A 144,179-nucleotide genomic window follows, 5' to 3' on the forward strand; every position below is an offset into this window, starting at 1 on the left:
AGATGGATAAGGGCGAGGGCGTGAACGACGATTGTGAAAGGCCGGCGAGGGAAAGGAGAAAAAGAGGAAAAGAAAGGAGCTTTGTGGGGCTGTGAATGCTCGAACGGTGAGAAGGGAGTGACAGTGATAAGGGAAAGAAAAAAAATAAGTAGAAAGGGTTGAACGGTGGCATAAAAAAGGAAGGGAATAGGAAACAAATTAGGGTTTTGATTTGAAGAGGGAGGCATGGTCGTGTGAAAGGCCCATGTTGGCCTACACACCGTGTTTGGAAACCAAGTAAGGGCCCCTAGCCCGTCTACAACACAAAAAACTGAAAAAAAAAGCCTAGTTTCCACACGGCTTGGGACATGCCCGTGTGTCACACACGGCCATGTGTGATGCTTGTTTGCTTCACTCATGCTCATGTGCGAGGCCGTGTGGGTAACACGGTCTATCACACGCCCGTGTGTTAGGCCGTGTGTCATAGACGACCATGTCTTTAGGCCGTGTATTTTAGACGGCCATGTCTTTAGGCCGTGTAACTCACTAATGTCGTGTGTGTTGAAATAAATTTGTGAGAAATTAGCTCTAGTATGCGTACGGCCTAGGACACGACCATGTGTCCAGGCCGTGTGGATCAGCCCAGACCATGTGGACTTTTTTTTTCATTTTTTTAAGTATAAAAAATAAATGTATTAAATTTTAATATATATTTTTTGTTTTTTTAAAAAATATGAAAGTAAAATAATAAATAAAATAAGAACACTTGGGTTGCCTCTGGAGAAGCGCTTATTTAGAGTCTAAGCTCAACTTCCCTTTTTAAGCTAACAGTTAAGGCGGATATTAGAGTCGAAGCTCCTCTCTCTTGTTATCAGTATTACCATCAAAATAAAGTTTGAGACGATGACTGTTTACCTTGAATGTACCGTAGTCAGGGTGTATTACCTCAATGGTTTCATATGGAAAAATGTTTTGTACCACAAATGGGTTCGACCCTCTTGACTTAAACTCTAAAGGAAATATTTGTGGATCTAACTTGTCTAGTAGCACTTTGTCCCCAAATTTGAATTGGTTCATTCTCTTTACATGTACATCGTGGAGTTGCTTTGTTACTTCATTGTGCTTTCTCGGTTTCTCATCCACTTTCGTTCGTCATTCATCTAGTTCATCGAGCTGTACCATTCTCTATTCACTTGCCCCTTGATTTTTGTCACCTTGAAATGTATATTGTTCGAACACGTATACATTAGTGATTTCCTATAAAGAATGTCGAGTTGCATGATTACTAACATTAATAGAATAACAAGTATCATTTCGCTCACTTGGAACTCTAACAAAATCACTTGCTTGAAGAGTAACCTTTTCATCACCTACACTCACCACAAGTTCACCATTAGCCACATCAATAACAGTTCTACCAATGGCTAAAAAGGGTCGACCTAAGATAATTGGAACTTCAATAGCCTCATCCATGTCCAATATAAAGAAATCAACAGGGAATATAAATTTATCTACTTTCACAAGTACATCCTCAATAATACCCATAAGATACCTAATTGATCTATTAGCTAATTGAATACTCATCCTAGTGGGTTTTGGTTGTAATACCCCTTACCCGTGTTCCTCGTCGGAATAGAGTATGAAGTATCATTAGAACACAAATACGATAAATTAAAAAATTTTTTACAAGAATTTTGACATAATCCTCTTTATAAATACATTACCTCACCTGCACATTTTCAGATCATAATCCAACCAATTCCAATATTCCAACCAACATTTATATTCTCAATTATAGTCAAGTTATACACAACACTTTAACTATCATCACTAGCATTGTATAAAAATAATTTATCATATAACATACACTAAAATTTAAACTAAATAATTTGTAACATACAACATCTACTTAAGTCATCTATACATGCCATAATTTAGAAATGTTGATTTCAAAATACCAAAATATGTGGATAGTGTTGATGAGTTCCAACCTATTTCCGAATTCCAAGTTGAACTGGCAACACTATAAAACAAGGAAAAAGGAAGAGGGGTAAGCATATAGCTTAGTAAGTAAGTATGTGATTAATAAACAAATTTCTAACATATTTTCATAGATGATATAATTTAAATCACACATAATTTCATTATTTGCACAATTTCCAGCAAGCTATTTTTGTGCGTCACAGTCACTAAATTATTTTTATCCGGAGTTACAAGACTCCAAATAAATATATGTAAATTTTCCTTGAAACTAGACTCACATATATTCTTACCATAAAAGTTTTAGAGTTTTTTTCTTGGCCAATTAGTACAGTTTATTCTTTAAAGTCACCCCTGGTTCACTATTCAACATCACTGACCTCTTTTCACTAAAAATGAATTATCTCATTGCACAGATTTCGAATGATATTTCTGTTTGTTTCCTTTGAAAATAGACTCATTAAGGATTTTAAAAATATAAATTATAACTCATAATTATTTTTTTACAATTTTTAATTATTTTCCAAAGTCAGAACAGGGGATTCTGAAACTAATCCGACCCTGCATCACTAAAATTCAAATATCTCAAAATATATAACTCTTTTGCTTGCTCTGTTTCTTTTATGTAAAAATAGACTCATTAGGATTTTATTTCATATCTTATTCACTCTAATTCAATTTCCACCATTTTTGGTGATTTTTTAAAGCCACACTACTGTTACTGTCCAAAATAGTTTTGTTGCTAATTCTACTTTTTCATAATTTCACCTTTTTACTTTTAATAACTATTCCATTCAAAATTCACTTTTCCATTTTCAAGTCAATATTCGATTTAGTTTCACACATATATGCACTTATAAATCACATAGTCATTTCATCATATCATGTATTTCACTTAATAAATTTCCCGTTGAACTTATCGAAATAAAAACAGATTTCTCGGTGGCCTGCACACAGTCCGTACCACCTTTGTGTAATAGCAGATTCTCGATGGCCTGCACATAGTCCGTACCACCCTTGTATCTTAACAAGTTATTGGTGGCCTGCACACAGTCTGTGCCACCCTTGTGTCACAATAGAATATCGGTGGCCTGCACACAGTCCGTGCCACACTTGTGTCATAACAGATTATCGGTACGCATAGTAGCATGCACTTAGTTCGTGCCACATATGCGACCTATCAGTCTGGTACACGTAGTGGCCTACACTTAGTCCGTTCCACACGTGACCCAATTACGACCATTCATATATTTTCTATTCCGAGTTTCAAACGGAAGTTCTTATTTTTCAATCTTTTATCAATTCTTCTCTAACCAATCTTAATTTATAATTTGCATCATAAATTTGTTCCACATATAACACATATCTTAAATAAAATAATAAGACACTTAAGCATAAATAAAACAATATATTATCTACATATAGACTTACCTCAGTGCAAAATATTGTAGTTTTTGCAATTTAATCCACGATCTTTTCCTTTCCCCGATTGAGGTTGAATTCTCGTCTTTCTTGATCTATAATAGAAAATTTATCTTGTTTAATATTCACATTTATCAAAATAGTTCTCAACTCAATTTTTGGCAAAATTACGATTTTATCCCTAAACTTTTGTATATTTACATTTTTCCCCAAAGCTCGGAAATTAAATTTTATTACTTATTCTTGCATTTTATAACATGCTGAACACTTTTCCCTTCTATAGCAACATCCAATTCTCACTCTAACACTTACTTATGTACATTAAGTATTTTTACCGATTATGTTATTTTACTCGGTTTCACTTAAAATCGACTAGCAAAAATTGTTTAACATAAATTCTAGCTTCATATTCTACCATAAAACATCAAAATACATACATTTCACATATGGGTAATTTTTTTAAATTTCAACCCTAGCTCGAAATAATAGTAGAAATAGGTAAACCGAGCTACGAGAATCTTAACAATGTAAAGAACATTAAAAACGGGGCTAGGATGTACTTACAATCAAGCTTGAAAGTGGAAAAAACCCTAGCTATGGAGACTTAGAAATATTCAGCCAAGCATGGAAAAGATGGACACAATTTTTACCTTATTTTCCCTTTTTAATTAATTTAATTACTAAATGACTAAAATGCCCCTAATTAAAAAAATCCTATTTCACTTATTTCGTGTCCATTTTTGTCCATCAACACACTAATGGTCTAATTACCACATAAGGACCCCCAATTTATAATTTCATAACAATCAAACACCTTTAATATATAGAACTCAACTTTTGCACTTTTTACAATTTAGTCCTCTTGACTAAATTGAGTGCTCAAACGTAAAAATTTTCGAACAAAAATTTCACGAAATATTTCCGTGAATTTGTAGACCATAAACATATAATGATAATAATATTTTTTTATCAGATTTGTGGTCCCAAAACCACTATTCTGATTATGCTTTAAATCGGGTTGTTACAGTTCTCCCCCTTTAGGGATTTTCGTCTTCGAAAATCTTACCAAAAAAGAGGTTTGGGTACTGTTCCCTCATAACTTCCTCCAGTTCCCAAGTACCCTCTTCTATTCCATGTCTTTGCCACAACATTTTCACTAAAGCTATACTTTTATTCCTCAACTATTTAACTTCCCGAGCCAAAATCTTTATCGATTCCTCCTCATAAGTGATACCCGATCGAATTTCAATTTCTTTTGGAGAAATTATATGTGACGGATTAGAACGATAACGTCGCAACATCGACACATGAAATACATTATGTATCCTTTCCAACTCTGCTGGAAGAGCTGACGGATAAGCTACGGGCCCAATCCTTTCAATAACCTCATATGGTCCAATGAAACGTGGACTCAGTTTACCTTTGCAGCTAAATCTCAGAATTGAGTCCACGTTTCATAACAATCAAACACCTTTAATATATAGAACTCAAATTTTGCACTTTTTACAATTTAGTCCTCTTGACTAAATTGAGTGCTCAAATGTAAAAATTTTCGGACGAAATTTTCACGAAATCTTTCCGTGAATTTGTAGACCATAAAAATATAATGATAATAATATTTTATTTTATCAAATTTGTGGCCCCGAAACCACTATTTCGATTATGCCCTAAATCGGGATGTTACATTGGTTCCGTAAGACCAAGTTGTTTGAACATTTTATAAGGCATAACATTTATTCTAGCCCCCAAACCAACCAAAGCTTTTTCAACATTTAAACTACCAATAAGATAAGGAATAGTAAAACTCCCTAAATCCTTAAGCTTTCTGGGTAGTTTGTTTTGGAGAATGGTCAAGCAATTCTCATTGAGCTCTACAATTGACAAGTCGTCTAACTTCATTTTATTTGTTAACAATTCCTTTAAAAATTTGGTAAACTTTGGCATCTGTTAAAAGGTTTCAACAAAAGGTAAGTTATTTCAAGAGTTCAAGAAATTTACCATATTGTTCGTTCAAGTGGTCTTTCTTCATTACTGCCAGATATGGCATTCATGGTTTGTATTTTCTGACCACTAGCTTATGTTCTTTCTTGCTTTCCTCAACCCTATCATTTTTCTCAATAGCTTCTAGATTTAGCTTCTTTTTAGTCTTGACTAACCCTTCTACGTTTCAAATAGTGATTGTATGGACTTGCTCCTTTGGGTTAGTTTTAGTGTTACTAGGTAAGGTACCTTGTTGTCTCTGCAAAACCAGTTTAGCAAGTTGTCCAATCTGATTTTCAAGCCCTCAAATCGATGCTTGCTAATTTTTCAAAGCTATCTCAGTGTTCTAAAATATAGTTTCAGTTCCTTTTCTTGCTGATAAGGTTGTTGAAAACCCAGAGGTGGTTGTGACCTTTGATTACCTTAACCACCCCAAGAGAAATTTGGATGATTCCTCAATCTTGGATTATAATTATTGTTATAGGGGTTGTTCTAATGTCTAGAATTATTACCCATAAAATTGACTTGCTCCTGCTCCATGTTAGAATTGAAGGGTAAACATTTTGGATTGATTATCCTGCTCCAGTCGCATCACATTGTATTTCCAAATTCATCTATTTATTGTAACTCAAACCATCAATCTTTTTACTCAGTGCTTCTACATGACTTGCCAACATAGCAACTACATCCATATTAAAAACATCGGTTGTTTTAATTGGTTTTGTTCTCATGACTTGCCATTGATAGTTATTCAGTGTCATGTCCTCAATAAACTCCTGGGCTTCCTTTAGTGTTCCATTATTTAATATTCTACTAGTTATTCCATCAATCATCTGTCTAGTCGAGGGATTCAAACCGTTGTAAAAATTTTAAAGTTGTAACTACAAAGGTAACCCTTGATGAGGGCACCTTCTCAAAAGATCCTTAAATCTCTCTCATGCATCATACAATTTCTCTAACTCAATTTGAGCAAAGGAAGAGATGTCATTCCTCAACTTAGCTATTTTGGCCTGTGAAAAGTACTTCAACAAAACTTATCAGTCATTTGTGCCCAAGTAGTGATAGAACCCCGTGGAAGTGAATTCAACCACTATTTTGCCTTGTTCCTCAAAGAAAATGGGAACAACCGTAAGCGTATGGCATCATCAGTAATGCCATTGATCTTGAATGTGTCATAGATCTCTAGAAAGTTAGCCAAATGAGCATTCGAATCTTTATCTTGCAAGCCATCAAACTGAACATATTGTTGCACCATCTGAAATGTCTTCGGTTTGATCTCAAAATTATTCGCAGCAACTGTCGGTCTGACAATACTCAATTCAGCCCCAATCATAGTAGACTTAACATAATCATACATAGTCCGAGGAGTAAGATGTTCAGGAGCTTGCGGATTGTTCCATCTCCACAATAATATCCTTTTGCTCTTGATCGTCTATTAAAATATATTGATCTTTCCTTATTTTTCTAACTTCTTTCTAATTTCTGTGAGCAATTCTTTCCATCTCACTATAAAAATTTATTAGTTCTAACAGGTTGCCTCTAGTCATAAACCAAAAGAACCTGTAAGAATCAAAAAAGAAAAATTAAAATGTAAAAATTAAAATAAAAAATATTAAAATAAAAAAATAGCTAAATTAATAGACATAAAGTTTTCCTAATATTCTACTCCCGACAACGAAGTCAAAAACTTAATTACAAATCGTGAACCAACTAAAAATTTAACTAAGGTAAGTGCACCTATCAATTAATAGTTTAGCTACAATGAGAAAAGATATCATTCCCACGAGGACTACAAGTACTAGTAATTACTGTCTTTCTATTATTTAGCCAATAAATTCGAGTGATTAATTAAAAACTAAATTTAACTAAATTAATTAACTAACAAACGCGGTAAAGAACAAAACAGGAATAATCGAATAATAACCAAGAAGTGAAACAATACCTGGGAAAGAATTCACCTAGATTTCATCTGTCACTATCAATCTAAATTACGCCATTTCTTTACTTAGTATCTTGATCCGTAGAAATCCCTAAATTATGCAAATGTCTATTTCGAGAATAAGAGCAACTAACTCTAGGCCAATTAATTGAAATTTCTTTCTAATTAAAAACCCTATTATCACATTAACTTGATCTATGGATCCCCCTATTAGATTTGACTCTAATCCGGTAGATTTATGTCGTCCTATTTCTAGGATTGCATGCAACTCCATTCAGTTATGCTAGATCTACTCTTAAACAAAGTTTATTCCTCCTATGATTTAAACACATCAAACAAGGATCAATACCCTAGAAGTATTAACCCATTAATTAAACACACGTCATTAAGAACAAAAAACTAAGTTTTTATTGCATAAAATAAAAATTAAACGACAGAATCCATCTTAGGGTTCATCTCCTCTAGGTAATTAGAAAATCAGTTCATGCTTAAAAATAAAAACAACCAAGAAACAATATAAACGAAAGAACTAAAGAAACTCATGATAATCTCCTAAGATATCAACTAGGAGTCTTCAATCTTGATGGAAATTTGCTTTAGAGTATGCTTCAATGGTGTTTTCTGAGTTGTTTTCTTAAGTATTCTATGACAACTCTCTCTTATCTTCTTAATTTTGTCATATATAGGTCTTGGAATGCCCAAAAAACCTAAAAATTAAGTTTTTCTGCTGTCCAGAGTGCAAATCTGCGCAATCAACATGGCCTACCGTATGGCTGTGTGGCAGGCTGTGTAAAAGGGTTAACCCATGTGGCTCTTGTAACTTGCTCTGATTTTCTAATTTTCACCCTTTTTCACTCCTTTTGCTCCCAAATGCTCTATTAAGCATAGAAACATGAATTTAAAGGATTATGAGCATAAAATTCACAGTTAACATCGAATAATCACCCAAAAATGTATTAAGAATGAGGTTAAAATATGTTATCTTTAGCACTTATCAACATTACCATAAAAATTTCCAATTCCAAATCGGCTAGGCTACTTGCGCTGATTCAATATGAAACATGCGCGCGGACAACTAACAGCTTCATTGCTAATCCAGGATGTTTAAATCATCTCCTAACACCAGAAAATACTTAATAATCAGTAGCTAAACAACAATTTAAAACCTTTATTTCATCAACTAATATATTCCCTAGTACACAAGTCGAAACTACGCATTAACCAGTAATCAACCGCACTTACGCTTCTCGATTTTTTAGAATTGAGTTGACGAATGATCAAGATCGAATTTTCCTAAGTCACACATAATTAAAGGCTGATTAGGAAGGGTTTTAGGAGATCCAAAACTTGTTGGAAATAAGAGGCAAAAATAATGAAAACAACACCTCTTTTTTATGGATATAGGAACGGTACACCTTCCACCATAGGCGATAATTTGGGGTTATTTTAGGGCTTAATAAAAATGGGTTTAAAAGCTAAAATTCATCATTTAAAACCTTGAAAACCTTTAAAATTTTAGATATTGAAAAGTGGGTATTTTATAAAAAAAATCGATAAGAAAAACAGAAGGGAAAAACACTTACTCTAGCAAAATCAATGAGGCGGCAATGAAGGTCTTCGTGGCAACAATGGAGATCGATTTTTGGAGTAATAAAATATCAGTTTTAAAATTGGAAAAATATGAGAAAATGGCAGCAAAGGAGAGGAGGAGAATAATGTAAAAACCTGTAGTTAATGGAAGAAAAATAAGTGGTGGAGCAAGGTGCTTTGGACAACGGCACACTAGGGAAGAAGATGAGAAAAATTGAAGAGGGAAAGAAGATAAGAGGGGTGGGACGGCTAGGGCTGAAAAATAAAAGAATAAAGGCTAAAAATAAAAGAAAAAGTAATATTTATACCTAAGATGATAGGTATGGGCAACACAAAAATAGGGAAAATGGAAAAATTTTACAAAATTAAGCTATTTTGTAAGGGAAGGGATTCGAATTTGAGGCCTTGATTCATTTGCACTGCTTCCTTATTTTTCTTTTAATCACTAAGCTATTTACTCATCTTTGAAATAATTCTACATTCTTTTAAGCTAAAATTTGGGATGTTACAGGATTGGTAGGGCATATCTTTTGTGCAAGAAAGATTAGACAAAAGGATCCCTCATTCCCATACTTTTTTTTATCCTAGAAATGAATGTCCTCTCGTCTTTTCTTAATGATGTTATTGTACATAAAGTGTCTGGATTATCATTTAAAGTGTTGATGACCTCCTAGTTTTTGTAAAAGGGAAACTTGGATTTAATGCTAGCTATTAGCAATATTATGGGATTCTTCTATAATATTTGTAACTTGTAAATGAATAATTTAAAGAGTGAATTATTTATTCCAAGGATTAGTCTAAGTGAATTGTAGCTAATAGTGGAATTTATTGGTCTAAAATTAAGGGCACTCTCTATTAAATACCTTGGAGTACCTTTAGTTACTAAAGGTTTAGGATACAATGGTTGCAAGCCCCCTTTTTTCATTTTTGAGAAAATAACACAAAATTATGATTTGGGTAGTAATTCAGTTGTTAAATATTATAGTTGATCCAAATAATTGTATTAAACTTTTAGAATTTAAAGTACAAAAATATGATGTTACCCAACAAGGTTTTGTAAAAAAAATAAATTCAACTATGCAACTCATTCTTTGGAAATGGCTAAAGGTCCAACTTAGGGTGCTAGGGTGTTTTGGAAAGGCGTTTGAAACCGTATATTAGAGGGAGGTCTTGGTGCCAATGACTTACTAACTTGGAACAATAGTTGTTTATTTAGGAACCTATTAATGATCTATGCAAATTCTAGTTCACTATGGGTTGCATGGATCAATCATTATGTGTTAAAATGAATAAATATCCAATAACCTCATCTTTTGCAAAGTTCTAGTTAGGCATGGAGAAAGTTGCTAAAGCTTGAAACCTTAACTCCACTATTGGGTGAGAGGCTAGGGGACAAATGAAATGGAAAAGGATGGAGATATCTTTAAAGCTTCTAAAGCATAAGATTTACTCAAACATAGGTAGGAGAAAATGCCTTGGTATACGCTAGTATAGTGTTGATTTACCAAAGCACTTATTTATTTCCTAGTTAACTATGCTAGATAGACTCCCCACAAAGTGTATATTGTTCTCTTAGAGAGTAATCAAATATCCAATGAATATCTTGGTAAGCGTCTATGTCACGGGGCTAGATCTTTCGTCTCACGATCCGTGCAGCCTTAGGTGATTCGTTCATCCAAACTCGACTAAGTCAACCTTTACTCAAGTGAGGATTCCTTTAGAAGTCCTCAAAGGCACCAATTTGTATAGCGAAAGCAAATTTAAGCCAAAAGAAGCCACAAAGAACAATAGAAAGCCCTAGAAAAGAATGCACAGAAGGTGTTTGAGTAAATGCTCTCGGAATTCTATTACTCTTAAGAATTCAAGTACAATGAAATGATTTACAAGTGAGGGGGTGGCTCTCTATTTATAGTTGAGCTCCCCCAAAACCGACGGTTAAGATTAAATTACATCGATGGACGAGATTAGCCTATCCCTTAATTTTGGGGATTTACAAGATTACATCATATCATATCAAATCTACAAGATATGATTCCCCTACTTACTAAAAATAGCCTAAGTTGCCATATCTTCATTATCGGGCCAACCAGGCTTCAATCTGACAAGCTTCTCCACCAGTTCTTTGAATCAGACCAGTTCTCGTGGGCTAAATGTTCCCCATCTAATCGATAGACCTCCATGGGACATATCTTGTGCCATAGTCACGGGCTTTGTACTTTGACCCGTGACATCTACCCCCTTAAAGGGCCTGCAGAATGCGAAGGGTTAGTGATTGGACTCACTCCAATCCATACCTTGGGAAACCAAAACTAAATATCCAATGAATATGTGATGAGTGGAAAAGAAGTGAAGAACATGAATCATGTAATAAGAAGGAAAGTTGTTGTAGTGCTATTCATAATTCTTGCCAAGACAGAGTTATATGGTTGTTAGATTACTATAAGGGAAAATCATTTAAGCTTAGTTGGCCTAGTTGTTCTTAGACTTGCATGAAATGGTTTGTTCATGTGTTGTTGTAGGAAAGGAACAACAACTTGCATAGCAAAAGGCTAAGGCAAGTTCCATGTCAAGGGCTTAAACAAGGGGCCTGTCCCCCCTTCCCAAACAAAAAAAAGGGGTAAATTTACCTTGTAGGTCGTTTAAAATTTAAGACATTATAGGTTAGTATCATGGTAAATATGCACCTTACCCCCAAAATGGCATAATGACTTATTCGACCCTCCAACTTAAAAAAAAAACATTTTAGCCCTCATTTAATTTTTCACTTCTTTTAGCCTTTAAACTTGCAATGTTTGTCAAATCACCCCAAAATGGATGGAAAAGTTGATGCATGTTAACTTTGTTGATGCGGCATACATGTAGATGTCATGTCAACAATTAATTAATTTTTAAAAATTTAAAAATTCAAAAAAATTATTAAAAATTATAAAAATATTTTTTAAAACATTTTATAATTTGCAAAAAAAATGCTAACATGGCATACACGTGGATGTCACGTCAATAAAATTAACAAATATTAACTTTTCTATCTATTTGGAGGCAATTTGACAAATAATGTAAGCTCAAAGATTAAAAGAGTGGAAAAAATAAATGGAGGACCAAAATGACTTCTTTTATAAAATTAAAAGATTAAATAAATTATTATATCAAAAAAATTATGATTGATCTTTGACTCCTCCTAAAACAATATTCTAGCTTTGCTCCTCTAGTCCTCTTCCATGTTTATTTTAGCAACTAAAAAATATGGTTAAAGATAGATTAATTGATAGTAAAGTTGTTGCGAACCACTACGTAGAGAATGGGGTTTACATGTAAATAGGGAACAAGAGTAGTTGTTAGTTTCAAACTGGTCATTTTTATAGGTAGTAAAATATTGCCCTTTTTATTTTTTACCTTTTGATGAAAAAGAATATTGAAGGAAAAATCTCAGTGGATTGGAATCTCTAATTAATAGGACCCACCCAAACCAAAACCAAAAAATAAAACAGCCACCCGCCCACCCACCGTCTCCAAAGCAGCGCTCGGTTTTTCATCAACTTGCTGGTAGTAATGGGTCCTCCGACCAAGGAGTAGGACTACTCCGTACAATATCCCACTCTACTACCACTGGTGGAATTGGATGTATAAATAATGAATTTCGAGGGAAAAAAATCATCAATTGAGATCTATACATGATCATGAGTTTTTGTTTCCTCTCTTTTATTTAGTATATGCATATAAAATCCATATGATGTATCATATACAAAAAGAAGTACAAGTAATTGATTAAAAGATATAAATACTGACTAGATCTAAATAGCTATGATATGGATGGCATTGATATTGGTATTAATTGTTTCGGTTTTGCATTATTAAGTAATGATTAGAGTGCATGAACAGGCTGGAAAGGAGACAAGTAGGGGGAGACGAGAGGAGAAAATGTCAATGTTGGTTGGAAATTAATTTATTATTATTCTTATGGTAACTAGGATGGAGAGATGGGTTTGAGAGGATACTAATTAAAGGACTTAAAGGTGAAGAACCTAGCCAATAAAGACAAACTAAAGCCTAGGAGGAGATGAGAAGGAATAAATCAAGGCATTTATGGTACTTATAATGTAGTTGTTGGATGGGATCAGCCTTAATTTGTCTTGTATTCAATGTTCAATGTCTATCTATCATCTCCTTCCAGATGTAGTAGGCCAATTAGCACCCATCCTATTGGAACTCAAAACTTCATATATATCTAGATTCTAATTGGTTGTACCAAATGATGCACCAATCCTTGCATTTTGATTAACCTAGCTAGCTAGTTGCATCAATATACAGATAAGGTTCTTATAATCATTTATTTTTATTTTTAGAAAGAGGGCGAGGGCATCCTATATGCTATATGCTGATGCTGGTGTTGAAGTTGAACTGCATGGCACCAAGTATAGACGGTCCACAATCACGTGAACCCCCCTTCAACTTGTTTTGTTGGGTCCCACCTCATACACATCCCATCCATGCCATTGTCATACTAGACACACTCTTCCTCCTCTATTTTCCTTCACCTTCCTCTTCAAATATCCCCTCCCTTACCCTAAACATATTATTAGTTATATTACCCAAACTCCAATACAGCTATTTTTAATCTTTTCTCTCACCCTCCCTCCATAAATCTCCCTCGCTTCTTACCCTACCTTCCTATCTCCTTGGGTTGACCCACCAAAACCCTACTTTTTACCATTAAAAATCTATTTACTCCAAAACTATGAATAATCTTCTCTATTTCTTTTTCTTTCTTAAATGTATTTAACATATATTACCCACCCCCTATATATATTCTAACATCACAACTCAACCCTTCATACAAACCCAACCCAACCCTCTCTTTTCTTCCACCTTTTGAAAGACAAAAATACAAAAACCAACCTTGTTCAACTACTGCATCCTCTGCCTATATCTTTTTCCTGTTTGTACAACCCAAAAGAAAGAAAAAAACAAATGGATGGAGGCTGCATAGCCATAGATGAAAGCACAACCAGTGATTCCATGTCCATATCCATATCCTCTCTTTTACCTCCCGTTACCAAATATCCCGACTCTCTCTGCCGAGTTGGAAGTGGAACCAGCGTGATTGTGGAATCTAAAGCTGAATCTAAAAAGCTTCCTTCTTCCAAGTACAAAGGCGTTGTTCCTCAACCCAATGGCCGATGGGGTGCTCAGATATACGAGAAACACCAGCGTGTCTGGCTTGGAACTTTCAATGAAGAAGATGAGGCCGCCAAAGCCTATGACATAGCGGCTCAAAGGTTTCGGGGTCCTGATGCCGTCACTAACTTTAAACACCTCCAAGAAACTGAGGAAGATGGCATCGAAATGGCCTTCCTCAATACACATTCCAAGGCTGAAATCGTTGACATGTTGCGTAAGCATACTTACAATGATGAGCTTGAGCAGAGTAGAACAAGGAGATGCTATGGCTTCGACGGGAATGGGAAACGTGTGGTAGGAAACGAGGCTGTGTTTGGCTCTTTTGGTGCCGAAGTGAAAGCGCGTGACCAGCTTTTCGAAAAAGCTGTGACCCCAAGCGATGTGGGGAAGTTGAACCGACTAGTTATACCTAAGCAGCATGCGGAGAAGTACTTCCCATTGCAAAGTGGAGGTGCTTCTTCCAAAGGAGTTCTTTTGAACTTGGAAGACGTGACTGGTAAAGTTTGGAGGTTTAAATATTCCTACTGGAATAGTAGCCAAAGTTATGTGCTAACAAAAGGGTGGAGCCGCTTTGTTAAGGAGAAGAACCTTAAAGCCGGTGACATTGTTAGCTTCCAGAGATCAACAGGAGCCGAGAAGAAGCTTTACATTCACTGGAAGGCAAAATCAGGAGTGGAAAACCCGGTCGGGCTCAGGCTATTTGGGGTCAAAATATTTGGAGGAGCTGCAACAGGAAACCTTGGATGTAATAATGGGAAAAGGACTAGAGAAATAGAACTTCTGGCGTTAGAATGTAGCAAGAAACAAAGGGCAATAATTAATGCCTTGTAACACTACCTTACTTACCTTTATATCTTTTCGTTTTTGGGAAAATTTCTGACTGTAAAGACGGTGTAGCTAGCTAAGATGGAAGGAAAGGGAGTAAAACATGATGTATATTACAAAGGCAAAAGGCTGAAGAAAGCCGATAGAAAATATCTTTCTACGTTGATTAGTTTACAAACTATACATTTGGTAGCTTCATAATTAATTCCAGAGATGGAATAAGAGAGGGAAATTATTTGGTAATTGGTATATATGCAGTATTTCAATGAAAGAACCTTTGTTTGTCCTCAACTATTATGGCTAGCTAAGCTAACTGGTTAATTTGGCATATATGACTTGTCCAATAATAGTGATAATAAGATTTTGCAAAAGGTTAAAAGAATCACTACAAAGGAATTGCGTAAACATCGGTATATGCAATTTGTTTGTAGTGTACGATCGAGTAGATGATGATTATAAAGGTTACAAGCATTTAAGGAATCTTTGAAGATCGATGCATGTTGCTAGCTGCAAATCAACAATTAGGTCTTGGATCATGCATAAAAGTTTTTGCAAAAGGATGTAGTGGCTGCTTTTTTTAATTTACTTTTCTTTTTTGTCCCATTTAATCATATATATACATATGTATATTCCGAAGTATGAATCAGGGGCCTGAACATCCAGCCTGGTATGTGGAGGTCATTGTAATCTGATTTTCGTCGAGAAAGAGAGTTTGAAAACGATGAAAACGGCGCATGATTCTTTTGACGGGGTGATGAAAAATGCAAGGGAACCTAGATTAATACATCAAGATTGAACAGGTTTTCAATCTCCATTCAGCAATGAATGTAAATCATTGGAATACACCGAAGAGAAATCGAATAGATATGGGATAATGGTAGATTATTCCATTAATGCAGACGCAGTTTTAATGAGTAGTTGATTTCATAATAAACTAGTTGTCGGCCCTGTGATCCCGGGATGTTAATTAGTATAATAATAATAATTAATTTTTATATATTTTTATTACAACTTTTTTTATTTACCAATTGTATTAGTTCAAATGGTATCGACATTATTGTCAATGCAGAAGGTTGTGAATTCGATCATTCTTAAGTATGTTTTATCCTATTATTTAATAGTTGAATAAGGATTATGATTAGTTTTAAGCATGTACCAAAATAAAATATATTAACACTTAAAATTAAATCAAGCATGAATGCAATAAAACAACCCAACATAAAAGTTCAAAATAATTAATAAAAATAAAAATAAATTACTTAAAGTCGTTAAAATTAAATAAAAAATAACATATATTGTAACACCTCATACCTGATCCGGTCATCAAACCCCAGCCATGGGATGTCACTGCAGTAAACAGAGATCATCACATATAATTCCAACTTTAAACATTCAATTAAACAATAAAAACAATTCATAATATTTATTTCAATTAAACATGAAACTATTTCATAAATACACAATTAACATTAAAATAGAACATGAGTCACACAATGATAGTCAATTCAAGGCATCATCATCAAATACAGCTTTTCTCGGGCCTAATACAAACTTACAATGCCATGATATCAACCTAAAATTTAACTAGGACTTATTTGCAATATTTCCAAAGTTACAGATCAATTAAAGCATAAATAAATTCTCCAAATAATCAATCGTATCATAACATTCAAATATTATAATATGCTAATAAATTCGAGTCTTGATCGAGCTTATCAGAGCTCTTAAAGACAAAAGGCCCATGACCATGTTTTACTATTCATCTATCATGTAAGTATGATAACAATACTTAAAGACAAGAAATAATTCAGGAATTTCTAAAATTATATAAATAACTTCCCCACACTTAAGATGTAAATTATCCTCAATGTACATATAGATATAACCACAGAATAAGTAGAATATCATAAGAGAAGGAGAAAACTGAAACTACCCTGAATATGAATAAAATCACCAGAATAGTGAAAACCGAAATTGTAGGTAAATAAAAAGTGTAGTGCATGGTTCCAAGCAAACTAATAAGAAAATAAACACAAATAATGAAGAAGATTAAGAGGTTACAAACTCAAGTAGAAGCAACCATAAAAATAGAACATAATTCAAAAGATAAATAAACTAAATAAGTTTAAGAAAATAAAACAACTAAAACAAAAAGAAAAAGAAAAGAATTAAAATAAGTGATCCTCATCATTAGAGACATCGGGATCATGAGGCGCCGAAGCTGAAGAAGAGATGTGGAGGTGCTGACAGATCTGCTGCAAGGTCACATCAATACTATCGAACCGCTCAAAATAGTGCTGCTTGAAAGGAGTGAACCGCTCAAAGAGGTTCGTGAGGGTAGCAACAGAAGTAGCAGTATGGTGACTCAGAGGTGGATAATGAGGTGGATTCTCGTGATGGAAAGGGACATCATTAGTGAAGTCTTTATGCTCATCCCGAGGATTAGAACGAGATAATTGGTATCGAGGAGGATCCACTCTATAGTCGCTCGATCATCCTCATGTGACTCATACTCAATAACCCTGCGGGGTCATCTGTAATATCCTGTTTTTAGTGAAATCGGAACAGTGGTTTTGGGACCACAAATCTGAAGTAAAAAAATTATTTTATTATTATTTTATTTCCTACAGCATGATAGTAATACTGTATAAAAGTATCGTTAATAAATTTTACCTTTTACATGCTCAATTTGATAAAAAAAAGATTAAATCGCTTAAAGTGCAAAAGTTAAGTTCTAAAAGCTAAAGGTATTAAATAGCTATAGAACCTTAAAGTAAGAGTATTTATATGGTAATTAGACCATTTATATGTTAGTGGATGAGCATGGCTTGGCATTTTTGTAAATTTGATTAATTTTTAAGATTAATTAAGTAAATAAGTAAATAATGATATCATCTTTTATTCTTCATCATCAACCAAAAATTAGGTTTTGGGAAGCCATTTTTGTGCTTAAGCTTTCAGCAACTTCACCTTGCTCTTAGGTAAGTGATTTTTGTTCCGTTTTTAATAATTTTTACGTTTTCGAGATCGTTGTAGCTTAATCTAGCTAGCCCGAGGACTAATTTGTGAAACTGTTAAACTATTAGGGTTTTTCCATTATTGAATATGCATGAGTTTTGATGAGTTATGGAAGAAAATGTTGTTGTTAGATAAACATCTTTTGTTAAGTGATTTTTGATGAAAATGTCAAATACTACAAGCAAGGCAAAGGGAAAAGAAAAACTTATTTGAGCTTTCAGCATTGAAGTGAAAGCTAAAATGGTGAGTGGTTTGATATGCTACACTAATGCACAGTTCAGTGTGTTAAAGGGGAGCTTAGGTAGCCTAATCACCTATCCTAAGTTTCAAGAGTAAGTTTTCTTACTTAAACTTATGATACTTTGCAAATAAATCTTAGATGTGATATGAAATGTGATGTATATTACGATATCATTGCAAATTATTTGTGTTTATGACTTAATATGATATGAACCTTGTTGGTTTTATGCACACAATATGTGATATATGTGATATATGTGAACATGACTCTTTGAGCATTATATAAGCACTTGAAATTGCATTGCAAGTGAATATGAAAGTGTTATAAATATATACTTTGTAATAAGTGAACAAGTGCATAAAACAGTAAGAATATGAGTTTATGAATGGATATGTTGGCATTGTGTAACACCCCACTCGTTGAAGCCTTAGTGACTGGATACTGTTTAGGGAAAATAAGACGAATGAGATAAGTTTCGAATATGTATAGTGTTAGAACTAGACTAAGTATAGAACCCTTTGAGCACACCTATGACGCCTTGATGTTGGCAAACACTAGGTTGACACATAGTGATCAAAAAGTGTGTCTGGTTAGAAAGGATTTGCCCAAAAGCTTTGATGGCGCATAGAGTGGACGGACCCCATTATGGATAAGAGAAATTATCTTTATGATGCGAGTTTACGTCAGCAGTGAAGAGTATCCTATAAGGTTGGCTTTGAGCCAGTCAAGATGAAAGGAGTAATAGTCAGTAACTAACCAAACGAGAACCAAGATGGTTCAAGATCAAAGATAGGTACTCTATTAGTTTTCTTGGAAATTGTAGATTTGGATAAGACCAACTAATGACTAATATGGCATTTAGCAAGTTTAAATAAAAACTTGGGTTGAGTTAAGTGTTTAAGATAGTTTAAGAAGAAAATATTATCTCTCTTCTTCTTTTGAGATAATAGAGCTAGAAGAAAGGTGAGGTACGCTCCTCTAAGCTAATTCTAAGACCATGATGTTTGAACAAGATTTCCTTAAAAATAGGGTAACGCCTAGTATTTAGGCGAGCTCTGAACTTAATAAGTAAACTAAGTGTTACTTCAAATGGTGAAGCGTTGTTCACCCAACTAATGCTCTTGGCGTGTTAAGTGGGCGTGTATTCAATATTGGACTGTGGCAAGAAACTGCCTTAAAAAGGAATAAATCATTAGGAAGAAGAAGTCTAGTAAGGTATTAAGGAAACTCATATAATAAGGTCGTCGCCAATAAGGCATGACACGCTAAGCGTGATTAGTTAAGATACCAACTACGCTCTAACTTAATGACTAATGACAAAGGATGGATTAAGGCCTAAGGGTATGTTCTGTAAATATATGTATTCTCGTACACTTCTCTTTATAGCTGCCAAGCATTTTATTTGGGGGATTGTAAGGACTGGTATGCGTGTCAAATATCCATAGGGACAAAAGAAAAATTTCAAGATAGCTCGGGTAAGAAATGAGGGACCTTTCTTCTTTTTTTAAGAAGAAATATCTGTTTATAAAAAAAGAGAGAAACATAGAGAATTCCTCTCATCCTACAAGCTGAGTTGAAGATATGGATCTATGCTCTAAGATACCCCTTGTTAAGGTAAGATCTACAACCTTACATACTAAGTTGTTAAGGAGCAGCTCGATTGAGTTGGGTAATGTAAGTATGGTAAAGACTTATTTAGAGATTTTTAATGTTCAAAGTGAAAAAAAAATGAGTTAAGTGTACAGATCTTGATGAGTTCCCATGTTCTATCAATTAGGGGTTGTCAATCTACTCAATAAAAGTCCGGATATGGTGTTTAGAGCTGTTAAAGATGCAAATAAGGTGAGTCCCTAAGCCAACTCTTGCAAATGTATCATATATGCATGTTAGAACCTTCTGTGAAAAATAAGCTAAAGATGCATGATGTGATGATTCTGTGAGAAATTATATTAGATGAAATTGCATGAATGATTCGTATAGAATATGGATATGATATCTGAGGAAAATGGTTAAAGAGTAAAGTGTATCTATGTGTGCTTTGAGGATATGAACAAGTCTGTTGTGAAAGAGTCTATCATGAGTAAGTCAAATGTGAATGAGTCTATTAAGTATGAGTCTACATGAAGTGTCTATGTCTGTCTCCAAAGTCGTCTAAAGGGGTCCATCGGGACTAAAAGCACAAATATCTAAAAGGAAAAATTCCAGGACACTTTGAAGACCATATAGTATAAGACCATGGTTGGGTCATGGCATCGTATAGAATATTTAAATGACGGTTGGGTGAGTACTAGCGATAAGGGTCAAACCTCAAGACGGTGAGTTTAGGCGAATCTTTACCGTCAAAACACCAATTTTTATATAAGTGAGCCTTTGTGGCTACATCTATTATAAGGAAGTCTTTGTGGCTATCTCTGTTAAAAGAATGCCTTTGTGGCTACCTCTGAAAGGAATGCCTTTATGGAAATACTCTAAAAAGAAAGCCTTTGTGGTGAGTACTGAATGTTAAAGGAAGCCTTTGTGGCTACTCTCAATTAAAGGAAGCCTTTGTGGCTATCTTTGCTAAAGGATAGCCTTTGTGGCTAATCTCTACTAAAGGAAAACCTTTGTGGCTATCTCTGTGAAAAAACACCTTTGTGATGAGACTCTAAAAGGAAAGCCTCTGTGGCTATCTTTGGAAAAGAAAACCTTCATGGTTAAACATGAAGAATGATCTCGAGATGACCATCTAAAGATAACGCCTTTGGGTAGACACCTAATGAGTAATGAACCTTGTATAGTTACAAAGGATGAATAGAAAGGCTAGTGTGTGGCAAAGTACGTGGTGAGGCAAAGATATGAGTTAAAAGTAAGTATAAAGTGTGCAATGAAGTAAGGAAGGTCTGGGCATAGTCTACCCCGCCCAAAGAAAATAATAAGACTAGTAAGCATAGAAAAAGATATTAAGTCTAATAATAAGGTAAGATTTAAGAAAAGATATAAAAGTGAAGAGATATTAAGTATAGTACACTAGAAAGAGGAGAAAAAATAAAGAAAGAGGGTAGCTTCAATATAGTATCTACCAAAGAAGAAAGAAAGGTTAAGAAATACCTCAAGAATGTACCAAAGAAGAAAGAAAGGTTAAGAAATACCTCAAGAATGTACAAAGTAACATATGCAACGTAGAATGAATGGAAATGATATTCTAAGGTTTAGTTAACTAAGTTCTTACGAACTTACAAAAGTTGTTTCTGTATCATGTTATAAAGGAATTTGTGCTGAGGGACAATGCCAGGGCTACGCCAAGGAAGCAGCGCAATTTGTCTATTTTGCATACAGAGGAAGACAAGTGGTATGTCAAGTTTGCGCATAGGTCATTTAAGTAGAAATTCAATATGTACACAGTAGATAGAGAAAAAAAAGTAGGAAAGTTTGAAATTTTATTGACGTGTAAGTGTAACTATACAATGTATGCATAACAAATTTTGTTATACTCATAGATAGACGTTTACATAAATGAATAAGAAAGAAAAACTTTAAGTTACATCTCTAATAAGGGCATAACACCCGAGATTCAAACTTGGTAGATTGGGTTGGGTCGAGGGCATTACACATTGTGATCTCTTGGAACCATTGGATATTATTGGCATGCCATAAGATTGTGAGTACTCACTTATATGTTTATGTTTGGAAGTTGAAGCCCCGGGATATGTTGGAGAGATAAGGGAATGTTGAGCTTAACTCCATTCAATAGGATATGTTGGTTCTTTTTTAAGAATGTTAGCTATATGCTACACTTCATGGGATATGTTAGACTCTTTTGAGTCAAGGCTATGTTTGGAGATTCGTTTATCTAATTTATGATGTTTTTACACATTTTTCCTAGTCACTAAATGCTAATATATCAATATGAAATGTTGTAACATATGTATAATGAAATGACTTGAATAATTCATTCAGTATGCTCTATTTAACCATGAATCATGAGTGTATTTTTGGCATCTTTGAAAACTCACTGAGCTTAGCTAAGCTCACACTCCTTTTATGAACATTTTTGCAGAGAAGTAGCCTTTTAAGGAGGGGAAGTGTAAAGTAAGTGATCTATCTAATGCATTCCATTCACATATGTGATTTGGTTTTCAACTAGAAAAAAGACGAAAATTTGGGACTGTTTTGAGAGGGATTTAGGCTTTATTTTATTGCTGGTTTGCAAATGGACTATTTAAGGACTTTTATAATTGGTTTGTGATTGTTTGGATGACTAGAAATGATGTTTGGAATGCATGTTATGTGATGTTTATACCTAAGTGTTCAAAATGCAGGAGAATGGTTGTACATTTGATATGAAGGTTAGATTGGCATGTTGTAGGATTAAACAAGTTTAAAATGACCAATTAGTATGAAGTGAACCATTATTGCTCTTGGAATGCATGAAATACAAATTTTGGCATGTTAACCAATTGATTTATGACTTAAGGATTTCATAGAAGCATAATTATTTACTTAGGTTATCAAATTATGTTTTTGAATGATCTAATGTAATTAAGTATGTTTTGTATGATCTATGTATGCTATATGATTTGTTAGAATAGGAAATTTGGCATGAAATCACAAAATCGTATGTCTAGTTTGGTGTTAAAGTTTCATATACAAGTGGCTGTGATTTTTCTGTAGAAATCGCAAAAAACGTCGTGACGACCCATAATCAACGTTGTGACGAGGGATCATCGTCAGGACGTTGTTTATTGCGTCGCTGAGACAAAATCCTTTTTCCAGATGATTTCATGACCTGAGTAATCGCTTCGTCACGACGTGACAGGTTGTGTTTTGGGCATCTTTTGTTATATTTACAATTTAGTCCTAATTTTTATACAATCAAATTAGAGTCCTTAAATGCTATGAAATGTCTTGAAAATTTTCATGATTAAGTCACATATGTTTAGTTTCAATTTTTTTTCTTAAATTTGAAAAAAGGTTTCCCGAATATTTTGTTAAATTTATGATTTAGTCTTAAACTTTGTTTTTAAAATTAAAGGAGTTTTACTTATCGATTTTAGCTAATTCTTTCAAAAAATCTCTTTAGTAAAACATTATAAACTGTATGTATGCTTTTTTTTTTTATAATTGTTTCATATGACATGTGTTAAATGGCGATTTTTCCCCTCAATGCTATTTGATGATTTTCGCTAGAAAAACATGTTTTAGGGTTTTTGTATTATGTTACTTGATAATTGTTGATTATGCATGCATTTGTGTGGTGTGATCGGTGGTTTGTGGTGTGTTCGTGATTAGTACTGAGGTCACGTAAGTGGCTAATATGACGTTTGAAATTTAGGTCGGTTCGTCCCGGCTAGGTTTGGGGCGCCATATAACTAAACTAGGGTTTGTCGCCCCTCTCATTAAACATAAGGGATTTTGGGTCTCTCCTATATTGGGTTCAATTACAAGTACTTCTAGGACTTTTAACCCAGTACTTTATAATTCGATCCAACCCGATATTTATTTTTCTATTTCCAAAAATAAACATCTCAATTGATTCCAATTAAATAATCTTCTCAACCCAATCCTAATTATATTAAAATCATGACTTTACTGTAAAAGAATCCATTAGAAAATATATTTAATACTTCTACATTCAACGAGTTCACTATGACCAAATGATTTATTTCCATTTTTGAACTTCATTTTATTCGAAAAACATATATTCATTTCCAGGTCATTTTCATTTTCATTTTGGAAAAAACCCGTCACACCCGAATTTCCAAAATACCCAAATTGAAGGAGAAGCCAGGGAGCTGATTAAATAGTAATGGAAAGTTGGGGGCAGTAGTGAAAATTTAGAGAATTAAGTGGCTAGTTAGGAGAAAGTTAGAGTCCTATCTAGTTTGGTTAGATTAGGATCAGTTAGTTACATAATGGAAAACATGATAATTAGGATTGTGTGGTGGTGACGGTCTATGAAAATCGCGCTATGAGGATACATATATAGGTAGGAAGAAGAGGGAAGGGGAGAATTCCTTATTCCTGTTTACACATTTTCTCTTCAAAATCTTCTTCTTCTTCTTTTTCTTCAATTGTGTGGAAGAAGAAGAGGCTATAACTGTGGGAGACTCTGCATGTTGCAGTAGTTATAGGCATGGATGTCTAGGAATAAGATAATAATCGAGGGAAAGCTGCTAGGTCTGAGGAGACACTAGTGTTTGGGAAAGCTATAGAGACAAGGAAAAAGGAAAAAGGTGAGTTTCTACACCTTTCTCCTGGTTGATATATGATGAAATGTTGCTTGTATTACTAGAGAATGTATGAGCAATCTGTGAATGAATAATGTTGTTGATTCATGTTAAGCTGATTATTGTTGCTTTAAGGTATATAATTATTTGATGCATGTAAGGCCTGGTAACTGGGGGGAAAACCTCTATGAGATAGATGGAGTTAGGATGGGAAAGGGAAGAGCGAACCTATTAGATACTGTCTCAGGAGAAGCTCTGGGCCTTACGAAGATTACTCTAAGGTGTTTGAGCATCAAGGTTAGGTGGAGTAAAGAAGGTAATGGGAGTATGATTCGAGAAATGAAATTATGAAATGATATTTATCGAGATGACAGTATCGATTAGCCTCTCGGGGTGACACTGTGACGACGGTATATGGCGTAAGACTATAGATGAAAGAGGATATGGAACCTTGGTATCAAGTACATAGCATAAGACCATGAATGAAAGATGTCATGGCAGCAGGGCACAAGGTATAAGGTATACAGTGTAAGACCATAGATGAAAGATGCTATGTAGACCTGCTTATGGGCCGGGCCACCCAGTCCGAAGGCCTACTCGAAAAGTGGAGGGTTTGGGTAAAAATATAGGCCCAAAAAATGGGCTTAAGCAAAAATATAAGGCCCGTTTAGAAAACGGGTCGGGCCTTAGGTAAGTCTTTTTTGGCCCGAGCCAGGGCTAGCCCGAATATACAAAAAAAAACTACTATTTTTTATTGTTTTCTTTTTTTTACTATTTTGTTGTTATTTTGTTGTTTTTTTTTCACTTTTTTGCTACCATTTCACTATTATGTTACTACTATTTTATTGTTATTGTATAACTTTTGTTTTATTGTTAATTTTGTTACTATTTTAGAGACATTTGCTTGTTAAGTTGCACTTATCAATGTTATTTAATTATACATTTTTTAAATTTATTTTTAATTTGTTGGGAAACACTTATTTTAGCTTTTTTAGTATTTTTGATTCATTATATTTTTAAAAAAATTATATAATAAATAATACGAGTATGCTAGGCTGGGCTTGAGTTTTAGCATTTTTATCCAAGTTGGGCTTGGACAAAGGTTTATGCTCATTTTTCGAGCCGAGCTAGGCTTAGGCCTAGAAAGGGGCCTAAATTTTTGGTTGGGCCTGGCCCATGAGCACCTCTAATGCTATGGAAGCCAGGTATGATGAGTAAAACCACAAATGAAAGACTCCTATGTATCATAAAATGGTACGCTAGAATGGCAGATCGGTGTAAGACCATGGATGAAAGACTCCATGGCATCCGTAGAGAAAGTCCGTTAGGACAGTAAACATAGAACAAATGGTTTGTCAGGATAGTAAACACAGGATGGTCCGCCAAGACCAATGGAATACATAGTGAGTAGGGTGCAAGACCTTAACTCGACTAAGGCAACCAAAGGAGTTCATTGGGATGCGAGCGCCGATAGTCTACGGAACGGTAATGCGAAAAGGTCCAACAAGATGTAAGTCGTGGGATCCCCAACAAGGAAGTTCGCTACACAGGGGGTACGCCATGGACTAAGATCAAAAGAATAGAATGTATGACACGATAAATTGTAGGTATACATAAGCAAGGTGCATTCGAGGAGCGTGGATCCCTGGATTAATAAAGAGATTCACCAAGGGTGATGCAAAATGGGGTTAATCATACAACAATCGAGTCTGCCAGAGAAGTGAAAAATCATATGAGGAAAAGCAAATACGAGACAAAACTCTATGGGCTTAACTTCATGAGTCTTAGACTGATAAAAAGACCACCGACAATTTCGTGTGGAGAAGAGGTGGCAAATGGTTGATTAGTCAAAATAGATTGTCAGCAAAATATGAGAATTCGAAGTAGCAACGGGTGATCAAGCCAAACTTGGACAGTAGGGATCTGCAAGTGAAGGTCCGCCAGGGGTGAGGTAAGTCTACTGAAAATTTCGTGGATAACAGTTCGACAAGAAAGTGGAGAACTAGCAAAAATGTGAGGTCGGGATAAGGCAAAGTTAGGTCTACCCTATTAGGCGATCAATATCATGAAGAAACACACATGTATCTCATATTGAGATTGTGTTAGAACAACAAGAAGTTGTAAGGGAAATAGAGAGACAACAACTCCAGTACAATCTGTGACATATCAAGAGGAGACAGTGAGTCAAATCCTCTGCCCAAAACTTGTTTCTTATCATTTTCTTGCAAGTTGGTTATATTATGTTGTTTAGCAGATTCTCACTAAGTTCATCGGAACTCAAAGATTTCACTACTTTATTGCAGGACAAAGCATGACAAGAGATTTGTGTGGAGGGACCATCTCACACCCCAAAAGTGGCAGATCTAAAAAAAATTGAGTAAGGTATGCATGTAAAATGTTTAAAGCATTGTGGTAGCACGATCTGCCACCCTTTCGGCTTGATGGTGGGTCGGAGTATTAGCACATATTAGAGACTAAGTATCCACCCGTTACTGGTACCTAAAGGTTTAATTACAAGGTATCTTCAAGCAAAGAAAGATTACGCTTAAGGAAGAGTACGCCCAGAGTACTAATTGAGCATTAAGAGCCTACCAAGTATTTTGTAAGAGATTTGATTATCTTTAATATCACACCATACATAAGTCACCACCAATGTATAATACGCCCAATTTACATGAGCACTATTCTAGTTGGTTTTCGTAATGGGATTAGTTAGGAGTTAATTTGATTGATTAGACCCTCTTTATGACTGGTCAAATAGTAACGAAGGTCTTTGTTAGATTCTCCTTACCTTTCCCTAGATTTTTGTGGGAAATCAGGAAGATTTGGGTTAGGAAAGCATTGTCACTTGTCAAAGTCCACAATAAGGGGACAAGGAGTTTATATATAGTAAGGGAGAAGATATTCAAAATGGCTTTACTCTCTACTTTATGTTTTGGTTCTTCTTTTAACCTAAATGTTCTCTTTTTCTTCGATAAGATTAGGTTAAGACCTCATTTAATCAATGGATGATTTGACCTTCTAGTAAGTCTTATAGCCATGTATGTTCTGATGTTGATGAGTAAGAATGATGAAAGGTGTAAGAACAGTAGGGTGTGAGTGAAAGGCACTGCATAGGGGCCGCACGTAGTTGAAACATTAGTAAACTATCTATAAATAGGGATTCTAATGAAAATGGATTATCTTGTAAATAGTTTCTATTGCTAGATTGGGAAGGACAATCGAAACAGAAACTCCAAGTCAAAGTAGAGGTGAGTCTCTCGCCCTGACTTCTACACGATATGTTATGATGATTCCTTATATGGTCGATATTCATATAGATGCACATATCTTCTTGAGAAGTTGTTATATGTATGAATGGTTGTGTGTGTTCTCTGTGAAGCATTTGTATGCATGTACTGAAGTGTATAATGCAGTGCATGAATATGATGATGTGTGGTAAGCATGCCTGGGATATTATTTGTTAGGAAGTATGATTTTGTTAAGATTATGAGTGAAATCCATGTATATGCATATGTTATGTTATTAAAATAATGTATGACCAAGTATGGTTGGCGATAAGGGAGTTCGGACGGAGTGTCAAGAAAGTATGTGATATGTTGAAGGACCCCGTAGTGGTACTTTGATGACATCCGCTGGGACAGTAAACACGAAGGCTAATATGGCGAGCATATAGTCCATTAAGACCGTAAATACGAGGTTTTTCGAGACAATAAACATGAGAAAATACCAGTGTGGTAGGTATGTGAAAGATCATGGCCATGATATATTCTAGTAATGGCAATCATGGGCAAGCCTTAGGCTATGCTGAGTTTAAACAAATCCATAGCATCAAACACGATAGTTAGTATAGTGCCTTGGGGGCAAACCAAACCAAGCCTTTGTGGCCAATTAACTAAAGAGCCTTTATGGCAAATTATCTAAAGAGCCTTTGTGGCAGATTATCTGAAGAGCCTTAATGGCAGATGATCTAAAGAGTCCTTGTGGCGTATTACTTAGAAAGTCTGTAGAGTGAATTCTATAATGACTAAGTGATGATTTATTAGTCCGCCCATGTAGCAAGATCTGTGTGTGCTTTCGAGCATTTTCAAAAAGAATTCTCAGCAGCACACCCGACTTATAAACCCGTCATTCGCAATCCACCAGGATAAAAAGTTTGGTGTATCTAGAATTACGGGTGGTGTAAGTGTTCACCAAATCTAGGAATTCTCACATTAGGTATTGAAGTCATCTAAGATTCTATTTATTACCTAAGACATTGGATTCATCAAAATAAGTTTCTTGTCTGGACCAATTTGAAGATACAATGTGACTGGTAGTCGCCAAAGCCAGTATAAGAATTCGTCGAGAGTATCATTCGTATGCATATCAATGTGAGAATTGTATTAAATTTCTATCTTCAAAACGACTTTGGAATAGGATCCGCTATAAGGTGTGAAATCTATAATCTGTCAATTGAGTGGAATGTATACAAGGTGGTCGAGTTAGAGGTTGGTGTATAGTTATCCATCGAGAATCAAAAATGTATCCTCTAAAATCTGAAAAGAAGTCTAAAATTCTTAAGTCGAAGAATTCAATGTCGTTATTTAAAGCTAAATGGGTCAAGACTCATTAATTTCCATTGAACTTATTGGTGTTTATTTATAAAGTATGTTTTTGGGTTGAATTAGTTCGCTAGAGGGGACCCAGCCAGGAATGCAACAAGGTGGTTGAACGTAGTACGATGTTATGCATACAAAGGGACATTTTTAAGAAAATGTTTTCAAATGGTGAATAGTATTACCTGCCACAAATATGTTTGTTTTAAGATTCAACTATAAATGTTATATTCAACCCTTTTGACTTAGAACGAATTTTAAATAAATAAGAAGTGCATCTAGTATGGTTTTTGTCAATTGTAAGATCTTGTCATGTATGTAAGTAATGTGACATTCTATATTTGAATCCGGTAGATTGGGTCGGGTATAGGGTGTTACAGACCAAACCAACTATCGCCTAATCATTATCGCATAGTAGGAATTTTGTGTGTATATAAAGTGGCACCCGTAGAGGCCTCGCCTTGGGGTTAATGCAAATATTATAATTGTAAAATCATATTCAAACAGTGAAGTTGTAGCCAGAAACTAAGGCCATAGAAAATCATTATGGATTTTATTTAATATTTGATGTTAGTGGTAATTGGGCCTATGTGTTAAAGTAGTTTTTATATGTAATTAGTTTTATTATGGATGTATAATAAAATTTAACGAGTTCTTGTAGCATCCAGTACCAGGACTTAGTGATCGGGTCGGGTATAAGGTGTTACAATTTAGTGGTATTAGAGCTTCAATTTAGTCTATCCTTTAGACGTGTGAAGTTCAAAGACAACCCCTATATACATGGTACAGTGGCGATGACTTAGTCCTTCAATGTTTATTGTAAGTAGTGAGTATAAGGAAAATGAGTGTGAGATTTGTAGATCATGGCCAAATTATTGATCAATAAAGTATAGAAAAATAGATAGGAAGGTGAGAATTTTCATTAATATAGGGAAACGCATACAGAGGAAAGAATAAGTTAGAAATCATCCCATCAGACAGAACCTCCTCCTCTTTTTCATCAGCTTCCTTTATGGGAATAGGAGTGATAGGCTCAGGTTCGAGTGAGAGGTAAAAATTGTTAGAATCTTTCCACTTCTTCTGAAACTTTTCTCATTCGGCTCCAGAAGGATTCATGGCATTGAAGCGTAAACTTTGGTTGATGAACTGGTGAAGACAGCTGAAGTTCACATGACTTACATCAAAAGGGTCCACAGCAACTTGGGCATGGAGGATGTAATTGGACTTCAGCTTAGGAAGATAATCCATGATTCTCACCTCATTCTTTATCTTGTATTGTTCTAGGGCTTCGATGTTTTCCTTTTCAACCTTCTTTAGATCTGCCAAGTGCTGCTCCTCCTACGCCTTGATTTCCTCCTCCAACTAGCAAACCCTACCTTCAAACTCAATCTTTAGAGAGTACAGTACTTAGACTCCCAATCGGAGGCAGATTCCACAAATTTCTTTCCTTGAAAGGTTGTGGCCTTTTGCATTTGGTGGAACTTAGCTAACTCTTGATCGTTAGAAGCCAAGACCGACTCCAATTGGGCTTGTCTAGCTTTAACCTCAGTGCATCCCTCATAAAGAACCCAACCAACCAAACCACCTTCCTCTATCCAAAAATGGTGGGAGTCCATCAAATCCTAGTGAGTGGGTTTGCGAGCTTTTGAAGAACGGAAAGCACATTCCTTCAGTACTTATGGTATGTTGTTAGGGAGAGCTCAATTACAATGCTATAGTGCAATGAATTCATGATTAAATGAGTTTATTATTAATTGGCGGAAAACTGGAACTTAATTACAAATCATTTAACCTCAACTACAATGTTCAATCGGTCCTTCCACTAGCTCATTGAAACCAAAAATGAATTGTATGTTTGAATAGAAATGAACAGAATGAATAGGAAAAGAAAAATGGAAACCATTCAAGAATGATTATGATTTTCTCTGAAATGGAGAAATGAAATTATTTAGAAATGAATGTAGGTTTCTAAAAATGGAAATGGAAATGAAAATGACAATGGAAATGATCTAGTTGCAAATCCTATATGGATTACTCAAAAAAAGTTTGGAAGAATGAATTTATGTTTTGGGACTGTTTTGAAGCCCGAAAATAAAAATAAACCATTTGGTCATAGTGAACATGTTGATATGTGAAATGTTAAACATATTTTCTTGAATATTTACTCGGGGTAAAATAGTCAACAGTTTTTAGGGGTAAAATAGGGATGAAAAAAATCTTTTATATATAAATATTAAATTTTATTTTGGAAAATAGAAAAACTAAATCGGGTTGGATCATATTATAGAACACTAGGTCAAAAAGACCCAAAAAATACTGGTAATTGGACCCGATGTGAGAGAGGTTCAAAAACCCCTCATGGACATGAAGAGGGCAACAACGCTAGTAGGAATACTAGGGTGTGTCATCCATCCTAGTCCTATTCTAAGTAGGATGTTGTTATTCTATTTGAAATAAACCACTACAACACAGCAAGGGTTCTACCTTGTCTTCCTATAAATAGATGGCACCAGTAGAGCTATTAACACAACTTTGACTTCGAAAAATAGAGAAAATTTATTCTCAACTATTACATATATTTTTTCGGAATACAATTCTATTGATTTTGACTTCAAAATAAAAGAGAGAGTTTTCGTTTTCACCCCAAAATGAGAGAAAACTTTTTATAGTTCTATGTTTCAATTCAATTGGTTCAAGCCTACACTCGATATAATTCGTGGTATGAGAATAGCAGAGAAGATCATTTGGTTAAAATCCGGGAACAACGAACATCCGCTAAGCTAAAAACACATGTACAAATTCAGTTAAGGTTTACTGCTATAAATATCACAAACCAGGTCGATTTTTTAAATTTTAGTTTTTCCTTGTGCAAGAAAACTATTTTCAAACTGCGATTTTTCCAACAAATCCTTAGTCATGTTTACGCATTTTTTCTCTTCAAAATCTTTTTCTTATTCTTGAATCGTTTAGAAGAAGAAGAGGTTGGAACCATATGAGACTACATGCTGGAGTAGTCATGGGCATCGATGTCTAGGAAGGAAAAATAATCAAGGGAGAGCAACCAGTTTTGAGGAGACACTAGCATTTGAGAAAGCTATAAAGACAAGGATAAGAGAACAAGGTGAGTTTATGCACCCTACTTCTGGGTTATATATGATGATATGTTGCTTGCATGAACTAGAGAATGTATGAGCAATCTGTGCATGAATAATGTTGTTGAGTCATGTTGAGTTAATTACTATTGCTTTAAGATAGATGATGATTTGATGCATGCATGGCATGATAACTAGGGGGAAACTTGTATGGGATAGATGAGGTTAGGATGGGAAAGGGGAGAGTGAACCTATTAGATACCGCCTCGGGCGAAGCTTTAGGCCTTGTAGAGGGAATCTTGCGGTGTTCGAGCATCAAGCTTAGGTAGAGTAAAAGAGGTAATAGGAGGAGGATTCAGGAAATGAAATTATGGAATGGTATTTACTGTGATGGCGATATCGACTAGTCCTTTAGGGCAACATTATGACAAAGGCATATAGCATAAGACCGTAGACGATAGAGGCTATGGCAGTCTGGTATGAAGTACGTAGCATAAGGCCATGGATGAAAAATGCTATGGCAGCAGGGTACAAGGTATAAGGTATACGGTGTAAGACCATAGATGAAAGGTGTTATGGAAGCCAGATATGATGAGTAAGAGAATGGATGAAAGATTCTATGGCATCATAAAATGGTACGCCAAGATGACGGATCAGTGTAAGAACATGGATCAAAGACTCCATGGCATCCGTAGGGAAAGTCCACTAGTCTAGTAAACACAGAACAGATAGTCCACTAGATTAGTAAACACGGGATGGTCTACCAGATCAAAGCAATACATGGTAAGTAGGGTGCAAGACCTTAACTCAGCTAATAAAACCAAATGATTCCGCCAGGATGCTGTCGTCGATTGTCCGCCAGGGCATCAAACATGAGGGTAGTATTAAGTCAGGCCATGATGGTATAGCGTTAAGACATTTCAGAAAGTTCGCCGAAATGGTAATGCAGACATGTCTGACAAAATGTAAGATGAGGGACCCTAATGGGGAAGTTTGCCACATAGGATGTACGCCATGGACTATGATCAAAAGAAGAACATGAATGGCATGCTAAATTGTAGGTATGCATAAGCAAGGTGAGCCAAAGGGGCAGGGTTCCCTGGATTAACAAAGGGATTCGCTAAGGGCGATGCAAAAATAGGGCTAACTATACGAAAATCGAGTCTATGGGCCTAACTCACGAGAATTCCAAGTAGCAACGGGTGATTAAGTGGAACCCGGACAATAGGGATCTGCTGGTGAGGGTCCGCCAAGGCATGGTAAGTCTGCTGAAAATCTCGCAGATAATAGTTCGCCAAGAATAGTAGAGAACGAGTAAAAAGGTGAAGTTAGGATAAGGCAGAGTTAGGTTTGCCCTATCAGACAATCAATATCATGAAGGAACGCACTTGTATCTCATATTGAGATTGTGTTAAGGTAGCAAGAAGCTGTAAGGGAAATGGAGAGGCAACAACAACTTCGGTAAAATCTTTGTCATATGAAGAGGAGACTAAGAGTCGAATTCTTTATCCAAAACTTGTTTCTTATAGTTCCATTGCAAGTTGGTTATATTATGTTATTTAGTAGATTCTCACTAAGTTCATCAGAACTTATAGATTTCACTACTTCATTGTAGGACAAAGTGTGACAAGAGACTTGTGTGGAGGGACCAAGTCATCCATCGTCTAATCATTGTCGCATAGTAGAAGTTATACATGTATATAGAAGGGCACCCACGGAGGCCTCACCTTGGTGGTTAAGTCAAACATAATAATTGTAGAATCATATTAAAATAGTGAAGTTGTACCCAAAAACTAAGGCCATAGAAAATCATTATGGATTTTCTTTAGTATTTGATGTTAGTGGTAATTAGGCCTATGTGTTAAAGTGGTTTTTATGTGTAATTAGTTTTATTATAGATGTATAATAAAATTTATCAGGTTCTTGTAGCATTCAGTACTCGAACACATCGATCGAGTTGGGTATGGGGTGTTACAAAACCACATTCATTTCTAAATGTTTTCATTTCTCCATTTCCATTATTCCTATCTATTTCTATTCATTTGTTTCAACATGCAATTCATTTTTAGTTCTAATGAGCTAGCGGAAGGACCGATCTGATTGGACATATGCGATTAGGGTTCAAATGATTTATAATTAAGTTCCAGTTTTTTGCCTATTAGTTATAACCTCACTTAGCCATGAAGTCATTCAATTATAGTATTTTGACTGAGCTCTCCCCAATAACATGCCATTACAAAAGAAACTCGATCAGTACTTGTCCAATTACCTTTTCATAAGTGTGTTACCCTCATAGGATACCCTTAATCTTTAGTGTAGTATATGTTCTCCCAATATGCTCCTATTTTATCTTATGGTAACCAGTATATCTTCCTTTATGAAAAGTCAATTACTATCAAATAGTAATCAAGTCATTCATCACAAAGACGAACAACCTATGGCCATGTTTACTTTTCATCAACCATGTAATGCCAATGAGAGGATATCATTAACCTATGTTTCAGACTATGAATTCCACTATTGTGAATGACACTACATATTATCGAAGTCGTATACCCAACACACCAACTTTCGGTTCCTTATATATTTGCACCAACTTTCAGTTTGATGTATTGTCAATCGAATCAGTCACATTTATGTCTTTACTTTCTAGAAGTCATCCGCTCCAATGCCAAAGACGAAAAAAATCTCCCCAGTTGGACTCGATAGATGACATTAATCTTTCAATCATTTTGCTCATTTCCAATTAGACTAATGACATGTTTAGGTTCATCTACAAATACAAGTTATGTTTTTGTATTACGATCTGAGCACATAGTACTGCTTAGTATTAGTTTAAACATTAGACAACCAATGAGACAATCATATGAGGATAATTATACAAAGTATATTAATGTAATTCAGGAATTATTTTATTTACCAATCTACTAGAAAAAATTACAAATGTACATTGACGAAAATACTACACTTAGGACACTAGATCCAATAGTCTCTCACTTGCCTTAGTGAAGAAGATGGGTCATATTTCAAATTTCTATGCTCTCTATATATTTCCCAAATAACTCTCTAGCTAGTAGAGTCCTGGTAAAAACAAATCCCCAAGGTTTGTACTCACATGTGATCTTTGACTACATTCACTATTCCATCAAACACTACCATCTCTCTTATGATACTTTATATCAATGTGTAACTGTTACAATATGTCACATTCGTTGTTGGAGCAACTACAATTAAAGCATAAACAATTAATAGTAGTCAATAATTAAAATTCAGTTAAACATACATTGGACATGAAATGATGTAATAGACCAAAATAGGGCCTAAGAGTTTTAAGGGTATTTTAGGAATTTTAGCCTATACGAACTCAGAATTTCATAAGGTTGGTATTCGATAATGTTTTCAATAATGGTTTTCATAAAGTTCAGTCAATTTTTGACAATGAGTTTTAAATATCTTTAATTCTGGAAAAGGAGTGAATTGTAACAGGGTTAAAATTGAAAGTTTTTATGAAGCAAATTGCTCAAAATTTTAACACCAACCTAAAAAACCCCTTCCTAGCTTGTTTCACGAAAAAGCTTTGCTCTCTTCTTGCTTGTGTCATTTTTGCTCTCTCAAGTCCTCTTCATTGATTTCTGATGCTAAATCTTCTCCCTTTAGATCTTTGTCAATTTTCAAGCCAATTATCCTCAAAATATTCCAAGAAAAAACCCAAAAGTAACATTAATTTCATCATCTTCCTTGAGTGTTGGTTTCTCGGATTTGTGTCAAAAACTTTATTTTTCTTTCGTTAAAGATAATCAATCGTCTTCCTATTAGTTTTAAATGTTATTTAGTTCTTTAAACTAAATTTTTAGCCATTAAAACGCATGTTTTAAATAAAAGCAAAAAAAGTGGGTCTTTAATGGTGAATTTTGAGTTTGTGGATAAAAATTTAGTTTTAAAGTGTTTTTCAATTAGGTTTAACCTAATTAGAAGCTTTCTAAAGTAACTTTAAAGTTTCATCAAGGATTTCTCGGGTTTTAATGAATTTTTATTGTAATGGCCAAAACTTGTCAAAAAATTTTGATACCTTAAAACATGTAGTTTTATGTAGTTTAAAGGTTGGGAATTAGTCGTAGATGAATATGTAGATGAATGAAATTCATTTCATATGAAAAGATTAAGCATAGACTGAGTTATTCAAACTTTAAATTTGTTGTGTTAAAGGTTTTGGTTAGAAAAGAATGTAGCTTAGGCATGTGTTTGGGTTATTTGAAGTGAGTTATTAATTGATTGTTGAATGAATATATGTGCGGTTTGTCTTGTTGAAGTATCAAAGTCTATAGGACCTTCAACGAGTAAAGATAAATGCAAAGGGAAGCTTGTATAAGCTTTCAGTTTTTTAGCAAAAGTGAATATTTTAGTGAGTGATTTAGAATCGCTACTCGTAGATGGTTCGTTGTGTATTTGGGAATTTAGAGGTAACCTAAACCCCTACTCTGAATTCCAAGTGTAAGTGTTTTTTTACCTATGCTAAATATGTGGTAATATGTTAGTGAATTCTGATAAAAAGAATTATGATGTGATGAAATATGAACATGTTGTGATGGTAAATATGAAGGTATGTTATTCATGCGATGTTACAGTATGTATAATGTGCGATTGATATGATTATGCGGTGAAAATGTACAGATAATCGGTAAGTAACATTTGATGACATTATGGATATTTTGGCCTTTGGAATTAATGAGACCGTTGGATATAGTCGGCATGCCATAAGATTGTGAGTACTCACTTATATGTGTAGTGGTATATGGGGCTTGAGGCCTAGAGACAGTTTTAGAGAGATAAGAGAATGTGAGCCAAGCTCCATTCACTAGGATATGTATGTATGGTGTGTTGGAGAGTGTTAGCTATATGCTTCGCTTATGGGATATGTTGACTCTACGAGTCTATCTGTGGTGTATTGGAGATTCGTGTATCCGATGAGTGCTGATAGAGTCCACTTTACGTTTCATAATCTCAAGAGCCAAATTTTCATACACTGTGACTAAATGTGATTGTATGTAATTATATGTGCTTATATGTGATTGATATGTGTCGGAATACATATATGCCTAAACATTCGTATAAATAATGTGTAAAAGAATGCATAGAACATGACTAAATATGTGAATTATGGCACTTAGTTAATAACGTTTTGGGAATATGTTGTATGTTGTTTGGTTGATGCATGATGACTTTTTTGCGTAGCGGTTGTTCTAGGCACTCACTGAGCTTGTTAAGCTCACCCACTCTGTTTTATCCTTTGTAGAGTAGTTGCGCTCTCGGTGTGAGTGGTGTGGCCGTCGAGGGATTGATCCAAGCCATTCTTTATTCATTATAGCAGGTGTTTTGCTTATTCTAGTTCTAGGGACTAAAAAAGCAACGTGGTAGACATTTATATCAAACTATTAAGACGTATTTGGGATTATTTCTATATTATGTATGTTTGGAAGCATGTGGACTTGGATATGGTATTTGGACTATTGTTTTAGACATTTTGATGCTTACATGACTAGGTGAATGAATCGTGATGATTAGGGATTAAGTTTGAATGATTTAATGCTCTTATATGATGACTTGGTTTAACCTAAAGTAGAGGTATCGATTCTAGGGCTTTTTCAAACGATACCTCTGTATTTTTGAAAGTGCAGGGAGTCAGAATACCAATTTGGTATCGATACATTGGCCAGAGTATCGATACTCGAGGTCTAATTATCAATACCTTATGAAAGGTACCGATACTTTTTGATGGTTTGAAATTTGGCAAGAAACAGAATGCTATTTTGGTATCGATTTTCCAGGTGGTATCGATACCATAGAGACGGTATTGATACCTACGTAATATTTTTGGGAAATTTTGATAAGTGGTCCTAATGCATGATTAATGCCTATGTTATGCTATTTTATGAATTCTTGGCATGGTTTATCAACAAAAAGTGAATGTATGGCTTATAATTCATTATAATGCTTTGTTATTATTAATAAAAAAAAGATGCATGAGAAATAACATGTTGTTCTAGATGAACAAGTAGTGAGATGATAGTGTGGCATCTCGATATTTGACTTGGCATCTAGGCCGGGTATAGGGTGTTACATTTGGTAGTATTAGAGCTGAGGTTCAATAACACACAGACCTATGAAAATGTTGGGTGTAGTGAGTTTGTAAGACCCGAAAGATTAAATTATTTTAGCTACTTGAAATGAATGTGATATCTCCCGAATGTAATATATGTGGAGGTCGGAATGGGAACATATTGCCTTAAATTCTACAGTTTGCTTGCAGGAACAAGACTTGGACCATTTCCCCGCCACTCACACCGGTTGTTATTTTTTTATGTGTGAATGTGAGAGCTAGTGCTCAAAAGGATGGTACATCCGCTACACCTCTTGGGCCTCCGCGTATGGTGAACATACCTGATGAGAGCGTAGGCCTTCTGATGGAAGCGTTAATTGGAGCATTTCAACGGATTGTTGGTGCTAACCCTACCCCTACACTTGTTAATCTTGTAGATGTGAATCGGGGCTTACCGCTTGAACGTTTTCGTGCGTTGGGTGGTAAAGAGTTTTTTAGAGTCGAAGGGACTGATCCGACCTTAGCTGAGTACTGGTTGGGATTAGTGGAAAGGATCCTCGAACATGATCTCTTATTTTGAAGAAGAGAAGTTAGGTTTTACTTTGTTCCTACTTGATGAGAAGATGCATCGTTTGTGGAATACTGTTAAGAGAGGTACACCACTGATCGTTTAACTTGGGATTATTTCTTAGAGGTGTTTAGGAGGAAGTTTATGGGCGAGCGGCATATGGAAGCTCGTAAGCGAGAATTCTTGGATCTTGTGGAAGGTTGCTTGTTTGTGCTAACTATAAGGTCAGTATACTCCTAAGATGGTTTTCACTGAGAAGGATCATTGTAAGAGGTTTCGCTTTGGGCTCAATTGTGAGATTCAGGTTTATCTATTGGCCCAGAGTACAAAGTTGTTTGATGGGCTCGTAAAAAAAAGCCAAGGAAGTGGAGGAGACTTTGGCTAAGCCAGCTCATTTTGTAGTGGCTGAGACTTGTAATAGGGCTTATTATGGTGCTTCTGAACGTCCGCCCAATAGGGGGCATGATAATTACAACTCTGGTAGGGGTGCGAGACATGGGTCCCAACCGAGTCAGTCTAAACAGTAAAGTAATGTTATAACTAGCACTGTTGGTTCTGGATGGCTACTTTGTGCTCATTGTGATGGTAGGCATCCTGGAGAGTGTCGTAAGTTAACAAGTGGATGTTATAAGTATGGTTCAAAACAATATTTTCTTAGGGATTGTTTGAATAGAATAGAGGTATCACAGACTCAGAGTTCAACATCTACTACTGCGCCTGCCAGGGGTCATGGTCGCGGTAGAGGTAATGGGAGACCAGTTGGGTAGCAGATTATTACTCATATAGTAGCCTCACAAGTTGAGTTTGAAGGTCCAGCCTGAGTTTATGATGTTAGGGAACCTGAAGATCAAGATCCAGCCGATGTTATTGCAAGTACTTTCACTTTTCAATCTATCCTATTATTTTCTTTGGTTGACTCTAGTTCTACACATTCGTACATTTTGAGTGAATTAGCTAGCCAGCAAGAGATTCCTGTAAAGATAATTGATTTGGACATGACTGTAATTAGTTCATTTGGAGATAATGTTATCGTGAATAGATTTTACCGTAGATGTCCCCATGTGATACAAGGGCATGTTTTCCCTATTGATCCTATAGAATTATCATTTTACGAGTTTGATATTATTTTGGGAATGGATTAGTTGATTGAGCATAATGCTAAGGTAGAATTTGAGACGAAACGGATTACTTTAAATAATAGTAATGGTTTAGGAATAGTTGTTATGGGTGAAAGATCGGGTTTTATGTCCAATATGATTTCGACAATGAAGGCTGAAAAGATGATGGGAAAATGTTGTAAGGTTTACTTAGCCTAAGTGATGAATTCAGTTAGTAAGGAGTTGAGAGTTTAGGGTATTCGTACTGTTAGGGATTTTCATGGTGTGTTTCCTGAATAGTTGCCTGATTTGCCATCGGATCGTGAAGTTGAGTTTGGTATTGATTTTTATCCTAGTTCTGCACCGGTGTTCATTGCACATTACCGCATGGCACAAAAAGAGCTCAAGGAGTTAAAGATTCAATTACAAGTGTTATTAGATAGAGGGTTTATTCGACTGAATCTTTCTTTTTCATCTTATCGCGTCGAGTGCACCGATTTTGTTTGTGAAGAAGAAAGATGGTACGATGAGGATGTGTATTGATTATAGGTAGTTGCACAAGTTGACTATTAAGAATAAGTATCCTTTGCCTCGGATTTATGACTTGATTGATCAATTTTGAGGTGTAACGGTGTTCCCAAATATTGATTTAAGATCTGGGTATTACCAATTGAAGGTGAATGAGTCAGATGTGCTGAAAACTACTTTTAGGACTCTGTATGGGCATTATGAGTTTTTGGTGATGTTGTTTGGATTAACTAATGCCCCTGCTACATCCATGGATTTGATGAACCAAGTATTCCACTCATACTTGGATCAGTTTGTGGTTCTCTTCATAGATGAAATCTTGGTGAATTCTCGTTCTGAAGAGGATCACGACGAGCACTTAAGAGTTGTTCTACAAATTCTTTGGGATAAGTAGTTCTCTACGAAGTTGTGTAAATGTGAATTTTGGCTTAAGGAAGTGGCATTCTTAGGTCATGTGGTTTCAGCGAAAGGGATTCGTGTGGACCCAAAGAAGATTGAGGCGATTTTAAAATGGAAGTCGCATAGGAGTGTTACTGAAGTTCGGAGTTTCTTAGGTTTAACTAGTTACTATCGTAGATTCGTTGAAGGGTTTTCTCTTATTCTTGCACACTTAACGAAACTACTTCAAAAGAGTATGGAGTTTGAATGGATGGATGTAAGGCAGAAGATTTTTGATCAACTTAAAGTAGTCTTGACGAAGGCACCTGTGTTGATTCAATCGGAATCTGGAAGAGATTTTATGGTTTCTAGTGACGCTTCGTATACAGGGCTCGATTGTATATTGATGCAAGAGGGTAAAGTTGTGGCTTATGCTTCAAGGCAATTGAAGATTCACAAACAAAACTATCCTATTCATGGTTTGGGGTTAGCTGGTGTGGTGTTTGCACTTAAGATTTGGCACCATTATCTTTATGGAGAGAACTGTGTGATTTACACTGATCAAAAGATCCTTAAGTACCTCCTCTCCCAAAAGGAGTTAAATTTAAGGCAAAGGTGTTGGATTGAGATTTTTAAAGGACTATGACTGTGTGATTGAGTATCACCCTGGCAAGGCGAATGTTATTGCTGATGCTTTTAGTACGAAGTCGATGACGAAGTTGAGAGCTATGTTTACGCGCTTGAGTTTAGCTAGTGATGGTGGTTTGTGTGCTGAACTTCAAGTGAGGCCGACTTTTTCGCAGCTGATTAAGGAAAAACAACAGTTAGATAGGGATTTGCTAAAGAGGATTCGACAGGTTAAATAAGGAATTAATGGGGATTTCCATGTAGACGACAATAGTATCTTAAATTTCAGAGGTAGATTGTGTGTGCTGCAAGATGTGGATTTCAGGCAAGCGATCCTTACTGAGGTGCATGGTAGCCCTTATGTTATGCATCCTAGTAGGTGGAATATGTATCATGATCTTTATGGAATTTATTGGTAGCCTGGGTTGAAGCGTGACGTTACAGATTTTGTGGCTTGATGCTTAGTTTGTCAAAAGGTGAAAGCTGAACATCAGTTCCCTTCAGGTTTGATACAACCGATTGTGATTCCTAAATGGAACTGGGAAATGATTACTATGGATTTTGTTTCCAGTTTTCCGTTGATGCCATCGAAGAAGGATTCCGGTTTAGGTTATAGTAGATTGATTTTCGAAGAGTGTGCATTTTTAAGTAGTACGTACCAATTATTCGTTACAGAAGTTGGCAGAGTTGTATATTGCTGAGATTGTTCGTCTTCATGGGGTTCTAGTTTCGATTATTTCTGATAGGAATCTGAGGTTTACTTCAAGGTTTTGGAAGAGTTTGCAAGAGGCTTTGAGATCGAAGCTTACTTTCAATATGGATTACCATCCCCAAACTGATGGTCAATTGGAGAGGGTAATTCAAGAATTAAAGGATATGTTGTGAAGTTGTGTAATTGAGTTTACTGGTAGTTGGGAGCGATATCTGCCCTTAACGGAGTTCGCTTACAATAACAGTTTTCAAGCAAGTATTCGCATGGCACTATTTGAAGCATTATATGGTAGGAGGTGTAGAGCTCCGTTGTATTGAACGGAGTTGGATGAAAAGCGTGTTGTTGGACCAAAATTAGTTTGTGAGACCGGAGAGAAAGAAAAATTGATATGCGAAAGGTTGAAAGAAGCAACAGATAGGCAGAAATCTTATGCGAATTTGAAGCATCGAGATATCGAGTTTCAAGTTGGTGATAAGGTGTTTTTGTTGGTTTCCCCATGAAAAAAGGTATTAAGATTTGGAAGAAAGGGTAAATTAAGTCCAGGGTATGTTGGACCTTATGAAGTTGTTGAGAGGATTGGACTGTTAGCTTATCGACTCAAGTTGCCATGAGAACTTGAGCGAATTCATGATGTTTTCCATATGTCTATGCTTCGAAAATATCATTCAGATCCATTGCATGTTGTGCAAGTTAAAGAGATCGAGGTTCAACCTGATCTTACGTATGAGGGGGAACCAATAGAGATTTTAGACTATGAAGTGAAAGTGTTGTGAAAAAATAGAGTTCTATTGGTTAAGGTTTTATGGCGCAACCACAAAGTGGAAGAGGCTACTTGGGAAACCGAGAAAGCGATGAGATGTCAGTATCCATATTTATTTAGCTCAGGTAAATTTCATGGACGAAATTCTTTTTAGTCGAGAAGAGTTGTCACACCCCAAAATATGACCTAAGAGTTTTGAGGGTATTTTAGGAATTTTGGCCTATATGAACTAAGAATTTCATAAGGCTGGTATTCGATAATGTTTTCGACAATGGTTTTCATAAATTTAAGTCAATTTCTGAAAATGAGTTTAAATATCTTTAATTTTGGAAAAAGGACTAAATTGTAACAAGGTCAAAAATGAGAGTTTTTATGAGCAAATTGTTCAAAATTTTAACACCAACCTAAAATCCCCCTTCCCAGCTTGTTTCACGAAAAAGCTTTGCTCTCTTTTTACTTGTGCCATTTTTGCTCTCTCAAGTCCTCTTCATCGATTTTGGTTGCTAAATCTTCTCCTTTTCGATCTTTGTCAATTTTCAAGTCATTTATCTTCAAAATATTCCAAGAAAACACCCAAAAATTTCACCAATTTCATCATCTTCCTTAAGTGTGGGTTTCTTGAATTTGTGTCGAAAACTCTGTTTTTCTTCTGTAAAAAGGTAATCAACCGTCTTCTATTAGTTTTAAATGTTATTTAGTTCTTTAAACTAAATTTTTAGCCATTAAAATGGATGTTTTAAATAAAAGCCGAAAAACGGATCTTTAATGGTGAATTTCGAGTTTATGGATAAAAACTTGATTTTAAAGTGTTTTTCAATTAGTTTTAACCTAATTAGAAGCTTTTTAAAGCAAATTTAAAGTTTCGTCAATGATTTCCCAGGTTTTAATGAATTTTCGTTGTAATGGCCAAAACTTGTCGAAAAATTTTCATATCTTAAAACCTGTAGTTTTGTGTAGTTTAAAGGTTGGGAATTAGTCGTTGATGAATACGTAGATGAATGGAAGTCGTTTCATGCAAAAAGATTAAGCGTAGAATGAGTTATTCGAATTTTAAGTTTCTCGTGCTAAAGGTTTTGGTTAGAAAAGAATGTAGCTTATGCTTGTGTTTGTGGTTATTTGAGGTGAGTTATTGACTGATTGTTGACTGATTATATGTGAGGTTTGTCTTGTTGAAGTGTCGAAGTCGATAGGACCTTCAACGAGTAGAGATAAAGGCAAAGGGAAGTTTGTCTAAGCTTTTGGTTTCTTGGCAAAAGCAAATATTTCAGTGAGTGTTTTAGAATCGATGCTCCTAGATTATTCGTTGTGTTTGGGAATTTAGGGTAGCCTAAACCCCTACTCTAAATTCTAAGTGTAAGTGTTCTTTTACCTATGCTAAATATGTGGTAATATGTTTGTGAATTATGATAAAGAGAATTATGATGTGATGAAATATGAACATGTTGTGACGATAAATTTGAGGGTATGTTATTCATGCCATGTGACAATGTGTATAATGTGCCAATGATATGATTATGCGGTGAAAATGTGTGGATAATCGGTAAGTAATATTTGATGACATTATGGATATTTTGGCCTTGTGACTTAATGAGACCGTTGGATATAGTTGGCATGCCATAAGATTGTGAGTACTCACTTATATGTGTTGTGGTATATGTGGCGCTAAGGCCCAGGGATAGTTTTGGAGAGATAAGGGAATGTGAGCCAAGCTCCATTCACTAGGATATGTATGTGTGGCGTGTTAGAGAGTGTTAGCTATATGCTTCTCTTATGGGATATGTTGACTCTACGAGTCTATCTATGGTGTATTGGAGATCCATGTATACGATGAGTGGTGATAGAGTCCACTTTAAGTTTCATAATCTCAAAAGCCAAATTTTCATACACTGTGACTAAATGTGATTGTATGTAATTATATGTGCTTATATGTGATTGATATGTGTCGGAATATGTATATGCCTAAACATTCGTATAAATAATGTGTAAAAGAATGCACAAAACATGACTAAATATGTGAATTATGGCACTTAGTTAATAACGTTTGGGAATATGTTGTATGTTGTTTGGTTGATGCATGATGACTTTTTTGCGTAGCGGTTGTTCTAGGCACTCACTGAGCTTGTTAAGCTCACCCACTCCATTTTATCCTTTGTAGAGTAGTTACGTTCCCGGTGTGAGTGATGTGGCCTTCGAGGGATTGATCCATGCCAATCTTTATTCATTATAGTAAGTGTTTTGCTTCTTCTAGTTCTAGGGAATAAAAAAGCAACGTGGTAGACATTTATATCAGACTGTTAAAACGTATTTGGGATTATTTACATATTATGTATGTTTGGAAGTATTTGGACTATTGTTTTAGACCTTTTGATGCGTATATGACTAGGTGAATGAAGCGTGACGTTTAGGGATTAAGTTTGAATGATTTAATGCTCTTATATGATGAAATTTTGTAACCTGAAGCAGAGGTATCGATATTAGGGCTTTTAAAATAATACCTCTGTATTTTCAAAAGTGCAGGGAGTCAGAATACCAATTTGGTATCGATACCTTGGCCCGAGTATCGATACCCGAGGTCTAATTATCAATACCTTGCGAAAGGTACCAATATTTCTGATGTTTTAAAATTTGGCGATAAATATAATGCTAGTTTGGTATTGATTTCCAAGTGGTATTGATACCACTTAAAGGAAATATTGATTCCATAAAGGCGATATTGACACCTATGTAACATTTTTGCTAAAATTTGATAAGTGGTCCTAATGCATGATTAATACCTATGTTATGTTATTTTATGAATTCTTGGCATGGTTTATTAATAAAAAGTGAATGTATGGTTTATAGTTCATGATAATGCTCTGTTATTATTAATCGAAAAAAAAGATGCATGAGAAATAACATGTCGTTCTAGATGAACAAGTAGTGAGATGGTGGTGTGGCATCTCGATATTTGGCTTGGTGTCCAGGTTGGGTATGGGGCGTTACAAATAAGGTCAATTTCAGGTCTTACACAAGCGTACATAAGCTCTAAATCTAACCTGAGATAGAAATAGGACCTAATTGTAAAGAATTCAAAATGTAGGATCGATATTGTGATGTCTTCCTTTCCACATTGTGAAGATGACAAATAGTTTGTCATGTCACGACGTCAAGCCACTCGACATCACAACATCACTTCCTATAATGACCTCATCGAGATGACGGATCTCTCGTTGTACCATGACCCTATAGGTCATTCATCGTCGCAACGATGTTTGAACAACATCGCGACGTCACATACTATTTTAACCAAAATGTACCAGTTGGTACTTTTTGCTAACACACTCACATCCTTCTATCATTTGTACCTAAATAGTCTTTCTTTACTTACATTAAACATACTAAAACATAAACAAATAACCACATTCATCCATAACACCAACTTCGGCATTCAATCATTCATTTAAACAAGTCATTCTTTATCAAAATGCATATTAAACCTTATTCAACTATAGATAGTTCTATACCAATTCATGTGCCTCATATGCATTCTAATCAAAATCAAACATGCCATCTTTAACTATGCATCACATATTATATCATATTTCAATACTAATCTTGCAAACACTTAAGTATTAACATTAATCAACTTCCAAACATAGCCAATACAAAGGACTTCACTAGGTACATGACATTTAACTAACGAAAGGATTTCACCAACTTAGTTGAGTCTAGGGTTCTATCTGGATGCTAGAGTTGATGCTTATGAACTCGTATTTAACTTAAACTACACATGGAAAACAAAACCGTATGCTGAGTAATTAACTTTGTGGTATTTATATAATTCAAATATCATAATGCAACATAAATTAATATATGACATTTATATCAATAACAAACATCATGATAAATTCATCATTTATACCATATAATACAATCTTAGTATGTTCTAGTAACTAACTTAAGAAACATTATATTGACATGCCACATTCCTAATTGAATGGAATGATTCGTTCAAATTTCGAATCATTTAATACAAGTATTAAATCCTCATGTCAAAACATATCAATATACCATCTATAACCGTTTCATACATGTTCATTTAACTAGTGTATAAGTAAAACACATTAATACCGTATATCCCGAATCAATTTAGTCATTTTATTTTAATTTCATCCAAATCTTTCAGATTTATAAATCCGGTGTACATAATTTATCACAACAATGATCATTTTGTATATCATTATCCATTTCACATGTTAATTCCCTATTAATCTGACTCAGACTCGAACGGATACACAGATCCAACCAATCACACCAATTTGTCACCCAATGCCTAATCGGATAAATCTGAAGTAAATAAATTGTGCCTTGCACTTCTCGGTATAACTGAAGTAAAAATGTGCCTAGCACTGACTCGTAGTCGAAATAACCCGTACTTGATCTATACTATGGCATGCCAACTATATCCAATTCTACCCAAATAGTTAATAGGGTAACAATTCATCAATTCTGAATTTAACTCAATTTCACAATTTAACATTTCCATTTCATCCCAATTTGAAGTAAATTTTACATTTGCATCAAGATACCGTATTTCCAAATCTATCCAATTTAGTCTCCTATCTCAAATAAATAACCAAATCATATCAAATCAACTCAATTTATCAACTTCAGCTCACCTTATAATCTTACCATTCAAAACAGAAGATATATGCAACAATTGAAGTGGTTCGAATTATAGAAATACAAACCGAAAACTCTGAGTTATTTGTCGATGACTTTAGCTTTTCCTTTCCCTCTCGAGGAGTCCGAGTCAACGTTAACTACAGTTTAACATGAATATATAGTATCATCAACAATCAACCAGATTCACAGTCAATTGTCAATTTATACAAATTTTGCATCTTATTTAATTTAGTCCCTAAAACCAAGACTAACATAATTTTCAATTTAGAGCTTAAATTAGAAATCTGATTTCATTCTAATCCATCAGGGGCTTCCAATTTATTATTTCTATAGCCTATTTTACAAATTAATTAGTTTAGTACCTATTGAACGAAGATATCAATTAACTTTACAATTTAGTCCTTTTCACATCCAAGCTTAGATCTATCAATGTAACACCTAAAACTTTAAGAAAACATCAATGCTAACTTTCTAAAATTTTAATAGTTTTATAAATTGATAAATGGCCTAGTTAGATAAAGCTGTCATGATCTCAAAAACATAAAAATTACAAGAAAAAAAACTAAATTGTACTAACCAATTAAAGCTTCAAAGTTTAAACCCCTTTGGCCGAGACTTCTTCTTTTCTTTTGTCCTATTTCAGTTGCATGAGGAAGAAGAAAGAATTGCCTTCTCTTTCCTTTCACAACATATATTTATTTTCATTACATGTTTGATTTTATAAGTTTAATTATAAATTTTATAACATATTTTCTTATACATCTACCGTCCACTTCAATTCCTAAGTGGTATAATTACCACATTAGTCCCTACTCCATTTTCTAATTAAAATTCTATAGTAATTGAATTTTTATGAATTTTACAATTTAGTTCTTGTACCCTAATTGATCACTAATTCGACAAAAATTACCTAGCTAATGCACAATTCACCTATAACATAACTTCTCCATTATTTTTATTAAATATTTAAGAGCTCGGTTTTTAGAAACGGGATCCCAAAATCACATTTTTTGACACCACTAACTTTTGGGTCGATACAGTTCTCCTTCCCCTAAGAAATTTTGTTCTAAAAATTTACCTGGAAAGAGGTGGGAATACTGGGATCTTATTGCCTCTTTCGGTTCCCAGGTCACCTCATCAACACTATGACTACGGCATAAAACTTTCACAAGTGGAACACGCTTATTCTTCAGCTTTTTAACTTCTCGAGCCAGAATTTCAAGCGGTTCCTCTTTAAAAGATAAATCAGGTTGAATTTTGATTTCTTCCATCAGAATAATATGAGACATATTTGAACGATATCTCCTTAGCATTAACACATGAAACACGTCATGTATCTTTCATAATTCCGCCAGTAGTGCTAGTCGATATGCCATAGGTCCAATCCTTTTTGTGATTTCATATGTCCTGATGAATCTGAGGCTCAACTTCCCTTTATGAACGAATCGTAGAACTTTCTTCAACAGAGAAACTTTGAGGAATACCTTGTCTCCCACAGAATACTCGATATCTCTATGTTACATATTAGCATAAGATTTTTTCCTATTGAAATTTGTTTTCAGTCTATCCTTTATCAGTTTAACTGTATCTTCAGTTTCCTAAATCAATTCCAATCTAACAATCTTTTTTTCACTTACTTCTGACTAACAAATGGACACTCTACACCGTCGACCATATAGTGCCTCATATGGAACCATTTAAATACTCAACTAGAAACTGTTATTATACATGAATTCAGCTAGTGGTAAATAATGTTCCCAGCCTATTTCAAAATCAATAACACAAGATCGAAGCATTTCTTCTCACATCTAAATTATTCATTTCGGTTGACCATCAGATTTAGGATGGAAGGCTAAGCTGAAGTAGTCTAGTGGGAATCTGATGCTCTACTTTTACCCATTGACAGGTCAGATATTTGGCGACATATTCAATAATTCCTTTTTTCATACCAGACCACCAATACGTTTCTCATAAGTCATAATACATTTTTGCACCATCAATATGCATAGCGAATGGACTATCTTGAGCTTCATGAAGTATCAGCTCTTTCAAATCACCTACATTTGGAACACAGATTTGATTACAGAATCTTAAGCAATCGCTATCATCAATATAGAAATTCTAAACAATACCTTGCTGAACCATTTTCTTTTTCTCTGACAACTTGGAATCAACAAGCTATGGCTCCCTGATTTGATCAATCAACACTTGTTTGATTTTTAATTCGGCCAACAAACCTCCGTCACTGTTAATAAAGTTGGGCAAACATTGCTCACAATTCAACCGCTGCTTTCTTGCTCAATGCATCAGGTACAACATTAGTCTTTCCTGAATGATAATCAATGACACAGTCGTAGTATTTCAACAACACAATCCAACGATGTTGTCTCAAATTCAGCTCCTTTTGAGATAGGAGGTATTTAAGAATCTTATGATTGGTACAGATATGACACTTTTCACCATACAAACAGTGCATCCAGATCTTTAGAGCAAAAACCACATCAACAAGCTCTAAATCGTGTGTTAGATAGTTGAGTTCATGCCTTTTCAGCTATCGAGATGCATACGTAATCACCTTTCCATCTTGAATCAAAAAACATCTCAAACCATTTAACGAAATTTCACTATAAACAACAAACTTTTTCCCCAATTCAGGCAAAGTCAAGATCAGTGCTTTCTTCAACATCACTTTCAACTTTTCAAAACTTTCCTGACACTGATCGTTCCAAATAAACGACGAGTTCTTTTGAAGCAACTTCATCATTGGCGTAGCTATCTTAGAAAACTCATTCATGAATCTTCTGTGATAACCAACTAAATCAAGGAAATTCCAGATTTCTGACACATTTTTTGGTGCTTTCCATTGAAGGATAGCTTCTATCTTTTTCAGGTCCACATGAATTCCTTCTATCGAAATAACATGTCCTAAAACCACCATATCAGATAACCATAACTCACACTTACTGAGGTTCCCATATAATTGCTTCTCTCGCAAAACTTGCAACATAATCCTGAGATGGTTAGTGTCCAGCTCCCAATCTCAAATATATCAGGATATCATCGATGAATACTACTACGAACTGATCCAAATAAGGTTGAAATATGTGGTTAATGAGATCCATGAATGTGCAGGAGCATTTGTTAGTTCAAAGGGCATCACCAGAAATTCGTAGTGACCATATTGTGTACAAAATGTTGTTTTTGGTAAGTCATTATCTTTTACCTTCAATTGGTAATACCCCAATCTCAAATCAATCTTAGAAAAGACGGAATCTTCTTTCAACTGGTCAAATAAATTATCGATGTGAGGTAAGGGGTGTCGATTTTCAATCGTCAGCTTATTTAAAACAATCATCACACTAATCTAAAAAGCAGGAAATAAACAAAAATAAAAAAAATACTAAAATACCCTTGAATAATATAACTTTTTTAGTTACGGAAAGACAATTCTGTAATTTCCTGACCAAGTTAGTGACCTAGTTAAGGGTGACACCAACTCAATTAAAAAGGCTTAATAGATAGTATAAATATATACAACGAATATAGGTAAGAAAGTATGCATTAAGGGTGAGAAAAATTCGGTTTGACTCGAAAAACTTGAAAAAAAAAGGTTTGAATTTCAAATTATTCAAATTGAATTAATTGAGTTAACCGAATCAACTCGACTTTTTTTTTGAATTTTTAGTTCGAATATAGTTGAATTTTCAAATTCAAATAATTTGAATAAACCAAATACCAAACCCTTTTACTTCCCTTCCCCCAACCCCCCTCAAACCCTTTACTTTAACGTAAAAAAATTACTTCTCTCAAACCCCAAAAAGTTTTTCTTTTTATTTTCCTCCCAAAACTTTTACTTCCCCCTAAAAAATTTTACTTCCCCCCGAACCGCTAAAATTTTTCCCTTTTACTTCCCCCCAAAATTTTTTTTCCTTTTGCTTTTCCCCAAAACTTTTACTTCCTCCCAAACCCTAATTTTTTTTTCAAATTTATGTCTATCATTTATATTATTGAATTAAATTTCATATTCGTACTATTTATATTATTAAATTTTTTAATCATGTTGAATCTTTATCAATTTTATTAAAATTGAATTATTGATGATGCCATAAAATATTTGTGTTAAAATTTTTGTTGGTATCAATTTCACATTTTATCTTTAAAATAAATTTTATTAAAAATCACATCTTTTACCTTTAATATATTTTTAATTTTAAAATACATGGTGACAAGAATCAAAAGATAATTGAAGCAACTAAGCAAGTAAAAAAGCTAACACATATATAAAAGATTAATAAATAAATTATGAGGAGATGAAAGTTAATAACAAACTTGATTACGGTGGGTGGCAATGGCTATAAGAACCCAAAGTCATAACTCGAACAAATATATTCGATTCAAATTCCATCTCATTTAAGAAAATTTCAAATCGAGTTAGGATGATAAAATAGGATTAGTCAACTCGAATTTTTTTCATTCGATTCAATTCAATTCAATTCGATTCAATTGAGCGCTCACCCCTAGTGTACGTAATAAAATTAAATTGTATAAAAATATCAAATTAAAGCTTTAGTTGAGTAGTAAATTAATTTTTTAATCGAAAGCGGTACTTTTTGTAGCAACCCATTTTTAGTAGTGTAGGAAATAATGGTCTCGGGATCACAATTTCGACTAGGTAGTAAATATTTTTAATGTTTATAGGCTTATTTTAAGGTCATATTAAATTTTCGTTAAGAAATTTGATTGTTTAAATAGTTAATTAAGTAAAAATGGCTAAATTGTAAAAGATGTAAAACTTGTTTTCTATTAGTTAAAGTGGTTAGATGACTATGGAAAGGAAAGCTAGTGGACTTAGGTGGTAATTATACCATATTACATGTTAGTGGATGTTTATGGATAGGTTTTAGTGAAATTTCAATAGATTTTAAAGGTTAATTTTGTAAATTAATAATAAAATCAAATATTAAACAAAACAGAAGGTAAAAATTTTATCATCTTCCTCATTTTTCCATTTCAAAATCGAATCATCATTGAAAAAGAAGAGGAAGCTTTGACCAACCTATATTTCCATGCATGGTATGTTTTTTAGCCCCGTTTTTAATTATTTTTATGTTTTTGAACTCGTTTTAGCTTAATTTACCTAACCTAGGGGTCAATTTCTAAAGTTTTTAAAAGTCTAGGGTCTTGCCATGTTTGAGTTTGAATGTATTTTGAATTTAATTGATAGATTATTGTGTATGATTGTTAAATAGACATGATTTGTTAAATGATTTTTAGTGATTTCAAGGTTTAGGGATTAATGTGTTAAAAGAGCAAAACCTTTTGGTATTAATGTGAAATGGTGGAAATTATGGGTTGTTAAGAAACACTAGGAAATTCGGCTAATAGGTTGTTTATTTAAAAATGGTGAAATTGCAAGTTATAAACCTAGGGACTAAATTGTATAAAGGTTAAAATATTAAGGGTAATTTTGTAATTTTTGATTAATTTTGATTACAGGTTTGATTTGAATATTTGAAGCTATTTGAAATACTTAATTGAATGAAAATATTATTTAGATCAAGATACACAACAACCAAACTTAAATCGGGGAAAAGCGAAAGCTTTGGATTAGCATTCGACTCTGTTTTTACAGCCATAGTTATCGATGTAAGCTCGTATTATACATAATGTTATATTAAATTCCTTGCTATTGGTTCTACCTTATTAGTTAAGGTGTTTGTGATTACATTTTGTTGATTGATGGAAATTAAGTTGTATTGGAGACATTGTATCGGGTTTTGAACCTAACAGGCTTTATACCGGTGCATGTAATCAGGCCTTGAGCCTAGCAGGCTTCATACTGGTGTAGTAAATCAGGTAACTTTAACGCGTTCTGGAAATATTATTACAAGTAACCATTGTGATTCTATTAAGTTCAACGAGTAAGTAAAAGTTGAAGAAATGCATGTATACAATTGATTATTGTTCATGACCTTATGAAATGTTAATGATGAGAATTTATCATGTGATGGAAAAGATGAATTATGGAAATTCATTTATTAGCATATGCTATGTCACATAGATATTATGTTTACATGTTGGTTATTAACCATGTGGATTATTATGGATAGGAAACTATCATGTTTTTAATGTTGAAATGGACTTGGTTGAATGGTTTATCAATTGATGTTCGGTAAGTTGAAGTTAATCTTATGTGAGCTTACTAAGCAAATAATGCTTACGTAGTTGTGTTTCTTCTGTTTTGTAGTCTATCGGAAGCTCGACTAGTTGGAACCTTGTCGGAGTCTTATCACACTATCCAGAAGTCACTTTGGTAGTTTTTGAATATTTTGGCATTGGTTATAAATGGCATGTATAAGGCTTAATGTATAGGATTATATGTGATAGATGTTGTAAGTATGTTATGTGGGTCACTTGATTTGATTATGTCTTTTGAGTTTAAGATGATGAATTTGTAATGCCTATTAAGAATGTGCTTTGGTCACTTTGGGATGGTATGTAAATGCATAACTTATGATATGTCTTTAAGTGTATGAAATGTTGAATGGTTGGTAGTTGTGGAAATAAGAATTTAGGTTATAATGTGATGTTAAATTGTCTTGAATTGAGGTGCCTTTGAATGGCATATTGGTTAGAATTCATAGGTTGATTGATTTAGCATGTTTGGAGTATGTTTAGTAAGTGTTTTGGCCATGTGAATGTGTGTGTATGGTGTTTCTTGTTTGGAAAGACTTGGCATGGAAATGACTTGTTTTAGGGGTTAATTTTGGTGCACACGGCTTGGGACACGGGCTGTCACATTGTCGTGCGCCACACACGGTCATCTCACACGATCGTGTGTCATTTATATTTTAGGTACAGGTTTCACACGGTTTGCGATACAGTCGTGTCTCCCAAAACAGTTTCGAGCACGATCTGGAACATAGCCTGCGACACGGCCGTGTGACCCAACATCGAATACCCACACGGTCGGGCACACGACCTATGACACAACTGTGTGGCCCTTTTTCAAATACTCACACGGGCGAACACACGAGCTAAGACATGACTGTGTGTCCCTACTTCGAATGTTCACACGGTCTGGACTATGTCACATGGCCTGGCCGCACAATCATGTTACCCCTATTTCCCAAATTTTGCATTTTATTTCAAATTTTTTTGTTTTGTTTCAAAATGATCCCCGAATGTTCCCAAAATATTTTTAGGGGTCCCAAAAGCTCAATTTAAGGCCCAAATGTGTATGTTTGCTATGATTGTATTAAGATATTAAAATGTTACTTAATTTTAAATACTTACTTTTTTTTGAAGTTTAAAGTTTTGTTTTGTTCAGTAACGCTCCGTAACCTTAGTTCGGTGACTGAGACGGGTTCGGGGTGTTACACTTTTTTTTTTGAAATAAATCAAAAGTGATACCTAAGTTATTCATTTTGCCTCATCTTACCCTGATACATAATACTGACTAATAAAAGTGTGACATGTGACACATTCTTATTGGAATTCATACACCTTTTTCTGGATAAAATTTATAATTTAAGTACCACTAAATTCAATCTTACCTCGATACGCAATACCAACTAATAAAAGTGTGACATGTGACACATTTTTATTGGAATTCATACTTTTTTTTTTTGGATAAAATAAGACAAAACTTATAGTTTAAGTACCATTCATACACATTTTTATTTTTGTATAAAATAGACAAATTTGTAGTTTAAAGGCCACTTTTAATAATAAATTTAGGTATCTAAGTGTGAAATGCAACATAATTTAGGAGGCAATTTTGTAATTAGAACTAATATATTTGATGTCCGGCTGACCCATTGACTGGCTTGAGACTTTCGGGTCGGGTTTTACTGAAGTGACTCGAATGAAATAATTTGAGGCTGACATAAGAAGGGTTCTTGAACAAAATTGATTTCTTTGGGGGTACAGATTAAAGTCCCTTTTGAGTTGTATACTCTTTGTATTATTAATTAATTGAAGCGCGAAGTAGCAGATGGCGGAGAAGCAGCTGATCGTGGCCGTTGAAGGCACCGCCGCCATGGGTCCCTACTGGCAAATCATACTTTCTGATTACCTCGAAAAGATCATCAGGTCTCCTTCCTTCCTTCTTTCTCTTTCTTTTCCTCCAATTGCTTTTATTGTTTAATTCCCTTAATACTCGTTAGTAAAGTTATAGTCTTTCTTAAAGTTGATATTAATATTATTTTCGAAGATTTCCATTCTTGAGATGTCTGTGAAATTTTCTAGTCAAAATTTCAGATAACTTTTTGCTTACGGAATTATGCTCTCTGGATTTCGCTTTATATGCCCACTGAATGGTCCTTGATATTACCTGAATTTGACGATTGATTCTGGAATATATGATAAGTGTGAAATAGAAGAATGATGAACAGGGAACCGTTAGGAGAAAAGAAAGAGACATTAGGGAGAAAAGATTGTTGTAAGAATCTTCTCTGAATAGTGAGAGTAGGTGTCATGTGTATTGTCTGGCAATTCCTCAGTACAATTTGGTATTTATAAACAACCATGACACTAATCTGAAAAGCAGGAAATAAATATAACAAAAACAGAAAACAGTAAACCACTTATCTGACTTGGGCTAACAATTGGACCTGTATCAAGTATTAACTGTCTTCTCCTTCAGTGCATCCTTGTCCTCAAGGAGGAAATCTGGAATTTGAGTCTGCAATGTGGATAGAGTCTCCCAAGTAGCATCTTCTGGGAAAGAGTTCCTCCAAGTAACCTACGGTTCTGTAACAGCTTGGTTGCCTCACTTGACCATTTGTCTATTGATAATAATTGGTTCCTTTCCTACAAATTGCTTGAGCTAAGACACATAGAAAACAGGATGCACTGTTCCCCCTACTGTTGATTGCAGTTTATATGCTACTGCCACTTTACCTATGTTTTGATAAGGCCCAAAATAACAAGCTGATAACTTCAGCCATGCCCTGTTAGCTATGGTTTTTTGTCTATAAGGCTGTAGCTTCACCAATACCCAGTCTCCAATCTGAAACTGCCTATACGCCCTTTTTTATCTGCTTGTTGTTTCATTCTATTATGTGCTCATTTAAGATAGAACTAGAACATCTTAATAGTAGCTTCTCTAGCCTTCAGACTTTTATCTACTGCAGCTACGTTAGAATCACCTGCTAAGTAAGGAAAGTGAGTTGGCAGAGGCTGCCCATACACAATCTCATAAGGTGTTACATGTGTAGCAATATGATAGGTGGTATTGAACCACCATTTGGCCAGGGGTAACCACTTCACCCAGTCCCTTGGTCTCTCCCCCGGCATAAGTGATGTGGGCATCTTGACAAGGCATTGACAGTTGCATTTGTAGTGCCTTTTCTATGAACCAAATCATAGTCATAACCCATCATGTGTACCACCCATAATTGCTGAGCTGGTGTATTGGGTTTTTGATCTAGCAAGAATCATAAACTTTGGTGATTATTTTTTTTTATCAAAAAATGCCTTCCCAACATAAATGAATTTCATTTTATCACTGTGGCCAGTATCGCTAGCATTTCTTTCTCATATATTGGAAAAGCTTGATGCTTAGGTCCCAAAGCCTTATTGAAGTAGGCAATAAATCTACCTCCTTGGCTAAGCACTGCTCCAATTCCTGTGTTACACGCATCAGCTTCAGCTGTGAAGGTGGCATTGAAATCAAGCAGTGTTAAGAGTGGTGCCATGGTTATTGCCTATTTCAAATCTTCGAAAGCTGCTTGTGCCTTTGCATTCCAATCAAAACAACCCTTCTTCAATAATCCCGTAAGGGGTTTTCCTATTTTTCCATAGCTCCTCATAATCGCCTTTAATACCCTTTAATCCAATTAATCCACGAAGCTCTTTAACGGTTTGCAATGCAAGCCATTCTAAAACACAAGCAACCTTCTTACAAACCATTGAAACAACACTTTTGCTGATAACATGCCCCTGATTATTCTACTTGGGTAGCTCCAAACTCACATTTTTGTTGTTTGACATAAAGTTGATGTCGGGCCAACACTTCAAAAACCTTATAGAGATGCATCGAATGAGACTACCAAGTCCCAAGAGACTAAATAAACTAATATATTGCCAAAGAACACTAAGAAAAGTCTCCTTAATAATGGTTGAAAAATGGTTGGAATGTTTGTGAGACCAAATGGCATCATTAAGAACTTGTAGTGATCTTGATGAGTTCGAAAAGCGGTCTTATAAATATCTTCTTCTCTCATGTGGATTTAGTGATAGCCGGATCTCAAATCAAGTTTTGAAAACCAGCAAGCATCTACTAATTCATCCGAAAGCTCCTCAACCAATGGAATTGGAAATTGATCCTTAACAGTAAGTTTGTTTGGCTACCGATATTCAATATATAGCCTCCAAGGGACCAAGACCTGTCGTTTTTCTTGACCAACACTCTAGACATGCGAAAGGATTGTTGTTGTCTCGTATAATCTCAGCATCTTTCATTTCAACCATTCAATTTCAGTCTTTTGTATAGTTGTATCAATAGCGTCTAATTAACCACTTGAGATTCATCAAAAAGTGGTATTCAATGATCACAACTCCTTCTTTGAGGCAGTCCCTTTGGTACCTTAAATACCACAGCAAAGAGTTGTAAGAGAGTTTCAGGATCATGGGGCAACAGCTTGTCACATGGTTTATCACGAATGGATACTGGCATATAATAGCTTCTGTAAGTCTAGTAGTTATGATATGCAAGAGCCTTTATCACAAGTTTTTGATAACTTAGTACAATGTGTTTTCAAAGGTGGTATGAACTTCACCAGCTTCTATTCTCTTGAGTAAAAATGTCTTGGAACCAATGGTGGGCTCCATAGTCAAGGCATGAAAGTCTCATAATATAGATCCCAACTAAGGAACCATTGTATCCCTAACACCAACTCACAACCTCTTAATGGCAGCACAAGAAAATCAGTTTTTTAAGATAAACCTTGACAACTCCACTCTAGTTCTTTACATCCCTCTAGAGCCATCAAAACCTCACCATTAGCTGCAGAGACACCGTGACTGTTAAGCATATATGTTGGACAGTGAAGTTTCCTCACCATTGGTTGGTCAACAAAATTATGCGTGCTCCTTGTATCAACCAAAACCACCAAAGGTTGATTCTTAGTCCTCCAATTAACTTCATTGATTAATAGTCTTTAGTATCGAATAGTGCATGAAAGAAATAATGGGTTTATCATGGTTGTTTGTCCTTTCACCTTAATTCCAGTTTCCTCTATTGATTCTAAACAGTCAGAAAATTCCTCCAATTCATTCTTTGGTTCATCCAAATCTTCTACCAGTATCTGATACAGCTGTGACCTAACACATTTATGGCCAAAATTGTATTTACTACCACACCATGTACAAAGACCTCTTTTTCTTCGTTCTTCCCTTTCTTCCCTGATCAGTCTAGATGTCTTAGAGGTGTGTTCATTTTTTGGATAAGTGAACTTTTGAGATCTTGTTGATTGAGGTTTAGTTTGTGTAGGATAAGGTAGGAATGAGGTTTTTGATGCAGGTAATAAGGCTGATAATGATATATTTGGTTTAGGTTCATTGTGTGGGTATTAATGCATAGGAGGTGTAGTTAAGGGATTGTCATAAGGAATAAAAGGCTTACAGGGTAGATTATAAAGCAGGGCCTCCATTTGCCTTGCAAGATTAATGCACGGGTCAATATTTTTGGGAAAAATGTCTCACTGATTTAGATATCTCACTAAAGCAGTTTGTTTTAGACTTACCAACTCTGCTCATTGTCATTGAAATTTGATCGCATCTCCAGCACGTATTGTTTCTAGTTAACATCCTTCAAGCTACCCTTAGACCTAATGACTGTTAGCCATTACGGTGCTTTCTTGTCAAGATGAATCATAACGGTTTGCGTCTTGTCCTTTTCCAAAGCTTCTAGTGCTTCAAAAAACTGTTCAACCTTGAGGTGCCATCCCAAAAAATCTGTTCCATCAAAGCATGGGTACTCTAGCTTGCTTTTTCCTTACATTATTCTTCATTGCCTTTGACAGAGTATCTGAACCTTGTAGTTCATGAATGACCTGAGCTTGAGTGAGAGAAGAGTTACTTCTGTAGCACGCATGGGAATTTTTCCTTTATCAGCAGTATCACTCGATTCTACTGGACCTTGATGAGTTGTAGGCATGTGTAAATCTTCTAGTGAGTGACGGAACATCTGGGAAATCATCCTTCCCAGCCCAACCCTCATATTTTCCATACCCTTTTTAAGCTCCATTTGTATCTCATCTTTGAACTGAGCTATAGAGTTGTTAGTCAAAGCCTCCAAACGTTCAAACTCTTTTTGAAGATGCCCAATGCCCTTTCATAGCAGTGTAGAATCCCATCCCCCATTTCCCAGAACGTCGCTTTGATATCATAGTGATATCACCTGAATTGACGAGGATGATTCTGGAATATATAATAAGTGTGAAATAGAAGAATGACGAACAAGGGACTGCTAGGAGAGAAAGGAAAGAGAAACCATCTCCTCCGAATAGAGAGTACGTGTCATGTATATTTTCTGGCAATTCCTCAGTACAATTTGGTATTTATAAACAATCATGACACTAATCTAAAAAGTAGGAAATAAAAACAACAACAAATAACAGAAAATATTAAACCACTCCTGACTTGGGCTAACAATTGGGCCTGGACCTGTATCCGTCCCATTTTAAATATTCTGTGTTAATGGCGACATTTTATTGATTTGTTAACATAAGAACACAAATTATGCCATGAATTTAGTGCCAAAGCAACTGCTAGGGGGCAAATCTTTGATATATGTGATCCTTCATTTACCTTAAGAATTTACTTAAGAGAGAGTCTAAAGTGGAGTTCATTATTTGGTTGTGAATTTACTGGAATTTCTTCATTTTATTAATTTACAATATAAAATTTGATCATTGTGTTTTTCTAGTGTTTTTCTTCTTCCTAGGCTACATCTTGCATGCCATCCTACTAAGTGTTTCATTGCGTGCTTTGGATTTATGGCATAACCTTAATAATTTGATTGTTTTATAGTTAAATCTATATTTTTTCTGACATATTTTACCAACTCCTCAGGTGTTTCTGTAGTAACGAATTCGCAGGGCAGGTAAAAAGGATTTTCTCTTTCCTCTTTTCCCATTCTGATAAGCTACTTTTCTAAATGCATGGTCATCATCTTTTTATGCAGCATCAGCTGCCACTATGCTTATATTAGCACTTGGCACATGATATCAGATAATAAATAATATTTATTGTAGATAATTTAGCAAAAGACAATATCATTTTTTTTTAAAATATTGCATTACCAAATGACTGATTGTAAGACAATATTTATAGGCAATCTAGTGTAGACTTCCAAAATTACACAAGGAAATTAGCATCGCCATTTAAATTTTGAAATTGCTGTCTGGTCAGTTTAAGATATCCAGTTTTCTCAATGTTGTGTTTTATATTAATTTAGGAATCTTGTTTAAATACAGAAGAATACTACATCAAATGTTGAGCTTTCATTGGTTACATTCAACACACATGGATCGTATTGTGGTATGTTGTTTGCACTATTTCTTCCTTGAAACTTAAAGTGGGTTACTAGTATTGGAACTACATTTTTTTTGGTTGAAAATATGGTTCTCTATGCAGCTTGCCTAGTACAACGTAGTGGGTGGACAAAAGATGTTGATATTTTCTTACAATGGCTGTCGGCCATACCTTTTTCTGGTGGTGGTTTCAATGATGCTGCAATTGCCGAAGGGCTTTCTGAAGCATTGATGGTATGACGTGTCAATCTTTTATGTGATTTAAGTGACTTTGTGCTTTGGTTTATGTTCCAATTGATTCCTATTTTGGGTATTTGCACCAGATAGCATTGACCTATTTAAGTTTGATAATTATCTAACCGTTCCAATTGAATCCTCAACTTTATTAAAATGCTCTCAATGCACCCCTTCCTACTATTTAGTCAATTAAATTTGACAGATCTTGTTCCTGTAGGCCTGATCTGATATTTTAGTACATTTCACCTGTCATTTTACTATTTAGTCATTTGATGTAGCTCAGATGTTTCCTATTGCTGCAAATGGAAATCAAACCCATCAAATTGCTGATGGGCAAAGACATTGCATTCTTGTTGCTGCCAGTAATCCTTATCCCTTGCCTACACCAGTCTATCGGCCACAGACTCAAAACTTGGAGCAAAGTGAAAATATGGAATCACAGACAGAGAGTCGTTTGTCTGATGCTGAGACAGTAGCTAAATCATTTCCTCAGGTAGTTCAACAGTACTTTGCTTCTTTTGTCTCCTAGTTATGGCCTTCGTTTTTAGGAGTTTAACTGACCCTTAGTTTTTACTGCAGTGTTCTGTTTCTTTATCTGTGATATGTCCGAAGCAGCTTTCAAAGCTAAAAGCAATCTACAGTGCTGTAAGGATGATAACATTTCTTAGTCTGTTTCGTTGTTAAGCTTGGGGACTTTCTCTCTAACATAGATATGTTGGCCATGTCTTCCAACATCTACTAGTCTCATCTTGAACTTTTAAGAAAATATTTTAAAGGATGTATGCTCTGTAACTTGCTGGTGGACTATGATGATAGTTCCATTGAACTTTTTAGAATTTTCCATTTAATTATGAAGCACTCTGTTAGATAGGGATGAGCTTTCATATTCATATAAATATACTTCTGGATAAACTATTTTCTACTAGATTTTTGCTAGTCTTCATCCTAGATTGTTTTCTTTACTTAATCACTAACATTCTCTGCTAACTGGAGCTAGGTACCCTAACTGTATTTCTCAAATACAGGGAAAGAGAAACCCCCGAGCATCAGATCCACCTGTTGACAATGTTAGAAACCCTCAGTTTCTTGTTCTGATTTCAGAAAATTTTATGGAGGGCTGTGCTGCTTTAAGTCGCTCTGGAGTTCCAAGTTTAGCACCCAATCAGAGTCCTGTGAAAATGGACATGGCTTCTGTCAATGCGGTTGCAGGGACACCTCCGACTTCTGTTCCATCAGGTGGTTTATGTAGAATCATTTGATAACTTCCGATTGAATGCTGTTTTTAACTGGTATCTGACCATTACATGTGGCTGATTAATTTGTGTGCTTGGTCATATTCGTAGCTCAGCTCTCTTAAGCACATTAGCAAATAGGAATGCTGGGAACTAACATATATTATGCTGGATGTAGAGCCTCTCCTTTTGTAATCCTATTTCTGTCCGGTCTGATTTCATTCAGCTAGATCCTCAAGATTGTCTTTTCAGTTTGCATCATTAAAGAAGGATTCTTTTAGGATTACCAAGTAATAGAAGCTCATGGCCTCTTATTGATTGACATGTTTCCTCTTCAGCATCCAAGAAGTAAAAAAAAAAAAAAAAGGAAAAAAAACCCAAAAAGCCTAAACGTATTCCCTTTCTTGCAGAACTTAATAACGAAAATATAAGACCTGTACAGTATCTATAACCCTGTTGTGTTCCTCGTTTCTTTTAATAATGCTAAGTCATAGACAGTGCAGCAGATATAGATGCATGCAAATTAGGAATAGAGAATTTACAGCTGTGAAAAGTTAGGCTTGTTATTTGTTGCTGTGATAGATTCTTGCTTAAGATTTGTCTTTGTGTTGGTTTCTAGTGAATGGATCTATTATGAGCCGGCAACCTGTTTCTGCTGGAAATGTTCCCACTGCCACCGTAAAAGTTGTAAGGCTCATGTACTTTTAGTCAATCAAAGGTTTCTTCTGTTGTTACTTGGATGCATAAGCATATCGTATTCTTCAGGAGCCCACAACGATAACATCGATGGCAAACGGACCTGCTTTTCCTCATATTCCTTCTGTTCCACGTGCCCCATTTCAAGCAGTCCCAATGTTGCAAACTTCTTCACCATTGACAACTACTGAAGAGGTGATGAGAAGTAGTGACAATGTGCAAGAAATAAAACCTTCTGTAGGTGGCATGACACAGCCTTTACGTCCTGTGCCTCCAGCGGCTGCAAATGTCAACATACTGAACAATCTTTCACAAGCAAGGGTGATGAACTCTGCTGCTCTCAGTGGAGGAACTTCTATAGGACTTCAATCAATGGGTCAAACTCCAGTGGCCATGCATATGTCCAATATGATATCTAGCGGAATGACATCTTCTGTGCCTCTGGCTCAAACTGTATTTTCATCTGGGCAATCGGGTATGACTTCATTACCTGGTTCAGGAGCTGTTACAGGGACTACACAGGTCCCACCAAACTCAAATCTTAATTCATTTGCTTCTGCAACTTCTAATGTGGCTGGAAATTCAAACATTGGAATTTCACAACCAATGTGTAATGTTCAAGGAGCAGTGAGTATGGGCCAATCAGTACCTGGCAGCATGAGCCAAGGAAATCATTCAGGTGCACAATTGGTGCAAACTGGAGTTGCCATGAGCCAGAGCATGAGTGGTCTTGGTCCATCAACTGTTTCTTCTGGAACTGGTACATTGATTCCTGCTCCAGGAATGTCTCAACAGGTACAATCTGGAATGCAGACACTTGGAGTGAACAACAATTCAGCTGCTAGTATGCCTCTATCACAACAGACATCAAGCGCTTTGCAATCAGCCCAATCCAAATATGTTAAAGTCTGGGAGGTAATCTGCATGATAAATATATATTTTTAAAGGATGATATATAATTAGATATGCTGTTTTGGTGGAAAAATATTCTTGCAATGAGTAGATGTTGAAACCTTCCATGTGAATTCCTTCTATACTTGTAGTTTATTTATTTATTTATTTACACATATTCTGCTAGAAGTACTTGGTAGTTTTGGTTCTTACTTTCTTGTGTGATTTTCGATCTTCCAATAAACCATATATTTAATCAGAGCTATTAAGGAGTGTACAATTTCTTAGAATAGTCTTGGTGATTTGCTTTATTTTATTATTATTTTTTTCTATAACGGTCTTCATCCCTCCTGAAATCAAGTGGACTTTATCATTAATAACAAGCATCATCCTCTGTCTCTATTTTTCTTGTAAGGCATGTCATGAATTTTGGATGTCTAAAAGTTGAAACAGCCATATTCCTAATTTAACACTTCTGAAGCTTGTTAGGAAGGAGCTGAAATGTTGTTGAGATGCTTCTGTGAATACATTCAACGCTTTCCCATTTGCTTGAGAGGTTCCATAAACTTTGTTGTCTCCTTGGCTAAGACAATACCTTGACCTAAATTACTTGTAATATTTAACCATTAGTGGGTTTGTTAGTTCCACCAAAGAAGCATTTGAGGGGGTGGCCAAGAAATAAAGAAAAAAAATGGAATGCTTTTGACTTTGATTTTCTCCCTTGTCTATGTTGTATTTTATTCTTCTCTCCATTGTTCCTTGTAAATACCTTTAAGTGACATTGATGGTTTTTTGTTTAATATTAGATCTCTTCTACTGTTTTGCCTTTTCATTGTTGTATGTTTTCTCATGGGATTGTTCATATCTCTTGAACGGTCAATGCATACAGGGAAATTTATCTGGTCAGAGGCAAGGGCAGCCAGTGTTCATCACCAGATTGGAAGTATGTTCTTGGACATGTGATGATAATTTTGCCTCAAATACATCGCATTTTCTTTTTTCTTCACCTTAATTTTTTTTTTTTGTAATTTTTTATGAATGGCTTGCATTCTCTGCTTCAAACACACATCTGACATGGAGCTATTTCATTCGCAATCTCTAATTTGATGCGCGATGCTTTTGTTTTAAAATTTTGTTTCAGGGTTATCGGAGTGCCTCTGCTTCTGAGACGTAAGTCTATGGTTAATTTGTTTAGTTTGTGAACCTTTTTTCTGTTCTCCAAGGAAATAATAATTGGTAGAAATGTTTTCATTGTTTCTTTTAGTGGTGGCCTTACTTTTTGCTTCATGGTCTTTTGTCCTTATGCAACCATACTTGTATTTTTATGTATACATTTAATGCCAATCTTGCTATAGAACCTGAGGACTTTTGTTTTGTTTTATCAGACTTGCATCAGACTGGCCGCAAACCATGCAAATAGTTCGTCTTATATCCCAGGATCACATGAATAACAAGTAAGTTCTAGCTGGTGAAAACATTTTCCACCACCTTTTTTCTCATTTATTTTGTTTTATTTAACTTCAGGCAATATGTTGGGAAGGCAGATTTTTTAGTTTTCAGGGCAATGAATCAACATGGATTTCTTGGACAGCTACAAGAGAAGAAGCTTGTAAGTGGTTTTGGGATAATTCTTTCTTTTAAGCAATGAAGAATTTAAATTTGAATGTCTTCCAGGACTCTTATAGACCCTCATTACTGCTCAGATTCTTCTTTAGACTTATTAAATTGTATATGCATCCCTTTTGAGTTTTTCTAGGATCCATGTTGAGTTTTAAATTTCTCAAAATTTTATCCTATCAACCATTTGCAAATGTGGAATTATGAAATTGTTACTGCTGGATTATTCTGACTTAATTTCTTGCTTTTAATTCCCCCAGTGTGCTGTAATCCAATTGCCTTCACAGACGTTGATGCTTTCAGTTTCTGATAAAGCTTACCGCTTGATAGGGATGCTTTTCCCTGGGGTGAGAATTTTCTGACTTTTGAATCCAAACTTTAGTTGGTTGAGTGTGTGTTATTAGTGTAGTCATATCTGGGCGCAAGTTCTAAGCTTCCAAAGTTCCACCTTAACCAGAAAATTTTGGAGTTGATAAAAACCTGCCATGAATCCAACCTGCACTGTTGCAACAGTCTACCTGGTTACCACCCATCTATAAAAACCGAAAAAGATGATTAATTTGATTTTTCTTTTAAGGAAAAGCTATAAGTAGATGAGTAACATGTGGCTTTCGTCTCCTGTTGCTTCTTGCTTTTGCTATTAGCATTTTACCTTAGCGTCTAGGAAAGTCGCTAAAATGCTAAAATGAAATTTGATCATATAAGAATAAACAAATGTAATACCAAATTACCAATCCTAACGTCATCATCAGTTTTCCCCAAAAAGAGGTTTCAGTTTTACTTTTTACTTGTCCTAAAATAATACTTGCTTTTTCTCCAAAACTCACAGGCAAATAAGAAAAGCAGGCAGCAAATGAAATATACAGCTTCAATTTAGCTTTGCATTTTATTTGAACTAAGCTCTTTGTGGAATTCAGGATATGGTTGTCTTTAAACCACAAATATCAAGCCAGCATCAACAGCAGCAGCAACAGATGCAGCCACTGCTACAACAGCAACAGATGCCACAGCAGCAGCTCCCACAGCTGCAACAACAACAGCAGCAGCAGCAGCAGCTTCCACAGCTGCAACAACAGCAGCAGCAACAGCCGCAGCAGCAACAGCCGCTCCCACATTTGCAACAGCAACAACTCCCTCAGCTGCAACAGCAACAGCAGCAGCAGCAGCAACTCTCCCAGCTGCAACAACAGCAGATGCCCCAGTTGCAGCAGCAGCCACAGCTTGCTCAGATGCAGCAACAGCAACAACAAATGGTCGGATCAGGAATGAATTCAGCTTATGTCCAAGGTCCAGGCCGATCACAATTAGTTTCTCAAGGGCAAGTTTCATCACAGGCCCCATCTAACATGCCTGGAGGAGGCTTTATGAGTTGATCAGTGACACTCGGAATTTGCTGGCTTGTTTAGAACTTCATAGTTGTGTAGGGCTTGTGTAGGATACCAGTCCACAGGTCTCCTTTAGTGGCTAAACGTGAGCAGAAGTTATCTAGTAACATCTGGGAGGAATCATTATGTACTGGTATATTACATGTACCATGATATCTCATGTTCTATTTTTTTCTCATTGGATAAAATAAAGGTCTTATTAAAACAGGACCAGCTTATAACGGTGAAGAACATTTCACATAATTCACCCCTAAGGAGTCTCCTAACAGTATAGATGAGATACCTGCTGGTGGTTGCTCGTAAATATGAAAGCTGGAGCATCATTCATACCCAATCTTGCTGTGAAATCCGGCTGCAGGGTTAGCTTTTCTAAAAGTGTATTCCAGATGAACTTCCCATTGTCTGCCTAGTAGCTCATTGATCCTTCTAACCATTGCAAAACTCCGAACATCTTCCAGCTCTTCATTGAACATGTGAAGGATTGGAAGGTTATCACTCTCAACAGCCACTATTCACTATCTGTGCTCCTGCACCAATTGCAGTCCATCAAGCATTTCTTAGAGCTCCGCTTGAACCACTGAGCACGACCAAAGCTACGGCTAAAACCCATTAACCAAGTACCATCCTCGTCTTTCAACATTCCCTTAGCTGATGCCCTTGAACTGCACCATCTACATTGTTTAACCCAACCCACAAGAGGTTTACACTTAACTCACACTTATTGTAACATGATTCAGCCTAGTACCCCTATTTGAACTAGCAATAACACTCGTAACCAAAGAGAGGCTGTTCATGACAACCTCAGTTGAACTAAAATATCATTACTAGAGATGACAAGATTACGCTGTCGCCAAAGATTCCTTTAAACAATACCGAAAATAAGCCCCCCAATACACTTCATCAAAACTTTGATTATCATAGTTGTGAACATTCTTTATAATCCACACGTTTAAGGAAAATGAAAAGAACTTGATTATGGAATGGCTTGGAATAAATCTTCCCAAAACTAACTTGGTCTCTGAGGACACGTAATGTAGTTTCTTGGCTTCTACCACATACAATCTTTGTAAAGCCCCTTTTTCACCTCTCTTCACTACGTAATAAAAGCCATAAAAACTGCCGCACTCGTTGAGGGCCCTTAAACCGCCCAAGCAACTAACCATAGATCATCTCCAAGACTCAAACTATAATGGGTTAGCTGTTCATCGGATATACGAAGGTCTGGACCTGCACCATCACAATATAAGAAAATACCGTAACATCTCCAATTGCCCTGGTCATCCGCCATCCCTCTAACGAGACCCGCCAAAGGCCCTCATTGATTGACAAGGATCCAAGTAGATATTTTCCAAAGGCCCCACCTCTTGTATGTAGCCATCTCTCCAAAATCACCTTCTATTTTCATCTCCGAACATTATCACAAAGGTCTTGCCAAACTTTTGAGGATGATTTCCGTAAAGCCGTTGAATTTGCTCGCATCTTGTATTTGCTTCTCATAACCTTAACCTATAATGCATTAGTAGTTGTATTAAGAGAATCCCAAATTAAGTAGGGAAGAAAGATTTTGCTCCTTTTAAGTCTATGGTCAAAAATCTCTTCAGCCATTTTCATTTTCAATTTTAATATTGAGCAAATTTTTTCTGCTTCAATAAATTTAGAGCAATATCCTTGTCAATTTTGAAAGTGACTAACTAACAATAACTAATCACAACATTAATAAATTGGTATAATAAGAAATTTAGCTATCATAATTTATACATTCTATCAAATTAAAAAATGTGTAAACATCGAAGGCTTAAGTTGTTATTAAACTAATAAAATTATGCACAATTGACGAAAGGCATTAACATTGTGATTATAATTATCTTTAATTGCTCACTATCAAAATTAATAGAATTTAAATTCTTTCAAATTTTTGAGAAGGACTAATTTAATCAATTTCAAAATTAAGAGGCACCAGAAAAAATCTTGTTACCTGAGTCTTTTAATTGTAAGACCACCACTCTCAACCTATTTTCAAATTGCAAATAAAAATAATTTTAGTGAATTTTGAAAATATGCAAATTATTTTTATTTTAAAAATACAAACTGTTACTATTTATTATTATTATTATTATTATTATTATTATTATTATTATTATTATTATTTTGCCATATGAGATCAACTAAAATGTAATTTTGGATCTATGTTGAGATATAGAAAAAATTTAAGTTCAGAACTAGGTTAAGCATGAGGAATATTTAGAATTGGTATCTCGTCACATGTGTGTTGCATTAATTTTAAAAAATATAAGTTTAATTTAGTATTTAAATGTGATCTAATGACGTGAGAATTTATGTATATATATTAGAGTAAATCATATTTTATTTAAAAATAAAATATCTCTGAATACTTTTGATTAATGCAAAAGCATCGAATTTTATTCGAAATAGGAAGAAAATTTATTTACAAAGTGTATGGATTAAATCTCACCCAACACTATGAAAATTTCACGACCTATATTAAATCTGGATGTTGTCTTATGCACTTAAGAACACTTCATGCATGCATCACATCATATGATAGAATTGCATTATTATGAATATAAATTAAATTAAATTGTGTTATACTCACAATATGGGTAAAAAACTATCATATGATAAGAATTGTATTATTATGCATCATATCATATGTTAAAATATTTTCTTTTAAAATCTATTTAATAATGATCATACCAAATTTGCATATTTTTATATAAAATAAACATGTATTTTAATACTATTAAATACGTGTTTGATCCTTAGATTTGTAATTTGTAATTGTTTTATTTAAAGATAATATTAAAATATAGATGATATTAACATATTTTATGTTTATTCAAACTCGGTCCGACCAAAAATCTGGATTTAAAATTTTGTTCAAACCTATCCATATTTGCAAAAGACTAACCCCAACTCATTTTAGACCTGTCCATATTATTTTTTAATTAAAAAAATTTTATAATATAGTATTTTAATATTTAATATTTAATAATTTTATACATTTTTTATTTATTGAATTTTTTATATAGTCATATTAACATTATTTTAATATTTACATTAGAGTATAGGTTTATTTTTTTTATTGAGTTCTAAATTTTATAATATATAAAAATAACATAATATAAATATTGTAAACTTAAAATAGATCGGGTCGGGTCGGATTAGGCTTTTGAATGTTCAAGCTCAAGCCTAACCCATATTTTAAACGGGGCTAATATTTTTATCTAAGCCCATTTTCTAGACATATTATTTTTGTTTAAACCCTCCTAAATTTTAAACAAACATTCGGGCTTAGATAGATAACGGAAACATGAACAGATGTATTGTATTATAGCGCTCATTTGGTTGAGACATGCATATATGTTAATAACAAATTAAAAAGAAATTATATCAAAGAATAGGGCTAAGAGGTGAAAGGAGCAAACCGAGTATAATTAAAACATAGGATCCAATCCAAGCCCATGTCCTCCTGCTCCTACCATTGCCCCATATCCCTTATCCTATCTCCACAGAGCAACTTTTAAGACTCGTATCCTCACATCTCTCTCTCTCTCTCTCCCACTCTGCAATACAAAATGTTATCCATGGCTACTTCATCTACACTCCATACTACTTTCACTTGTCATTCCTTTCGTTATCAGAAATCCTTTAACACCCCCTTTTGCTTTAACAAAAATCCCATTTTGAAGAAAACAATCAAAACTCCAACACTAACTGCTTCGGTTGCCACGGAAGCTGTCACTGAGACTGAAACACCATCCGACTTCATCATTCCTCAGAAACCTGAGGTGGTGGTCAAGCAAGTTGGAAAGCCAAGACTGGTTTTGAAATTCATATGGATGGAAAAGAACATCGGGCTTGCCCTTGATCAAGTCATACCGGGCCACGGCACTGTTCCTCTAAGTCCATATTTCTTCTGGCCAAGGAAAGATGCCTGGGAAGAGCTCAAGGCCACTCTAGAAAGTAAGCCTTGGATTTCTCAGAAGAAGATGATTATCCTTCTCAATCAGGCCACTGATATCATCAATCTATGGCAGCAAAGTGGTGGCAACCTTTCCCAGAGCTAGATGTGCATTTTTTTTATATAATTTTTTTTTGTCTTAGCTATGCAAAATGGCCTCGGTTAATCCACTGAATTTGAGAATGTTTGGTTTGAAACCTCTTAGCTCTGAACTAAGATATGAATTGTTGGTTTTAATACGATAACAAACACTGCTGAATTGTTGGTATTTCCCTAGAGATCCACATATTTGTATATTTTTCATCCTTGTTAGATATGAATCTTTACCAAGTTAGTTTTTCTTTCATGATCATTAGATGTCATTGATGTAGATGGTATACGAATTTGATGCTAGTTTTTATAGAATTACCTTAGCTTTGTATAACTTTACCAGCCAAAGCATTATCGAGGAAAATCTATTTACTTAGTTTGGGTACCCTGTGGCGGTAGATGCATACATGCATTTGCCTAAGTGTGTTTAACTTGTACTAATTGAAGATAAATGAAATAATGTTTCTGCTAAAAGGACAATATTTCATCTCCTTGTTCAATATTGCAACTTAATTTCATCGTCTTCCCCTTTTGGGGATTTATATTTAATGCACTCACATAACCATGAGTCCATTATTTTGGTTCCACGATTTCTCTTGAGTGTAGTCATTAAGCCTATTCAAGTTGTGTTGCATTCTGGTTTTTTCCCTGCAGGATGATACGTACTTGCATGCTAAGGCAAGGTAGTATAATTATGTTTGGGAACTCGACTTGTTTTCCAACATATTTTTCTTCGAAAATAATTCCAAAAATGTTAACATCCAGTTTAAATCTCAAGAAAATAAACAAAAAAGGGAAAACAAACAAACAAACTTATAGACCCGACTGATGCTATAATGCAACTCGCCAAACTTCAAAATCAAATCAGTATACTGATGCTCCTCAGTAGCCACGAACTTGTCTAGTCCTTACAGAAAACGGCGCCTTATTAATGGTAAAGGGTCGTTTACCTTTCGTCCCAGAACTTTGAGCCACATGTTCTGTGGGGTTTTCAGGTACAGCCTCCACCTTCAAGCCAGCACGAAGGCTTGAGGGGATTTGCTTATCAGATGAGTTCTGAAACATCAGTGCAGTTTTCTCTGTGCACTCGTAATTCTTATCTTCATCTTGGGCCCCGACTTTAAACATGCTTGTGTTCATATGAAAACTGGAATCATGGGAATCATAATTCTCATCGTCGCTCTCATGAATTACTACTTCCTTTTCCAATAGCTTGATAGGGTCCACGTCATCCAACGACACTGTCCTAATGTCCAGGTTTCCTTGTGATGAATCTTTACTTGAAGAAGGGCTCGAAATCTTGATTTCTGGTGTCTGTTTCAAGTCCTCTGCTTGATTGCCTTGTTGAGTTTCTTTATCTTCAGAATTTGGTTCCTGTCTCTCAAGCACTCTTTTTCTTTGACTATTGGGACTGTTGTGATCATCATCATCATCATCATCATCATCATCAGGATCATGGAAATCAGACCGAGAGAGTTCCACGGCTGCTCTTGCTGCTGCGGCCGCATTCGCAGCAGACTCAAAGGCTGCTTGAGCGGCATCAGCTACATCCTTATATTTTTTCCTTGCTTTTGTTGAATCAGAGAACTCGTTGTCATCTACTAGGACTGCATGGTTACTTGCCTTACCTATTGTGCCTAACTTGGGCTGGCTATGATTCTTGCTTCCGTCCAAATTTTCCTGCATTGATAACATAACTAGCAATTTATGAGTTAATCTCTCTGTATGTTTCTGTCATAAATTGCATACCAGGGTAGCGGAAACAGAGGTTTCACGGAGTTGTAGGGCAATGCTATGCTCAGCAGCAATCTCATTGAGCACATTCCATCTGCTCTGCAAGTCTGGTTGTTTGGTTGAGAGTTTCTGTATAATCTGTGGAGCCGAAGATTACCTTATAGCAAATTTCATTACTATTCCTATTTGTATTTAACGTAGACAAGTTTGAAATCAAGATTACCTTAGTGTTGACTCCACAATTGTTGCGCAACTCAATGGCACGAGCAACGAATTCTTTGCCATAGCGAGACGTGAAGATTGCACGAATCTCTTGAAGCTCGGGAAAATCTCCACACCTTGAAGATGCAAAGAGCAAGCCAGATATTGCCTCCTTCAGCTCATCAGGGCATTCTCTGCAGATCAAATATAACTCAGGGTTATCAATAAAACTGAAAAAGAAAAAGAAAAAGAAATGATGGAAGAAACTACAAACCTGTCTTGCTCAATGAGATGGAGTCTTTCAATAAGCAGATTACAATACCCTTCCAGGATAACAAACACGTCCAACATGTTCTTCTCCTTCACCACCTGCTCCGCCTATCCAAACAAAACCAAAAGTTTAGCTCCAAATAAATAAATATTCACACAATATAGGGTACAGTAAATAAATAAAGCATAGTTACTCTAAGAAGAGCACGATCATGGTGGCCGAGCTGAAGGAGCTGCACAACATCAGAGCGAGCTTGGTTGCTGCGAATCTGACGCTGATTCTTGAAAACGGAAAGACGAGAAAGGGCAACACTAATAACTGATTTCAACTTGTAGGGCTTGAACCCTCTTCCAAGCAACGCGTCTAGCTTCTTCCCCATAAGCTTGCAGCTACCGCTCCTTGGACTTGGATGAACAATAACAAACAAAAGAGGAAAGGGCAAGGCTTGGCTTGGCTTGGCTTGATTGTGCCTTTTATGTGCTGTGGTGACGAGGGATGTACAGCGTGGGGACTGAGTGATTACATCTTTGCTGGGCCTGCCATTTCCTTTCTTAATACCTAAGTCTTTTGTATTTTATTTCCTAATTATATCAAGAGAAACGAAGAATTTAAACGCGGTTACTTCAGCCTACAATTTCCGGGAAGAGGGCTGGACGCTAAGCCACATTTTGTTATAAGAGAACTGACGCGTTTTCAAGCACCTCAAAAATAATCGCCAAAGAGCTAAATTTATTGCTTCATATTAAGAAAAGTGGAAGTGTAATGTAAAGTTTTTTTAATACAGCTCTTTTAAGTAGAGTGTGGTGGTTATGAATTTCTCTTTATAAATAATAAATTAAAATAACTCACCTATTTCAACTATGTCCCCGTTAAATATGTATTTTTACTGATTTTAACCATTAGTATTTAATGGTAATGATGATGTGGTCATTAATAGACGGAATATGAGTGGCTGATTTGGCAATGCCATATCAACAAAAAATAAAAAATTAAAATTATTTAAAAATAAGTATGCAATGAATTTGGACAAATGATTGTTTAATTGTATTTGAATCTAGGTATTTATTTGTCTAGATTCATTCTAGAATTATAAAATATTATAAAAAAGAGTTAGTATTTAATACATTGGCAGTATATATTTTTTTATTTCATAACCAATCTTAAAATATTGCCAGGTGTCTTTTTTTTAATATTTATTTTTTAATATTTTACAATACAAGGACACTTGTCAACCCCCTGACCCTACTTATGGACTTTAAAAACTTCATTGGCAGTGTACCAAATATTTTTGTTTATAAAAATTATAAAAAGGATGAATTACACCAATAGTCACTCAACTTTGGGGTAGCTGACAAAACAGTCACCTAGGTTTCATTGCAGTCACTCAACTTTTGAAAAGTGACAAAACAATCCTTTTTACTGTTTTCCGTCACAGACGTCACGGCAAAGTGACATGGCAGATGACGGCATCCTTGGTGTAAAAAAACCCTCTAGCTGGAAGGTTACTCTTAATATAACAGCCCTACCAGCACCAAATTAGGGTTAGTGAAGAAGAAGAAGAAGAAGAAGAAGAAGAAGAAGAAGAAGAAGAAGAAGAAGAAGAAGAAAATGGAGATGCTGAAGCGATTCCGGTGTGCTATTGTAGAAACCCAGCCAAAATAAGCACGTCTTGGTCCAATGACAACCCAGATAGAATGTTTTTTGGGTGTAAGAAATTTGGCAGTGGATTTCGAAAACCATGTCGGTTTTTCAACTGGTTTGATTCACCATTGACGCCCTATTCACGAATTGTGTTGTTGGGTCTTCTTAAAAAAGTGAGGACATTGGAGGATGCAAGGAGGAGGGAGAGAAAAACATGGTTTTTGGTGCTTGTATTTGTAACCGTGTTGTTGTTTTTTAAACCCTAAATCAACTTATATTGTTGTTGTTAGCACTAAAAACCAGCTTATGTTTTGTAATATTGTTGCTGGTATATTGTTGCTTATGTTGTTATACATGGGTGCTGGTATATTGTTGCTTATATTGTTATACATGGCTGATGGTATATATGGCTAACCAGCTCATGTTGTTGCTTACAAACTTGAAAGACTTGAAATGTGATATAATATGTGGTTATTGCTTATAAATTGTTTTGTAATATTGTTGTTGCTTACAACAGTTAGAAAGTTGTTTTGTAATATTTGATTTCATTTCAAAGTTGACAGGCTTGAAAGAATGTTTAATCTTCATTTCATTTGTATTTCTCAATACTCATATATCAAAAAAGATAATACTGATGAATTTTTTTGTATTTTCAATTCTCACACATTTGTTTTCTCAATACTCATATGTTAGAAGAGATAACACAAATTGCATGAATCAATGCTCATACATTAAGACCAAAATGTCAAAATATTTACAAAAGGAATGATAGGCAAATTGTTGCCAAATTTTCCTACAATTCAACACACTTGAACAGATGTGAGCTGTAGGTAAATTTACAAAAAAAATTCAGTGACTATATGCCTAAGTTTATCAACAGTAGCAATCATAGGCAAATTTACAAAAATTAATTTGCCTAAGTTAATAAATCAGTAGCAGGCAAATTTATAGAATTTCAAAAAGTTAACAAAATAAGGTTTGTTCACAATGTCATCATTGGTCTGTCATAGATGACTCTTAAGTAGGACGTATCCATCTAACAGTGGTTGGTTTCCTATTGAATGGGAGCTTTTCTCTTGAGGCAGCATCTTTTTGGTGAGTTGGGGCAGCTTATTGAGTTGGGGTACTCTCTTACTGATTTTGGGTAGCCTGTTGCTGAGTTGGGGCAACCACTCGGTTGTGAACACAAACTTTATGTCTTTTGACCTACAGGAACAAGTGAAATCTGTCAAAAAAATTCATAAACAGAAGTAATATAACTTAACTTAAAGCAAATGACTTATTGGAATGTTTTGGCCAACCTCCCATTTGCAACTCCTCTTATTATGACCTATTCTTTTGCATTTGCTGCACCTCATGTCCGCCCCTTTCTTTCTCAACCTTTCTGTTGTTTGTGGTTCATTAGGTTCTTTCCTTCTCACCTTAGTAGGTTTTCCAGGTGGCCTTCTTAGTACAGGAGGCAGTATTGGCAGCATGTTTGACAAAGAGACTTATTGTTTAGGACCCCTTATTGGCCTTATAAAGTTGGAGTAAATTTGAAGCTAGGTTTGCTTGGTGTACCAAGTTTGTACATAGGTCTCTGGGAACTTATCTTTTAGATGAATGACAGTCAGTGCATGCATACAAGGGATGCCAGTGAGATCCCAATTCCTGCAAGAGCAGGAATTCTCAACTAGGTCCATCACATGCTGGCTGCTTGGACCACATTCAACTTGATACCTATCCCACTAGCATGTGATGGAACACATCTCAAAAACAGTCACCATGCTTGGTTAAAAAACAATCACTAAAACAACAATATGAGCAGTCCCACCAACAATCATACGCATACACACACACCTACCTAAAAAAAGTCACTACATGCATATTATTAAAAAAAAATACTCACTGCATGCATATTAAAAAAAAGTCAACAACATGTATATTAAAAAAATAGTCATACACACCAACAATCACTGCATGCATATTATTAAAAAATACTCACTGCATGCATATTAAGAAATAGTCAACAACATGTATATTAAAAAAAACAGTCATACACACTAACAATCACTGCATGCATATTAAAAAAAATAGTCATAGACACATACACACACCCCTAAAAAATAGTCACTGCATGTATATTAAAAAACACTCACTAAAATAGCATGTGACCAACAATATAAAGTTAGAATAAAGGTATTAGGAAGATTAAAAAGAGTAAATTTACCTTAATTAATCTTTGATATTTACATCCAACTTTTTCCTGATCTTTAGACACAACATTCATTTCCATTTGTCAGCTTCTTCTTTCTTCTTGAGAATAAGCAACATAATCTTGGTCCTTACTGTTTCTATCATGGTCAGAATACATTTCCCTCTTGCTTCCAGTATCATCTACCAGTAAACAACATAAAGAATTACTGAATTGCTAATGATTAGTAAGAAACATAAAACATTGGGGTTTACCTTATTAAATGATTCAAAAAGATTATTCACCAACATGTCAAAATGACTCCTAATTGAGAAGTGAGACCTTGACCAGTGGGTAAGATTCTTTTCCTTCAACTAATCATAAACATGCTGATTGGTTTTATTTAGTTCATCCATTGCATCCTCAAAATCCTTTGTAGTGCTTGCTCTGGTAGCTTTCTGAAGCAAACCTTTCAATTCCTTTGTTCAAAAACCAGTTTTCTTAAAATTGGCATGTAGGTGTCTAACACAGTGTCTTGTTTCTGCATTAGGAAACAACTTACATATTGCTTCTAAAAGTCCCTGCAATTAGAACAAGTATAGTTTAATTCATTGACAAACCCTAAACCCTAAATAGAAACAACATAAAAAAATAAATAAATAGAGTTTTACCTTTTGTTTGTCAGACATGAAAGATATCTGATATGAGCTCACAATTTCCAAGTCTATTGCGAGCAACTCCAAGAACCAATGCCATGATGCTTGGTTTTCACTTTTGACTGTAGCATATGCAAAAGGATAGATGTAATTATTTGCATATATCCCAACAACTGCAAGCAAGTAGCCACCATAGTAGCCCTTTAAGAAACATCCATCTAAAGCTACTATCCTCTTACAACCAGCCCTATAGTCGTCTTTGCATGCCTATAGACAGACATCCTTTGAAACAACCTGTTATCCGGATAACAGATTGTTGTTGTTCCCTCATTTTGGGTCCTAACCTCTAAAAAATACTCATAATTCTTCTCATATTAAGCCTTATGAGCTCCTTCAATTAATTCCAATGCCCTAAGTTTAGCCCTTCTATATTTGGTTAGTGAGACTATGCAATATAAATCTCTTTTGACATCTTGTTGTAATGATTTCAGAGAATAATCAGGATCAACAATGAATTTTTCTTTATAATGTTCACCTATCCAATCTGAGGTTACATTCTTATTTTTATAGACTTTAGAACAAGTATGGTTAGGGTTTGAACTCCTAATTTTCCAAGTCTAGTCAATAGGGTCATTAGGGTTTAATTTAGTAGCCCATATGAACCAAGAACATTTTTCACTGCAGACTGCCTTTAACCTTTTTAAATTATTTTTGGGAAACTTAATAAAATAACTATTCAACCTAACATACTGCTTGACAGCTTCTTTTAGACTGTCTTTAGAAATAACATTTCAACCTTAAGTCTAGGATTACTCATGTCATTCTCTAGGTTGAACTCAGGCCAATTTTGGCCATCTAAGTCAGATTCAAGTGCACTATCTAACCTCCCAAAATCATCACTATCACACAGTTCACCTACATCTATACCATCCATGCTTAAACCATCTAAATTAAATCTTATCCTATTAGACACATCACTTTTAGATGCATCACTACCAGACATTTCTTCTTCATTCTCATTAAAATTGTCATCAATTAAACCTGCCAAACAAATTACTCATCAATAAAGGAAGACAACATATGCAAACACTTTAACCATTTCTATAAGACAATAACTAATACAAAATAATTTAATACAAACACAACCATTTCTGTCATGCACATGGCAGACAATAACCAATACAAAGTAATTTAATACAAACACAACCATTTCTGTCAAGCACATGACAAACAATAACCAAACACTTTAACCTTACACCTAGGCAATGACAGATAATAACCAGTACAATATAGAAGGTAAATAACAAATTTGATATTGCCACATACAATATAACAGCTAGGATACAAAAAATGGCACATACAAACAATAAACAACAGTTTGACAATAGCATTCATACAATGGCAGATACAGACAATAAACATCAGTTTGATACAAACAATAAACATCATGCACATAGCATCATACCATACACATTATATGCCATTCACTTTAATAACCACCCCCTAATCTGTCATGCACATTAATAACAAATAAAACCAAAATTGAAATCAAAATCGAAATCGAAATCAAAATTGAAATCAAAATCGAAATCGAAATCAAAATCAGAATCAAAATCAAAATTGAAATTTAAATAACCCAAAATAACCCTAAATCGAAATCAAAATCAAAATCGAAATCAAAATTGAAATCGAAATAACCAAAATAACCCCAAATCAAAATAACCCTAAATCTAAAAAATAAAAAGTTAAATGCAGAAACTTACCCATTAAAGTGGATGTAACAACATTGGCAGCTTCTCTTCTATTGACCATTGTCGCTGAGAATAAAAAACACTGAATGGTTTCTGGTTTCGTTTTCTTGTCTACCCAAGCGAAAAAGACCAATCATTTTCTAACCCTATACCCTGTTAATCGATTATTGAATTGATTTCTAACCCTATACCAACCTTCTTAATAGATTCTCGAATCAGTTTCAAACCCAAACCAACCCAAATCACAATCAATTTTTTCCCAAAACGATTTTCTTTTTTTACCCCCCAAATCCCCTTAATAATCTATTTCTAATTTTTTACCCTAAACCAACATAATCCTTCAATTTTTTCCCTAAACCCGCCCCAAACCGAGACCCATCAACTACTTCACCAACGTGGCAAGTTAACTTGCCATATTAGCTGGTTAACTTGCCACATCAGCAGTCCATTAACACACTAACAGAAACTGTTAATTAGTGACTATTTTGTCACTTTTTTATAACGTTAGTGACTGTTTTGTCACTTTTCGAAAGTTGAGTGACTGAAATGAAATCTAGGTGACTGTTTTGTCAGCTACCCCAAAGTTGGGGGTGACTGTTGGTGTAATTTACCCTTATAAAAATCATCAAAATTTATTAAAATTATTAGAAATTAATTAAAAAATCATAAAATTTTATAGAATTTATAAAAAAATAATTTATCAAAAACCATAAAAAAGTAGCAAAACAAATACTTTATAAAAAATATTAGAAATTAGTTAAAAATCATAAAATTAAATTATTTTTATAAAATTTTATAACAATTATTTTCATCATTTCCATTAAATTATTTGACTCATATAATTGCATAAATTGAAAAATGAGAGAAAAATATAACAAAATTTATTAATCTTAATTTTATGATTTAAGTTATTAATGTTTCTTTATTTATTTAACATATAAAAATAATAAATTATTTTTATAGATTTTTATAAAATTTTATGATTTTTAATATTTTTAATAATTTTATAAAATTTAAAGTTCTTTTATAATTTTAATAATTTTTTTTATATTTTTTACTTTTTATAATCCAAGAATGTCTCTCGATAAATGGATGTCTAGACTCAAATGAACTTGGGTAATCATTTGTCCAGATTCATTGTGCACTTATTTTCGAAACTTAAAAAAAAAATTTCCGACTTGGCACTGCCACATAAGCAATTGACACTAATGTGGTGTCTATTAATGGTCATGTCAATATTGCCATTAAATACTAACAATCAATGTGATACGAGTCTCAAGACTCAATTTTAGACCCATGGATGTGATGAGCTTACACCTCAAGGTCCAACAACAAGGTTAAAGGTCAAGCAAATCAAACAAGATTCATCAAAGCAAGTATGTGAGGATGAATCTTGTCAAGGAGACGAGGAATGATACGTGCACGGAATGGGTGAAATGTATTAAAGTCAATTCAACCAAGCTGTCAATTTTCAAGCTAAAAAGATTAGTCAACTTGCAACAAATTTTTGGATGTGATCCAGACATTTACGGATTAAGATGTCTTCAAAGCATTCAAAGGTCTATCTCTTAGTTTCAAAACACACTTTGAATCACTCAATTTTAAGTTCGGGAATTCAAGTTATGACTGTTTTAGTGAAGATTGCTGAGCAGAATTTCTAGACGAGATTATTATGAAAATTACGAGTTTCAGGCTTTTAATTCGAGTTTAAATCATATTGGATTAAAGTTTTAGGTTTAATTTTTATTATATATGAGCTCGATATTGTATTTATCAGCTCTTATTATTTTATTATTTTTATTCTGAAATTTTGATAATTATTAACTATTTTAAGTTATTTAGGATTTTTATGTCAATAAGAAAGTTTAGTTTAAAACTACTTATTGTTTAGATTAATAGAGTTCTAGTATACTTAAGAGTTTTATTTAGATTTATTTAGCTAGTCTATATATAAAGGTCTTTGCATTGTACACAATTCAATAATCAATTAATTACTATTCAACAACTTTTCTTTTGAGTTAATAAAATTCTCTTTGAGTTTCTCTTTGAGTTTTTCTTTGAAGGAATTTTTCTTGAGTTTTCTTTTAGAAGAGTTTTAACAATCTTTTAGATTGTGGGGCATCTTCAAACTTTTTCTTACTAAGTTTTCTTTCTTGGTGGGGAAATTAGAGCCGTTTGAAGGGGGTTGTGGATTCTTCTTGTTTCCAAGGCTCCTTAAGATTTCTACAAGCCACGTTTCCATCTTTTCCATCTATCTTTTTTATTTTCTTCTTTATTATTCTAATATTTGATTTATTTTTCTGTTTTATTTATCTTAGTTATATATTTTAATTGCTTTCTTTAATTTTTTTTATCTGACTTGGATTCGTTTACATTTCAGGTTATGTCAAAATTCAAGTTTCTTTCCAAACGTATAGAGCTCTAAGTCAAATACGTGACCTGGAAAAACTTATGATCCTATTCTGCACTCATCTTTATCATTTTGTATCCGTTTCTTGGGTGTTTTAGGTATTTTTTGTGTTCTTATAAACAGATTCCCAATAAACAGTTTAAAACATTTTTTTTACCCAGAAATTTTTCAAAAAAAAAATTTTTCGTTGAGTAAACATTTTTCAAATGATTTGAAATTTTATATATTGATTCTTGGTACTCTTTCAGAATATTAGAAAATATTTCTCACAAAAAAGTGATTGAAAACGTTTTGTTAATTTAAGGATTCAATTGGGCACAAAAAGTTTAGAGCGACTTAATTGATTTTTATTTAAAAGTTTGAGGGTTTATAATTGTTGGATCTGGTGCCTTATTTGTATTTTCATCTATATTGACTTGTATTTGTTGAAAAATTAGTTTAATAGTAATGTCCATTAATTACATTAATACCCTTTGTACATTGTCCTCAATGGTTTTTGTATTCAAAGCAAAATGGAAGTTAATATTGACTCACTGTTTATCTAATGTTTAACTAATACTAAGTAGTATTACGTGGTCGGATCATAATACGAAAAAAACAACTTGTATTAGTAGATGAAGCTAAACATGTCTTTAGTCTAATAAAAAATGAGCAAGCCGATTGAAAGACTAATATGTCGTCTATTAAGTCCAATTTGGGGGATGTTTTGTTTTAAGTATCGAAGCGGATGACTCCCAAAAGATAAAAACATAGATGTGATGGACTAGACTGACAGTACATTGGACAAGACCCAAGTAGAATATAACCTAAATTCATTTATGGATTTATTCACTTGTGACGCTTATAATGTGGCATACCTTAATCTTAAGTGGATGATGGACTATGTATGCATGACTCGTATACTTTGATGTAAGTAAAAGCTTAAGCTGAAATAGGTAAGGAATCAAAAGCTGGTCCGCTGAGTATACGACTTTTGCAATATGTAGCATCATTCACAATAGTGGAATTCATAGTCCAACTAATGGGTAAATGATATCCTCTTATCGTCATTATATGATAGATAAAAAGTAAGTCATGGCCACAGGTCGTTTGTTTTTGTAATAAATGGTTTGGGTTGCATTAATCGGGGATACACGATAGAAGGAATTATTTTATTTATAAACTTCACCTTTAACAAGTGTAGATTTCTTTTTTGTTTTCAATAGCCTTTTTTTCTATTCAGAATAATGTGTGTTTTTCCTAAAACCGAAAGTGGTAAAGTAAATAAATAAAGTAAATAACAAATAAAGTAAAATATATATATAATAATAATCAAATCGCACTATCTCTGTAATAAGTAAATGCCTCTTTTTCTCCTGAAGTTGTTGGAATTATTCGTAATAAGATATTGGCTACAATTGTAAAGGTCTTATCAATAAAATTTCCATTTAACTGCGATCTAGGCATAGGTAGCAATCCATTCTATAACTCTTTTCATTACCCCTCGTGAGAAAATAAAATGATCTCACAAATAAAAGAAGTGTACAGTACGAAATAACATAAAAGTAGACCCATTCCATTTTTTTAATTCTTCGAGCCCGGAGGCTATAGAAAAAGTGATAAAAAAAAGTGATGAAAAGCTTTCGATTTTTATAGCAAGTTTCCTAGTTAGAATTGATATTGTTCGTACCTATTGAACAATCCAATATGAATTACTCGCTATTCGCTCGGGATAAAATAGGATCATACTGAGAAAACAATTTATCCCAAATTGGACGAGTATTGATTAAGTAGCTTTCGTAATGTTATGTAATTAGGGAGAGCTTAGTCACGACACTATAGTGGAATGACTTTGTAACTAAATAAGTTTATAATTGATAGACGAAAAGTTGTAACTTAATTATAAATTATTTGAGCCCTAATTACGTCCCTTAGCTAGGTCGTTGAAACCAGAAATGAATTGCATATAGAATCAAATGAAAATAAATAGATGAAAATAATAAAGTTGGAGAAATATGCTATATCGCAAATGAACGTGTTTTCTAAGTGAGTATAGAAATGACTTGAGAATTAATTTAAGTTTTTCGAATTATTATGTAATTAAATAATTGAAGATCGAATATAGAAATAAAGTAATTAGTCATTGTGAATCCGTTGAATATAAAAATTAAATATATTTCCTTATAGATTCTTTTACGATAAATTTGTCATGAATTTAATGAAATTAGAATTAGGCTAAATTAGACAATTATGCCATTTTTTTAATTAGGCTTATAAGCTGTTTTTTTTAATTTAGGGAAATAAACCATTTTTGGAGAGAAAAATGAAAAGCGCGCCCAGTTGTATGCGCTTTCCCTCAACGTTCATATGACGGTTGGCCGTGCAACGGTGAAAAAATTTAAAAGGGTCAACGGTGAAATTTTTTTTACTTATAAATACCCCCCAAAAAATAAATTTTTTTTCAGTCACATCCTATTTTCTCAATTCTTTCTAATCTCCTAACTCTCTCAATTTTCTCACGTTCTTATTCAAAATTTTTCGATGTTCTCGTTTAAAAATATTAGTGTTTTTAATTATTCCATATTTTATTCGTTCAGATTATGTTTCACGAATGACAATCTTTCTAATTCATTTCAACAACAAGTACATTTTCGCCGCTCAAGCAGTAATGGTAAGACGAAAATTTAAAATTAAATTATTTTTTTATAAATTAAAATAATTTATTTTGTCGTTATAAATAGGCGGATGATCGTGTTTTGGAGGCATTCATACATAATTTGGCAAAGCCTCTGATCACTGATATTCGTGGTTACTTGTAAGAGGCAGGATTTTTGCATATGTCTCGTATTCTCGGGGTTGCAAACTTGATCCTAGACTCATTAGCGTATTGGTGGAAAGATGGAGGCTAGAGACACACACTTTCCATCTTCCATGCGGCGAGTGTACAATCACACTGGAGGACATGGCATTTAAACTCGATCTACTGGTGGATGGGTCGGCCATCATGGAAGCAGCGATCGTTCTATGTAAAGAGGATATTTGCATGACATTATTGGGGAAGGTTTTGAACAAGTTTGATGGTGGCTGGATATCGATGAATTGATTGACAAAAAAATTCGATAAGCTTCATGTGGATGCAACCGAGGTCATCAAAGAACAATCCGCCCGAGCATTCATCCTTCAGTTAACCAAGGACATTAATTATCGATAAATCTCAAAATTTGGTACACATAAGGTGGCTACTACACCTAGTATACTTCAAAGAATGTGGAAAACTGAGTTGGGGGACCAACCATGTTGGCCACGTTATATCGGGAGTTGTGTCGAGCGAAAGAACCAGATAAGATGTCACTCGGTGGTTGCCTGCTCCTGCTGCAATCGTGAGCCTAGTGGCGGCTACCATTTCTACGTCTTCGAGTGAACGACCGATATATGTTTCCGTTGGTGACAAGATAAAAATCATTTATTAATAAATACGTAGTTTGCAGTAAATGTTTTTTATTTATTATATGTTTGAACTAACATATCGCTTTTACAGGTGGAACCATGGGCCGAGTTATGTGGGACTACCTAATGAGCTGGAAAATATTAAGCTGTTGTTAGATCAACACTTGAAAGCCGACGTTACTTATTTTTTCGAACCTATATTAATTACGCAATGATTTGTAAAATAAAATTTCGTACATAATGAAATTTACAATTGTGCATTTCAATTTGAATGGATATCGCATGTCGACACCGATATCATATCTTGCATCCCGCCAAAAGTGTTGGCCAATCAGGGGATGTATGATGCGAATGTGCCATTGATAGTGTACGCGATGGTGGAAATGCACGAGTCGTACCGAGTGATGCAATAGTTCGGGTATCGAAAACAAATTCCACCAGCACCGCGAGAATTGAAGGAGCTGCACAATGTGGACATGCGAAGGAAGAACGATAATGATTGGTTAGAGATGTACAAAGAGTACATCAAGGCTTGGGATTGTAGGATTGAATTTTTACCCATTGGCGAACCATTTTTCTCAATGGACATTAAGGCCTGCTTGGATTACTTGCTATGGTTCAAAGTCATCGGCAAGCTGTATCTGCTATCGACGAAGGCGAGAAGTAGGCAACGACAATCGTCCCAACAGCAACGTAGGGCCAAACGTGGTCTCATGGCGAGTTCGTCATCGGCTCCACTTTAAGAAGAATTGCCTATGTCTACACAATATCCTGTTTGGTTCACTTTACTTGTCCTTGTTCATTTCACTAACCCCGTAGTTTTTTCACAAGCACTACACTATGCACCACCACCACACGTGCTCGGTTCTTCTATTCCTATAGGTACATATTTCGAGCCACCAATGTCCCCCGCATTCTACACCCTAATGCCAACGTCGATTTCGACCCAAATGTCGGACCAGATACCGATGCATGCACCGTCACCGATGACGATGCTGATGAAAGTGTTGATTCCTGGGTCAATACCGATGTATTTGAGTTTTGTTGGTTCTTATGGTTACATATCGATAGTGACACAAACACCGCCTGCATCATTATTTTATTGGGGTGGGTCATCGATGCAATCGACTGCACGATGGGAGGTTAGGATGACATCGCACTTGAGCACGAAGGAAGACGATGGAGACAAAGGCGAAGAAAAAGATGATACGAATTCGAAGACCAACTCAAACATGATGATGACAGTGGAGATAATTCTTCTGTAACCCATGAGCCCGTAAAACTCTACACCGGTTTGGTGTTTGATGTACGTTGATGAACCCCCGATATAAGTACTTCTGGCCCATGACATTGAGCTCGCACCGAAGTTGAAATCGAATGCAGTGATTGAATGTCGAGCCCAAATGCCGAAATTAAGGTTATGCTCGTACCCTGACTGGTATTGGCTCCTGAAGTTTAGATCCGTGTTGGAGACTGACAAGTGTCTACCATAGATGTTTCTGGGACATCATAGTAGGAGTTTTGTAGCAAGGCAGTGAACCCACTGAACAACTGAGTAGTAGGACTTTTTAATTCAACTTTGGTTCCAAAATCTGCCACAACGGTGGCTGAAGATGGCCCAGATCTATCAGCCTCGGTAAACTCGACGTATAACTCAATTACAACATTTCCTCTTGAGACGTACGATGATATGACCGTCTCGAGCTGAAGCTCAGCATTCATATGAAATGGGTCATACTTATAGGGGTCAACATAAGCAAGATATCTACATTGCAACCTTGTAATTCTTCCCTAGGTCAATCCTCCAACTTTCCTTCTGATTTTAGTCTACAGCTCACGCAATTGGATGGTACGATTGAACACCATTTCCGTGGACTGTGCTTCTACAAATACCACCTCGACCTTTGTATTACAAATTTGGCCGTCGTAGTAAATAAAGGATTCCATTTGTCGACTCATTAAAATATCGGTCATGAATTGGATTAACAATACCAAAAAAAGTAGAGGGTTGTTGGAAGAAGTGCACACAAATTTCGTGACTCAAGAACTCAATTTTTTATATTAATTTGCCGCGTGTCTAAGTTATACAAATTACGTGCCTTTAATAGGAAAAAAGGCAGCAAGAGAGGGATATAAGTTCATCAATATTCATTTATGAATACATGCATTCGTCGAACAATCTAGAACATATACATATGGACCTTTACAAGCCAAAAGCCAAGACATATATATAAAAGTGAGCCAAAATCTAGTTAAGACAACATCATCCAAGAATAATATGTATCACAATTAATAAGTATCCAAAACATATACAAGACACCTATTACATGCTTTATAACCTTGTCAAAATCTACCGATAGATATCTGGATAGTGTGATCTTTAGGTTGATCCGATTGCCTGATTCCACAAAACGTTATCTACAAAGAAACATGAAAAAAATTGACACGAGTAAGCTTCAATAGAGCTTAGTAAGTTCAACGGTTAAAATGATAAAACTTACCGTCTAAATAGAACAATTATACATTATCATGATTAATAAGCAACAATCCTATCAACCACCATTATTCAATAGGCGAGTTTATATAAACATATACGAGATGCATAATTCATTCAATCACACGAGGTCATTCGACATCAAGTCATGATAATATCAAGAAAATCATGCAAACATTTATGTAATTCAATAACGAGTCATCTATCACTAGAAATTTTCTTGATGAATGATATAATAGATACAGATTCGTGGTTATCCACCCGAAACATGCTAGAAAGCTCAAACAAGCCAAACCAACCAAGAACACGCCTTGGAAACAAGTGCCTAGCCCATAGGCTAGCATCTATAAAAAAAGGCGCCTGTTCACGAAGTGCCAAGCCCGAAGGCTTTATATTCGCCCCCAATAACACGCCTAAATCATTGTAAATATAACAAGATAGTCCACAACAAATGCTTAACTTCGGTATATTCAGTGGATAATAACAAGTCATGAATCATCATCTCATCACAAGTTAATCTCGTACAGCGCGCAATATAACCTATTTGGCATGCCAATTGTACCCTATCCTATGTTCATCCAAGCTCTAAACATTTCATCATTTTAACAATATTCGAGTCAATTATTTTGTCAAATCACAACAGTTTACAACAATTTAATTATATCAAAAATATTCTACAACCACAATTAAAAATCAATATAACATTTCAAATTATACCAAACTAAACCGAACGAACTTTCCAAGGCTAGATTGTAGAAATAGTAAAAGTTTTTGGGACTAGTCAGCAACTTTCCCTTTTCCACGATTATCTACTAGTTCTTGATCTATAAAATAGTTTATTTCAATTTATTAGCTTCAAATTTATATAATATTCAATTTAATGCATGACTTCCTATTTATAATTTTTCATATTTGCCCCAAACTTTTACATTTTATTCAATTTGATCTTTAAGACCAAAATATGATTATTTTCACAATTAAACCTTATTCCCATTGAACCTAATTCATAACCATCCCAAATCAGTCCTCACAATCTAAAATTTCACAATAAAACATGTCATATTTTTATTATTTTCAATTAAATCCCTAAACTTAAAAATTATACAAAATTGCTTTACAAAATAATTCTATTCAACAACTAAGCTTAATATTCTACCATAAAACTTCAAAAACATATCAAACTCATCAATGGCATCTTCCAAAACATCTAACAGTTTTATAAATTAACCCCCGAGTTAGCTAGATTAAGCTAAAACGATTACAAAAACATATAAATTACTAAAAATGGTTAAAAATGAGCTTACATGCAAAGAAATGAACAAGGCTGAAGCTTCCCCTAGGTTTGGAATTTTCGGTTTGAGTCAAGAAGGAAATGAGGAAGATAGTTTCAAACCTTTTTCTTTTGTTTATTCTTTTATTTAAATTACAATTATGCCATTAATTAACATATTTTAATTAAACCATACATATATACCGTCCACTACTTGAGAGATGGTTAAATTACCCCATTAGACCATCTAGATATGTTTTAATAAAGAAATTCACTATTAAACACTTAACAAATGACTTTTACAACCTTTCGAATTTAGTCTTTTTTCTTTAATTAACTAACCAAACATTAAAATTACTATGCCAAAATTTAATATGACACTACTATGACCTCGTAAATATTAAATATATAATATTTACGAACTTATATAAGAATTGTGATCCCAAAACCACTATTTCTGACAGTACTGGAAAACGATTGTTATATGTCTAGTTATTCTGATAAAATGATCTGATAAGTTAACTTTTTATATTATAACTTAAGAAACTCCTGAAAGCTCTCATGATAAGGGCAAGAGTCCTACTATCTAATCTTGCCGCACTTTTATGGTGAGTTTCTTCTTACTCCACATGCTTTTTTGTATGCTTTTTTTGTGTGTTTGGTTTGAGGTAAGTATGCATGTTTTGTGAAGATGTAATGTCTGTACAATAGTAATAAATATTTACTATGAAAAGTCTGGTCTAGCATGTCTGTGTAAATGTTGTAAAGGCATTGCTTCGTGTTAAGCCATTATCCATCTTTGCTCTGAAATGAACCATATGGTCTTAAAGAAAGAAAGGAAATGAATTCATGGCGTTGCCTTCAATGAAATGAGTATTGAATTAGCATACATGAAAATGGTTGTATAGCCTCTAGTGGGGCAAGTGTTATTGGAAACCAGATTGGCAAGGCATGAAAAAGGAGAAAAGGGATGAACATATGATATACTCTGAATACAGACCAGAGTTGCGGCTAATACGAAGAATATTATTTGTATGATGCATGGGCATAGTGAATGCATGAAAGAACATTATCTTTTGTAAAGTCTGTATGAATTTGGTATTCACCAACGAGCGAACTATGTAAGGTCTACTTGTGTTTGGTATTCGCCAATGGGCGAACTGTATTTCTCATTGAGTTGGAAAGGTTTAATTGTCTTATGTATAGCTAAGGTAGTGCCTACTCTAGAACTTACTAAGTTCTCTAAACTTACTTAGTTACCTTTCCTTTTCAAGACTGCAAAAGAAGTAAAGGACTTTTAAAGGCTATGCTAGAGGACATATTTTGCTATGTGATTTCTAAGTATTTTATACTATGCAATGGCATGGGGGTGGTATAAAGTAAATGTTATTTTGAAGGAAATTTTTTATTTATTTAAAAGCTACTTCTTGATACAACAAATTCAGTCAAACCTTAGTGAATTTATTATGTCTTTACAAGTGTCGAAATGTTCAATTTCAATGATTATCATTTATCCCATAATATACATATGATATTGTAGTCAAATGGTAGTTTCCGCCCATTTAGGATTTAAGAACTTCCAATGAAGTTTCTGTGGTTTTAGAAATGTATAACCTTGCTTACCCTTAATGTTGCAAGTGTTTTACAACCCATATACATTTAGTCTGTACTTCAATATGGCCCACGCTTGTACAATTATAAATTAAAAAGATTTTAAGGTAGTGACGCACTTGGGTCCTTTTTAAGGATCAAGTTTGGGTTGTTACAAATTGTGTGTAACTTATTATATTTTTAACCCTATCAATGCCATCGATTTATAGGGAGAGGAAGTGAAACTCTAGTTGAATTAGTAGAATGCATTTAATACCTATTTAATAGAAAAATACCAATCCCTTATTTGAACTAGGAGAGAGGGGTGGCTAATTGGGTGTGCCTCCACTTATATGTATTATGATGGGGATTTGGTCCCCTCCTGTATTAAGTCTAATTATATGTGCTTTCTGGACTTTTAACCAACACTTTATAATTCAATCCAACCTAATATATGTTTTTCTATTTCCCAAAATAATCATTACAAATTAATTGAAATAAATTAATTTTCTAATTAAATAATTTTCTCAACTTGATTCTAATTCTGTTAAAATTATAAAAACTTTATTGCGAAATATTCTATAAGAAAATATATTTAATTTTCTACGTTTAAAATATTCACAATTACTAATTAATTTAATTCTATTTTCGAACTTCAATTAATTAATTAATTAATTAATTAAATAATTAGTAATTCAAAAAACTATAAATTAATTCTCACGCCATTTCTATACTTAGTGAGAAAGCCACATTCATTTTTAAATGTTTTCCATTTCTCAAACTTTATCATTTCTATCCATTTCTGTACATTTGATTCAACATGCAATTCATTTCTAGTTTCAATGAGCTAGCAGAGGGACCAATTGGACATATGTGATTAGGGCTCAAATGATATATAATTAAGTTCCAAGATTTTTTCCTATTAATTATAAATTCATTTAGTCATGAAGTCATTTCACTATAGTATCATGACTAAGCTCTCCCTAATGACATACTATTATGAAAGCTACTCAATTAGTGTTCGTCAAATGACCTTATTATAAGTGTGTTACCCTCATAGGATATCCCTAGTCTCTTTGGAATAAATTCACTCTTCCAATATGATCCTATTTTATCTCATGTTAACCACTACATCTTTCTTCATGAAAAGTCAATTACTACCAAATAGTAATTAAGTCATTCATCACAAAGACGGACGGCTCGTGACCACGTTTGCTTTTCATCTATCATGTAATGCCAATGAGAGGATATCATTTACAAATGTCCAGAGCTATGAATTCCACTATTGTGAATGATGCTGCATATCGTAGAAGTCGTATACCAAATGCACTAGCTTTTGGTTCCTTATCTATTTGAACTCAGGCTTTTACTTACATAAAAGTATACGAGTCACGCGTACATAGTCCATCATCCACTCAAGATTAAGGTATGCTACACTATGAACGTCACAAATGAATAAATCTACAAATGGATTCATGATCTATTCTATTTGGGTTCAGTTTGATGTACTGTCAATCCAGTCAGTCACATCTATGTGTCTATCTTTTGAGAGTCATCTACTCTAATGCTTAAGAGAAGACATCTCCCCAAATGGGCTTAATATGTGACATATTTGTCTTTCAATCAGTTTTCCCATTTTTGATTAGACTAAGGAGGTGTTTAGGTTCATCTACTAATATAAGTTATTTTTTCGTGTTACGATCCAACCACATAATACCGCTTAGTATTAGTTAAACATTAGACAACCAATGAGCTACTATTTGCTTCCAATTTCCTTTTCATGTAAAAATCATTAAGAACAATATAAAAATGATATTAATGTAATTCATGAATAATTTTATTAACCAATCTATTCAAAAAAATTGCAAGTGTACATAGATGGAAATACTACACTCACGACACTAGATTTAACAGTATCCCATTTGCCCTTTTAAAATATACGAGTCATATTTCGCATTCCTATGCCCTTCATATGTGTCCCCAAAACTCTCTAGCTAGCAGATTCTTGGTAAACAAATCCAAAAGGTTTATCATCAGATGCGATCTTTGACTACATCCACTGTTCTGCCAATCACTAATGTCTCCATTATGATACTTTTGTTGGATCTAGTGCTCTAAGTGCAATATATTTGTTTGTAAACTTGTAATTTTTTCAAAAAAATTAGTTAACAAAATAATTCATGGATTACATTAATATTATTTCTATGATGTCCTCATGTGGTTTTTGTATGCAAAGAAAAATAGAAGCAAATATTGGCTCACTGGTTTTCTAGTGCTTAAACTAAGTGGTATTATGCGGTCTGATCATAATATGAAAATAAAACTTATATTAGTAGATGAACCTAAACACGTCCTTAGTCTAACCGACAATGAGAAAACTAATTGAAAGGCTAATATGTCATCTATCAAGTCCAACTGGGGAGATGTCTTGTCTTGGGCATCAGAGCAAATGACTCCCAAAAGATAGAGACATAAATGTGATTGACTGAACTGATAGTAAATCATACTGGACCCAAGGAGAATTGATCTTGAATCCATTTATAGACATATGCAGTTGTGACATTCATAGTGTGACATACCTTAATTCTGAGTGGATGATAAACTATGTATGTGTGACTCGTATATTTTGATGTAAGTAAAAGTCTAAGTTCAAATAGATAAGAAATTAAAAGCTAGTGCGTTAGTTATACGAATTCTACAATATGTAGTGTCATTCACAACAGTAGATTTCATAGCCCAAGACATGGATAAATGATATCGTCTCATTGGCATTATATGGTTGATGAACAGTAAACGCCGCCACAAGTGGTTTGTCTTTGTGATGAATGACTTGATTACTATTTGCTATTAATTGACTTTTCATGAAGTAAGATGTAATGGTTACCATGAGATGAAACATGACCATATTGGGAGAACATATATTATCTTAAATAGATTAATGATATCCTATGAGGGTAACACACTTATTAGAAGGTCATTGGACGAGCACTAATCGAGTTGCTTTCGTAATGGTATGTCATTGGGGAGAGCTCAGTCACGATACTATAGTGGAATGACTTCATGAATAAATGAATTTATAATTAATAGAAAAAAAATAGAACTTAATTATAAATTATTTGAGCTTTAGTCACATATGTCCAATCGGTCTTTCTGCTAGCTCATTAAACTAGAAATGAATTCTATACTAAATCAAATGAATATAAATTGATAGAAATGGTAAAAATGGATAAATGAGAAACATTTGGAAATGAATGTGGTTTTCTTCAAAATGGAAATGAAAATGGAGAAATGGAAACATTTGAAAATGAATGTAGTTTTCTCCAAAATGAAATGGTTTGGAAATTAATTTATGTTTTTTGAATTAAATGAAGTTATAAAATTGAAATAAATCATTTGGTCACAATGATCCAAATGAATGTAGAAATATTAAATATATTGTCCGGTATATTCTTTTATGTAAAGTTATCATGATTTTAACAAAACTAGAATTTGATTGAGAAGATTATTTAATTAGAAATTAATTGAGATGTTTATTTTGGGAAATAGAAAAATAAACATCGAGTTGGATTGAATTATAAAGTAATAGGTTAAAAGTTTAGGAAGTACTTGTAATTGGACCCAATATGGGAGAAGCCCAAAAGTCCTAATGTTTAATGAGAGGTATGACAAACCCTAGTTTATTTAAGTAGGGTTGTCGCCCCCTATACTTCTAGTTAGATTAGGAGTTCATTTTTCTAGTTAAAATAAACTTCTACAATTCAACAAAGGTTTCACTATTTCTCTCTATAAATGTGGTAGGAGTTTGTTCTAAAGGTCATGAAATTTCCTGATCTGACGAAAGAATGTTCAATAATGAAGGAATTAGAAACCTTAGTTTCTATGGAAAGCAATTTTGAAGAAGACCTGTTGGAGAACACTTTAGGGTCTAAACCATTCGAATATGAAAATGGTAATGAAGGTTTGGCTTTGATGGAAGCCAATCTGAGGAGTTAAGATCAACCACTCTAGTTCGAACTACTAGAGTTAGAAGTTCATGAATTTACACAACCCAAGTTGTCAATTGAGGAGTCGTCTAAGCTTGAACTAAAGGTACTTCCGTCCCACATAAAATACGTTTGTCTTGGTAATAGTTCTACTTTTCCTGTGATTGTTTCAATGGACTTGACAGAACATCTAGAGGAGCAGTTGATTACTCTTTTAAAGAAATTTAAAAAAGTAATTGGTTGGACCATAACTGATATACAAGGTATAAGCCATTCCTTTTGTATGCATGAAATTATATTAGAGGAAGGTGAAAAAGGTAAAATTTATGGGAAAAAGGAGACTTAACCTTATCATGAAAGAAGTAGTGTGGAAGGAGGTAATTAAATGGTTAGATGCGGGAATTATTTAGCCCATCTCAAATAGTTCTGGGGTAAGTTTAATACAATGTGTACCAAAGAAAGGTGGGATCACGATTGTTGAGAATGAAAGTAACGAGTTAATCCCGATGAGAACTATCATGAGTTGGAGAATCTGTACCGAGTACAGAAAGTTGAACAAAGCCACTCGTAAGGATAATTTTCCATTGCCTTTTATGGATCAAGTGTTAGATCAATTGATAGGTAACGAATTTTATTGCTTTTTAGATGGATATTTGGGATACAACCAAATAGTTGTAGCCCCAGAAGACCAACATAAAACTACTTTTACCTGCCCATAGGATACATTTGCTTTTAGGCAAATGCCTTTCGGCTTATGTAATGCACCTGCCCTATTTCAGTGATGTATTATGAGAATTTTCACTTATATAGTTAAAGATTTTGTTGAGGTTTTCATGGATAATTGTTCTATTTTTGGTAACGCTTATGATGTTTGTTTGAGTAATTTGGCTAAGGTACTAAAAAGTTACGAGGAGACGAATCTTGTCCTTAATTGGGAGAAATGTCATTTTATTGTTAAGGAGGGAATTGTCTTAGGACATAGGATTTCCAAAAATGAGATTGAAGTGGATAAAACAAAGGTGGGCGTAATTGAAAGATTACCACCTCCAGTTAGTGTGAAATGAGTTAGAAGTTTCTTAGGCCATGCCGATTTTTATCGTAGATTTATAAAGGATTTTTCAAAAATTTCTAAGCCTTTATGTATGGTTTTAGAAAAAGATATTGTTTTTTTTTATTTTAACAAATCATGTTTAGAAGCTTTTGAGAAATTGAAAAATCGGTAAATTTCATCCCCAATAATTGTTACACCTGATTGGAACTCACATCTTGAGTTGATGTATGACGCAAGTGATTTTACTGTTGGAGCTATGATGGGTCAAAGAAGGAACAAAGTGTTTCACCCTATCTACTATACAAGTAGAACTTTGACAAAAGCCCAAATCAATTATACGGTAACTGAAAAAGAACTCTTTGTTATAGTTTTAAATTTTTATAAGTTACGTTCATATCTTATAGGTAACAAAGTTATAGTGCTCACCAATCATGTGGCTATTAAGTATTTACTCATGAAGAAAGATGCTAAACCAAGGATAATTTGATGGATAATTTTACTTTAAGAATTTGACCTTTAGGTCCAAGACAGAAAAGATGTTGAAAATCAAGTAGACAATTCTCTGTTAAGGCTGGAACAAAATAAGGTAACTTCTTCACTCATTCCAATTAATGAGAATTTTCTTGATGAACATATATTCAAGGTAATTCAAATCTATGAAACACCTTGGTTTGCTGATTTTGTCAATTATTTAGCATGTGGAATAAATCCTCGAGAAATGACATATGAACAAATGAAGAAATTCATTCATGATAGTCGGTATTATTTTTGGGAGGATCCGTTTTTTAAACAATGTGTAGATAACATAATCAAGAAGTGTGTAGTTGGAAGTGAAATTGATGATATTTTGTACCAATGCCATTCATCTCCGAGTGGGGGACACTTTGGTGGTTCCCGTATAGCAACGAAGATTTTACAAGAAGAATTCTGTTGGCCTACAGTGTTTAAAGATATGCATATGTGAAGAACTCAAAAGATGCCAAAGAACCGAGAATATAGGATGGAGGAACGAGATGCCCTTGACAAATATTCTAGAGGTTGAACTATTCAACATTTGGGGCATTGATTTTTTAGGCCCGTTTCCTTATTTATATGGTAATAAATATATTTTAGTAGTTGTGGACTATGTATCGAAGTGGGTTGAAGCCGAGGGGCACCCAACAAATGATGCTAAGGTATTCATGTGTTTCCTACATAAGCATGTATTTACACGGTTTGAGACTCCTAGAGATATAGTTAGCGATGAAGGATCTCACTTTGTAAGTAGGTGGCTTAAGTGGTTGGTTGACAAGTGCGATTTAAAGCATAAGATTGCTACTGCCCATCACCCACAGTCAAATGGGCAAGTTGAAAGGGTGACTCGTGAAATCAAAGGTATTCTTGAAAGGGTGGAGCGCCATAATAGAAAATATTGGTCTTGAAGGCTCGATGATGCTCGATAGGCCTATTGAATTGCTTTTAAGACACCGTTAGGAATGACTCCCTATCGGTTAGTTTTTGGAAATTCATGTCATTTGTTGCTTGAATTGGAGAATAAAACTCACTAGGCTTTGAAACAATTAAATTTTGATCTTAAGCAAGCTGGTGAAAGAAGGATGTTACAAATTGACGAGTTGAAAGATTTGAGGTTATTTTAATACGAGCATGCCATGATGTGTAAAGAAAAATATAAAAGATAGCATGATAGTCATATACAACCTCGTGAAATCAGTGAAGGTAAAAAAGTGTTGTTGTTTAATTCAAGGCTAAAGTTATTTCCTAGAAAACTCAAGTCCCGAAAGAAAGGACCTTATACTATCCACAAAGTTTATCCATATGGAGCTGTAGAATTGTACAAGCATGGAGATAAATTAAAATTTAATGGTCAACGTCTCAAGCACTAGTGAGATGGTGAAGTTGAGCGAATTAAAAACTCGTTCAAATAATTAGACCCTTAATTTTTCATAAACCTACCTTTTAAAAAGTTAGAAATTATTTTCTTAAATTAGCACATTTAATTAATTCTATCTAAGGAGATCGGAAATTAAGCGGGACTGTTGTCTCCCCTCTAACCATTCATGAGAATTAACTTAATGTAATTTTTTGAGAAGAAAATTTCTAATTTTAAAATTTTTATTTTTATTTTTATCTTTGCCTTTAATTTTAATTTAATTTGTTTATGTTTAATAAGGGGGTCAAATTGGCCCAATTACTAATCAGTTTATTTTATTTTAAGCAGTCTAGTTTGTAAATACAGTTTGGGCTCAAGGCCTGAAACAACAAAGAGGAGAAATTTACCCCATCAGTGCCGTCCATAAGGGTTCTCCAAAACCCTAAATTTGGTACTACTTTTTCCCTTCCTTTATACTTGTTGCCCAAGTCACTTTAGTAGCTAAAATTTTGCTACAAGATTTCCCTAATTTACCATTATATAAACTCCTCTCTACCACTATAATTCTCACAACCCTTTAAGCAATTAGCCTAAACCCTAGCCACTCATTTTTTTTCCTCTTAGTTGTCGGCCTAAATCACGAAAATTCTCTCTAAATTTCTTCCTTTGTCGTAAAACCCTAGCTTCTTACCGCCGCAAGTCTTTTTCTGGAGCAACCATATCACTGTTGTGTTCCTATCATCGCTGCACCCTATTGCTGTCGCACACCTATCGCCGCTGCAAACCCGTCCCTGCCACCAGCCTATCACAAAGCCCTTTGCTTCATCCATTGCTGAATTTGCCTATTTTTCGAGAAAAATCACCATGTCTCGCAAAAGAACTAGATCATCCAAGACCTCTACTGAAAACCCCATTGTGATTCAAGACGAGAAAGTGAAAGAAAGTTTTGATTCTACCTTCAAAAATCAACCTATGATGCCGGAAAAAGGTTTCAACTTGGAAAGAAATGATAAGATGGTTGTGCCTTTATCGATTAAAAAGATGATTGATGTCTTTAATTGTAATTATTTTTGTGATCCATAATCATTGCCTAAAGTGGAGTTAGTTCGAGAGTTCTATGCCAATTTGACCAAGTCAGATGCTACTTCAGTTCTTGTTCGCAGAAGAAGGTATCCTTAACTTCTAAGTCCACTAATGATTTGTTTAACCTACCTGACGTTGAAGAAGATGAATATTTTGCCATGATGACAAATATAAATTAGGATTTTCTTTAACTAGCTCTTAATGTTGTGGCAAAATTGGGATCCCAATGGATTATAAGAAAGTATGGTAGTCATTCTTGCCGAAAGGAATATCTAAAACCGTTGGCTAAGGTATGGCTCTACTTTGTTCGATATAGTTTCATGCGTATTTCACACAGTTTCACCATCTTAATAGAGCAAATTATTTTGTTGTATGCAATTATGATAGAAAGGTCAATCAATGTTGGGAAGAACATTCTCAAGGAAATCCATGACTATGTTAGAAAGAAGACCACAATTGCTCACTTTCCATCATTGATAACTTCACTTTGCTTAAGGGCCCAAGTTAAAACAAAAGCAAACCTGAAGGGCCCGTATGTTCAAGGTTGTATCATAGCCCATGTTCTTAAAAGGTTAGTGGAGAATGTCCATGAGCTAACCCAACTGAATCGAGTGAACCAACTGAACCAGAAACTGATGAGTCATCGAACAAATTCGAAATTAAAGCTAACTCAGTTACTAGATAGAAGAAGCAGAATCTGAAGAAGATCCGAATAATCCAGAACCATTAAAGCAACTGGAAGTCCCTGAACTAAAAGAAGAGCTGAATTTTGATGAGCTAGCTGAACCAAGTGTTGATCTTGAGTTGACTATTACTATGCCCACTTCTTCAAATACGGGGAAGAAACCAGAATTTTCAATTATGATGGATATGATGAAATTTATGCATAACTAACAACAAACTTATTGGAAATATGAAAATATTAGAGATGATTCTGTAAGAAATATTTTTAAAAATATCTCCAACAATTTTGTTCACGAGTTCTTAGATTATATCTGTACACCCTTAACCTATCTCCGTTGCCAGATTAGGGTTTTAAAGCATTAATGTACAAATCAGAACAAATAACTTCAAAACAAATTAATAATGCTATTTAATATTAATCGCTAAAAACTCATTACAAATCTCGTAAGCATTCACATTTGGGCCTTAAAACAAGCATTTGGGGCCCTAAGAACAGTTTAGGATAAATCTAGGACTAATTTAAAACAATGCAAAAAATTTGGGAAAAAGTTGAAAATTTTGAAACAGAGGTCACACGGCCGTGTGACATAGCCCAGACCATGTGTTATTCGAACAATGAGACACACGGTTGTGTCTCAGCTTGAGTCATAAATTGTGTGACTCACTAACTTGGGTCACACGGTCGTGTCGTAGGCCATGTGCCAGACCGTGTAACTCTCTGACTTGTGCCACATGGTTGTGTCGCAGGCCGTGTGCTAGACCGTGTAACTCATTGAGTTGACATACACGATAGTGTCTTAGGCCGTGTGATACTCACTCTTGAAATAATAAATGGCATACGACCGTGTAGCCAGGCCATGTGACATCCCGTGTCCTAGGCTGTGTGATCCAAAATAAACCCTAAAACAAGCTATTTTAAGACAAAAACTTGCCCAACAATTACCTCATTTGTGTATACATTAAATGGACCTAAACACATTTCAACCACATATAAATATACCAATTCAAACAACCTAGATCTCTTAACCAATATTCCATTCAAAGGCACCTCAATTATACCAAATATTATAAAGTACTTAAAAGTGACAAAAGGACATAAACTTTCCAAAACACCATAAGTCCACATAAACAAAATATATACATAAAAGACATATTCATACCAAATTGATCATTAGCATATTCAAAAACTACCATTATATAAAGTCCTATACATGCCATTTATAACTTTAGCCAAAATAACTCTAAAACTACCAAAGTGATTGCTAGATAGTGTAATAGAACTTCGACAAGCTTCCAACTGATTGAGCTTTCGACAATCTATGATATAGAGGAAAATAACTACATATGCAACTATGCTTAGTAAGCTCGTATAAACTCAAACATAAACTTACCCTTCTTAACTCATTTTATGAAATATGCATAACATCATTACCATACTCATATGCTTAATAAAATCCTATATACACCACCAAACTCACAAGTTAGTAAGCTCATGCATAACACATATAGAAAATCAACCATATCATAAGTGAATCTCCATGTACATATCATTCATCACATACTTATTTTGTCTCATTCAAATCATTTGCATTCATCAAAATTACCTTTTCATAAGATTATGATCAATTATCCAACTATATACATACTTTGCCATTAAACTTTACTTACCCGTTGAATGATCTAGAATTATGTTGGATACTCGGGAATGCTCACACATAGTGTGCCTTTCCATATAACCATAACCTTTCCTTTTTAATATTGCTCACACGAGCTGCGAAATGGGCCTGCTCACACGAGCTGTGGGTCGGAATGTTAGCTACACAATGCTGCTCACATGAGCTGTGGAGAATCCACAACAAATGCAGAACCTCAGCCACCGGTAGGATATTCAAGACCAACAGTCGAAATATGAAATCCCTAATGACATGTCATTCATATCCTAAGAATTCTTAAGGTTCAAACTAAGATTATTTATCTGTCAATTATTCAAAACGTCGATATATTTATATAATTCAAGTAAGTTTGTAACTAATATAATATAACATATAATCAATCAAGCTATCATTAATAAGTTTATAATTGATAGAACTTACCTCGATAACTATAGTTGCAAAAGTAGAGTCGGAGACTAATCCAAAGCTTTTGTTTTCCCCCGATTTAAGTCCAATTCTCGCTTATCTTGATCTAAAGAGATAATTTCATTCAATTAAGTACTTCAAATAACCTAAAGTATTCAATTCAATCTATAATTCATATTATCATGAAATTAAAAAATTACCCCTTGTATTTTTAACTTTTTCACAACTTAGTCCTTAAGCTCGTAACTTGAAATTTAATCATTTTAACTTAAACCCATGATAACCGATTCTTCCCTAAGCTTAAATAATATACATTTTAAACCCATGATAACCGATTCTTCCCTAAGCTTAAATAATATACATTTTAAACCCATGATAACCGATTCTTCCCTAAGCTTAAATAATATACATTTTTCTATTATTTCAAAAGAAATACATGAAATTTTCCACTTAAACAAATTAATCCTTAAACCTTAAATTTACTAAAATTCACTTACAATACATGTCCATATAACAACCAAGTTCAAGTATCTAACAGATTACCTCACTAAAACATCAAATTCATTCATAGCACATCCCTCAACCTTAAAAAGTTTTGCAATTTAACCCCCGGGCTAAGTAGTTTAAGCTAAAACGAGCTCAAAAACATAAAAATTACTAAAACGGGACTAGAATACATACCATGCAAGTGAATTAACAAAAACTGAAGTTTTCCTCCCCCCTTCAATGGTGTTTTCGATTAAAACAGAGAAAGAGAAAGAAGATGATAGCCTTTGTTTTATTTATTTTATGACTATTTGATTATTTACTCTTTTTCCCTTATAATATAACTTAAATACTTACATAAACATGTCCATATTTGTCCACTATCAACATATATGGTATAATTAACATCTAAGTTCATTAGCTTGCCTTTCCATAGCTAAATAACCCATTAAACTAATAGAATTCAACTTTTGCTTCAATTACGATTTAGTCTTTTTTACCTAATTAAATACTTAAACTTTAAAATTTATTAGCAAAACTTCAATATGACTCTAATATAACCCCATAGACTTTAAATAAATAATAAAATATTTACTCCCTCGTCAGAATCGTGGTCCCAAAACCACTGTTTCTAACACCATTAAAAATGGGTTGTTACAATATCTTCAAGTCATGGAAGGATGAAGATAATGGAAGCGAGGATGAAATATCAAAGGAGGAAGACGAGGATGATAAGTCAAATAAATAAAAGGGGGGAATTTCTTGTCTTTAGTTTTTATTTCTTTTTAGGTGTTTATTTTTATTTCCTAGTTAGAATTTTTGCTTTCGCATAATAAAATAACAAGCATGAATAAATAAGCTCAATGCCTCTTCAATAGGAAAAACGAAGTGATGTGGTAATGGGAATGAATGTGTCTAGGATTGAATTGTTGAGAAAGACTTGGTACTTAAGCAGTCTCTATAACTCACCTCTCTTTTCTTACAACCCTACCTGGTGTTCAGTTTTCATTCATTACTTTGTTTTCTCAATAAATACATTTCTTCTTTTTAGAAGGGGTAAGGCATTTCACATGAATTTTAAAGTATGTTTCAATCTTTTTACTTAAGTATGCTGAAATAAATGAATGTTTAGAGAGAATTTTTATTCATAAGTGTGTTCAAATGCAAGCATGATTTTTTATTTTATCTAAGTTATTCTTATATTATCTTGAGTGATGGAATAATTGTATGTTCTTTAGACTTATATAATATTTGCCATGAAAATTTGATTTATTTAGAAATAGACATGTATGAAGGTTTAAGTCTTTAGAATTGACTTAGTAACTTTCTTGAGGCGAAATCCTAGGAGGTATAAGAATCTAATATGATATAGGCACACTTTCTTTGGATCGTTTGAGCCTTTCAAGCCGACCTTATTAAATTAACCCTTGAAACTTTATCGTTGAGCTTAATGGCTTGTTTATTGGAAAGTTCCTACATTATAAGCTACATTACCATGTTTTTAATTTTATCCTATTTTGTGCACCTATCTTAACTAAATTTGTCTTGGTGATCAAAGTTTGAGAAAAAATACAAAAGATGTACATGCTCTTTACATGATTCAAAAAAAAAAAACACAAAGAAGGAAAAATGTAAGTTTGTTCAAAAGAATAAAAAGCAAAGAAAAAGTTTGTTCTAAGTTTGAAAAATAAAGGTTGAGCATGAGCTCGAAATAAGTTTCAGGGTTTTCCAAAGACCCATTTATGAAGGTTGTGACTCAAAAGGATCCAAGACAAAGTTAAGGTTAAGATGTTTGAACCTAAAAATTCAGTTTTCTTTATCCCTACATTTAGCCTAGCCCTATTACAACCTAATAAAAGACCTATTGATTTGATGATTATACCGACTACATTAGTAGAGAGGAATTGCTAAGTTTGACATATGAAGATCACTAATTAAACCTTGTGATTGCTATGTTTAGTTGATAAAAAAAACATATTAATTGGTAAATGTTATATATGACTTTGAAATGCATGCATACAATAACTCATGTTGACATTATGATGTATTTAGTATAAAGTTTGGAAATAATATTTGCGTTCAAGCTACTTATCAATAAAAAGTATTTTTGAGTATGATTTTGTTGATGCATGATTATATGCAAAGATTGATGCTGCTTCATCATTTTGCAAAATTTCCTTAGCAAAAGTTCTGATGTGCATGAACATTACTTGGGACGAGCAATGGTTTAAGTTTAGGGGTGTGTAAACTCAAAATTATATAGGGTGTTTCTATATATTTTTTACCACATTTTGACTTAATAAATATGTTAATCTTGACTAATTGTTATTAAAATAAGTGAAATTTACTTAATTATTAATATTGGACATGAATTTATAAAGTATGTGAAATTATGCTTAATTACAGGATTTTTGTACATAATTTATATTATTTTCATGTTAAATATTAATATGTGAATTTTCACTATGCAGGAGGACCATGGAAGATGTGATCAACACAAATAATGCATGGACATGCACACATCCACTTTATTTGGATGACAAGACCATGCAAAATTGGGTCATAAATGTGTTAATTTGACCTAGTATAAGTTATGCTAAAAGACGAACATGTCTGATTAATTATTGGACTGAGAAATTGTCCAACAAGGAGGAGTCAAGACCAATTTTTGGCACAAGCAAATGATTGCCCAAAAATAAGCTTTGGGATATTTTCTTAAAGGTCCCTACAGTTGAAAAGATGTGAGAAATCAGCACACAAGTTTTCCCTTTGAAACCGTCCACCTTATGGCTATTAATAGCATTGTTTTAAATTAAAAAAAAAAAGCAAACAAGTCATCCCCTTTCCCACAATTTGTGGCCAGCCATGTATGAGAGAAAAGAGAGGGATTTTGAATTTTATTTTTAGCAAACTTTACCCTTGCCTTCACCTATAAATACCATACACCTTTCCACTTCTCAAATCATCCCTTAATTCATTCATTCACTAGCATTCTCTCATTTCCTCTTTTGCTCTCTTCTCCCTTTGTATAGTCGTTCCATTTCCCTTCCAACAAAGGCTTTGTTAAGAAATTTCTTTGGCCGACCACCTTAGGAAACCCTTAGCAAAAGGAGAAACAAACAGAATGGAGGAACACATCAGTCAGAAAAGATCCAAAAGGCTACTAAACTGAATTAGATTTTACTTTTTCCTCTTGTTAGTTAATTTACTTATGTTTGCTATGTGTTTATTATTTTTGACATCAACGATGATATTTAAAATCCTATTTGCTAGGATAATTATGTTAATTCAATAATATTTATTTGATTCATGTTTAACATATTTGTGCTTCAGTCGATCATGTTTTCAATTAAAATCAAGATGTATTCCATTCATTCGTGATTGAGTGCACTCAGATTAGTTGAGCGATCCTAACCAGACGACGGTTAGTAGACACATAATTGAAAAGTGCAATGCTCAATTTAAATCTTTAAACCCAACTAAGTTGAGGTTCATAATATCTTTAGTTAGCTCTATTATCTTGCATAGTTTTTAGGTTTATGTAATTAAATTGTTGGAAACGTAATTGTCCTTGTGACCTTACATAAATGCTAAGAAACCCTTAGTCTAATATGATCATTAAAATGCATATTTCACTAAATAAAAGATCTAAAAGGACTTAATTTGGTTTCCAAACTCATGAAAGATCGAGTTTCCATGGAAGTATTTCTGAACATTGTTAAGCATGATAAAGTAAATTGAATTGATTAATATAATTGTCCTAGCCCATTTAATGTTAATTGTTTTTGTTGCTAAATTCATTCATTCAACATTTAGATCATTTGCATTTAGATTTAATTGCATAGGGATCATCTTGCATCTAGCTAATTTAATTTAACCATCCGCCACTCAAAGTATTGTGTTTTTACCACCAAATTCTTAACTTATAATTTTACAAATAATCGATTAAGATACACAATCCTTGTGGAGACGATAACTCATTTTACTTAATTATTACTTGAACGATTGTGTACACTTGCACAAATCCCATTATAGTATGCCATACTATGAATGTCGTAAGTGAATAAATTCATAAACGGGTTCAGGATCTATTTTGCTTAGGTCTAGTGTGATGCACTGTCAATCCAGTCAGTCACATCTATATCTATCTTCTGGGAGTCATCTGCTTTGATGCCCAAGATAAATCATCTCCCCAATTAGACTTGATAGATGAAAAAAATAGTCTTTCAACCTGTTTTCCCATTTCCAATTAGACTAAGGACATGTTTAGGTTCGTCTACTAATATAAGATCTTTCCGTATTACGATCCGACCACATAATACCGTTTAGTATTAGTTAAACATTATACAACCAGTGAGCTAATATTTGCTTCAATTTTGCTTTGCATGAAAAAACCATTAAAGACAATATACAGAAGATATTAATATAATTTATGAATAATTTTATTAACCAATCTGCTTGAAAAAATTACAAGTGTACATAGATGAAAATACTATACTTAAGGCATCAAATCCAATAGTCTCTCGGTCCCAATGTAGAAGAGATACGATGGGTGCTTAATTCTATTACGGATATACTGAGAGTATGGTATGATGCTCTCAACGCCATGGTGATGGCTTTGAAGGAAGAAACAATAGCCTCGACGAGGGCTTTGAGCACAAGAATTAAGAAGCTAGAGGGAGAGCTTGCTATGTGTCGAGCCACCGTGGGTAGAGGAGTGTTGTGTGCAACACTAAACCGCGAGATAGATGTCTCCAAACCATAGAAGTTCAAGGGGACAAAGTCCATAAGGGAAGTGAAAATTTTCTTGAAGGAGATGGAGCACTACTTTCATGTTGTAGGCATCAAGGATGATGATGCTAAGGTAACTACTGTTGCTAGATATTTTACCGACTTTGCTCTTCTTTGGTAGAGGTGTAGGTTCATAGATGAAAAACATGGTCAGGTTGCGATTGAGACTTGAGAGGAGTTTTAAAATGAGTTCAAGGAGTAATTTTACCCTTAATATGTTGAGAAGGAGGCTTGGTCTAAGTTGCTTCGGTTTTCACAACAAGACACAATTCGAGAGTATGTGAAGGAGTTTAGTGAACTAAAGCTCCGAATCATTAAAATAAGTGAGAAAGAAGCATTCTTCTATTTCATGGATGGTTTGAAGCCATGGGTTAAACAAGAATTTGAACATCGAGGGGTCAAAGAACTATCCAAAGTCGTGATCATGGTAGAGTCCTTAAACGAGCTTATTTTAAGGAAAGATATGTTCGAGTTTTCCCAATTCAAGAAGAAGGGAAACAAACGGGAAGATGAATAAGGACAAGTTTAGTGCAATGGTAAGGTGACAATAGGAAACCATGAAATGGGAATGGAAAACCCAAAAAACTGAAGGAAAAAAAGAGCAAGATAAAATGTTTTTTTTTGTGGCGATTCGCATACGGTCACTAAAGAAGATGAAGCAGAGCCAAAGAGTGAGACTTTAAATCTTGGATCAATGATATTTAGTTTTGCTAAGGCAAAGAGGGATCACAAGCAGAAATGATTGATGTTTGTGAACAGTAATATCGCAGGACGAAGAAGGAGAGCTCTTGTTGATATGGGGACACCTGATATATTCATATAAGAGAAAGTCATAGATAAACTTGGTCTCTCGATTAGCTAATTGACCAAGAGGGTCAAGACGGTAAATGCCAAAGAGGTCCCAACTGTGGGAGTAGCACAATGAGTGCAGCTACAAATCGACGAATGGAAAGGCAAAAAAATATTTTGAGGTAATTCATTTAAATGATTATGGCTTTGTGCTTGGCTTGAATTTCCTTGACTGAATTACTGCCTTTTTATTCCTTTTGTCGATTGTATTTGTATCTTAGATACTCAACAACAACAATGTGTTGTGCCGATGAGTCAAGACATGAGAGGTGGAACCAAGGTATTGTCGATAATCCAGTTAGCCAAGGATGTTTCGAGTGGTGGGAATATTGACTTGGTAGATCGGATTGTTGTAAAGACCCCTTTGGAATTGCTAGAGGTACGATGAACCGATATGAAACCTATTGAGTCATTAATGGGGCTACCACCTATGAGAGAGGTAATGATACAAGCTGGGTAGTTGGAACAAGTAAATGCAACGAGCGAGGTACATTTCAAACACTTATCTAGTGTTTCTCATTATGACTTACCATTGGTTTGGTAAAGACACATGGGCCCTTTTAGAGTTTTGAAATGGGTGAACTGAGGGGCTTACAGACAATATTTGGGGAGATACTATAACTAATTGAAGGTATGGATCCGATCTAAAAATGAAAAAGAAAAGGGAGATACTTTCCTTTTTTTTGTTTGTAGCCTTTTGGCGACATGGCCAAGCAGTAAGGCGGGGACTGCAAATCCCTTATTCCCCAGTTCAAATCCGGGTGTCGATTGATCAACAAAAAACTCGAAATCCTAACGTCTCCTAACATCTAGGATTCATGGAAAAACTAAAGTAGTGGAAGGGAATCAATAAATCTTGATATGGGAGCCCCCTTACAAATGGAGTGGCTACTAGAGGAGTCTTGAATTAGATTGGATAACGGGAGTGTCTAATTAACTAATGAATGGTTATAGAAGGGTTGGAAGATACTTTGTATACAGACGGATGAAAGTATCTAAATGCTTAAGGTTAACCCAGTGTTCAATGTGGGTGTGCTGAAGCCTATTTCTGCAGATCAAGGGAATCTCGGCTGAGGTAAGTCACAATGTTGGTAAGTAAGAGCGGTGGGATCTTGAAAATGAGATGTACTACGGAGCAAGATGGTTCGAGTAAGGAGACGACAAAAATCGAGGCAAGTGTTTTGAATGGTGGAACTACTTGACAAAGAGGCTAATCAAGAATCAGTTGAGGCATCGAGAAAGTTCCGAGGCAAGCCAAACCAGTGTCATTCCGAGGATGCAACAAGTGCATTATGAGAATGGGTGGGGGAGAATGTCTCGGGCTGTGGGTAAAAGCTCGTGATGAATGCGTACAGAAAGTCCCATTGAGGTCAATTGATGAAATGGAGCTCATTCGATCCACTTGAATTGACCTGATTCATGGAACATGTAGAGAGGGCCATCTACTTAAAGCATTGGTGGCCCAATAAAGCACCTAAGGGAAATGAGGATTGCCATGGTAAATATGGAAACTTATATTAGAATATGTGATATCTTAAAAGATTTTATTTTGTAATCTTAAAGGATTGTTTTTATAAGGCAACGAGGATCTGTACACATTAGAGACATGCTAGGAAGTGTTGTTGTGTTTGGGTTTCTCTATCAAGCCATGATGAATCGCTGATGAACACCCACCCACAAGAATTTCATTGGCAACTGTCATTATTCATCAATTATGGCAATTCTATTTCACTCCAGGTGCATTGTTATCTTTTGATGATTCTTGAATTTTCTTCGACGAAGCTACTACTAAATGCATCGCTTATGAGGCTCTTTGATCTTCGACACCCATTTGCCCCATCGTCGCTTCTGAACAACACGATATATTGGATGCCAAGTTCTGTTGTTTCCCTTCGTGTCGTGTTTGGTTTCCATAGTGGTAGCAAATTTTGAGGAGGTGGTGAACGCGTTCAAGTCCTCTTCCATATATAGTGGTTGCTCCATTACATGAGAATCAAACAGTTAGGATTTTTAATTCAAAATTATATTGCCCTATACTGCGCCACATAGTTACGTTAATTCGCTAAACCCCCTTGTCACTTTATATAACTTCCCCGTCAACAAATAAACTAACTTTAAAACTTAGAGAAATGATGTTTCCAAATGTTTTAACCAATTCCTAAACTCTCAGCACAGAGACCTCTGCTTACACCTGAGTGCGGACCTTTACCTCTAGAAAAAAAAACCTAAACTTTACGCTTTTTTCTTATAATAATATCCATAAGAAAACCTGCAGAGACAAATCTAAAAAGGCAAATAACAGTTTTTTTTTTTTTTTTTGCAATCAACATTGCTATTGTTGCTGTTAAGTGCTTCGTGCGGTCCTACCGTAATTCTTTGAACATAGCTAATTCATTAATAAAATTTGGAATGGGGAGTTGTTTATCTGGAAAAAATATCTGAGTTTTCTTTTGATTTCTTATATGAGTACACACAATTAAAATGTAAAGCAAAATGAACATTGAAACTAATTAATAATATAGTATATGTCATAGACTGTTGTTCTGTTGCTGCACAAAATCTAAGATGCAAAATAGCAACTAGCTAGAACAAAATAACATATTGTAGAAAAAATTTATGTATATATATTAATTATAATAAAGTAGTATATGTTACTGGTTGAATAAAATATCCATGGATATCCTTCTCTGACACTCTGCCCTGTTGATAATATTAGTCACCAGTCCAAGGCGATCTTCCTAGAACTATAAAGCTTATCAATGTATGCTATTACTGGGCGCGATGCTTCGATATACCTTCTCATTTTCTTCTCTGCTGTATGATCTGCACACACACACACACACACACACACACACACACACACATATATATATAGATTAAAAAGTATAAGGAAAAGAAGAGAATACATGACGATGATCAAAGTTATTTTGCGAAAGATATTAAGCATCCATTCCATATGCTATGTTGCTCTCTCCTCAACATATAGGAACTCACCTGTTTCATTGAGCTTCTGTAAAAGTTCTTCCCTTGTTGGAAGAGTATACATTCCAGCAGAAACCGCAGTCCTGACGGCCCATGTGTGGTATGGTGCACACACTTGAGAATAAGCTGTTGAAGCTGCATCCTTCAAATAGTAATCACTACAATTTGAAACCAAATAAATAATAATAAGGAAGTTGAAGCATGAAATGGTGACATGAAAAAGGAGAGTTACATTCCATATGTGCATTGTAGTGTGTATTTCATCAAGGAAACAGAGAGGAAAACAAAATTTTCAGCTAATCCCATGTTGATTATGGTCTAAAGCCTCTGCCTTTAGTCTCCTAATCTCGGTTTCAGGTGTCATTTTTAGAATTTTGCCATAGTAAAAAAGGGTCACAGGCATATCAAACGTTACACAACTTGTAAATACTACAAATTTCTCTTAAAATCAAGAGAAAAAAAAAAGATGGAAGGGCGAGACATACTCGGTTGACAGAAATTCTTCAAATAAAGCCCGGATGAGGTCAAGACCCTGTCTAACACGCCGCAGATTACGTGAATGGCTTCCTGGTTTTTTCACCGTGTCATTAGCAACATCACGATCAACTACATTTTCTAAAGTGGCATACGTCTTGGATGCTTCCACAAGATCATGTACCTTATCAAAGCATTAATCATTTCATTACATCACGGCATTGAGAATTTGTATAAAAACAAATGCAAACCACAAGAAAATAGACCTTGATGAAATGCTGTATTGTATATGGATGCTAACAACATCAGAAAATCTGTCTATACGCTATCTACAATATTTAAGTTTACATTGATTGATTGGCATCAATTATACATATAATAAGGTTTCTCAATGCAAATCCTGACAGCCTAAAGAAACATGATTCCAGTTTCTAGCAATGTAAAGGCAATGAACCTTGGCGACGTACTCCATCTCGGCGAATTTGAAGGCGAGGCCGAGGCAGCTAAAAAGAACAGAAACCAGAGAACATGCTTCACAGAAATTATCCAACCGAAGTTTTTGATCCTTAGTCTGAGATCCCAAGAATCCCGACAGCTCCTCAAACGCCTTCGCTATATCCGACAGAGGCGTTTTAGTTGTCACGGACATCTTGGTTTGAGAATGATTAAAACCATTATCTGCACCTTCATCCATGGCTTATATCATAACTATCTTTAATTTTTGTTCTTTAGGATTCCCAATTCGCTTTGAAACCGTCCAACATTTTGAATTTTCATCAAGAAAAGGTAAATTGGACTAGTGTTTTACGTGTCTCGGATTCATTTATTTTCTTTCTCTTGTCTAAACATGACAAGTGTTGTGGGGGATATTTAGAGGTCACACTACAAACACGGTCCGCCACTTGGTTTTCGACTTTTATGGGAAAAGGAAAATTCCAACACATTTGTGGTCCTTTTGCTTCCTTGTCGTTACTCGTTGCTTTCTTAATCGTCTGTTTGATGGGGATGGATGGGTCACAATAAAATTCGGCCCAAATGCAGCTGGTAACTCCCTTGAGCAATTATCGTCATTGGATATGTTGAAAACTTAACAGATCACGTCCCTTGTACCATCGATTTTCATAATTAATACAAACTAAATTTGAATTTTAAAGAGCAAGGAAATATAAGACTTGAACCTGGAATGAGTGTATTCTTGTTTGTCTTGCTTTTGCTTGGTTGCTTGTCTATCGATATATTAAAGGATCTGATTGACTAACAAGTGTTGAGCTCCCAAGATAAAAGAAGAAGAAGAAGAAGTGATTGGACTTGGTAAACCATAATTAAAAAAAGAAAAAGAGATAGTTTACTAAAATTTCAACCTTTATTTTTATTTTTATTTTGATACGGTCATTGCTAGGACTAGAACCTGGGAATGCATGGTGGAACTAAGAATGCAAGATGAATGAAACAAGCAGTTTCTTGAGCTTGAAGGCTCGATACTTGCTGTACAAACAAAAACAGAATCGGGCTTGAAGAACAAGAGAAAGCAAAGAACTAAGAGAGAATTTGATGAAGAATTCTGATAATTTCATTGACTGATGAATGAAGGTACAAAGCCATTACATATATCAATCCATAAGCTGGTCAAAAATTAGCAAATGTCACCTAAACATTTACCTAACACCACTAAACTACATTGAAACTTGTTAAACATAACTTGTACATTTTGCAAAGCTGATTTATCAGCTCAAACTTCACCTAATTACATCAAACATTTTACCAACTTAGTTCAAGACAAACTAAATTACAAAATACTGATTGAAGTAACAAAACAAAACAGTAGCAGAAGCTTCAACTGCAACTTCATGGCACCGGCTGCTTGCTCTGCTTCTTCATGCTGCATGTGCTGCATGGAAGCCAACTTCAACAATGCAAAATAATCAAAACTTGCTTGCAGCTTCTTTAGATTCAGCGTCTTTGGTAGGGGTTTGAATGGGCTTATAAGTATAGAGTTTGGCACAACAGATATAATAAAGAAGATTAACCACTTGCAAGCCGGTGATCAACCAGTAAAATAATCCCCTTGTTTAAATTGTTATCTGGGAGCCAATTTGATCCGTCAGGTTTAGCACTATATTTGTGCACTAAAGAGACCAGCAACGTACTCACATAATTCCCAACTGAAATTGCAGTCCAGAACAAAGCAGTAGCACTGATCCTCATGCTTTCTGGTGACTGATCATAAAAGAACTCCAAGTGTCCAATTGACATGAAAGCCTCAGCTATTCCATGTAGACCGTACCGAGGCACGAGCCAAAGACTGACATGGGGATGATAGAATGAGGCTTGTCCTCAAGCCCATGTGCCACAGCTGCTTGTTTACGCTTCACTTCTATGAACCCTGCTACGAGAGTGGCTAATACTGAGATCAAAAGCCCGATTCCCATCCGGCGCAAGAAGGTGATGCCGCGGTCCAGCCCTGTGAACCTACGGGCAATGCGGATTAAAAAGCGGTCGTACAAGGCTATGGTGGAGAGCATGGCGAGCATGGTGAAGACAGACATGGAACCAGCAGGGATTTGGAAGGAGTTGGTGAGGTGCCTGTCCATGGTTTTGGCTTGTTGGAGGGAGAACGTGCCTTGCTGAGCATAGGCTGTGATGAGGAGGATTCCTGATGCCCATATTGGTCCCATTCGGATCAAAGATTTCAATTCCTCCACTCGATGAACACTGTTTAGTCTCCATAGATATGGAGCTTTTACATTATCTTCTTCAGTCACAATGGCTGTCTTGTCAAGAAGTCTGCAACGCACCACTCACCATATACATTGAGTTTTCAAAATTTTATTCCAGTGTCACAGGGCTGATAATTTATTTATGGTTGTGGGCAACCCATTAGGCTACCAGAGCGAGTTGCAGGTTAACTAATAATGAGTAAAATAAAATAAATGTGCTGGCATCCTGTTGTATGGTGGGGTTTGATAGTTTCCGATTCGATACAGGCATATAAAAGAGCTTTTGTTTTCATTATAATAAAATGCAACTTTACGTGTATGGTTTTTGTTTGGCGACAAGAACTGAGGTAGTGGAAGTGCCGCCCCCTACTCCCAGTTATTACTAGCCTTCTCTTTTGCATAATTACCCACAACCACAGCCACAGTAGATGTATGAGGGTAAAATAATTTAAAACATTTAGATAATACTTTTTCTTATAATGATATAAAAATAATTTATAAAAAGTTGGTAGCAATCAGATCTTTCAAGGTGGTTTCCACTGTCTTCAACATTTCATTTATCTCACTCTTTTATATTTTTCCTATTATTGTCCCAAATATGGATGGACATGTATTCACTTTTCTAAATGGTTCCAAAATCCTTTTAAGAAAATTTCCTCCCCCACATTTACAAAAAAAAAAAAAAATCGAAAGTTTTATATCCCAACTTTATGAAATTTAAAAAATTTAGTTACTCTAATTTACATAAACTTCAAATATTGATTTTTATTAATATGTAACACATAAATCGTAATGTTCATATATAAATGATTGAATTGTTAGTTTTAAATTGATAATTTAAAATTTAATTTTTATAAAATATTAGAATTAAATTTTGATAAATTAAAGTTTTCATATCCGATGAAGTGATGAATATATGTATATGTAATAGTTTATTGAAAAGGGTTTTTGGAATGGTTCAGAAAGTGAACATGTAAATCCAACTCGCTACGAAAGTTACATATAAAAAATATCAAAAGAGAATTTGAAAGAGTAAAATATATTTTCACGTCAGTTATGCATGTGCTTAAATAGGATATCTCTACAAAACAAACAAACCAACTTTATAACAACTTGCTTTGATGCCACGACTAAGTTATGGTACCACTGTCGGTTTCTGGACAAGTTCGTGTATTTGTGATTGGATCAATTGATGCTAATATATAGTGTCTGATAGTTAGAGATGAATGAATTGAATATAACAGAGATTAGATATTAAGAGGAAGCTTACGCCATTTGTTTACTGTGGACAAGCCTTCCGTCGATAAAAATTGATGCGTCAAGCTCTTCATTCTGGTACAGCAAGTTTGGATCAGAAACCATAGTCAAATACCTCTTCCTTAAAGCTCCCACAGAGACCTGTAGCAACCGGGTAAATGGACTCCCCACCGGATCCATGTGTCTGTAAAGTGGGTATCCGAGGACGAATGCAATGATGGAGAGAAACATAGAAATGGTGGGTATTCCAAGGCCCCATCCCCACCCGATGTTATCTTGAATGTAAACAATCACTGTGACAGCCGCTAGGATGGATGCCTCCATCACAAAATAGTACCAGTTGAAGTATTTCCATGTCTTGGTTGATTGCTTTAGATCTGTTTCATCAAACTGGTCTGCCCCAAATGCAGCCACGCACGACCGTATCCCGCCCGATCCCAAGGCTCCCAGTAAGAGAGACCCGTATAGGATTGCCAGTTGTCCTGAAGTAGCTTGTTGGCACAGTTGCTCACCTATACACGGCAGTGGTCTAAGTTGTGAAAGGATTGCTGATAGCGTTAAAGATGTCATCGCCTGATTCAATCAATAAAATTAGTAGTTAACACGAAAAATAATCTTGTTAATAATTGTTGGTGTTTATGTGCAGCAGCAAGCTGGTTTGCACTTGCTTGGACAGCAAGTGTCGAGCCTTGCAGAAGAAACAACCGAAGAGGAAAGAAAATTTTGCAAGTGGAAACAGAAAAGAGAGAATTTGAATGAAAAAGAACTGAATTTTCATTAACATTAACAAGAGGCATGATGCCAATACATATAAGAGTTAACAAATACAAAATAAACAAGTTTTCACCTAATCAATCTACCTAAGGCCACTTATATGCATTGAAACTTACAAGATTAGCTTGCACATATTGCATTGCTGATTTTTCAATCAATCAACATCAAAATTACACCAAAACATTCACCTACTTAGTTCAACATGAACTAGATTACAAAATAATTAAAAGACAACTAAATGCAGCAAGTAGTTCGGCAACTTCAAGCTCTAGCTGTTGCACACCATGGCTCGATTGCCTGTTGCCCTTTTCTCCTGCATGGCCACCTTTGCATGGGAACTAATCTCAACACTCCTCCTTAGTTTCCATGCTAATGACACCTAATTCCCTTCTTAATTTAGCAAATTTGGACACATTAAGTGCCTTTGTAAAGATATCAGCAATTTGCTCTTCTGAATTGCAATGAACCAGCTCGATTTCATGAGCTTACTCCATTTCTCTTACAACATGTAACTTGATATTAAAATGCTTTGTTTTGCCATGGAAGATGGGATTCTTTGCAATTGCAACAGCAAATTTGTTGTCACAGTAGATCTTTGTTGCTCTTTTTTTATTTTGGTTTAAATCAGCCAAGATTTTTCTAAGCCATATGGCTTGATTCACAGCAGATGCAACAACATATTCAGTTTCTACTGTTCATTGTGCTACTAGACTCTGCTTCTTAGAGCTCCAGCAAAACATGCCTGAGCCAAGGCTAAATGCATATCCAGATGTGCTCCTCATATCATCACATGATCCAGCTCAGTCACTATCAACATAGCCTGTCAGCTTCATGTTTTCAGCCCTTTTGAACAACACACCATGATCAATGGTGCCTTTTATGTACCTCAGCACTCTTTTAGCTACTTGAAAGTGCTGATCATTGCAGCAATTCATGAATCTAGATAGCATACTAACAACAAACATAATGTCAGGCCTTGTTGCAGTCAAATACAGCAGACTACCAATGAGACTCTTGTACATTGTCTCACAAACTGGTTCACCACTGTCCTACCTCGATAGCTTCATACCAACAGCCATTGGTGTGCTTGTTGGCTTGCAGTTCTTCATGGAGAACTTGTTTAAGACCTTTATAGCAAAGGAACTCTGGCTAAGAAAGATTCCATTTGCAGTTTGTTTCACTTCCATTCCTAGGAAGTTGTTCATTCTGCCTAGATCAGACATTTCAAACATTTTCATCATTTTCCTCTTGAAGTCATGCAGCATTTTCTTGTCTCCTCCAGTTACTATTAGATCATCAACATAAAGTGACAAGATAAGCTGAGTTTCAGCTTGATTTTTCTTCACATACAATGTTGGTTCACTGGCACTTCTCTCGAATTCCAAACTGATCAGATAGGAGTCAATTCGAGCATACCAGGCTTGAGGGGCCTGCTTCAGGCCATACAAGGCCTTTTTCAGCTTGTACACCATGTGTTCTTTGCCAGTGACTACAAACCCTTGAGGCTGCTCGATGTAGATCTCTTCTTCTAGGAAACCATTGAGAAATGCAGACTTCACATTAAGCTGATGAATGGTCCGTTGATTTTGAGCAGCCAAGGCAACTATCATTCTGACTGTGTCAAGCCTGGCTACTGGTGCAAAAGTCTCTAGGTAGTCCAGGTCATACCTCTGGCTGAAGCCTTTGACAACAAGCCTGGCTTTTAGCTTGTTTAGGCTGCCATCAACATTTTGTTTTGCTCGATAGACCCACTTCACTCCAATGGTCTTCTTTTCAGCAGGCTTATCAACTAATTCCCATGTCTGATTCTTCTGAATCATGTTGATTTCATCAACCATAGCCTATTTCCAGCCTTCATCTACCTCAGCCTCTTCAAAACTGATAGGTTCTGCTATAGCAACTTGTGCTCTTTCATAGATTTCATCTAGGGACCTTGTGCCTCTCACAGGCACATCATCAATGTCCATTTCAGGACTAAGCTGCTCGAGTTTAGCTCGATTAGGCACCAGGTCTTCTGAAATAGCTTCTGGTTCATTCTTCTCCCAATTCCAGCAAGCCCTTTCATCAAAGATAACATCTCTGCTTACTTGGACTTTGCTTGTCAAGGGATCCAGAACTCTGTAGCCCTTCTTGACTGAGCTATAGCCCACTAGGATACCTGGTTGAGCCCTTTTTGCAAGCTTGTCCCTCTTTACTGCTGGTATTTGTGCATAACACAGACAACCAAACACTTTTAAATGTGCCAAGGAAGGCTTGAATCCAAACCAAGCCTCGAAAGGTGTCTTGTGAGCAAGGGCGTTGGTTGGAAGTCTATTCTGAAGGTAAATAGCAGTGTTTACTGCCTCAGCCCACATGGTTTTGGGCAGTTTCTTCTCAAACAGCAGGCACTTGGCCATATCCAGCAGGCTTCTGTTTTTCCTTTCGGTTACCCCATTCTGCTGAGGTGTGTACACATTTGTTAGCTGGTGTTTGATGCCAGCATCACTACAAATGGTTTGGAACTGAGCTGAAGTGTACTCAGTCCCATTGTCTGACCTTATAGATTTTAGCTTGCAGTCTGTTTCTGTTTCAACAGCAATTTTAAACTTGACAAACACTTGAGCTACCTCAGACTTATGTTTCAAGAAGAAAATCCAGCAAAACCTTGTAAAATCATCAATGAAGAGGATAAAATACCTATTTTTGCTGAGTGATTCAGTCCTCATAGGTCCACATACATCAAAATGCACCAGCTGCAGTTTTTCAGTGGCTCTCCATGCTGAGTTTGTAGGAAATGGCCATCTTGCCTGTTTTCCCATCTGGAAAACTTCACACACATCATCATACTCCACTGAGTTGGTGAAGTTCTCAGCCAAGCCCTCTCTGGCCATTCGAGCCATCGACTTGAAGTTGGCATGTCCAAGCCTTTGATGCCAGAGCTTGGAATCATCTGTAGAGGCTGTGTATGCTGACTTTGAGTCATATGGCCAATGAACCTCAAAGCATTTGTCAGTCATTGTGACTGTCATAAGGCTTGATCCACTTGGATCAGCAATTTGGCACTGTTTGTCCTTGAACACAACTGAATAGCCTTTCTCGAGTAATTGAGCTATGCTGAGAAGCTTTCTATCAATCTCAGGCACCAATAGCACATTCGAGATGACTTTGTTGCCTGTAGGAGTGCATATCAGCACATCTTCTTTTCCTTCAGCCTTTATAAACTGACCATTTCTAACCTTGACCTTGGTTTTGCAGCTTCTGTCCAAGGTTTTGAACAAAGATGCATCTGGTGACATGTGGTTAGTGTAGCCACTGTCCAATAGCCAACCTTTCGAGCATTTCTTCTCAACAGCTAAGCAAGACACAGCAAAGACCTACTCCTCTTGGTGACTACTCTCTTCAACCACTCGAGCTTCAGCCTTTGGTTGTTGAAATTGGCTTTGCCTTGGTTTGGTTTTGCTTTTACAAACCTTTTCAACATGGCCCTTCTTTTTGTAATACTGGCATATAGCATCTGGTCTGAACCAGTATTTGTCTTCTGGATGACCTAGCCTCTTGCAATATCTGCAGGGCTAGTCACTGCTTCTTGCAGCATTAGGCTTAGGCATGTTTTTCCAGGGCTTTTTGCCTCTATGAGCATTGGTGCTCGAGGCTTCTCTGGCTCTGGCTTGAAATGCACCTTCCTGGTGGTCTTCAGCCCTACTAGTTCTTCTTTGTTCCTGAGCATAAAAAGTATTAATCAGCTCAGTCAAAGAGATGCTATCAAGATCTCTTGAATCCTCTAAGGAGGATATCTTTGCCTCATATCTCTCAGGAAAAGTGGAGAGGACTTTCTCCACGATTCTTGCCTCATCAAAGTGCTCACCAAGGAGTCTTATGCTGTTAACCACTACCATGATTCTGTCTGCATACTGCTTCACTGTTTTTTCTTCCCTCATATTCAGATTCTCAAAATCTCTCCTCAAATTTAATAGTTGCTATTTCCTTGTCCTCTCTGTGCCTTGAAACTCCTCCTTAAGCTTATCCCAGGCCTGTTTTGGAGTCTCACAGGCCATAATTCTGGTGAAGATGACATCTGACACACGCTTACGGATGCAGACATGGCTTTGTGCCTTTGGTCCTCTCATCAAGATGTTGTCCGATCCGAGCTCTTGTGAGGATTGGCCTCGCAGGTCTGGCTCAAGATCTGTGTTGACAACTTCCCACAGATCAAAGGCTTGCAGGTAAGCCTTTATCTTTACCAGTCATATGTGGAAGCCTTCTCCATTGAAGACTGGTGGGGCTGCTGGTGAAAATCTTGAAGAAGCCATTCTGGTTTCTTGGTTTGATACAACAGGTCCACTAAGACAAAGGCTCTAGATACCATTGTTGGTGTTTAAGTGCAGCAGCAAGCTGGTTTACACTTGCTTGGACAGCAAGTGTCGAGCCTTGTAGAAGAAACAACCGAAGAGGAAAGAAAATTTTGCAAGTGGAAACAGAAAAGAGAGAATTTGAATGAAAAAGAACTGAATTTTCATTAACATTAACAAGAGGCATGATGCCAATACATATAAGAGTTAAAAAATACAAAATAAACAAGTTTTCACCTAATCAATCTACCTAAGCCCACTTATATGCATTGAAACTTACAAGATTAGCTTGCACATATTGCATTGTTGATTTTTCAATCAATCAACAGCAAAATTACACCAAAACATTCACCTACTTAGTTCAACATGAACTAGATTACAAAATAATTAAAAGACAACTAAATGCAGCAAGTAGTTCGGCAACTTCAAGCTCTAGCTGCTGCATACCATGGCTCAATTGCCTGCTGCCCTTTTCTCCTGTATGGCCACCTTTGCATGGGAACTAATCTCAACAATAATTAACAACAAGACGATGAATCTATGGGAGAAAGCTCAGCTTAGTACTATTTGATATATGATGGAGGCGACAGTTAAGAGTCCAGAAATGACCGGCGTATGCATCGGCGACGAAAGCCCCAAGCAATGGTGTCAAGCTTGCAGTTCCGCCAAAGTTTGTGAGAGCGTTGGCTGCTTTGGTTAACGGCATATGAAGCTGCATTGTTAAGTAGCTAATCATATTAGCATAAAATCCTACCACGGCCAACTTCTCACACACCTCATTTACTGCATCATATTAAAAAAGAAACCAAATTACCAAATTATTATAAATATAAAACGCAAAACTAACGAAATTAAGCTTACAGAAAATGAAGGGCATGGTGATCATTCCTCCCTTAGGCCTTTTAACATTGTTTAGTTTACTTTTATTCTCCTCCATTTTCTCCATCTAGCTTGCTGCAATGAAATGGTGTTGCCCCTAAGCCTATTTATAATTGGCTGGGTTGAAAACTTTATTTTATCTCTTATAAATCAGTGCAGACGGTAACTTTTTTACTGCAAAATATCCACGGCCAAAAAATTGATAGCAATTAAATTAAGAGTTGGACCTGTTGCATCGTCACACATGAGATGAGAGTGAACTTTGCACAAATTATAAACATAAAATTGACATATTAGTTGAGGGGAAAGTAGGTCTAACAAGTTTTGTTATTTTCAGCTTTTTAATTTGTTGGATTGATAAAAGTTGTTGGTTGTGTGTAGGTTAAAGAAAGAGTTTTAAATATAATCTTCCTTCTTTATGAGTAGTTGGGTTAAAGGTCTAATACATGTCTTCAATTGTTATTATTTGTCTTAATTTGTGTTAAAATGTATTTTAAATTTTTTGAATTAAATTTTGTATTATTTTTAAAGAAATAAAGAAAAATTTAGGCAATGAAAATATATTTTTGAACTATTTTTAGAAAATTGTACATGCCAAATTTACCTTTTTACCCTTGCGGTTTTACTACTTTTTCCTTCAGCTAAAGTATAAATAGAAAGCTATCTTTCTCATATTTCACACAATAGAAAACATAGCTTCTATCATTCTTCTCGTCTTACTCATTCTTCTTTCTCTAAAAGTTTTGTTATTTTACAAAAAATTACATTAGAGGGAGTTCTATCTAGGAATTTGGGTTTTAAGCAGGATCATTTGTGACTCCTCCAAACTTTCCTAGCAATTGATCCTAGTCTAGTTTTTTCGGCCAAATTTTTCACCACCTTTAAACTTATGTTGACCTTATTTCTTGTAAATTTTAAAAAAGAGCAATACCAATTGAGTTCCATCTTTCTCATTCGATTGTACGAATTTGGAATCATTGTGTTAACGTTATGGGGGGACGCCCATTTTCAATTACACCGATCAAGGCAAAATCGCTTCTAAGGTAGTGGTTCTCCACGACACAATATTTATTTATTTTCCTTTATTATTTGTACTTGTTAATGCTAACGTTTTTGTTTTGAGTAGTAATTTTTCAACAATTTAGAAACAATTCTTACTATTGTTGAAACAATGTCTGTCATTGTTAACAAATACACCTTTGGTCTATCAAACACAAACCGCTAGTGAACCTAATTGAAGATCTAGACGAGATGATCGCCGCTGTGGTCTTCAAGATCAACCTAGTCGAAAATGACAGTGAGTGGATAGTTGACATAGGTGCTTCTAAACATTTTTGCGCCAAAAGAGTGATGTTCATTGAATTTGAGAACGTAGCCGAAGGTGAACAAGTCTACACGGGTACTTCGAGCGGTTCAGAAGTACTCGGTAAAGGAAAATTTTTTACTTAAGCTTACTTCTGGAAAAATACTTGCTTTAAATAATGTTTTGTATGTTCTTGCTATACGTTGAAACTTGCTTAGTGGTGGACTTCTGAACAAGGCAGGCATTAAACTAGTCTCTGAATCTGACAAACTTGTACTTTTCCGTAATGGAAACTATGTGGGAAAAAGGTTACCTGAGTGGAGGGTTGTTTGTTATCGAGATTGCGTCTAATGCTTCTACTTCTACTTAAAATGTTGAGTCTCTCGATATGTGGCATGCTCAATTAGGACATGTGAACTTTCACTCCCTTAAAATGCTTATAAATGTAACATCTTTTAACAGGTTCAGTCGTCGAACCCGAGTAATAAAATGTTACAGAAAATTACAAACCATTTACATACAAATTATAAATCAAAATCTCTATTAATTATCATACAATTCACAAACAATCAAATTAACATGTGTTTCAATCATTTTTGGATTCATATTGAGCTTATGGAAACTTAAAATCAATCCGGTAACAAATAGGGATCAATTTGGAACTTAAACAAAAAGTTGGGAAAAACTAAAACAGGGATCACACGACCGTGTCCCCTACCCGTGTGCAAGAGATAAGCCCATGTGAGATAGGTCACCTAGCCGTGTCACCGGGCCGTGTAACAAACTGTGGCCGTGTGCACCAAAATCACCTAATAACTTACAAACAACATGGTCATGCCATATGCTAATGTATGACAAACGACCATGTGCTAGGCCGTGTCTCAAGACGTGTGTACCTGGAAATACCTTTCAATGCAAGCTTAAAAACCCTACTTCATTTCTGTCACAAGCAACTAAACATACCGTGCTTCAACCAATTCATTAAAAACAAATATTTTTTTTCAAAAACAACATTTAAAACAATCAACCTTAATGCCTAACCAGTATGCCTTAAATTAGCACCTCAAGTAGTAATTCAAACCTAGCCAAATGACCAAATTCAAGCATACCAATATGCCTTCAAGGCACCTCAACAAGTTTAACTATTTTAGGAATAACTAAAAGAGTATATATATACCAAATCATTAAATTTTAATGACACATTCACTATCACCTACTCAAATCTAAAATAACCATTCAAGCAATCTCATGTTTAAAACATCAAGCATAAAAAAACAACTCCAAGGCATGACCTAAACATGTCATCCATCATCTTATATCCAAGGACCAACCAAACACATCATATAGTGTGGTATTTTCTTAACCATTAGAACATTAGGCATATAACCTAAGCAACCTATCAATACACCAACAACATAACTATTACCATCACATAAATATACATACGCTTATATACATAACATCCAAAATACCAACAAGATACAAAATGATTATAATAACGAAAAAAAACTTCCTAGGTACATGCCAAGACCCAAAATGATCACATCACCAACACTTGAGTCCAGGATTGCCACTGGATGTTGAGTCGATGATCGAATCGCTAAGGACTTAACCTGCGTACGGGAAAATAAAACCATACGCTAAGCATAACTCAGTGTTATTTCTATAATCCGAAAAATAATGTATAACATAAATCATAAACGTGCATAAGTTAGAATAGAAATGTTATGCAGTTTGACAAGTCCAATATACCATTTCACATATTCATAGATTCAAGACTAGCTCATTTCACCAATATTAATACATGGTTATCACATTTCACAAGTTATTTAATAGCACAACTCATATTATGACACATTTCATCTCAATTTCCAATTTCATGTTTTCATTGAACATGATATATTAAAGTTCCCAAATCATGCTACAAGTTCATTTTTCTTTTTCCATTTTAATTCCATCTCTCATTCTTTTTGCTATATAACTCAATTTATCAATTATTTCCCTATTAACAAGACTCAGACTCGGACGGATACACAAGTCCAACCAACACACCAGTTTGGCACCCAGTGCCTCATCGGATAAATCCAAAGTAAATAATTGCTCCTAGCTCTATTAATAAGTTTGACACACAGTTTCTCATCAATTAAACCAAAGAAAATTGGCGCCTAGTGCATCATTGGCTCATAGTCGAAGAATCCCTAAACTCTTTCTATCCTTTAGCATGCCAACTATATCCGACTTTTGGCCGAACAACTAATAGGGTTTTTATTTCATATTTCAATACTAGCCAATGTCTCAATCCACATTCATTTTCAATATGTAAACATTTATTCAACATATATATAACAGCCACAATTATTCCAACACATACTAAATTCTCACATTTATAAAAACACACACATTTCTCAATTATACACAATTTAATCCTCATAATCATTAATCGATTCACATCATCTCAAATGAATAAGAAATCTCACCTCATATTCTTACCATGAACAAATAAATCAATATGCAAAAATTTATAAGTTAGTTCAGATTATAGAAAAACAAACCCTAAACTCCGAGTTATTCGTCGACAACTTTATCTTTTCCTTTCTTTTTCGAGGAATCGCGGTCGATGTTAGCTACGGATTAAAAACAACACATAAAATTTCACCAATTGCCAATCAATTTCACATTAATTTAAAATTTTTATATTTTATTCAATTTAGTCCCTAAAATCGGGACTAACATAACTTTCACATTTAGCCATTTACTTTTATGTTGAGTTCACTAGAGTCCCTATAGGACTTCCTATTTCTCAGTTGTTGTAACATCTCGAATTTTAGCTTAATAGGAATGAAAAATTATTTCAAGAATGAGGAAATAACCTAGTGGATAAAAGAAACATGAGAAAGCATGAAGATTAGATTAAGGTCCAAAGTTTGATTCCTTTCCCCTACAAAATAATTTAATTTTACAAAAATCCCTCTTTTTCCTTTATGTGTGTCGTCTATACCTAGTAAAACTTAGGTATAAATACCACTTTTAATTAATTTGATCAGCCCTTAATTAACTTTCTCCATCCTTGCCACCCTCCATCTTCCTCTTTTCTCTTCTCTTCAATTTTTCTTTCTTTTCCCTTTGTTGTTGCTACCCAAACCACCAAGAACCACCATTTCTTTTTCTTTCTTTTGCAACGATTTCTTGAACCATTATCCTCTCCTTATTTCTGGCATTTTTCTTTATTTTTTCCTTCCATAAACCTGAAATCTTTATCCTCCAAGAATGATCTCCATTGTTGCCCACGAAACTCCATTGTCGCCCCTTCTTTCTAGCTAATGTAAGTGGTTATTTTCTTTAGTTTTCTTGATGAATCTTTCAACAGAATACTCAAATTTTCATGTCTGGAATTGGGGTGATTTTTAATTATTTTATTGGTATTTTTCCACCCTTCAAAAGTGATTTCAATTAGCTTTTTAAATCAACCCTGATTTGCCACCGTTGGTGGTGTTGCGCCGCACCTAGAGGCATGAAAGGGGGCTGCTATTTTCTTTAATTTTCCCTCCTATTTCCAAAAAAAATCTTGGTATCAAAAACCCTTTCTAATCATCCTTTATTCGTGTTTGATTCAGGAAAATTCAATCTTGATCATTTGATGACCCATATCTGATAATTTAAGAAATGTAAGTGTGGTTGATTACAGGCTAATGCGTTGTTTTAACTTAATTGTTGGGGAAATTGATAATTTATTGGATTAAAGAATTTTATGATTGTATAACTACTGATTTTTAAGTATTTAATGGTGTTAAGTGCCTACTTAAATGCCCCAAACCAACAATGAAGCCGTTAGACGTTCGCCCGTATGTTTCGTATCAAATCAATGTTAGAAACCTAGCTAATTTAAAAATGAAAAATTGTTATGGTCATGCTATTTGGATTGAACCCATAAGAGTTTATTTTAGGGTTTTTTATGTGATATATTAATTTTAGAAAACATTTATTTTTAATTTAGGCCCGATTTAAGGTCTTAAGGAGAAACCACGAGTTTCGCCAGTTTGTTGTAGTAGTGTGAAAAATTAGGTGTGGGTCCTAAGTTATTAAATTGAATGATTAAATATAATTTTTAATGTTATAAATGTTTAATAAGCTTGCTGGTTGTGCTTTGCTAAATGGCTAAGTAAATATTTTGTGAGTGGCCGAATCAGGTACGTTTCGAGCCCTAACTATGTGGCATGTTCGCAAAGTTGTGTGATTATCTAAATGATTTTATGATTGGTATTGTTATGAGTAGCTAGTTAATCTGACACTTGTTGGTTGTAAGGATGAAGTGTTTTAGAATGAGAATAAAGCTTGGATGCATGAAATATTTGTATGGATGAATTACTATGAAATGTATGAAATTTTGCTATACATGTATTGAGAAAAATGTTGTAAGTTTATGTGAATTGTGGCATGTTGAATGACACCATCTTAATGGTGAATTGAATGATTGATAATTGATCCTATTGAATAAAAGTAAACAATAGTATGAGGGCATGTTGAACATGCTATTGAAATGAGAAAGTAATAGATTCATGAATTTTAATGAGTTTTGTATGACATCTTGTATGTGCATTGGGGTGGGTTTTTGTGAATGACAAAGAAGTTCCATGGAGTAATGGCGGCTTATTAAGTCTGCATTTATATGTAGTCAGTGAACTACATTGGGAGTACTATGGAGACTGGTGATTTTATCACATTTTATGTTAAATGGTAAAATATTTGCACTATGTTTTTATGGTAGTTTAACCACAACGAGCTTTGCTCGCAATGTTCGGAGTTTGGCAGATGAGTTTTGGGGAAATTCATGGTGTGTAGCTAATGGTTGGGGTAGGAATTCATTTATTCATTATGAAACGTTCATGACTCATTCTAATTTGATATTGTTTCTATTATTATGATGCATGGATTCTTGTAGGATTGACCTTAAACATATGTTAAATGTACTTGTTGATTAGACTCACACAGAGCTAGTTAGCCACGCTATTACTTCAATCTTCTCAAGTAATGAACTAGACTAGGATTAGACATGGCATGCGGACTTACGATGAACTTTGAACTTAGTTTTTATTTTATTTAAAGTTCCCTAAATTTAGTTGGTTTTGTGACTGTAAAGCTATTTGAACTGTGGTTTGAATTTATTTATGGTTTGGGGTTCTTCAGGCATGCATAATTTACATACTTTAAATTGGTTTATAAGTATATTCTGAAATTAGACCGAGCATGTTACTTGGCTTAATAAATAATCAAATCTTTAATCAATTTTTTGCTTGAACTAAATTTAATAGGGGTTTTCAAAAGCAATGACAAGCTATGTGTTTTTCTTAAAACCATGCCAATGTTACTAACTTGACTTAATAAAGGTTGAACTTATTAATGAACGTTTTCCCAAAATAACAAAGGTAACTGTGATTTTATTTAAATGAGAATGTATTTGAGGTTTTTAACCATTGATAGGGTAGATTCATCATTTAGGTGTCTAATGGTCACGGTTTGGTCATAACTTCCAGGTCGGATTCGAGAGGTTACATTTAATTGTATCAAAGCTTAGCTTCAAAACCTCGAACTGAATTTTTATTCTTTTAAAAAATGAGTTTGGATGCATGCATCCATAGAAGGGGAATTTTCGGGAAAAATAAACCACAATATTTTGAAAAAGTATTTCTTTCAAGAAATATGGATAATCGCAGTGTAAGGCCCTTAACAAAGATGAACTCACTATTGAGGGTGGGAATATGGATAATTGGGACTATAATAATAAATATGATGAGGATGATCTAGTAACACAAGCTTTGTTAAGGGCCTTACATAGGGTCGCTAGGCCCCCGATTAGTGGTGTTAGTCATGGGACTATTGCTGAGAGGTTCTGCTCTAGTTAGGCAAAGTTGTTCAGGGGTATTGCTGGAACTTCCCCTACAGTGGCTGAGTACTGGATGGAGACCATTGAACGTATATTGGATGATTTGGACTGCATGTTTTAGTAGAAACTTAAGGGTGTTGTACCCTTATTGAGGGATAAAGCATACAGGTGGTGGCAATCAGTGGTTAAGGGTATGCTGCCAGAGCGTATTTAGTGGGCCTATTTTCAGGATGCCTTTTGATTCTCCTTAATTTGGCGTAGCAGATTAAATTAATTTTCACACTTCGGGAGCCTGAAAATAAACATTATCATTAGTTTCTTACCCTTTATGATTAAACATGCACTGATTAAGTATCGTGTCAATTAATTACAATTTCAATCCATTTAAATAATTAATTCATTAGTTACCTTACAATTGTAATGCAAGAATAACTTAGTCATGGTTTTACTTAATCAAGCATCTTACCGAGGCCTATAACAACACAAACACAATTTTAATAACTCAAGTAGACGAAATGCAATCAACCTAACATGAATTAAATTTAAGACATATTAATTAAATTAAAAATATCAACATCACAAATATTCATAGACATGTTCATCATAACAACAACAAAATTAAAAGGATAGGGAGCAAAAATCAAGTCTGGTGGTTATCCAAGGCTTGATTAGTTTGCTCCGCTCCTCCTTCTCCGCTTGTTCTTGTTGAATTAAGGCTTCCATGAATACTTGAATGCTGATCCATATGGTGGTTCAAGGACTCATTTTCAAGAGGTGAAATCGGGAAAGGAATAGGGGAAGAAAATGAAGAACAATGGAAGGGAATGAAGAGAGAAAAGTGTGAGAGAAGTGAAGAAATGAATGGGTTTGAGATGTGTCTGGAGTGAGCAGCCAAGGGGGGTATTTATAGGTTGATAAGGCTGCTAAAAATAGCCAAAATCATCAGCCAAATACTCCCCCCCGTGTTCAGCCACACATGTGACATGTTTGAAGATTTCAAACATGCTATTTTTAGGTAGGGGCAAATCTTAAAAGACATGAATAGTGGAGGGGTTTGAATGCAAATTGAATGAGTCTTCATGGGCCATTTTGCAAGCCAAATAATCAGCCAAACAAGTTGACTGGGTCAGCATGTGGGACGGCTTTTGGCTGCCCAATGCTCAGTTGGATCGATTTTCTCGGTTCAACTCAACTGGACCCCTTTTCATAATTAATTAATAATAATTTATTTAACTCAAATTAAATTGGATTAAAATTAAAATTAATTATATTATGAATTAATACACATAATTTGGACTGTCTTAGGCTAAAAAATTAATTCCCCTTGATGCTTCAAAATTGCTTCTCGGTTTTGCGCTTCTAGTAGTGTCTGTCGAGCTGTTTTTCGCCCTTTGTGCAAATCTGTCGAAAATAATCAATATTAATAAAAATTTGATATAAAATTAATTAAAATTAAAATTTTTCATAATTTGAGTGAAATTTAATTATTTTACAATTATTATATATTTTTCGACAAGAATTTTACCAAAACTGCATGAATTTGAGTTAAAAATGGCATGAAAAACTGTTTATACTTTCGTGTTTTCACACCCCTAAACTTAATTCATTACTCATCCCGAGTAATGCACAAATTTGAAAATAATTTCTTGGAAATACCTTTGAAAAATTCCTTCAGAACAACATTCTTCCCAAAATTATGATTTTAGTATACTTATGCTCAAGAACAAGAATTTTGAGATTTAGACTACTTCAGTATACATATCATTAAACTTGATCTCAATTATTCTTATGATAGCAAAAATAGACTAAATGCTTCCAAATAAAGACATGTTAAATCCCTACCAATTTGATTTTATTCCCTTATTCAAGATTAAGCTGCAATCATTAAGCTTAACTTATGCCTTCATATGTTGAACATAACAATTTCTCTCCACTAATGTAGGTAGCATTGAAACTTAAATCAATATGTCTTTAAAAACGTTGTAATGTGGCTAGGCTAGGGGCAGGTAAAAGATAGATAAATTTAGGCTAAAAATCCCCTAGACTCAGCTTGAATTGGACCTTCGGAATAATTACCTTCAATACAACAATTTGTTTTGCTTTGACGTGCTCTTTTGTACATCTATTTTCTTTCAAGTACATATGTTATTCTCTCTTTTTTTCATGAGCATTTTGTTGTATGTACTACAATTTTTTTAGAATTTGATACTTCTTTTCAACTCCCCCAAACTTATTTTCAAATAACATTCTGAATAGTATTGAGTCTAGTGTTTGGGAAAATTTAAAAATAATTAAGAGAAAAGTGATGGCTAAATATTGCAAGGGTTCAAATAAAATTAGGTCATATAGTCTCAAAGTTGGGTTTCAAGGGATAAAAATTCATCGAGGTTGGCTTGAAAGGCTCAAACGGTCCAAACAAAAGTTGCCTAAATCATTTTCAATATTCCATGCTTCCTAGGATTTCGCCTCAAGAAACTGCTAAGTCAATTTTAAAGACTTAAACTTTCATGCATGCCTAACTTTCCTAAGGAACTAAAAATTTTATGGTATGATTTGCATGCTTTATTAAAAATAAATTTATGTCATATTTTAGTTAACATAAAAATTATTGAAATAATCGAACTTTGTTCATACGGAAGTTTAGCATACTTAACAAAATTTCAAAATTTTGAACAAAATATAACCTAATCATAACTGAATGAAAAAATTATTTTGAGTGGAAATAATTTCAGTTTTTCGGTCCCCCTACTTTAGATGAACAATGTCCTCATTGTTAAAAGTGAATAAATACTATACACCATGTAGGATTCTGGACAAGAGGAGGTGAGTCAATTTGATTGCTTAAGTACCAAGCTCTCTCTAGATTCAATCCTAGATATGTTTATATCTATTGCCACACTTTGTACTTTGCAACTTGTTCATTTTTTTATGATTTCCACCTCTTTTTTTATTATGCAAAAATAAATATTCCTAATAAAACCTAATCCTATTAAATAACCTAAGAACATAAATAAAATAAAGTCAAGATCCCCCTATTTTATTTATTTGCAAATCCCTCCGAATTCGACTCATCTTTTGCTCCATCATCTTTGTTTTTCCATAGATCGCTTCGCTCCCTCTTCAATAGTGGACTCCATGGTTCAAATATGAAATCTGAAAACTTTGGCACAAAAAAAAATGGGTCATTGAATATTTTCGTAAGAGCGCTTCTCATTGAGTCATCTCGTATTTTTGAATATCTCTAGTAAGCTTGTTACTACCATTGCATATGTTGCATTATGTCCATCAACTTTGACAGCTCATCCCGAAGATCTAGGCAAGGTGATTGAGTCCTGAACATTAAAGTTGCGATGTCAGGTTCGGTTACAGGTTCCATTGGTTCTGCCTTATCAAGGATTTGAACTGACTACATTGATTCGATCTCTATGGGATCTTCTTCATCTTCTTCTCCAAGATCCTCACTTTCTTCAACTTGTTGCTATAGAAAAGAGTCTCCGGCTATTCGGTAGAGGTCCCAATCTGTGATTGTGCCTTGGCTGTAACTTGTCTTCTTTACGTTTGTAAGAATTTTAGCTTTCAAGCACAAAATTGTTATCGTAAAGGGAAAGTAAGCTAGGCCAGAATGGCTAGTGGTACAATTCCACATTTCTCTGAGGATGATTTTTCCTTCGCTAGTGGAGTCAAATATTCTCTACGACAAGTGTGAATTCCTTACTTTGACATAGTCCAGTTAGAATCTGGAACTGTAAGTTCCTCAAGAATTTCTTGCAGATTTTCATACTCAATATTGCTCATCAAGAAAGAATATTTTTCTTCCTCGAAATCAGGTAATTTAAAGAATTCATTAATAGCATTTGAGGTTATTGGTACCTTGATTTCTCGAATAGAAACTTCCGTCAATTCGCTTGAGGTTAAATTTGCATACAATTCACGAGCTAACTTCTCATATACACTAGGTCTTTTCTCACAAAATAACTCCCAATTGAAAGCTTCAGCAATTTGTCGAATGCGCGCCATGAAATCAATATAGTTGCTTTCTTTCAACGTAAAGCCATTTTTTGGGTGCATCTGTTATTCTTCAAAATGCTTTCGTATCTCGCTTTGGCTTCTTCATAGTGGAATTTTTTTTGTGATTCGTCAATTTGAGCAGAGGCAAGAATTCTTTTGCGAGGGATGATTAACCTGATCATAAGATAGAACAAATATTTCTCAAAAATTTAATTAGTATAAAATGTTAATAATTCAATAATTTGAATAAATAAATAATTAAATGAAATAGAAATTTAGGAGAAAAATTTATCTTACCACCTTTTTATAGAAGTTAAGAACTCAAGGAAAATAAATATAAATTAAAAGAGGTTGGTTTAGGGATGGTTGTAGGGTGTCTTGATGGTGTGGTGCGATAGACAAGAGTGAGTAGCAAGGCGGCAGTGGCATGCTAGGGAGCAACAGTGCACTAGACATGGTTTGGCGCGATGGAGGCAGCTGTAATGTGCGGATCCTTGAGCGAGTAGCAAGGCATGCGTGTGCTACGCGGATGCGGGAGAGTAGGCAGCAGGTAGGTGTGTCAAGCAAGCCTGGTGAGTTGCTAGGCGTACGAGATGGTGCAGAGGCTACTGGAGTTGGATGTGTGGGTAGGTGTAGTGACAAAGAGCAGGCTACTGGGTTATTGGCGCCCCCGTTGTGCGTTGGCGTTGCTGGTGCCAAAGGTGGGTGTTGGTGTGGCTAGGTTGAGGCGATGTGAAAAAGTGGAAAAGGTGGGTGAAATTTATAGTGAAGGGAGTAGAAGTTTAATTAGAATTCTTAAAACCAATTAATAATTAAGATAATGCAAATTAAATTATTATTTACTATTAATTTATTAAAATAAAAACTTATTAACTAAAATATGACCAAATTTAAACTAATCTTAATTCTATGCACAGTTGATAATAATTAATATATATTATAATAAATATAATTATATACTAGCTATTATCATCTTATTTACTAAATTAAATTAAAAACATTTATTCTAGATGCCTTGTGAAAATATTTACAAAAGAGACATCTAATTTTTAATATTTACAAAAGAGTAACCAAAATTTGAAAATAGTTCAATTAAGTACCTATATTTAAAGAAAATTTGAAATTGAGGTGCAATTAAAACTTGGATCAAAATTGACTGTTTTATTTGAAATACTAAAAATTTATGTTTCCGTTTAGGGAATAATTTCTCGGAAGATTATGTTAAAATCAATTCCCAGAAAAGATTGGAGGGGTCACAGCGGTCCCGCTTAAGTTCCAATCTCCTAGACAGAATTTATTTAATCATACTAATCCTAAAAATATACCCTAAATAATTTATTAAAAAAGAATTAAATATATGATAAAATGAACGAGATTTGATCCGGTTCAATTTTATCCCCTCAGTAATGTTTTAAACGCTGAGCATTAACTCGAAAATTACCTCCCTTACTTTGAAGTTCGACAACTCCATATGGATAAACTTGGTGAATCGTAAATGAACTGGACCAACGTGATTTTAACTTACCTAGAAAGAACCTTAATTTGGAATTGAATAACAAGACTTGCTGACCTGCTTCAAATTCTCGAACTCGAATGTGCTTGTCATGCCATCTCTTAAGTCTTTCCTTAAGTAATTTGGCATTCTCGTATGAGAACATTCGAAATTCTTCTAAATCGTTGAGTTGGAGCATCCGTTTCTCTTTAGCAAGCTTAAGATCCAAGTTGAGTTGTTGGAGAGCCCAGTAAGCTTTGTGCTCTAACTCCAATGGCAGATGATAGGCTTTCCCAAAGACCAACTTATAGGGTGACATCCCTAAAGGTATCTTGTATGTTGTCTTGTAGACCCATAAAGCATCGTCTAATCTTTTGGACCAATCTCGTCAGTTCAGGAAAACTACCTTTTCGAGTATGCCTTTGGTCTCTTTGTTTGCCAGTTCAGCTTGCCCATTCGTCTGCGGATGGTAAGCTGTGGCAGCTTTGTGCTTCACTCCATGTTTGTCGAGTAACCATTTCAACCATTTTTTCACAAAATGGGAGCTTTCATCACTGATGATAGCTCTTGGGGTTCCAAACCTTGTGAAAACATGCTTCTGTAAAAACTTTATCACAATCTTAGCATCATTTGTCGGATATGCCTCGACCTCAACCAACTTAGGCACGTAGTCTACTGCTACCAATATGTACTTGTGACCAAAAGATGGAGGGAAAGGACTAAGAAAGTTAATAACCCAAATATCAAATAATTCTACCTCAATGATGTTTGTTTAGGGCATCTTATTTCTATTGGTAACGTTTCCAACCCTTTGACATTGATCACAACTCTTTATGTAAGCGTATGCGTCTTTGAATAATGTTGGCCAAAAGAATCTGGCTTGCAATACTTTGGCCGCAGTACGTGTACCTCCGAAGTGTCCCCCACTTGGAGGTGAGTGACAATGATATAGAATCTTATGTACTTCATCTTTTACCACGCATCTCCTGATCATTTGATCTACACACTTTTTAAACAAGTATGGTTCTTCCCAGAAATAGTACTTCACATCGTGAAGAAAATTTTTCTTTTGATGATACATCTTATCAACCGGCATCAAACCATAAGATAAATAGTTAGCAATATCGGCAAACTAAGGGGTATTATGGGCATGATTTACTTTTAGTATATGTTCATCTGGAAATGTCTCCTGAATGGGTATAAGTGGAGAATTCTCTTATTGTGGCTCTAATATGGACAAGTGGTCTACTACTTGGTTTTCTACTCCCTTTCGATCTTGAATTTATAGATTTAACATTTGAAATAGAAGTACACATCGGATCAATCTCGGCTTCGCGTCTTTCTTGGCAAGTAAATACTTAATTGCCGAATGGCCCGTATAGACAGTCACTTTGGTACCTACAAGATAGGATTGAAACTTGTCAAAAGCAAACACAATAGCAAGTAACTTTTTCTCTGTTACCGTATATGTAACAACCCTAACTGCATCCATCGCTGAATTAGGGTTACGAGGCATTACATGAAAAAACATAGTTCTGCATAGTCATTTATCATTTTCGTACACATGGTTAAATCAACTTATATACAATATAACTTTTCAATCCAATATCAACCATCCACCAACTCATATTAGTTAAATTTGCACATACGGAACACGTAACCAGATAAAATTTATCATGCTTTATTACTTATAACACATATACAAACCATGCTTCACTTTTCAGCCATATTAATATCATCTATATAACCACATGTTCGAATTAACCAATGTGCAACAAAGCCAAATTTCATGTACTTCATACGTATTAATGTTTGAACCACATAACCCTAATATTAATGGCATTTGTATACTTAAGACATATCCCGACATATATCATTACATTTAATACATTGAAAATATGTCACTATATTTATTTCATTAATTGAATATCAAACATAACATTTCATAACTTCTGCACAAGCACCTAATAAAACCAATTGAACCATAATGCAATAATATGGTGCAATCACATATGCGACTTTAGTAACATTACGACATAGCCGAACATATTAGTGATGCATATATATGTATAGTGCACATTTTAACCTAAAAACAAAAACCATATTAATCAATTAAACACAAATAATATTCCCTTGCAAACCTAATTCGCATGTATATATAGATTGTTATACCTAACTTCATATTTCATCCTATTAACTTGTCATTGATTCGATCACACCATGATAAAGATCATAAGCTTACCAAAATGAACCACATATCAAAACCGAATTTAAAAGCACACATATGCGCATATCTATAATAATACTAACATTAACTTGATACTTTTAACTATCCATTAAAAGTTAACCAAAACATGCCTAAATCATAACCATTTTTTACCATTTGGATCCGTACCAAAACAATCAACCAAAAAAATTATGAAACATGTTCATTATTTACCATTTAACAACCGAACTTACATGACTAAACATTCAAGCATAATATATGTATATGCTTGTCACCACAAACCGAATCAAATCAGCCAAACTACAATTGATCATAAAACATATCCATAATTTGCCATCACTAATCACACCTAAATAAGCAATCAAAGTAATGACATAACCATTACTTAACCTATGTTTCATATACCCTAAACACACTTTCAAAATAAGCTAATTTCATGGCCAATTGTAGACCAAGCTTTTCATCACCCAATACCAAATCATATATCAAAACATCACAAGCATATATACCATGACTGAAAATGCATATACGTAAGCATTATCCCTAGCCATTTTCGTATGGCTTTATATACAAATTCAAAATCAACCAAAACAAATACTAGTCTATACATGCCATAGGTTTTTAATTCAAGCTTTTAAAATACTGAAATAACGGTCGATAGTGTGATGGACTTCCTTGACGATCCCCGAGCTCATAACTAGCTTTTCTAAATCTATAAAACAACAAATAAACACACAAAGTAAGCTTGGAAAGCTTAGTAAGTCATAAGCAAATAAGGTATAATAAGGACATTAACAACTTATTACTATTTGGCCGAAAATAACTAAACTCATACATATATATACGATCACCTTTCACAAGTTGTTTCACATGGTCACATAATTGCATCAAAACTTACCTTTTCATTCGAATATCATATAAACATAAAACATACCTGAATTATTTAAACTGAACTTATATTCGATCTTGCTTATCTTTACCCGTTAAACCATTCAGAATTATTAAGGATATTCAGATAGCTCAACAGTTCGTACAATGTCATCGTCCTAGACGTGGTCTTACATGTAATCAAATATCGATGCCACTGTCCCAGACAGGGTCTTACACGAATTCATATATGATGCCAATGTCCCAGACATGGTCTTACATGTTAATCTCAAGTCGATGCCATCGTCCCAGACGTGGTCTTACACGAAATCACATACCGAAAGCCTAGGGTTTGTACGGGGCTTTCAGACGTCGTAATTCAATCGATTCATGCTCGTAACAAATCATTCCATGCTAAATTCAATTCGGCAATGTAGTTATACATACATACAATTCAATTCGACTATGTACAAAATAAATTCATACAATTTAACATCATTTATTCACTTACGAACTTATCTCGAACAAAGACGAACGAACTGAGACGACTATTCGACAACTTTAGATTTCCTCTATTCCGAATCCGATTTCTTCTTTTCTTGATCTAAATTAATACATATTTGACTTGTTTAATCATATATTTATTCAAATTCATCCAAAATACTTAAATGGGCAAATTTCATTTTAGCCCCTAACATTTCACATTTTTCACAATTTAGTCCCTATTTCACAAAACACAACATATTCAAAATTTCACCACACCCAAGCTTGGCCGAATTTCACTAAGGTCCCTAACAACCTATTTCTTTCATTTATTTCACATTTTGACCCTTAAATTTTTTAAATTCAAAATTTAATCCTAAATAGGCATTTTTACTAAAAATTACTTAATTAAACTTGACAATCTAACAACATATATTTACTTTTCATCATCAAACAAAAAAAAACACAATCCACAAGTTATCATCAATGAAAAATCATGAATACATCAACAAATACAAAAATTCCTACATGGGCTAGCTAGTATTTGAAGCAAAGATCTCAAAAATATAAAAAATTTTAAAAACCGAGCTAAACGCATACCTTAATCAAGCTTGGACAATACCGAACCTAGCTTGTTCTTTTTCTTTCTTTTTCTTTTGTATTTTCGACAAAGTTGATGAAAAATGCATGGTTTTATGTTTTAATTTTATTTAATTTCAGTTTAACACCTAATTTACTATATTAACCTTTATAAAATAATACGAAAACCTTATAAATTAAGCCCAAAACCATCCATGCTAATGTTCTATGACTAAATTACAACATAAGAGCCCTACATAATAAAAGCCATAGCAATATAGAACTTTAACAATTAGCTAGCCACTTTTGCATTTTTCGCGATTAAGTCCTTTTATAAAATTGAGCACACAAACGATAAAATTTTCACACGAAATTTTCATACATATAAATTAACATGCTGTAGACACCAAAGATAATATTAAAATATTTGTCTAACTTGGATTTGTGGTCCCAAAACCACTATCCGGCTAGGGTCTAAACCGAGCTGTTATAGTATAATTCAGTTGAGCTCCTGCCAGAGTTCGACTTGCGTAATAGATGGGATGAAAAAATTTATTCCTTTGCTGGCCCATGACAGCTCCTATCGCAAAGTCACTTGCGTCACACATCAATTCAAATGGTAAATCCCAGTCTGGTGTAACTAACCGACTCTTCAAATCTTTGAAAGCTCTTAAGCACTCCTCATCGAATTTGAACGTCGTGTCCTTCTCCAATAATTTTCATAAGGGTTTAGCAATTTTGGAGATGTCCTTGATAAATCTTCGATAGAAACCAACGTGGCCCAAAAGCTCCTAACACTCTTTACAAATGTTGGAGGTGAGAGTTTCTCAATAACATCTACCTTTGCTTTATCTACCTCGATTCCATGTCTCGTTATCCGATGCCCTAGAACAATACCTTCTCATACCATGAAATGACACTTTTCCCAATTGAGTACGAGGTTTATTTCTTCGCATTGCCTTAGTACCTTGGCTAGATTGGCTAGGCAATCATCATAAGTGTCTCAAAATAGTGAAAAATCATCCATAAATACTTTCCAATTCTTTTGAACAATGTCAGTTAAAATAGATATCGTACATTTTTGAAATGTAGCAGGTGTATTACATAAATCAAATGGCATACGTCTAAATCCAAATGTACGGTACGGGTAGGTGAATGTTGTCTTGTGTTGATCTTTCGGTGCTATTGTAATCTGATTATACCCCGAGTATCCATTGAGAAAATAGTAATAGTTTCGCCCTGCGAGTCTATCCAGCAACTGGTCCAAAAATGGCAAAGGAAAGTGATCTTTCCTAGTCGCCTTGTTCAGCTTTCTGTAATCGATGCAAATTCTCCATCCCATAACCATTCTAGTCAGTATCAACTCATTATTCTTGTTTTCTATGACCGTAATACCTCCTTTCTTTGGCACGCACTGGACCGAAATTACCCACGGATTGTCTGAGATGGGGTAAATTATAGCTGCATCTAACCAATTGATGATTTCTTTCATTACCATGTCCTTCATGATGGGGTTCAGTCTTCGTTGTCCATCAATCGTCCCTTTCTCGTCATCTTCTAGGATGATCTTGTGCATGCATACAGATGGACTAATGACGCGAATATCGACTATGGTTCATCTGATAGCCTTCTTGAATTGTTTCAATACTAGGATGAGTTTCTCTTCTTGCTCAATGGTTAATTCTGCTGAAAAAATCACAGGTAAAGTAGAAGCGTTACCTAAATAAACATATTTTAAACGTGAGGGAAATACCTTCAGTTCTAATTTAGGTGGCCTCTCGATTGACACTTTTGGTTGGGCATAATCCTTATCCTCTAACTCTAAAGATTCAAAGCGGGATTGCGGATTAAATCCCCTTTGATTAGCTTCTAGTAAAGCTAAGTATTCATCCTCCTCTTCATCATTTGGAGGGTCTGATGTCAAAATTTGTTCCAATGGGTCCTCAACATAGTTGAGTTCCTTTTCCATGATTAATTCCTCTAAATCAGACACTGCAGAATAATCATCAATTGTGTTAGGAAATTGCCTAGACTTAAAAACATTAAATGTTACCAGATCATCCTGAACACGCATAGTAAGCTTGCCCTTGTGCACATCAATAAGGGTTCTTCCAGGTGCTATAAAATGCCTTCCTAAGATGATTGACACTTTTTTGTCTGCTTCAAGTCTAGAATAACAAAATCAGTAGGAAAAATAAATTTGTCTACACGCACTATTGCGTCCTCGATTTTTCCTTCTGGATGTGATAAGGATCGACCTGCTAATTGAAGTTTAACCGTGGTAGGTCGAACTTCACCTATCCCTAACTTCCTAAATATTGACAAGGGCATCAAGTTGATACTCGCACCCAAATTACATAATGCCTTACCACATTATGTTGCTCAATGTTGCAAGGCATGGTAAAACATCCAGGATCCTTTAAATTTGGGGGTAGGTTGTCTTGAAGATATGCACTGCATTCTTTTGTTAGGGCTACTGTCTCAAATTCTCTAACTCTTTATTTTTTTGACAGGATATCCTTCATGAATTTGACCTAGTTCAAAATTTGTTCAAGTGCTTCAACTAACGAAATGCTGATATGAAGTTACTTGAGTACGTCTAGGAAATTCTTGAATTGGACTTCTTACTTCTGCTTCTAAAGTCTTTGAGGGTATGCTGGTGGAGGTTTCTTTACTAGAATCGGTTAATTAGTCCTCTGTGACAATTCTGCATCCAACAAAGTTGTTAGTTTATTAGAATTGATTGGTTCAAAAATTACCTTATCAGGTTTTGCAGATTCTGGTTTCGGTGAAACTAAAATTTCAACACTCGGTTGAACTTCCTCTAAGTCTTGAGCATTAACTAGCTTCTCTTCAACTTCGATGGCGTTGGGCTCTAATGTCTTTCCGCTCCTCAATGTCAACACATTACAATGCTCCTTCCCTAGATTCCTTGGATTCTCCATATCACTAGGTAAAACACCTTGTGGTCAGTTTCTAAGTTCAGTTGCAAGCTGGCCCATTTGGTTTTCTAGGTTTTTCAATGTAGCTGCTTGGCTTCGAATTAAGGCATCATTCTTAGCTATGTATGCCTTCAAAAAATTTTCTAAGCCATTGGATGGTTCAACTTGAAGTTGTTTTTGGGGCTAGGTCAGTCTAGGTTGGGCGTATGTTTTACTGGGTCTAGCCCCTTGGTTACTACAGGAGAAATTAGGGTCGTTTCACCACGATGGGTTATAAGAATTGGATTGTAGTCCTTGTCTTCCTCGGTTTTGGTTCTAGTTACCCATGTAATACATAGATTCTGGGTTCGATGGGCATTCTTCAAATAGATGTCCTTCCCTACAATAGACATAGGCTATATTTTCAAATTGATTTGGAGGTTGTGCTGCAAAACTATTAAACCCATTAGTGGTAAAATTTTTAAGCATTGAGGAAATTGAGGATACCTGAGATGCGAGTGAAGTGAAAGCATCTACTTCATGTATTCCAGTGACTAGTCTTCCTGACGCTGCTCGATTGGTTGGCCATTGATAATTTTTACTGCTAATCCTCTTGATGATTTCATAAGCCTTATTATAAGACTTAGAAAGGAGATCACCATTAGCAGAAGCGTCCACTACCATCCTCGTGTGAGCATTGAGACCATTATAAAACGTCTCAAGTTGGATGCAATCTGGGATTCCGTGATGAGGGCACTTCCATCATAATTATTTGTACCTTTCCCATGCCTCATACAATGACTTGTCATCCATTTGTTGGAAAGCAGTGATCTTGTTCCTCAACTTAGAATTCTTGCTAGACTGGAAATACTTCATGAGGAATCTTTTTGCTAACTCTTTCCATGTGGAAGTTGAATTTGGTGGCAATGAGTTCAACTAGGCTCAAGCTTTGTCCCTTAGCGAATATATGAACAACTTCAATCATAGTGTGACTTCGGGTACTCTGGCTAACTTGAAAGAATCACTCACCTCCGTGAATAGTCTTAAGTGCAGTGAGGATCTTCGGTAGGCATTCCACTGAATTGGCCCATTGTTTGAAGCATCTAAAACATAACTAACTTCAGCTCGAACTGTTGTGCCTCAATTCTGGGTCTCCTAATACCAGGATTAAGATCATGAAACACTGGCACGGCATACTGTCTTAGAGCTCTATCCCTATCATTAGCGATAAGGATAGGATTTTGAGCAGGGTTTGCTCTGTTTCCTTGATTTAGATTTTTGAAGTTCATCTCTTTGGTCCTTCTCTGACTTGCTTGTCTTCTTCGTTGTCAAAATGTTCTTTCTATCTCAGGGTCTACAGGGAGTAAATTGATAGTTCGGTTAATACTCATAGACACTTGACATAAACATAGAAAAATTAATTAAGTTAAAATTGAACAGAAAAATAAACCAAAATGCAAACTTAACAAATTCACAAATAATGACTTTTTAAAACAGTTCCCGGCAACGACGCAAAAAACTTGGAATGACGAAAATGTGCAAGTGTACACAATCGCAACAAGTAATAAAGTGACAAGTAAATGTCGTTTTATCATACCCATAGGGACTGTGAAAAGAATTATTTATGAATGCAATTTAAAAACACTTTGGTGAAGAAAAACATTTTGATTTGAAGAGGTGATTAAAAACTAGGAAATTAACTAAGTAAAATAAATAAAAATAAAATAAAAGTTCCAATGCACGATTTCAAAAGATGATTTTAATCAAGATGACATAATTGTGCTAGATTAGTTACATTTCTTAACTTAGAATTATTAAACTCATGCTTATGTTGTTACGAATAAATTCACGGCAACTCGGTAATTTGCTAACTTATGAACATACTTACCTACCAAAATCCATTTATCTATTGACTATATCTCTATGTCAATTCAACCGATTAAACAAATTTTAATAAGAAAATGTGTTGATGCACATACACGCCTATGAAATTAAAATAATCTCTTGTACATATCTTATGCCAATTCAAACAATTAATTCAATCTCATAAGCACATAAAATATTATGTGAGGTAACAATGTATTTCTACTTTGAAACAATTTAATCACAATAATCTTGCAAGTTATGCAAGGCTAATGTACCGTTAGATACCGTTGCTAATTTAACCCTCAACTACCTTAAATGACTAAACATGCAGTGATTAAGTATCGTGTCAATTATTTACAATTTCAATCCGTTTAAATAATTAATTCATTAATTTCCTTACAATTGTAATGCAATAATAACTTATTCATGATTTTACTTAATCAAACATCTTACCAATACCTATAACAACACAAACACAAACTCAAGCAGGCGAAATACAATCAACCTAACACGAATTAAATTTAAGCCATATTAATTAAATTAAACATATCAACATCACATGTATTCATAGACATGCTCATCATAACAACAAAATTAAAAGGATAGGGAACAAGAATCAAATCCAGTGTTTTTTCGAGGCTTGACTAGTTTGCTCCGTTCCTCCTTCTCCGCTTGTTCTTATTGAACTGAGTCTTTCACAAACACTTGAATGCTGCTCCAAATTGTGGTTTAAGGGCTCTTTTTTAAGAGGTGAAATCAACAAAGTAATAGGGGAAGAAAATGAGGAACAATGGAAGGGAATGAAGAGAGAAAAGTGAGAGAGAAATGAAGAAATGAATGGGTTTGAGATGTGTTTGAAGTGAGCATCCAAGGGGCATATTTATAGGTTGAGAAGACTGCTAAAAATAGCCAAAATTAGTAGCCAAAGACTCCCCACATGGCCGGCCACACATGTGGTACGTTTGAAGATTTGAAACATGTTGTTTTGAGGTAGGGGCAAATCTTGAAAGGCATGAATAGTGGAGGGGTTTGAATGCAAATTGAAGGACTCTTGAAGGGTCATTTTACAAGCCAAATAATCAGCCAAACAAGCTGATTGGGTCAGCATGTGGGACGGTTTTGGGCTGCCTAGTGCTCGGTTGGATTGGTTTTCTCAGTTCAGCTCAACTGGGCCCCTTTTTAGAATTAATTAATAATAATTTATTTAACCCAAATTAAATTGTATTAAAATTAAAATTAATTATATTATGAATTAATACATGTAATTTTGACCATATTAGGTTGAAAAATTAATTCGCCTTAATGCTTCAAAATTGCTTCTCGGTTTTGTGCTTCTAGCAATGTCTGTCGAGACTTTTTCACCCTTTGTGTAAATCGGTCAAAAATAATAAAAAATAATCAAATTTGATATAAAATAATTAAAATGCAAAATTTTCATAATTTTAGTGCAATTTAATTATTTTATAAATATTATATATTTTTCGACAAGAATTTTACC

At 34.8% G+C, this 144,179-nt stretch overlaps 6 protein-coding genes, 2 non-coding genes and 1 pseudogene across 11 annotated transcripts; 5 read left to right on the plus strand and 4 right to left on the minus strand.

The window, feature by feature from the left end:
- Nucleotides 1-6,252: 6,252 nt before the first annotated feature.
- LOC128040153 (small nucleolar RNA R71) lies at nucleotides 6,253-6,359 on the plus strand. The gene has a single exon (XR_008194813.1). It is a non-coding gene; the product is annotated as a small nucleolar RNA R71 (small nucleolar RNA).
- Nucleotides 6,360-13,519: 7,160 nt separating this feature from the next.
- Nucleotides 13,520-15,184, plus strand: LOC105794154 (AP2/ERF and B3 domain-containing transcription factor RAV1). Its single transcript, XM_012623180.2, has one exon. It carries the CDS (start codon nucleotides 13,859-13,861, stop codon nucleotides 14,897-14,899), a length of 1,041 nt encoding a protein of 346 aa, XP_012478634.1. The 5' UTR covers nucleotides 13,520-13,858; the 3' UTR covers nucleotides 14,900-15,184.
- A 34,568-nt stretch (nucleotides 15,185-49,752) lies between these two features.
- LOC128039945 (uncharacterized mitochondrial protein AtMg00860-like) lies at nucleotides 49,753-50,418 on the minus strand. The gene is made up of 2 exons (XM_052628885.1): nucleotides 50,056-50,418; nucleotides 49,753-49,962 (listed from the first exon to the last, which is right to left on the minus strand). Exons 1-2 carry the CDS (start codon nucleotides 50,416-50,418, stop codon nucleotides 49,753-49,755), a joined length of 573 nt encoding a protein of 190 aa, XP_052484845.1.
- Nucleotides 50,419-55,383: 4,965 nt separating this feature from the next.
- On the plus strand, nucleotides 55,384-67,286 carry LOC105794155 (mediator of RNA polymerase II transcription subunit 25). Of its 4 annotated transcripts, none has more exons than XM_012623181.2 (15): nucleotides 55,385-55,574; nucleotides 60,561-60,591; nucleotides 60,965-61,028; nucleotides 61,125-61,255; nucleotides 61,524-61,751; nucleotides 61,838-61,903; nucleotides 62,284-62,494; nucleotides 63,110-63,177; nucleotides 63,256-64,101; nucleotides 64,967-65,020; nucleotides 65,219-65,247; nucleotides 65,463-65,531; nucleotides 65,602-65,686; nucleotides 65,955-66,041; nucleotides 66,612-67,286. In XM_012623181.2, the coding sequence occupies exons 1-15, from the start codon at nucleotides 55,477-55,479 to the stop codon at nucleotides 67,065-67,067; spliced, it is 2,523 nt and encodes an 840-aa protein (XP_012478635.1). In that variant the 5' UTR covers nucleotides 55,385-55,476; the 3' UTR covers nucleotides 67,068-67,286. The 4 variants fall into 4 exon arrangements, with proteins under 4 accessions (XP_052484263.1, XP_012478635.1, XP_012478636.1 ...); XM_012623182.2 differs by having other exon boundaries at nucleotides 61,542-61,751; XM_052628303.1 differs by lacking the exon at nucleotides 61,838-61,903 and having other exon boundaries at nucleotides 55,384-55,574.
- Nucleotides 67,287-70,564: 3,278 nt separating this feature from the next.
- Nucleotides 70,565-71,407, plus strand: LOC105794157 (30S ribosomal protein 3, chloroplastic). The gene has a single exon (XM_012623185.2). It carries the CDS (start codon nucleotides 70,676-70,678, stop codon nucleotides 71,165-71,167), a length of 492 nt encoding a protein of 163 aa, XP_012478639.1. The 5' UTR covers nucleotides 70,565-70,675; the 3' UTR covers nucleotides 71,168-71,407.
- Nucleotides 71,408-71,862: 455 nt separating this feature from the next.
- LOC105794156 (uncharacterized) lies at nucleotides 71,863-73,963 on the minus strand. Its single transcript, XM_012623184.2, has 5 exons — nucleotides 73,551-73,963; nucleotides 73,361-73,464; nucleotides 73,109-73,280; nucleotides 72,901-73,023; nucleotides 71,863-72,831 (listed from the first exon to the last, which is right to left on the minus strand). Exons 1-5 carry the CDS (start codon nucleotides 73,734-73,736, stop codon nucleotides 72,034-72,036), a joined length of 1,383 nt encoding a protein of 460 aa, XP_012478638.1. The 5' UTR covers nucleotides 73,737-73,963; the 3' UTR covers nucleotides 71,863-72,033.
- Nucleotides 73,964-110,137: 36,174 nt separating this feature from the next.
- Nucleotides 110,138-112,002, minus strand: LOC105794160 (ACD11 homolog protein). The gene is made up of 4 exons (XM_012623186.2): nucleotides 111,554-112,002; nucleotides 111,111-111,283; nucleotides 110,638-110,783; nucleotides 110,138-110,466 (listed from the first exon to the last, which is right to left on the minus strand). Exons 1-4 carry the CDS (start codon nucleotides 111,791-111,793, stop codon nucleotides 110,360-110,362), a joined length of 666 nt encoding a protein of 221 aa, XP_012478640.1. The 5' UTR covers nucleotides 111,794-112,002; the 3' UTR covers nucleotides 110,138-110,359.
- Nucleotides 112,003-112,646: 644 nt separating this feature from the next.
- LOC105794159 (protein NRT1/ PTR FAMILY 3.1-like) lies at nucleotides 112,647-121,121 on the minus strand (annotated as a pseudogene).
- A 20,433-nt stretch (nucleotides 121,122-141,554) lies between these two features.
- On the plus strand, nucleotides 141,555-141,661 carry LOC128040282 (small nucleolar RNA R71). Its single transcript, XR_008194938.1, has one exon. It is a non-coding gene; the product is annotated as a small nucleolar RNA R71 (small nucleolar RNA).
- Nucleotides 141,662-144,179: the final 2,518 nt, after the last annotated feature.

This window comes from Gossypium raimondii, chromosome 3, assembly GCF_025698545.1.
Source record: "Gossypium raimondii isolate GPD5lz chromosome 3, ASM2569854v1, whole genome shotgun sequence".
NCBI classification, from domain to species: domain Eukaryota; kingdom Viridiplantae; phylum Streptophyta; class Magnoliopsida; order Malvales; family Malvaceae; genus Gossypium; species Gossypium raimondii.

What these genes read in the sequence shown, in the direction of transcription:
- LOC105794155 (XM_012623181.2), top strand. Translation starts at nt 55,477, where the DNA reads ATGGCGGAGAAGCAGCTGATCGTGGCCGTTGAAGGCACCGCCGCCATG. An exon ending in AATATGTTAAAGTCTGGGAG is followed by an intron (nt 64,102 to 64,966) that starts GTAATCTGCATG and finishes CAATGCATACAG; the next exon opens with GGAAATTTATCTGGTCAGAG. An exon ending in AGTGCCTCTGCTTCTGAGAC is followed by an intron (nt 65,248 to 65,462) that starts GTAAGTCTATGG and finishes TTGTTTTATCAG; the next exon opens with ACTTGCATCAGACTGGCCGC.
- LOC128039945 (XM_052628885.1), bottom strand. Translation starts at nt 50,418, where the DNA reads ATGGTGGTTTTAGGACATGTTATTTCGATAGAAGGAATTCATGTGGAC. An exon ending in TTTTGATTCAAGATGGAAAG is followed by an intron (nt 49,963 to 50,055) that starts GTGATTACGTAT and finishes TTTGCTCTAAAG; the next exon opens with ATCTGGATGCACTGTTTGTA.
- LOC105794156 (XM_012623184.2), bottom strand. Translation starts at nt 73,736, where the DNA reads ATGGGGAAGAAGCTAGACGCGTTGCTTGGAAGAGGGTTCAAGCCCTAC. An exon ending in ATGATCGTGCTCTTCTTAGA is followed by an intron (nt 73,465 to 73,550) that starts GTAACTATGCTT and finishes TTGTTTGGATAG; the next exon opens with GCGGAGCAGGTGGTGAAGGA. An exon ending in CCTCTGTTTCCGCTACCCTG is followed by an intron (nt 72,832 to 72,900) that starts GTATGCAATTTA and finishes TTATCAATGCAG; the next exon opens with GAAAATTTGGACGGAAGCAA.
- LOC105794154 (XM_012623180.2), top strand. Translation starts at nt 13,859, where the DNA reads ATGGATGGAGGCTGCATAGCCATAGATGAAAGCACAACCAGTGATTCC.
- LOC105794160 (XM_012623186.2), bottom strand. Translation starts at nt 111,793, where the DNA reads ATGGATGAAGGTGCAGATAATGGTTTTAATCATTCTCAAACCAAGATG. An exon ending in AGATGGAGTACGTCGCCAAG is followed by an intron (nt 111,284 to 111,553) that starts GTTCATTGCCTT and finishes TGCTTTGATAAG; the next exon opens with GTACATGATCTTGTGGAAGC. An exon ending in GAAGAATTTCTGTCAACCGA is followed by an intron (nt 110,784 to 111,110) that starts GTATGTCTCGCC and finishes TTCAAATTGTAG; the next exon opens with TGATTACTATTTGAAGGATG.
- LOC105794157 (XM_012623185.2), top strand. Translation starts at nt 70,676, where the DNA reads ATGTTATCCATGGCTACTTCATCTACACTCCATACTACTTTCACTTGT.